The sequence below is a fragment of the Canis lupus genome, chromosome 4 (assembly GCF_048164855.1).
Source record: "Canis lupus baileyi chromosome 4, mCanLup2.hap1, whole genome shotgun sequence".
In the NCBI taxonomy this organism is placed as follows: domain Eukaryota; kingdom Metazoa; phylum Chordata; class Mammalia; order Carnivora; family Canidae; genus Canis; species Canis lupus.
Window position 1 is genome coordinate 72,659,431 of NC_132841.1, and position 144,179 is coordinate 72,803,609.

A 144,179-nucleotide genomic window follows, 5' to 3' on the forward strand; every position below is an offset into this window, starting at 1 on the left:
CTCAACCACATTTATGTGAAAATGAGAAGGAAGGAAAATAAGATAGGGAAGACCTACCCCTAATCTTTAAAGACACAACCCAGAAAGTATGCCTGTCACTTCTCACATCCCCTTGACTAGACTAGTCATGTGGCTCCAACTAGCTACAAGGAAGGATGGGAAATGTATTTATTCTAGGTGACTATCTGTCTACTAAGACCAGTGTTTCTACTTCTTTAGTTTCTCTTTCTTTAGGAGAAGGGAGATATTGAGGGTCAACTAGCAGTTTCTGTCACACTTTGTATGGCCACATACTGCTTCTAGGAACCACAAGCTATTGCCAGAGACTTTTGACGTTTCCATTTTCTTCTTCTTTTTCAACATTTACTATTATTTATATTAAAATATTTATTTACTCATGAGAGGCACACACAGAGAGGCAGAGATGTAGGCAGAGGAAGAAGCAGGCTCCCTGCAGGGACTCGATTCCAGGACCCCGGGATCACGACTTGAGCCGAAGGTAGACACTCAGCCACTGAGCTACTCAGGTGTCCCGATATTTCCATTTTCTTTTGCTTTAATGGTAAATCTTTAACATTTTGGTACTTACCAAGTGTCAAGTGTTTTAAACATTAATTCATTTAAGCCTCACAATAGTCTTATAGATAAAGGTTAGTTTCCTATTTTAAAATGTGGAAAGTGAAGTTAAGGAATTTGCTCAAGGTTCTATTATTGGTAAGTGGAGTGGCCAGCATTTGAACTTAGGGCCCATATTCTATAGCCACCATTGTAGCCTTCTCATCTTTGACCATGTACTAATGATTTCCTTAAAGAAGATTTCTAAAAGAGGAATTACTGAGTCAATGGCTATGGACATTTTTAAGGCTTTTGATATATTATTCCCAATTATTTTATAGAAAAATTGGACCACCTGGCCATTTCCTCCTATGAAAAGAAAAGATGTCCCCCCAGAATCCAAAAAAACTCTTCCCAACTGGGCACATAAGTCATTGTCCTACTATCTTGCTGGAACTGGCCCCTTTGATCAACTCTTCTCACTCTAGGGCTTGATTTTCCCCTCGCTTTTGCCTTCAAACATGGCGGTCATGCTCATATATGGACAGTGGTTATTTTACAGATGCTTGTACCCTCCACTGTGTCCAGCCAATGGTAAAGGAACTCATTGCACATTTGTTGAATGAACATAGAGACACACAGTCTTGTAGAATGTATGCCCAGTGCCTGGGCGTGGTAGGTGTTCAAAATATTTCTTACATAAATTTACAGGCTCTTCTCATGCTGAAATGAATCTTTCCTTGTTCTGCTACTTCCACAAATGATCCCATCATGAGCCTTTTTTTCCATAGCCAAATTTTACAAAATCACAGCAATATGGTTTTCTGTCCTCCTTTCCATCTGCTCCCCAGCTTCGTGCCATCCAGCTCCATCCCAACATCCCCTCCCAAATGCCCTTTCCAAGGAGAGTTCTTAGAATCTGTATGTCAGTGACAAGTGAAGGTAGCACTGTGTGTTTAATCTATCACTATATCCCCACTGCTTAGAGTAGATCTCCAGTAAATATTTATTAGATGAAGGAATATATCTAATTGCTGCTTCTTAATTATAAAATTATGAAATCATTGATCCAGCAGGAGTTCAGCAACCCAAAACATAGTATAGGGATATACTATATTAGAAATTGCTTCAGGAAAAACCACAGGTTAGCACGCCTGGGTGGCTAAGTGGTTGAGCATCTGCCTTTGGCTCAGGTTGTGATCCTAGGGTCCTGGGGTCCTATCAGGATCCATATCAGGCTCCCTGTGGGAGCCCCCTCTGCCTATGTCTCTGCCTCTCTCTGTATGTCTCTCATGAATAAATAAATAAAATCTTAAAAAGAAAAAGGTCAGGTAATAATGATAAACATCTTTCAAAACATAGTGGTGAGAGACGAATAAAAAAAATGGTGTTTGGTGATGTTGGGAATCTACCCCTTCTACTGGCCTGGCTTCATATCAGGTTTGTGTTAGTCAGCAATTCCACTTTGACATTTCTCTCCAATTGCTGTTATCTCTCTTCTGGGGGTCCTCTCCTACCCTGTGGTCTCCTTTTTCTTCCACCCTTCAGCCACTTTAGTATTCTCATCTTTAATTTCTGTTAAGAACTCCCTGAGTGCCCCCATAGCTTTCTCATGGTATGTCCCTTTTGGCACTATAACTTGTATTAATTAAAGTGGTTTCATAATGTGTTTTTGTTTCTTTGGTTTTACTTTGAATTTCCTGAGGACAGGAACTACATCTCACTTATTTATCTTTGTTTCTCTCAGGTGTGGTGCTCATGGAATAGGTATTCAGCAAATATTTCTTTACTTGAAATCCCCTCTGGTTGCTAGTAGAAGTCCATGGCAATCCCTCCTCTCCAACCATACTCTTTTTGCACCACCTCTCCACTCCCCACTCTTCACTATCAAGCAACCACATTTTGAGCTCAAAGATAACTCAAAGAATAAGACTTTCTGCCCTGATGGCCATGTCCTGTCATCTGTGCTGTCCAACACGATAGCCACTAGCCACATGTGGCTATTGAATGCTCAGAATGTGGCTAGTGTAACTGAAGAACTGAATTTTGAATTTCATTTAATTTTAAGTAAGATCAGCTAATGAATTTAAATGATTGACTTAAAAAATGTATTTAATTAATTTAAATTGTATTTAAATTAATTTAAATTAAAATAGCCACAACCGTACCTACTAGATAGCACAGTTCTCTAAACATGGAACAAACGAACTCCTAAATCTGAAGCTCAGACTGGAGAACAGGCTTTTGCAAGAATTCAGCAGGAGTGCATTCCTGAGCCCAGAAATGAGAGCTGATGGAAAGCTGTACAATTCATTTCCAAGCAGGTCATTGCTCACGTTTGTTCTTAGGTTGTCTTGAGCAAGTCATCGTGCCATCAATCCATGACTACACGTGTAGACATCGCCTGTTGTATATAGGGTGGCAGCTCCATTGAAATAGCGTTATGTCTATAGGATAAAATGGGGGAGATGTCTAAGAGGCCTGGTATTGAATTGCCCTAAAATCTCTTCAAAGGCATCGAGACACTAACTGGAAAAAATTCTTTTTCCCTCCTCTTCATTTCTGTCAAATTTAATTTTTTTGTTTTCTTTTCCTGGAACTCTAGTAGCTGTCAAGCATGTATTGCTGGGAGCCAAATTTGCCATTTTATCTTCGTCATTTGAAGAACTTTGATTTTTCTTTCTAGGGGTAATGCATTTCCACTTAGAGGACAGCTAAGTGAAAATGCACTCCTGAAACAAGATTTGTTCTGCTGGCTTCTTTCAATTTGTCAAAAGGACAAAAATCTCACCAGCCTCACTCTGTAATAATGCCCTGAAATTACTTAGCATCATCTTCCACCTACTTTTCTTATCTCTATTATCTCATATGTGTGGCAGAGAAGAAGAAAACGAACACTTTTCGAATTTAAAGTTCTGTGTATCTGTGTATTGCCAAAGCTAATTGTTTTAAACAAGGTGTCTTATCACTGATTAAAATAACAGTGCCTAAGAGTATAAAAGAAACAATAGTAGAATTTCCCAAGTCTTTTTCATAACAGAATCCCATACTTAACTCATGTCTACACACTGATTTAAATTTTTTTTAAATTTTTTAAAAAATTTTATTAATAATAAAGTTTTTATTCAAATTTAATTTTATTTAAATCTAATTGCCAAAATATAGTATAATATCCAGTGCTCATCACAACATGTGCCCTCCTTAGGGCCCATCACCTAGTTACCCCATTCCCCCCTACCTGTCTCTCCTTCTGCAACCCTTTGTTTTTTTCCCAGTTAGGAGTCTCTCATGGTTTGTCTTCCTCTCTAGTTTTTTCCTACTGAGATTCCCCCCTTCACTTTTGATCCTTTTCATTGTTTTTTATATTCCACACATGAGTGAAACTGTATGATAATTGTCCTTCTCCAATTGACTTATTTCATTCAGCATAATACACTCCAGTTCCATCCATGTCTATGTAAATGGGATGTATTTGTCCTTTCTGATGGTTGAGTAATATTCCATTGTATATATATACCACAGCTTCCTTTTTTAAAAAAAGATTTTTAATTGTTCATGAGAGACACACAGAGAAGCAGAGACATAGAGGAAAAAGCAGGCTCCCTTCAGGGAGCCTGATGCAGGGCTCAATCCTAGGACCCTGGGATCATGACCTGAGCCAAAGGCAGACATTCAACCACTGAGCCACCCAAGGGCCCCTATACGATATCTTCTTTATCCATGCATCTGTTGAAGGACATTCTGGCTCTTTCCACAGTTTGACTATTGTGGACATTGCTGCTATGAACATTGGAGTGCAGGTATCCCATTGTTTCACTACATCTCTATCTTTGGGGTATTTACCCAAGTAGTGCCATTGCTAGATTGTGGGGTAGCTCTGTTTTTAACTTCTTGAGGAACCTCCACACTGTCTTCCAGCGTGGCTGCACCAGGTTGCATTCCCACTAATACTGCAAAAGGGTTCCCCTTTCTCCACATCCTTGCCAATATTTGTTGTTTCCTGTCTTGTTAATTTTAGCCATTCTCACTGGTATAAAGTGGTATCTCATTGTGGTTTTGATTTGTATTTCCCTGCTGACAAGTGATATGTAATATTTTTTCATGTGCTTGTTGGCCACACTGACACCGATTTCTAAGACACAAGTCCTGAGTTAAGCCATGATTATCCTTCAAAATATAAATATGAAAGGCATATCTATTAATGAAATTTTCTGAGGTTCCTCCATGCTCTATCCAGTTAGGGAGAGAGGATTTTTCCTCCCAAAATCCTCATTTGCAGAGAAACTGAGACCACCAATCACGTAAAGATTTTTGCTTTTTCAACCCAACTGGGTTTGAGCAATGTTGAATATCCAACATAATTTTTAAGGCTCCTAAGTCCCAGTACCATCTTCAAAGCACAGAAGGCATTCCTCTTGAGGCTAGCCATTTGCTCCCAACACAGACCTGATGTGTCTTCACAAGGTAGGTCAAGTAGAAAAAGAAGGATAGGATGACCTCATTCTTGCCCTGTGGCCAACATTTTCGGTTCTCCAGGTTCTTCCTCCTCGCCTCACCCTTCATCGCTATCATGGGCAGATTCATCAAGACAATGCTGTTGCTGGGTAGCTCTAGTGCACTGTCCCTCAGGAGGGTCTCCTGGAGGTCCTACTATGTTCTGGGCCCTTTTTAGAGCTGGTCTTCAGTCGTCATGTCAACGCTGAAAGCCAGTGGTGTTTCTACTTCACACAGAAGGAAACTGAAGCTTATTGAGGTGCAGTGAGTTGTCCATGATCCAGCTGAAAAAAGGTGACAAGGGCTACCTCAGTAGTCTTGTCCTTTGATCCTAAAGCGCCATACTATCCTGCTTTACTGTAGAGAATAACAGTTCATTTCATGACTGTGGAGCCTGGGCCTCATGGAGCTTCCCATTCTGTTAGAGAAGAAGAGCCTTAAAATGGAAAACCTCTCATGGGAAGAAACCTGGTCTAGGTATCTATGGCAGGCTGAGTCATGGTCACTCAGGGAGGTCCATGTCCAATCCCTGCAGCCTACAAATATGTCACCTGACATGGTAGAAGGAACCTTGTTAACGATCTTTAGATGAGGAAATTATGCTGGATTGTCTGGGTAGACCCAGTGTAATCACAAGTGTCCTTCCAAGAGGGAGGCAAGATTAGAGTGAGCAGGAGGAGATGTGACAACAGAAGTAAGAGGTTGGACAATGCAGAAAGGGGCCACCAGCCAGGGAATGTGTATGGCATCTGGAAACTGAAAAAAGCAAGAACATAGGTTCTGTCTAGCAGCCCCTAGAAGAAATGTAGCCCAGTTAGCACCTTGATTTTAGACTTTTCACCTCTAGAACTGTAAGATAATACATTTGTATTGTTTTATGCCATTAAGTTCATGGTAGGTCGTTGCAGCAGCAAGAGGAAAATAATATAGCTTATTAACAAAGAGAAAACAGGGCAGCCCCAGTGGCTCAACGGTTTAGCGCCGCCTTCAGCCCAGGGCCTGATCCTGGAGACCCAGGATTGAGTCCCACATCAGGCTCCCTGCATGGAGCCTGCTTCTCCCTCTGCCTGTGTCTCCGCCTCTCTCTCTCTCTCTCTCTCTCTCTCTCTCTCCTCTCTGTGTTTCTCATAAATAAATGAATAAAATCTTAAAAAAAAAAAGACAAAGAGAAAACAACCACCCAAAGATCGGGTTGACTGTCTGCTGTCCCCATTCATTGGAGCCAGTAATTGCTCCCCTTGCCCTTTCTTTTCTGCATAACACTCAGATGGGCGGGGGGACCTCTTGCATCCAAAGAACCATAAAGTTCTCAATTTTTAAAAAAGTCATTGAATTTTTTGTTTTGTATATGTTTGTATTATATATATACACACACACACACACACATATATGTATACAAATATATACACACCAAATCAACTGCAGTGCTGAAAGACCTAGGAGGTGGTATAAAATTAAGAGTTTGGTTTCTGTGATTTCATAAAGGAAAATGGGGTCTTCCACAATATCATGTGTCTTACATGTGCAGGCTGGGAGGAGCTTACAGTGATAGGTAACTGACAAGCAAGGGTCATAGAGGTAGAATATCAAAATTCCATAAATATTGTGAGTGCCTGATTCAAGGAAATTATATTCTATCTAGAGTAAAATGACCTTTTAGCTATACTGGTTCTTGACCTAGAGAAGGTTCTTCTCAAGGGACATTTAGAAATGTGTGAAGGCATTTTTGGTTACCATAACAACAGGGATGGGAGGGTGGGAGATGGAGACTGGGAGTGGAGAAAGTCCAGGGGTGGGGGCACAACCAACATTTAGTGTCAGGAATCCCGGATGCCTGATGCCTGTAGTTCTCAGGGCAGTCTCTGATAAACTGTCTCACCGAAAATGACAATAGCATGTCTACAGAGAGACACTGAAAGGGGAAGGGGATAGTACTCCAACAGGTGCTAACACTGGCCATTTGGAATTCATCAAATTAAAGATGATGCCATTGAATTGAATGTTGGTTTTGCTGTCACCCTGCCTTCAGACACTGGACAGGAAAGACACTGAGAGTCATCTGGCCTTTCTCTATCTCTCCTGTGGTTGCATTACTGTGCAGTCACGAAGGCTGGACTTCACTCCTTTACCCACTTGGCCATGATCACTACCACCATCATCAACCACCTGGTGAGGGAGTATCTTCTGCAGGCAGAGACTACTCTGCCTTTGAAATCACAAGCAGTTTGGGAGGCTGGAACTACATGAAAATCTAAAGAAGAAGTGTGGTTAAGACCAAAGACTCTAGAATCACATCATTTTAGTTGGAATTCCAACTTCACCGTTTGTTAATTTTGTGACCTTGGGAAAGTTATTTGACCTAGTTTTCTCATTTGTAGAATGGGAGTAATGATAATCATTATCTTACAGAGTTTTAATAAAGATTAGAAGAGATGATGTATATAGAGAGCTCAGCACATAACAAGCACTCACTAAATGTTGGCTATCATTATAAAGGAGGCAAATTTGGGATCCCTGGGTGGCTCAGCCGTTTAGTGCCTGCCTTTGGCCCAAGGCGATCCTGGAGTCCCCGGATCGAGTCCCATGTCGGGCTCCCTGCATGGGGCCTGCTTCTCCCTCTGCCTGTGTCTCTGCCTCTCTCTCTCTCTATCATGAATAAATAAATTAAAAAAAATAAAACAAAGGAGGCAAGTTTGGCTGACAGGTTAAGAGTATTCTTGCTGGACCCACACTGTTGAATTAACAATGTTAGTTCCAGGGGGCACCTGGGTGGCTCAGTTGGTTAAGTGTCTGACTTTTGATTTCAGCTCAGGTCATGATCTCAGGGTCATGAGATTGAGCCCTACATAGGGCTCAGCAGGGATCTACTTGAGGATTCTCTCTTCCTCTGCCCCTCCCCACCAAACAAACACATTATTAGTCCTACAGCTTGTGGCCTTGGGAAACCTATTTAAACTCCCCACACCTCATTTTCCTCATCAGTAAAATGGGGAATAATAGCCTCTTTTTCAGAGGGCCTATATGACTTGATTTTAACCATGTAAATCTCTTAGAACAATGCCTGGCACCCAGTAAGCTCTCCATAAATCTTTGCTATTATTTTAATGGAATAAGGCAGGCAAGCAATGATAGGAAGGAAATAGGAATTTAGGTTTTAAAGGACAATTAGTGAGTGCCTTATATAAAATGATGAAAGGGGCAAGAGAACCAATTTTTTTGAATGCTTAATGAGTGCCTGGAACTTAACATCAAAGGAGTTGTTTTGAGCGTTGAATAAAATAAGACACTGCCATGCCCATGGTGGGGGGTAGGTGGGGGCTTGATTTCTTATCCCAATTTTGCAGCCAAGGCTTATAGAGTTTTACCCAGGATCTCATGATGGGCAATGGACCTTGGTTCTGTTTGTCTCTCAGTCTCTGTTGTTTCCCTCCTCCCTGCTGTGTCCAGCTACAAGAAAGAAAGTGATGCAGGTGTGTATGTGTGTGTGGCTGCAGTTAGGATTGTTAACTGGTTCCCAGGTTAAGGCTTTCAAGTTCAAGATACTGAGGTGCCGGCCTCGTGATGACCACCAGATGTCAGTGCTAACAAGGAATTTCTCCCCTTCGTTCTGGGTCCGGAGCTAAGGGCTAGAGTAGACTTAATTCTTCATTTGGCAAGAAGCACCATCAGATACGTCTCTCTAACAGAAATTTAACCTGGTTGTGAAATCCATCTTTAAGTTCATCCATGTGTTGAGTGATTTTGGAGAACTGGGTCAGAGGAACATGTATTAGCAGAGCCCAGAACTGAATTTGGAAAACGGGTGGTGGTAGGACACCTGGATCTTTAAGATAAAAGTCCAAATCATCACTTCCTAAGGAAAAATTTATATTTGGAAAATAAAAGTTCCTTGAGAGGGGTCAGCTGTGGAAGCCAAAAGACACTTAAAACCTTGAGTTTATGAGATAAAAAGTTTCAATTGGTTATTGATTAGCCAAGTCTTAGAAATGTAGCTTTGAACTTTTAAATCATGAAATGTAATTATGTAGGATGCAAGCCTATACACACATACACGATTAAAATAAAAATTTCCTGAAACAACCCGAGTGAGGCACTCTGATATTTTCTATTCTCTTCTATTCTTTCACTAAAAAATGCTAGTTGGGACCCACCAAACTGATGACTCACAGTTTGAAAAACCAGTGACCTAGGAGATTATCTCCCAGTATGTCTCAGATGAAGCCCTGGGCTTGCAATGCTCCATCAGAGTTAATTTCTGAGCTTGGAATGTTCTAAGGGAGAAAGCCACTGCTTTGGATATGGGCTCAGACGCCAACTGCAACTTTGCTTTAAGTTACGTATTTGCTGGAGTGCCTAGGGGGCTCAGTTGGTTAAGCCTCTGACTCTTGATTTTGGCTCAGATCCTGATCTCAGGGTTGTGAGCTCCAGCCCCATGACAGGCTCTGCCCTGAGTGTGGGGTCTGCTTAAGATTTTCTCTCTCTCCCTCTCCTTCTACCCCTCTCAATCATCTCTCTCTCTCTCTCTAAAAAAAAAAAAAGTTATTTATTTGCTGAAAGCTCACCTTTCTTGTATATAAATGGATGTAATAATGGTGTCTCACAGGACTGTTGTGAGGTGCCTGGTACATAACAGGTTTCCAACACACACCTTCCTCTTCTGTACTTGCAGGGTTTTACATTCTATGTGGTTAGAGAACTTTGTGGTTAAGCTAAATGAGGGTATTCTGGTGTGGAAGGGGGATTAATGCTAAGAGCAGTGATTTAGCCATAGAGATGAGTTCAGGCATAATTGCATTCAGAGGCAGAGTGAGGGAAGCCTCTTGGAGGTTTGGGGAGAGGAAGAAATGTCCACCTTACAATGATGCGTTCACTGGAATTCCTCTATCTGACCCTCTTTTAGTACTTACTATGTGGATATTATTACTCATTTAATGATTTTCCCTGCTAGGAAGTGTGCTTGACTGGTAAACAGTAGGTGCCCAAAATGTTGCTGAATTACTGCACAATTATGAATGGGCATGGGACTACAGGTCAGAAATCTCATGTGGAGAATATTTTTTTTAAAGATCTTATTTATTTATTTATGAGAGACACACAGACAGAGAGAGGCAGAGACATAGGCAGAAGGAGAAGCAGGCTCCCTGTGGGAGCCCGATGCGGTACTCGATCCCAGGACCCCGGGATCATGCCCTGAGCCAAAGGCAGAGGCGCCCCATCATGTGGAGAATTTTATCCATGAATCCCTGTGAGGCACTGAGGGAGGAGCTGGAAAGACTGAATTTTTAATTTTCAGGGTACCAAATACTCATCACTAGGGTGCTGTGATTTGTTTAATAATGGAGCTGCTCAGATAGGTTTTTTAAACCTTCCTCAGACTGAGGAAGAGACACAGAACCCCCGGCATAAGAATCCATTGACATTGTTTTCTCGTGATGTGTTTCTATCTCTCCTCCCCCACTGGACTGCAAATTCCTTGAATCTGCTTTATGATGACGCCTATTGTTTGGTGAGCACCTGCTCCGTGAGTGCGGGATCACCTGCCCTCACAGCTACTACAGCAAGGTAGATGTTATAGCTCCATTTCACAGAGGACAGGGGTGACGCTCAGAGAAGGTATAAAACTTCCCCAAGGTCACACAGTTAGGAAATAACAGTGCCAGGATTTAAACTTACTCCCCCTTTTTTTTTTTTAATTGGAGTTCAATTTGCCAACATATAGCATAACACAAACTTAGTCCTGTGAGGACCGAGGTGTGGCGCGTATCCACAGCACTCTCAGCACCTCCCTCCTTCGTGGCCTCAACATGCTTGCACTCAATATATACGGATTGAGGGTTGGTCAGTTGATAGACTGAGAATTTGTGATCTGATTCTCCACAGACAAGTGGGAGCCTGAACTGCCAAGTCCAGGTAGGGAGAGAGCATTCCAGGATCCTGATCCTGGCCTGTGGGGCATTGCTTCGGAGCACAGAGAAACACCAAGATTGCATGCAATCCAGGGAGGGCAGAGGATTAAAGAGGATTAAAGAGAAGGAAGACGATGATGTGGACAAATCATCCGAGCCTCCGGAACAGAGCCCCAGACTCCTGCGGATTCCTGCCTGGATGGGAAGGAGCAGAGACCGAAGCTTCTGGCTCCAACGACGGGCTTGTGTTACAACCCAATCCTATTGTCCTGACTCCATTCCAGCTATAGAGCAGTTTCACAAAACTTCAGAGCTGGAAAAGACTTCGGAGATTATTTGCTGCCATCCTGTGGCAGGATCCTCTCTCTGTGTCTGTCTGTCTGTCTCTCTTTTCACATAAAGCCACCCTACACGCACTGTGTGAAACAAAAGTAATAATAACATCAGTACCAACAGTAGCCAAAGGTGATAGTAAAACTACGTTAGCATTGCTGAAGCACGGATGCTGGCCAATCAGAAGTGACACAGGAGTGCACAGCGGGTCTGGCTGTCCCCGTGCACGGGTTCTCAGCCGCAGCCTACGGACCATGTGTCGTGCTGGCCATCAGCTAAGCATTGCCTAATTAAATACCCATAAAGCCCTACAGGGCTGATGATACTCTACCAGAGGAGACCTTAGGTTTAGAGGAGTGGTATTACTGCCCCAAGGATCCCCGATACCTAAGTGGGGGTGTGTGGCCTGCACTGGCAGCTCCTGATGGCAAAGCTCATGCTCGGGCTTAGCCACTCTGGGGTGACTCGCTGTCTCATAAGCGCGTAGCTGGGGCAAGGCAGGAGCAAGGGGGCATCCGCTTGGACTGTGGGAGTTTGAGACGGGTGGGAAGGGAGCCTTTGCTGTTCTGGGATGACTCCTTGATTTCTTCCAACAGGGGCCTCTGAGAGATGGTATTGCCATCCTGGGCTCTGATTTCCATTAGGGCAGGAAACACCTAGTTAATGGTAACCTCTTTCCAATGTCAAAGTTTTCCTTGCTTTTGGGGGCAGGGGGAGTAGATATGGGAAACATTTCCATTATTTTTACTTCAAGGCTTCTCTCCACTTCCTAAAGGGCTCTTGCCTGAGGGAAATCTCTGGACTTGACTCAGGTTCTCCCCACAGGGGCAAGGAGCCACAAGGCGGGCTCCTTTATGGTGTCCGAGCTCTCTAACTCCTCAGCTTTTTCTCCAAAGCACAGTTCCTTAGTCTTTCTCCCACGGGGTCTCATGGGGCCTCTAAAGTACAGTGAAGAGGTCCAGGGTGACCTGGCAGTGTGACCTGGGGCAAGTCCCAACCTCATGAGAAAGACAAATGGAGAAAATAGAGGATAAAATGGAAGAAAAACCGAGGCCAGACACAAAGGCCCAAAGAAGTTGTAATTTCATAAATGAATAAATCTCAGAGAGAGAAATAAGGATTTCTTAAGTAGCAGTAAAAAAAAAAAAAAAAAAAATCAGTCTTTGAAGAGACACTGGAAAAATCCATCAAATGATAAAGAACCCAAGTGAGGACTTCCCTGCCCCCAGGCCTCATTTTTCTGTAATAATAATACTAATGATGATGATGATTACCTAATATTTTGATGGGAAAAATTGACATGATTTTCTCTTTTGCTTTTCTCAATACATTTCTGTCAATGCAGCCAAGGGTCCTCATCTGCCTTAAGAAATTAGGGAAATTACTACGGAAAGAAATTGATAGTATTCAGGTTCTGATTTTCAAAATAGGGTCTTATTTCAAGGCAATAGACTTGAGAACAGGCATTATGAAGACAGATTTTCTAAATTCCCCCATTTCCTTTCTTTGCTTATCAAGACCCAGGCCAGTGAACAAGACTGTAGGGTTTTCACTTGGGAGGTTCATTCAGAAAGAGAATTGGGTGCAGAGAGCCCATCTCTTCCATCCATAGAGTGACTGGAAAAAGAAGGGAAGCCACAAGGGCAGGTGTTCCAGAAGCTGAGGATAATCCCCTCTTCACTGCTTTGGGCTGCTCTGCACCAACAGAGGGTGTGGTTTGCATACCTGAGACCTCTCTCGTTGCCTGCATGGTGTGGGTGTCAGGCTGAGAGCCATCAGGTCTGACAGGGAACCTGCCTTAGTGGGAGTGAGTTCCAGAGTTGGGTGAAGAACGTGGAGAAGAGGGGAGGGAATGGGGAGTCCAGACAACTGCCCCAAAAGAGGCCAAGCATTTAAATAGAAGGTATCTGAGTTATCCAAAGGAAACTATTTAGATGGGCAGGCACTAGGATTGTTAATCCTAGAGGACAAAGAGGAGTTAGAGTTAAAATAACCATCTCCTGCCTCTCAAACCCTAAGTAGCACCTCATCACGCCTACAATAAAACCCACAGTCCTCACTGCAGGTTGCAAGACCCTACCAGAGGGATGCTTGCTGGGTGGCTCAGTGGTTGAGCATCTGCCTTTGGCTCAGGTCATGATCCCGTTGTCCTGGGATTGAGTCCTGCATTAGGCTCCCTGAAGGGAGCCTGCTTCTCCCTCTGCCTGTGTCTCTGCCTCTCTCTGTGTGTGTCTCTCATTAATAAATAAATAAAATCTCTTAAAAAAAGATCCTACCAGAGGGCTCTCCCTCAGCCCCTCTCTGACCCCTCCTCTTTGTCCGGCCCTCCTGGCCTCCTGGCTCTTCCTGCTGCACAGCTGGCACAACACGCTGGAGATCCCCGTCCTGATCTCTTGCTCTGTTTAGGTCTTTCCTAAAACAGAGCCTCCTCAGGAAGCCTTCCCTGACCACCCTACTGAAATTCTGCTCCAATCCCTCTCCAGGCCCTTTCCAGCTTTTTTATTCTTCATAACAGTGATTACAACTTGACCCACTGTGTTAGTCCGCTTGGGCCGCCATAAGGAAACACGCCGAGTGAGTGGCTTAAACAGCTGAGATTTATTTTATCACAGCTCTGGAGGCTGGAAGTCCAAGCTCAGGGTGCCTGTGGGGTCGGGTTCAGTGAGGGCTCTCTTCCTGGCTTGCAGATGGCAGCCTTCTCCCCCGTGTGTCCATGGGGCCTTTCCTCAGTATGTGTGCTCAGAGAGAGGGCCACCAATCCTGTTGAATGAAGTCCCTACCCTTATCACCTCATTTAACCTTAATGACCTCCTAAAAGCCCTATCTCCGAATACAGTCACATTGGAAATCAGGGTTTCAACACGTGACTTTGGAGGGTACACTATTTAGTCCATTATAGCGCACGTTTATTGGAACGTAACCATACAAACGGAGGGGCTTTATTTGTACTTCCCTATGTCTCTAACCCCCATTACTATGGCTGGCACTCTATCAATATGTATTAAAAAGAGGAAAGCACTCCATGTTCTCTGGGTATTTTAGTGGTTGTGTGAACAAATTTATGACCCCGTTATAATAACACCCTAAACTAGCACCATTTATCGAGCATGTCTACCTGTCAGTGACTTGGCCTTTGTTTCTTATCTAACCTTCAACAACCCTAGAAAATAAGAATGATTATTGAACAACTTGAAGCACAGAGAGGTTAAATGACTCACCCAAGGTCACATAGCTCATAAGCAAAGCCAGGATTAGGATAACCTGTCAACACAAAAGTCTGTTTCCTTTTGGACTCTGGACCAGCGGCTCCCAAACTTTGGTGTGCATCAGAACCACTTGGAGGACCATTAAGACAGATGGCAGCGTTCTGCTCTCCCAGTTTCTGATTAGGTAAGTGTAGGATGAGAATTTGCGTTTCTGGTAAGTTCTGAGGGGATGCTGATACCTCTGGTCTGGGGACCACACTTGGGGGCTCACTGCTGGAGACACAGAATGCTTCAAGTTCCCTTTTGCTTCAGACTTCCCAACTATTTTTTGGTCTCTGTGGCCTTTGCTTGAGTTAATCAGTAATGAGTTGCGGGTAAATGCTGTTTCCACGTGGCCTGCTCTGGAGGGGCCACGAGGAGCCCAGAGGAAGCCCTGTGCCACAGGGTGGCAGCAGCACCGCGGGTACCGTGCCTGTCCTTGCTGGGGACAGCTCATGAGCACACCCGCCCCTGGGTTCCCACAGGGCCAGGGCCCGGCTGCCTCTCCACTTCCCCTTGGCAGGGAGGCAGGGAGGCGGAGGATGGAAGGGGGCCTGGCAGGAGGGGAGGTCACTGGCACACAGAGGGGCGGTTTTGTTCCCTGCGAGCCTCAGGAGGAAGCTGGGTGGTCTCGTCAGAGTGTCAGATTGTGCCCTTCACAAAACCAGCACGCAGGGCGGTGCTGCTGGGGGAGCGGGGCCTAACAAAGGCCCTGGGAGGAGACCGGCAGGGCCCCTCCGTGACAGGCCAGCGGGGCCCTCACGGTGCCCGTTTCCAGGGGTGACAGGCCTCCGCACCGCCCCCCTCGCAGAAGAGGCCGGTCTGCGGCCTCCGGGCTCCTGGCCTGGGGAAGTTCCGTCCTGGTCCTGCTCGCCCTGGGCCCGCAGGGCGCCAGGAAACACCCCCCCCAGCCCAGCATCCCCGCACCCTCGTCCTCCTTCGCTGAGCCAGTTCCCTTCTAACCATCTTAAGAATCTTTCTAAGCGCCAGAACCGCGCTGGGAGTGTTCTTACCATCCGTTTAATTCTCCTCACACCCTCATGAACCAGGTATCATCATATTCATCTGGGATGAGGACGTCGAAGTGTAATCTACCATTTGTCCAGCTTAGTTGGCCACAGGACCCCACTTGGACACCTCTGCCAACTTTTGGAAACTTGATGTGAACGCTGCTTTGAAGATTTTGGGTTTCCTCCAACCCCCCACATGTACAGCCGAGGGCCCCGGAGGATGGGGTCAAGGTTCCACAGTTGGTTGAAAGCACGTGAGAGACTACAACTCCTTTGTCCTAAGTCGGCTTTCCACTCCGCCTGCCCAGTGAAGCTCTTGGAGAACTACCATGACCAAGAAGTCAATAGGTTATGTTCTAGGGTCAACCGAGATGACCCAGGGCCCCAGGTGAGAATGCTCAGGGGCTCAGGTGGAGCCAGTGTGGATTCAGCCCAGGGCTGTGGACACGTTTGGGTGCAACCACCACTCTAGAGCTGAAGGCCTTTAGGTTTTAGCAGACATGAAGCTACCTGTGGTCTAGTTGTGTTACTTTTCTAACTCACGCGTGGACTTTCTCTAGTTTGTTTTCTACTTCTTTGGCTAACAGCTCGTCATCAGCTTCCATGAGACAAAGCATCGCAGAGGCCCTGCAGTGCCAAGGCAGTGGGATTCAGTGACACTTGTCAGGGTTGCGCTGCTGACGGAATCTGTGAGTGCTAAGTTCTCCCCAGAGCAGACCCATCATCAGCTCCTTTCATGGCTTAGCTGATCTCTGGATGGTCTTTATTTTCTCCTGCCATGTCTGCAAGCTTCTGGCTGGCTGCCTTCAGGCCTTTTGTGATCCCCTGAACCTACAGAGTTGAAAAAGAAATTCAAAAGATGTCATCTGACACCATCTTCTGGGAGGCTCACTGCTATCTGTAACATGCGCATATGCAAGGATTGGGAAAGAGTTTATGGTTTTTAGGGGCATATTTTGTCCTTCTGCAGTGTCCCTTGGGCCCTGTTTTTCATATTCTTCAGCTGTGGTTTAAAGAAGGGGCTTTTGTGGGAAGGATGCCCATCCACAGAGGCTGGAGTTCCCTGAAGAAGCTTTGAAAAATGCCTCATTCCCAACTTTACAATGACTGGAAAGTGGTGGTCTTTGAATAGCTCAATATGAAAAAAATATGGGCACTTTCCTGAAAGGAGCACCCCAAATGAAAAAAATGTGTTCACCATTGGAAAAAAATTTTCAGCCCTGTAATGGATTACAGAAAATATTTTATGTTGGGGCAGGGGGGTGGTGGTCAGGAGGAAGGAGTGAGAAAAAGTTAAAAAAAAAAAAAGGAATGAGAAGAAAAGAAAAACAGATGTGAATCCTAAAATATTTCAAGGGTAGATATCTGAAATGCTGTTTAATTTATTTAAGACTGTTCTGTGAAGTCTTTTCTTTTTTCTATTTTTGAGAGAGTGGGGGGTAGGGGGACTAAGGGCAGAGGGAAGGAATCCCAAATAGACTCCCTGCTGATCCTGGAGCCTGAAAAGGGGCTTGATTTACCATCCTGAGATGATGACCTGAGCTGATATCAAGAGTTGGACACTCGGGGCAGCCCAGGTGGCTCCGTGGTTTATCACCACCTTTGGTGCAGGGCCTGATCCTGGAGACCCGGGGTCGGGGTCGAGTCCCACGTGGGGCTTCCTGCATGGAGCCTGCTTCTCTCTCTGCCTGTGTCTCTGCCTCCCTCTCTCTCTCTGTGTCTCTCATGAATAAATAAATAAAATCTTAAAAAAAAAAAAAAAGTTGGACACTCAACTGACTGAGCCATCCAGGCACCCCAAGATTGATCTGCGAAATCTTCTTTTTTTTTTTTTTAAAGATATTTTTTATTCATTCATGAGAGATATAGAGAGGCAGGCAGAGACATAGGCAGAGGGAGAGGGAGAAGCAGGCTCCCCACGGGGAACCCCATGCAGGACTCCATCCCAGGACCCCAGGATCACAGCCTGAGCCAAAGGCAGATGCTCAACCACTGAGCCACGGGGGGGGGGGGGGGGGGGGGGGGGTTAGGGATGGGGGGCGGGTCTGTGAAATCTTAAAAGTGATTGTTCAGGCTCTTTAAGCGGAGCCACGAGATTTACGAGCACATAATGAGTGCTAACGTCCCCAGAGCAAATACAGAGCGGGAAGTGTCCCGGATCTGGACTACCTTTCGAGGCAGTGTTTTTGTTTGTAGAGAGAAGTTACAAGTCAGGGTGATTCGTTTTCATGAAATCACACACGCCCTCCTCTCGCTATCACTGAGGGAACCATAGATGGTCTTGACCTCTTCAAGGCGGTTGCACCAGCAACCCCGCCCGGGATGAACCCAGGCTGCAACATGCTCCTTCAGTGCTCCCACTAAAACGTGGGCACGCATCCGGAACTCAGATTTGCCTGGGTGCCCCGGGTTTCCTCGGACCCCCCTCCTTGAGTGTGCAGGTTCAGGAAAACGTGACTTGCAAGCCCGGGGAGCGCGGCGGCGGCCGGGGCGGGTGGGGCTCGGACCGCACAGCCCCGGGGGGCGGGGGTCCCGGGGGCCGGGGCGGCGCAGGCACGGCGGGAAAGGCACGTGGGGGTGGGGGCCGGGCCCTCTCCCGCGCCCCGCGCCCCGCGCGCTCAGCCCCGCGCCTCCTCCCCGCGGGGGCATCGGGTCGCGCCCCGGGCCCGCCGACCGCTCGGGCGCCCCCTGGCGGCGGGCGCGGGTGTCGCGCCCCGCGCTCCCTCCTCCCGGCGGCTGCGGTCCGCCCGCCTCGCTCCCCCGCCGTCGGCTCGTTCATTCGGGCCCCCCCGCCCCGCCCGGCCTGGCCCCCGCGAGCGGACCGCACAGAGCAGCGCCTTGTCGCCCGCGGCCGGGACCACCCGCGCGGGAGCGGAGGCCGCATGATTGGCAGCAGCCCCGGGTCGGGGGCCCCGCGGCCGGGAAGGAGCGCCCCGCCCCCCGCCCGTCCAGCGGGAGGGCTTCCTCCGAGCTCCCTGCAGACCCGCGCAATTAGCAGCAGAATCTCTGTTTTCGACACGGTGTGCGTGAATAAAGGCTTGCAGAAAAAGCATTTTATTTGGAGCCTGAAACTATTTAACTCGGGGAAAGGGGATCCCGCTGGGGGGAGCCTGTGCTGCTGAAGGGATGACTCGGAGGCCGGCAGCGCGCAGGCCCCCAGCTCCCCAAAGCGCAGGAGCGAACGATTTTGTGCAATTTGGTTAGAAATGTATTTACGTAAAAGAGACGTTTTTAAAAAGTCTGGACAATCTTAAGTTTGTGAGCAGCTCTGTTCCCTTCGCCATCATCTTCTGCGCCACCCCCCCGCCTCCCAAACAGGCCACGCGGTGACACCTTGACCCAGTGGCTCTGGCCTCCACCGAGATGAAGCAACGGCATCTCCGCAGACCTCCCACGGGCCGCAGACCAGCTTCTCAGGCCCGCGGGGCGGGGGGGAGGGGGAGGTGCAAACTCCAGCTGAGGCTGCAGAAGTGAGGAAAAGCTCGGTGACTGCTCTAGGAAGCACTTCCTAACGGTGGGCTGATCTTTTGTGGCACTTCCCTGAATGCTTCTGTGCCCAGAATGTCCCACAGGTGTCCAGATATGGGTCCCCTCAAGGTGGCCAGAGCTAGTTTGGTTCCCTCAGGCTGTGAGCGGTGTCCTTCCACTTCCCCAACCAACTAATTTGAATATCACAGATGCCTTGAAAAAAAGGCTGTACTGAGCAAACAGTGATTTGTAAATTTTTTGGTCAAAAGATCCTTCAGGCTACCCTGACATTTGTGTTAACTTTCCTCTTCCCAGTCGTTTTCCTTTTGCAGAATACTGTTTTTCTCTGAACAGTATTTTCGGAATCTGAAGAGTATATGAGTGAATCTAAAGATCATTTTGGTGAGAATTAATTTCATTATGATAACGAAATCTTTCTATCCAAGAATATTGCACGTATCTCCATTCATCTAGGTCTCTCACAGTCCTGCGATAAAGTTGTATATTTTTTCCAGTAAGAAAAGTTAATAAAATTAAAAATTCCTTCAGAGAAACAGAAATTAAAATTTCTACCCCAGAGAAAAGCAAATGCACAAAATCTTTGCCTCCAATTTCAAGGGCCACGCAAACTCCTTGAAGTCTTCACATGGATGACCTAAGAGGTTACAGATTCTACTTTGGGGTCTCTCCTCGACTGTTACCTACAGGTGACAGGTAGAGGGTCAGATTAAAGAGTCTTGAGACACAACTTCAACCTGGGCATTCCATATTATCATCTGTCAATTCTTTATTAAAAAGCCTGAGGGGAGAAAGCAGTAGTCCAAAAGTTGTTCTTTATGAGAAGGGTTCGCTAGCACCGGGGCTGCTTCTGAAACATCCCTTGAGATCTTATTCAGCTCTTTCTACAAATGGCAGTAGTAATCACCTAGATAAATCTACCTAATTTGAAGGCCAGACAGGAAATTACTTTTTTTTTGGAAGAACCAATGGTGGCATTACGCTTCTAATCCCCACATGGAAATGATTCAATTTATCTGAGAAATTTATGTGGACAAGTAAGTGCAGCCATTATAGCAAAGTGCTTCCCTCACCAACTCCTGTCTCCAGGCTCCCCTTCCAGTTGGGCGGGGAGAGCACTGTGTCCTTACATATATTTTTGTAACTGGCTCCCCCCGCTGGTCCTTCCAAGATTTCACCTCAAACCATCTAAACAAATCTGTGTGGCATCCTTCCCCAGCATTGCCCTGAGCTCACTACAACACTTCCACGAGTGGAAAATTGATTTTCCTTCAGGGAGAAGAATAACAACGTACAAAATTATAATGTAAAACTAATTTCTTTTCTTTATTGAAAATACATCTACAAAGTAATGCTTCTCAGTCCACACTGGGTGCATGCGTATACAGAGCCTGTGATGGGCTGGAGAGAGGATCGTCCAAGAGGACTTGCTTTCCATAAGAAATGGTTAGTATAAAAAAAAAAGATCACACTGTATAACAGAATTAATTTGACGTGATTAATTTTTGCTCTACTGGTGTCATGAGATGACAGCCACGGATATTAACTTTTGTAATGTATTTCCCAAATAGAGCCTCGGCATTAAACGGTTACTTCACCACAGCCTAACGTTAACTTTTTTTTGTACACATGTAACGCTCATGATCTATATAGAAAACGTCTCTAATTGTGTATTGGAGAGTGTATGTCTAGATTTTCAATCTGTTAGCATAATTAAGTCCATTCTTCACCATTTTCGGTCAGAAACTCAAGCACAGCTGGTACTGACAGCTCCCAGTCCATGTCTTTGAGTGAATACTCCTTAGGGGGTAAAAAAATTAATCTCCTCTAAACCTGGGAGCTGCCTCGCCTGAAACTAATGCCCCTGCTGGTTTTCTCTTGGAACCACATTGACAGCGTCTCTATACTGATTCATCTTCTACCATTTCTCTCAGGGACACAAACAAAATAAAACTGAACCCAATTCCAGCTAAAGGCTTTCAATGATTTGGGAAGTGGAATTCCAACACAAAGAAATATCTTGTTTCTCTCATCCTAAGAACTTTTGATTATAGTCAAAAACCTTTTCAAATAAGAGACCACCCACCCAGCTCCTGGACCTCTATTGAGAGAGAGGGAGAGAGAGAGCTCATTCATTTGACTTCTTCAAAATAGATATGAGAAGTGACCTTGTATTTTGATAAGCAGACTTCCTTGGGGGATGATTTTGAACTGAAGACAAAAAGTATTTCAGGTTAAACAAAATGAACCTCTCTATTTTAAATTCGTCCTTAAAGATGATCTATAAGCGTGGTGTTTTAAAAATCCTCTCTATATTGTCAACCATGCTCCACTCTTTCCTACCTGGCTCTTTAGTGTTCTGTAGTAAGACTATGAGCACCCTTGCTAGTTGCTAGTCTTACATTTTACTTTCTAAAAGTCTATGGTCAGTTGAGGAGTGGTGGGAGAATCCTTCCCAGAGCAGTCCCTTCCGTTTGGGAAGGGCAGGAAAGAAGGGAATACTTTCCCCCCATTGGGAAGAACTCAGCAGAGTTTCATGAATAATTCCACTCCTGGAATGGCCTCCAGCTTGGTGACTCGCATAACTGACATTGGACACAGGACCTGGTAAACCATACAGCCATCCCTCCCCTACTTAGAAAAGTTCATTCCCAGTAAGTATCCTTTTTGAAAGTCCCATGAATGATACTTGCTACAGGATGTTCCAAGGGGGAATAGAGGGCAGGCTCTTCTATGGTGTCACAGGATGTTTGGGCTAGAAGAGACCATAAAGGTATCCAGGGAACTCACCCATTTTACAGATGAGAACACTGAGGCCTAGAAATGAGATTAAGTTGCCTCTGGCCACTTGGAAATTTCACTTTATGTGGCTCCTCACAGCTGTGCTAGGTGTGTATTCATAGTGGCCTGCTAGTATTTGTATCAGGACACAAATCAGAAGAGAGACGGGGGAAAAAAACCCTTCTACTCTTCCATTGATAACTGATTGTAGTTTATCAAGTTGTTTTGATACTAAAACTGAATTGCATTCTGAAGGATTTTTAAATTTTGAAAGTTGATTTAAAAGCATGCTTTAAGCCTACTATTCGTTTGACTCTTCAGCTTATTAAAAAAAAAAATCACATTTGCAGTTCTGTGTGCCACGTAAACTCGCAAGATCTGATCTGACTCGCAAAATCCCCCCTTGGTTTTGGACGATTACTTCCCAATCCTATCAGAGTACAGGAAAAGGGAGGTAAGGGGCTTCCCGGAGAGAATGAGTTGTAACAGCTGGAAACATTTTACAGTGGTTTGCGAACACCTGCTGCTCCAGAAAACCGTTCTGGTGCTAGTCTACATCTTGGTTTCACTGTCAGTGGGTTTCTCAGTCTCGCTTTCCTGGGCAATCAGCTGATAGGGTTTCTTCATTTCATTCTCTTCGATCACGGAATTACCCATCTCGATGTCCCGGTTCTTCAGTTCGTGTCGGGACAAGTGCTCCACGATGCCGGCTCCGAGGGAGTCTCCCAGCACGTTGGTGGTGGTGCGGAGGCGGTCCCTGCGGGTGGGGGTGCGGGTGGGGGTGTGGGGGGCAGAAACACGGGGCTCCTGTGAACATCATGCAATGTCAACTCCTATTTTGAACCGGCTGCTAAATTTTAGAGGCAGCTTTTAAAATTCGGCTGGGTGCAACATCACATAATGGTCACATAATGCTCATAACAGTCGTTACTAAAAGTTCTACGGACACAGAGATGACCACTGTTGGTTACTAGTCCGGGTGCCTACCCACCGTGGGCAATGATCCCTCCCTTTCTCCTTCCATTTAAAATTTCTGTTTGCCTCTCCTTCCTACAATTCACCTTCTTTTATACCAGTAGTTCTCAAAGCGTGATCCAGAGACCCCTGAGATCAAAACTATTTTCATAATAATGCTAAGATGGTATTGGCCCTTTTCATTCTCATTTTTTCGTGAATGCCTGGGCAGGGTTCTGCAAAGACTACAACACAACACAGAAGATACCAGGACAGATGGAGTGCAGAAGCCACTAGGAGACCCCAGCTGTCTTGTATTAAGCCAGACACTAAGGAGATACCCAAAAAATGTAAAATGGCATCACTTTCCCCTAAATTTTTGGTTTGGCAAATGATTTTTATTTTCACAAAAATATTATTTATGTTAAGATGTGATGAATCTGTTATTGTAACCTCTAATGAATTTAACATTTAAAAAATTTCTGTTTTCCTAATATGATAAATATTGATAGACACAATTCACATGGATAAATGCTTTTAGGGCCCTCAATAATTTTTAAGTGTAGAGGATCCTTAGGCTAAAAGCTTTGAGACCCACAGCTTTATACTATAAAAGTGCTCATGGTAGTTGAGTGCTGACTGTGGGACCCAAGAGTGGGCTGTTTGTCATGTATCATTGCACATAATCCTCGTGGCACCACTGGGAGGTGGATGGCATTCTCATCTCCATTTTACAGAGGAAGAAACCAGGATGGCTGGGGAACCTGCCCAATGTCACACAGGGCTGGGACGCAAACACAGATCCGAGTGACTGTGAGACTCATGCTCTCAATGGATTACCCTCCTCCCGCTTACTGTGCCTTGAGCACACCCATCAACTCTTCATCATCCTTCTAGTGAAGGCAACATACAGTTGACTGCAGCACCCTCTGTATCCTTCTAGGCATTCACTTTGGGCATCCTGGAGAAACCTTTTTTGCAAGTGAAAGGGGATTTATGAGAGAAGAGATGTCAGCTAGAGGGGCAAGGGGACCATGGAAGAGAGATGAACCCCTGAAATTAGGGTCTGAGGGTACAGAGGGTACCTCTCTTGGAACTTTCCCCAGAGCCAAAAGTCAATTCTACTTAATGATACTAGTTCTCTTCCCCCTGCATGTCTGCCCTTCTCCCTGCTGGGCTCAGATGGGAACATGTGCACTGCATTACGCCATTGGAATGGGAAGCACAAGGAGGGCCTGAGCCAGCATGTGAGGCTGTAGCTCTGTTCTGGCCTCTGTGGGGATGTGTTGTGCAATTCAGAAAATGCCTTGCTGACTTATGTTGGCTTTGCAGACAGACAGTTTCCCAATCGCTGAATGGCTTTATGGGGTGAGAAGTGTAGTTGCCAGATGTGCCCCTTTTCCCCCTCCCCCTGGCTGATAAGGGCCTGAGTGCACTTGGTGTTTTGGGCTTGATTTCTAGATAAGGGCAGGGCTTAGGCGGTGAGGACAATTTAATCACAGGCCACGCTGCCCCTCTTGGTGGAGCCCTTTTGGCAGGTGTGCCAAGCTGGTACCCTGGAATAACAGAGGGGGGGCTTGTGACAGCGAGCCGGAAGGCAGTCCAAGCATACTCACAGGAACCAGTCCACGGCGATAATGAGCGTGATGTCATCGGTGGGCAGGCCCACAGACGTCAGCACAATGACCATGGTGACCAGGCCAGCCTGAGGAATCCCAGCTGCTCCAATACTGGCAGCTGTGGCTGTGATGCTGTTAAAAGGAGTTCCAAAACATAAAACATTTGTACACGTTCCCCCCAGAGAGTATTCCCTGCACACTATGCACGGGGGCGGTGATGTCTGACTGGACAAGTTAACAGAAGAGGCTATGCTTTAGACAAATTTAAATGAGGCTGTAAAAAACCACTGAGCTAACAATAATATTAATATTTACCAGGGGCTTATTAGGTGCCATCTGATATACCAAGAATGGCTTATCTCATTTGATCCTCATGATAACCCTTAGGAAATTGGTCCTATTATTATAGCTGTTTTTAAATGAAGAAATTGATGGCTACAGATATTTTTCACATACGTGAAATTATTTTATAAAGTCTAAAATACTGTATAGTTACAATAACAGTTTGTTTCCTACAATTCTTCTATGCAAGTAGAAGATTGTAAAGATACTGAACTTGTATGATTAGTGTGGTCAGAAAAAAAATCAAACTTATTAATTCCAAAGCAAAAGGATTTATGAACAAAGTTCTGTACCACCATAAACATTTTTTATGGAGGTAGTATAGACCCAATTTGTAAGGCACACAACCAGTCTAGGACTCTGTTAAATACCTATTTGATATAGGCTGATTCGAGATTGTGAAAATGTTTTATACATAGTAAAATATTACCTAGATATAAAGTGGAATTAATAAAAGTAGGTCTGTAGAAGAGACTGTTATGGTTCCCTTATATTGTTCCTCTTCTATGGTACTAGAATGTTTATCTGGCTGTCCAGAGTGAAGACCACATTTCCCAGGCTCCCTTGGAGCTTAGACTAAGTTCTGCCAATGAGATATGGATGAAAGTGATCAAGCACCTTGCAGGCTATGCCCCCCTCTGCTTCCCACTGGCTAAGATTTGAAGGTGGTGATAGGCCATCCTGGACTGCGTGGATGAGGGTAATACTCAGGGATGGTGGAATCAAAGCCTTGGTCCCTTACACCATATAAAACACCTACCAGCCTTGAGGGTTTTGTGGAGCAGAGCTGCACCACATGAGAGACAGAGTCACTCTTATCATTATTATAATATTTTACTGACTTACATGCAACAGAGCCTTTTTCATTACTCAGAGCTTTTCAACCAGTATGCCAAGGTATGCCCAAGAATAGGTTATGGTGAGCTAAAATATTGCTCTTCCAGCCCCAGAGATAGACTGTGCTCAGGGCTCCCAGAACCCCCAGGCCAGTCGCATCTGGCTGTGATCAGTTTCATTTTTTTTTTAATTGTAATGAATCCTATAGCTATTATTATTTTCCAATAACTCAAAACATATATACGGAGTCTAAGATAACTTATTTCTAGATAAACATATATGTGTACACACACACACACTCACACACAAAGTAGGGGAATTAATGGAGATTAAAAATAGACTAAAGTGACATAAAAACCAAATGCAAGCCATAAATCTGGATTTTATCTTGGTCTAGGGGAAAAAGTTATAAAAGACATTTTTTGGGGGCAACTGGGGGAAATTTGGGTATAGATTAGATATTCTGGAAGTATTTTAAAGATTCTTACTATTGTGGTTATGTAAAAAATGATCCTTATTCTCAGGAGATGCATGCTGGACTAAGTATGTAAAATGTAATGAAGGCCGAGAAAGAAAGAAGCAAAAATGGTAAAATGTTAATAATTGTTGGATCTAGGTAGATATTTGTTGTCATATTATTTCAACTTTCCCATTTGTAAGATAATTTTTATAATAAAAAGTTGTGAAAAAAATCTGACTTATTTTGATATCCAAAATAAATTGTTAATAATAATTAACACACACACATGCAATGAAGAGCAGAGTCTGATCTGGCTTGTGAGGCTTAAATTCTCCCTTACACACGTATAGGTCTGTTGTGCATAATGGACTTTCAGCAAGCAAAAACAGGATTATAATAGCATATACACATGGATATGTGCTGGCTATCTCCAGAAGAATATAAAAGAAATTAGCCAGCAACAGTGGTTGCCTCTGGAGAAGGAAAGTAAAAAATTAGGGGAGGGTATAGAAAGGATAATTACTTTTCACTAGACACCTCAAATAAAATAGTTAAAAAAAATAGTCCACAGAAATAAAATATTCAACCTATTTGTCAACGCGGTCTTTCCTCTACTTTATACTGCCTAAAAATTAACCCAAGAGAACACGTTAATCCAGTTTTTCAAGTGTATTTAAATTTTTTAATATTGACAATAAAAGCTAACATTTTATTTTTTTAAATTTTTAAAAGATTTTATTTATTTATTCATGAGAGACACAGAAAGAGAGAGAGAGAGAGAGAGAGAGAGGCAGAGACACAGGCAGAGGGAGAAGCAGGCTCCATGCAGGGAGACTGATGTGGGACTCGATAATGGGTCTCCAGGATCATACCCTGGGCCTAAGGCAGACGCTCAACCGCTGGGTCACCCAGGAATCCTAAAAGCTAACATTTTAAAACTGAAGTATAATCTAACATTTTTAAAAAGATTTTATTTATTTGACAAAGCACAAGTAGGCAGAGTGGCAGAGAGAAGGAGAGGGAGAAGCAGGCTCCTTGCTAAGCGGAGAGCAAGATGCAGGGCTCTATCCCAGGACCCTGGGATCATGACCTGAGCCAAAGGCAGACACTTTACCAAATGAGCCACCCAGGCACCCCTAATCTAGCATTTTAAAAAAAGAGATATCCATACTATGTATTCTGTAGATTTTAAAAGGAAAGAGCTAAATGTTTTATTGATGGTATATTGATAAATAAGTCAATCCACTGACAAGCAGTATGTATGGCATGATTCCATTAATTTCAAAAAAAAGTTTGTGTACTTCCTAAAGGAAGGAAAGATCTTTATACCCCAAACAGTAACAGTGGTGACCTATAGAAAGATGGGGGATGATGGTGGCAGGGAAGTTACATTTTTTATCTTCTACATTTCCATATTATTAGAATTTTATTATTAATAAATGCATACATCTGTAATTTTAAAAAAATGAATAAAAATATCTAAATATAAAGAATAAAGCTACTGCCACAAACCCCAACCTCCTGCTTATGGTTGATCCCCTTTCCCACCAGTTTCTTCAGCCACTCCTTGATCACCGACTCATCATTTAAAGGCATTCTTAAGAAACTGTTGTGCAGAATTTTCTTCATACCTGATCGTAATAATCTGTCCAAAGTTCAGTTCAAAATTGTTAACTTGAGCGATGAAAATGGCAGCCAAAGCCTCATAGAGTGCGGTCCCATCCATGTTAATGGTGGCACCCACTGGGAGCACGAATCTGGTGACACGTTTGTCCACGCCATTGTTCTCTTCCAAGCACTTGAATGTGATGGGTAGGGTAGCAGAACTGTCAATGTTTAAAAAAAAAAAAAAAAAAAAAAAAAGTGTGTCAGCTGACCATCCAGATCCTTTAGACCATGACTCTGTCTTTGGTATTTTGGACAGAGTTCCTTCCTCTCCTTTGTCCTAACTTAAAGGGAACTAAGTGAGCACTTGTATAAAAAGGGGAACAGGGATAAAACAGCGTGGGTCCCGTCACTGGGTTATTTGGTAGCTCTCCCGCTGCTGGGTTGTTCTGTGAGGCATCACTTGTGATTATCCCCCTATCTCCACAGCCTGTGCTGAGTGACTCTGCCATCTTTCCCTCAGGCACAGGTCAACTGGAAGAGAAAGATGACGGTGGGAAGGAAAGGAACAGCTGATTTCCACTTGTCTCCCAAGAGGGTCTATAGCCAACCATTCCTTGAATCCCAATGAGGTCTAATTAGCACCTAAGTGAAAATGCCAATTCACATGCCTGGAAGTTTAAAACCCAGGACCATCTCCCTCCCCCTCCTCAACACCCATACCAAGACACTGGATCAGAGTTAAGTTTGAGATACATTTTCTGATAGGAGTAAGCCACATATATGTACATACGTACCTGGAGGAGGTTCCGAGAGCTGTGATGAGTGCTTGCAGCAACCCTCCGATAAAAACCCAAGGGTTTTTCCGTGTTACCAAGAAGTAGAGGAGGGGCAGGACGATGACCGCGTGAATGAGCAGGCCGACAATGACTGTCACTGTGTACATGGCAAGCTGCCCCCCAATCACTCCCATGTCTTCCATCTCAACAATTTTCCCTGCAATCAGGAAGAGGATGCCCAGAGGGGCGTACCTATGTAGAAGCAACACATGCACAGTTGGAAGTCTGATTGCCAATGAGCTACTCCACAGAAACTATCAAGTGACAAGAAAACACGACAAGAGAGTTGATTTCCAAACTTTCTGTGTCCAGGATACCATTAGAACTTGCAGAACTGTCAAGTTTTTTTTTTTTTTTTTTTTTAAATATAAAGAACACACAATAAGGCTTTCCTCTCAGAATTTCTCTAGGTCACATTTTTTTTTCCTCCTGAACCTATGAAAAAAAGACAGGTTCAGAGGATTTTTTTTTTTTTACCCACCTCTTTTTTTAGATCACCCTCCTTTCACCCCACCTGGGTCACTTCTGTGGTCCTCAGATGCCACCCAGCTCCCCCTGCCTTTTGTTCTCCTTCTAAGGACTCTGAACAGCTGGAATCCAATGAATAATATCCAGAGTTTTGGGAGCATCTCCCACGTCAGGGCCTACTTTCCAAGTTAAAGCAAGATGCACACAATGCCATTTCAGTGTTTTAGATTTCCAGTCATCTCTCTTAACCAAAGTCCATTTTTATTATTTTTTCCTACATTATGCACCACTTACAGTATTACTTAGTATTAGTCTTCAAATCAACTCTTAAATAAATTTACCCTGAGAATAAATTTTATGTTACAGTGCGAATGGAAAACTAGTATCATTTGCCATAGACTGAAGTCAACCAAATAATAAATTCAAAGCTATTAAAATTAATAATGTGCAGGTATGTACTACCACAATCAGGTTATAGGTGCTCTAATTAAGTAATTATCACTCACAGGCTGCTGCTGACATTTGTGATCTTCCCCCTGCAGGCTGGCAAGAATGAACAACTGAGACACAAAATAACTCATACGTATAACAACTTTGTTGCATAAAGGTCCCTCTGCCCCATTTTCAACTCTTTGTCTGATGGGCTCAGTAAACTACAACCAAACTCACGTTCCTAAAAACAGAGGGGCCAATCGCCCTTAGGAAGGGTCTGCTGGGAACTGTGCAGGTCTTATTTCAAGTTGAAAAATACAATGCTTCTTTTAAAAGTCCTTTCAAACACAGGCCAGGAAATTATAAAAGTACCTGTTTTCAGAAAAGTAATAACTCAATGTTGAATGTGCAGGCGAATGTACAGTTTGAAAGCTACATGTGAGGTTCATTCAGCAGCCTTGAATGGGCTTCTTTCATAAAAGGGGTGAAAGGTGGAGGCATTTTAATAATATGAAGATAAATGTCCACTTTCAGCTCTGCCAGGATTTCAAAGGAGAGGCCCCAGGACTTCAACCCAGGGTTCCTGTGGAGACCACATTCTGATCAGTCTTCAAGCCCAAGTTCATATCCACCTCGTACAAGCTCCTGAAAAATAGATTTCTCCGGACTTTGGTGGCAATAAAGACAAAGGACATTTTTAATCACGTTGGGGGGTGCTTTTCTTAGAAATGGATGCTTTCCTCCCTCCAGGGCCAAGAAGGAGTCTGGGTTAGAAATAAAGGATAAAGGAAAAGTAACCCCCACACGAGGCCTAAACCAATCAAAGGGCTCTCTCCCAGCTGGTGAGAATTTACTTTCCAAGGTCAATCAATGTTCTTCTGCAGATTTAATCTTTTCCTTTGTGTCCTACTCTCAGCTTTATTTCAGGGAAGTTTTGTTATAAATTGTGGATTGGCATTCTTTAACACTTCCCACGAGTCCTTCAGGCAGGCAGCAGGACTGCCATTTTACATTTCTTTCCTAGCGGACGAGAGGAGATCTCACTTCTTCTGATGGTCAAGGGGCCTCTACATTTGCTTTTCCCTCTACTGTGAATTCTCTTCTGTTGGCACTGTGTGTTGCTAGTTTCTCCTGGTCACTCAGATCTTAGCAAAAAAAAAAGTCACCTCCTCAGAGGCCTTTGTGCATCATTCCGGGCAAATTTTGCGTTTCCTTCATAGTCACTTTTTATCACATCACATAAAATAAAATCTGCTGCTGTCTTTATTTCTTCACAATGCTTGTTACTGAGGCATTTGGTTGATTTGTTTATTTTCTATGTCCCTTAAAAGAATATAAGTTCTAGGACATCCTTGTCTGTTTTCTTCACTGCTACGTCCAGAGTGTGTGCCATTGTGTGCTCCATATACAGTTGGCACCTAATAAATAGATATTGAATGAATAACTAAATAGTTATAAAATGAAGAACTAAGGAATGGGATCCCACCAGCACTGGAGTAAAGAAGTGGACACGTTTCAAAAACAAGGAGGCAAACTTATTGAGAGTGGCTTGCAGATGGGTTCGAGGCCACTACAGGCCCAGAAAACCATTGATTTTCTTGTGCTTACCCAAGTGAGATGGTTGCAATTGGCCATCCTGCCTGGTGGCGTCTCCCTCAGTACAGAACACATGTTGATGGCAATAAACATCTGTATACAGCATATATAGCAAATAGAAATACGTACCACATTATCACTGCTACCAATCTCATGATGGCTTCATTAAGAGAATCAAAGAATTCTCTCAAGGCTTGCCCTTGCTCTTTCATGTTTCCAATCACAAGTCCAAAGCACATGGAGAAGACAACTAGTCCCAGGGCATTGACCCCATTCACAGACCCTGGAACTGGGATCAACTCCTCCGTGATCCTTGTAAGAGTCTCCATGGCTTCCGACACATTGTTTATCACGGCAGCCATGAGCGTCTCATTGGACTGGATGGGCACTTTAAAGCTTCTCTTCTCATAGTTGGTTTTAAACTTAAAAAGAAAAGGCACAACAAGGATTAAAGGTGATTTTTGTTTTCTTCTACTTTTCTATTGTCCAAATTTTCTATAATTACATACATTACCTTGTACTCAGAGGATAGTATTATAGAAGTTATCTATCATCTATCTAATGTGTGATAAACCTCTACTACTTCTTCAGCAGGGACACACATACATTCAAATACAAAACAAATCATAACAAGAAAGAGGTATGTGGTTGAAGGTGCTGAACTAAACGTACACATGTGCTTTTGCTTTCTTCTGAAACCCTAATAAAATGGTTATAATGGGCTTTTAAAAAACTGTAAATCTAAATATTCACAACAGTCCCTTTACTTTCTATAGGATCATGCTATAGGATCATGGACAAATCACCAAATGTCATTTTGGTCTTATTTACGTTGGTGAAGCAGAAATGGCCACAGTGGTTCTACCTCACAGGGCTGTTGTAGTGACCAAATTAAGCAGAATATATGAGAATATCTTATAAATTTTAAAGTAAATTTTTAAAATTGTAAAGTACACTAAGGTTGGCTAATGGTGCTCAGTAACAAAGGCCTGTGGAGACTAGACTTAGCTGGAGATTTCAGTGAATACTAAAAATTTAAAAATCCCCTATACACCCCTATGTTTATAGCAGCATTATTTACAATAACCAAATTATGGAAGCAGCCCAAGTGTCCATCAATAGAAGATGTGGTATATTATACAACGGAATATTATTCAGTCATAAAAAGAATGAAATCTTGCCATTTGCAATGACATGAATGGATCTAAAGAGTACAATGCTAGGTGAAAAAAGTCAGGCAGAGAAAGATACCATATGATTTTACTTATGTGAAATTTAAGAAACACAACAAAGGAAAAAGAGAAAGAGAGAGAGATTAATCAAGAAATAGACTCTTAGTTATAGAGAACAAACAGTTGGACCAGAGGAGGGGTGGGGGGATGGGAGGTGGGGGGTCAATAGATGATGGGGATTAAACAGCACACTTATGATGAGCACTGAATAACACATAGAACTGTTGTGTCACTATATGGTATACCTGAAATTAATATAACACTGTATATTAACTATGCTGGAATTAAAACAAAAAACTTAATTATGTTTACAAAAAATTTAAAAATCCCAAAACAATAGTTTTAAGGCATTTCTGATAGTATTCTTTTTTTTTTTTGTATCACTTCTTAAGAATAGATGCTTGATTAATAGTTGAGGATGACAAGCCAATTCTCAAGTCAATAAAGGAATTTCTCTTCTTATTCAAGGTAGGGTCTTTTCCCAACAACTTCTGTATAGATGTCCCAGACAGAAGATGCCGTGTATATGACTGTGACCATATAAAACAATTAAGCCCATCCATCTATGATTTTAATGAGAGCAGAATTCCTGGCCTTTATGTTGATAGTGGTAAAGGATCAGAGAGTAATAATGTACGGATATTGACCGGACCTACAGTCTAGGGGAAGAAAGCACAGCTGTACACGAAGTGCTGGGCCATTTCTCGACCAAGAGCGAATGGGAGACTTTTTTGTCTGATGGGAAACCACTAGTTTCAAATATAGCCAGCTGTCAGTAATGTGGACACATCCCTGAAGAATCATTGATACCGTTGGTAGTTCTAAGTAACAAAGAAATTGGCCCGTTTTGGTCTCCTGTTCCAATCAATTCTCAAATCTCTATTTCATTGGGATGCTTATGCATTTTATGGATTATCTAGGGTAGATTTCCAATCCTGATTAGCCTTTCCTATGGCTTCAACTCTTTCCCCTTGGACACGGTTTGTAGCCTACAGAAATTGAAACCTCATTTGCATTCTGGTCTAAGACAAATAGATCTGGGAGGATACATTTGCTTCCCTTTCAAAATCCTGTAAATGCAATCCAAAACCAAATACAATAAATCTGCTCGAGTCAGCACTTTTCCCAGTGCTGGTAGAAATCAGCATTTTTGATGTTGCCCAGTGCCAGCTGACTAACTGGAATAGTCAGCCCCATGGTGCTGGGGTTGGCTGGTTGGATTGAAAGGGGTATATTATTTATGGTTATTGCTGGTTTTGAATAAAGAAAGTTCGATTTTGGCTTCTTAGACTTTTTTTTTTTTAAAGAAGGGATTCTGTTTGAATTTTGCAGTGTGTACATGCATTAGCTATTAAAAATAGTCAATAAAAATTTAAAAAAGAGAGGAGGGAAACCAAAGGGCGACTTGTATGTGTAAAACTTAGTCCTCCACAGGGTTGGGGTTTTATTTTGTTTGTTTTACAGATTCTAAGCAGAAGGGTTAGGGATTTATAGCTAGGATGAAGTGACACCATTATTTAACCTAGAATGTCTAACTGTTTTCCTTTTAATCTTTTGGGCAACAAAGCTTTTTTATTCAGATGAAGTTAGAATGAACTTTACCCCTTAACTGTAAAGTATATTTGTACCCATAACAGAGAGCCAAGAATTGCCTGGATGTAGGCTAAAAGAAACTGGAGATCACTATAGCCTCTACGCGGGTGTCTCATCCCTCTCCAGGAAGCAGAGAGCAGAAAGAAGATAAAATTTGGAGTCAACACAATGGATCTGAATTCTGGATCTACCATTTATTACTCATGAAATCTTGTGCCTATTAAATATTCCTTCTGAATTATAATATATGAGTTGCCTCATCAATGAAAGAAAGACAATGGGGCACCTGGGTGACTCAGTCAGTTGAGTGTCTGCCTTCAGCTCAGATCATGATCCTGGAGTCCTGGGATCAAGTCCTGTGTCCAGCTCCCTGTTCAGTGGGAAGTCTGCTCCTATCTCTCTGCTGCCCCTCAGCTTATGCTCTTTCTCACTCACTCTCTCTCTCTCTCTCTCAAATAAATAAATAAATAAAATCTTAAAAAAAAAAAAAGAAATGAAGACAATTATACCCATCCCATTCATGTGAGGACCAGATATAACATTAGTGTTTGGCATATAGTAGGCATTCAAGAAATGATGATGCCATTTCTGATATGGTTCATCCTTTAGAATCCACAAGGCTCTTAGTAGACTTTTCAAAACCAATCCATTGATTTTTTTTAATTAAACCCAGAAACTTGAATCCTCTCCCTAATCTTTAAAACAAGTTGTAAATGTGTCTACTGGAGTTTGTTTGCTTGGTGGGCTCTTGTGTGTGGAATGTGGGGGCACAGAGAGGGAGGGAGTGTCCTGATTGGCCTTCTTAATTATTAACAGAGACTCAAGGAGCTATTTGTATGCAAGACTTACATAGTATCTGGCAACTAATAAGCCTTTAATATAAGGTAAGACCTCCCCACCCGCTGCAAATTCTCCAGAAAACCCTAGTGCTTTCCATCTGGTTGGCAAAAGAGTGTTTCCTATTGCAGAGAAATGGAAAAAAAAATAGAATAAACAAGAGGGTCCCACTGTTTGGTATGCCAAAGAGGAATTTCAAAAATGCATTAGTGGCTATAGAGTGTTTACCTGTTTAAAGCAAGCTTCCACCAGATTTGGAGGGAACATATTCCTGCAAAGAAAATAATGGTCACTTGAAAAGTTTCTCAAATAATAAATTTGCTTCTTAAATACTTTTTCATTGTGTCTAAGGTAAAGATTGTATTGAACTAAGTGGCAAATGGATAAAAAGATTTTGGTAGATTTTACAACTTGAAATGGGACATATGGTCATCCTTCTGTGGGGCCCACGTAGTTCATATTTTTTCAGAGAAGTCTGTCCTTCTGTCAGACAGTGGGATTTAAAAATTTGTCAGTATATCATCAAATCCTGATCCCAGGAATAACCAAAGTGAGAATATGGAAACACCTTTGGTTATAAACATTCTGGTTAACTGAGGCATTATTTAATAGTGGCCAGTTTGATATTGTTCCATGTCTAGGGACCAAATGTTTTGAATCAAATGTCAAGGTCAGACTGTGCAATTGTGTTCTCCACAAAATCTTCCCAAAGGCCACATGGGGGATGAGATATTGACTTGGAATTGCTGGAGATTTTGAGCCTCGTTGGTGACCAATGGGGAAATGTCCCACAAAATTTAAACTTGTGGTCCATGTGGCAAGGATTGTCACTCTCTCAGAGCAGTGTTTGAGTTCATGGCAGGGTTCAAGGGGCCACAATCTAGCTGAGGAGTCTCTAAATAGCTGTGTGAACTTGGCCAAGTCACTATACCCATTTAGGTCTCTGAGATTTATCTCTTGAAGAGATTGGGAATAAACTATCCAGCAGTTGTGTGCTATCCAAGTCATATTTTTAGGTCATCAACTCTTGTCTGTCCCTTTCTTCTTACTGCCTAGACCATCCTGTTTCCTTTTCCTTCCTATCTATGCTCTATGGGTCTGTTTCCATAAATCCTGATAGAAATGTGAGTTCAGGAGATTTCAGGAAAAATGCTCAAGCCAACTGACTGGCAGGGATAGGCTACTCATACACCTACCACTAGAGCAAGGAGAGGCAGAAATACATAGCACTCTGATGGATCAACTGGACTTAGAATGACAAGATCCCGATTCTTCAAGCAAAGAGTAGAAATTATACAGAAAGAGAATTTAATAAGATCCTCCTAACCTAACCTAGCTGATGGTAAAGTTCATGAAAAAATGGTGAAAAGCCTTAATTAATTTTATGAACTAAATAAAATCATAGCTATTGGGGGACAACTTGATATGAAATAATGTTATAGGGTGGCTTCTTACCGTCAGGTAATTGTGATTAACTCCCTAAAAAGGGTTTTCAAGAAGAGGCTCTACAGGCCTGGGTTGTGCTTATTCTATATAGATGAGACAAAGTCATTCATGGTAGAAACAGAAGTGCTTCTGAAGACAGCCTTTTTCCTCAAATCTCTCTTGAATCTACTTGCCACAGACCCGTCCCTTGAGATGGCATGTGAAATCAAGTCCCTAGGGGTAGTTTCTTTCAGATGATCAATGGGGGAACATCTAGAGTAGGCATCTAGGATTGGCAAACCAGTCACTTTGTAAGGAAATTGTACAGAAGGGAGGGAAGGACTTGGTTTTGGGAGGACAGGCTGGGAAGGCTACATGGTGGAGGAATGCTGAGCAGGTGAGAAATCTAGAGGCCTGTGTGCTGGGATATATTCCATTTGCCCTTCTAGATGCACTCTCTAGCCTGCTCTGTGCACTGGGAGGCTAACCCCTTAGGTTGTAGCATGTGGGCTTTCTTGCCTTCTGGCTTCCTTTTCGGGTTTGTCCAGTGGGATGTATTAGCAGATCACAGGGTAGCAAGAGAGAGAGAAGTGGTTGTATGTATTCTTCACCTCTCTCTTTGACAGGGTGGACAGCAACTCTCTCCATCTAAATTAGAGCTGTTGTTGTTATCATATGGCTCTTTCCCAAGACCACAGCTCTTCCTGCATTCCTTCCTTTGCCCCTCAGAACTGGGGATGACAAGAAAACAGCTTCCTATGTTGGTGGTGCCTCACCATCCCTTGTAGGTTCCCTTAACCCCGCCTGTACCTTTACCAACCCTTTTTACTGATCCTTTGGAATATGCGATACGCTTCCTGCCAGGACCTGACTGATGCAAGGGCAGGTGTGAAGAGAGAGCAAGCAGGAAGGTGCCAGGATCAAACCTTGGTTTACTTCATGGTTCCATGTGAGATGACTCTACAGTCAAGTCTGTTTCAAGTATTGGATAAAACTCATTTGCCATCAGTGTATGGTTTATACCCAAAACAATGCTAAAGAAGCCATCCTTTAATCTTTTACTGCTGGTTTGCCAAATCCTTTCTTCATAAAGAATATAAAAGGAAAACCTTAGGACAGGAATGACCAGATGATCTTTAAAGTCCTTTCTAGACAGAAGTTGTGTATAACAGATGATGATACAGATGACAGGTTTTAAATTAGAAGAGTCCAATCAACAGGCTATAGTTGAATAAAAACTAGCTTTAAACAGCAAGACTTGAGAATAGTAGGATAAGACTTATTAATATTCCAAGGTAAGCTGCAAAGCTGAGAGAACTGAGTGGGTCAGATTCTGAATCCTAAAAGCAAGGCACTCAAAATCTATATCCTCTCTTTGCTCTTCTCACCTCTTTCCCAGGAGATCAGAAAATAAAACCTTTAATTTCTGCTAGAAAAAGTAAAGATGAGACCTTCGTTTCAAGCCCAGTGAGGCTGGTTCAGTTAGATACCTGTTCTGCAGTTTGATGAGCTCCCCAAAGAGAGGGGCTGAGTGGTCAACATATACCCAAAGGTATGGGCTTGCAAGGACATACCTGATCAAGTCCAGGAAGGCGTCTGCAGCTGTCACTTGTACAATTTTGCCTTCTCTGTGCATGTTTTCCTTTGTGCCCTTCCCGGGATGGATGATGATGACAATGATTATGCCAATCACCACGGCAATGATGGTCGTAGTCATGTAATAGACTACCGCTCGCATTCCCATCTTCCCTGATGCCTTACTATCTAGGGCCGCCATCCCTGGTGAAGGCAAACAGAAGGAAATTTTCAGGAAGTCAGTCCAAGGAATTCTCCAGAGAAAGGTAAAGGGAAAGTAATTCCTTCTACACCCCCCTACCCTCATTCCACCCAGCAATGGGATTTTACACAAGTTACGAGAACTTGGCATCAGATTTCATCAGGGCATCATAAGAGGTGAAGGGAAAAAGCCAAAGAATGGCTAGTCAACAGCCTTGTCAGCAAACACCTGATCACTTGTTTCCTGTCTCAAGAGTTGAGTTCACATGGCTCTCTAATGATTTGAAAGGGCAATCAAATTCTTACTGGTTGGGGAAGCTATGAGTGTAAATAGTGAGTGGTGTGTATGTATCTGTAGATGAAGAGATATTTAAGAAAAATTTCTGGCAAGGTAACCTGAGCATATCTCAAGTCACTGTGGTGACTCACATGGATTAACTGGCATTAAATTGTTAAAAGACCTATTATTTTATATGTGTGCTTGTGAGTCTTTTTTTTTTTTTATGTTTGTAGGCAAAATTTAAGCCATTATTCGGATCATCTCACAACTTATCTTCAATTTGCATTTAAGTTAGACATTGGTTATAAAGCCAAAGTTCTCAAATAGTTTCTCTGTGGTTTTGTTTCTTCTCAACTAAATTAAAAAAAATTCTCTTTTTTGGTGGGATTCTTCTTATCTTTCCACCTTCTCCCCTGGGCATGGAGTACCTCATCTCATGTTAAACATCTTCGCCCCCTCGTTTTCAGGACATCTTCAAAGTCTACCTCAGGCGAGGTGTTATCCTAGGTAAAAAAGGAGGTGTGACTTTCAAGATTTCCCTTCCTGCTCTAGCAAATGGAACATATCTTAACGTCTCTTGGGATGGTAAAAAATTGGAAAGGATACAAAACCTTCAAAAGATTAAATTATAATAATATGGGCTCTTCTGCTTCATTAGATATTTCTTCACTTTTCTCCTTTCTCCTCCCTAATCTCATGAAAACACCAAAATCTGATTATAGTATAATCCAGTCATAACAAAAGGGGACTATTTTCTTTATTTAAAGTTGTGTTTTTATAAATGTATTAAAAGGTTATACTGTATTCCAGTGATCAGTATCAGATTCTAATAGTGATTTAATCTTTAGATAGTGACTGTTCATAACCGACATATTTAGAATAAGGTATAGTATTGAAAAAAATAGTATCCATGATTGGGCTAGGTTTGCCCAAAAAATGTGATATAATGGTAATTCCCATAATTTCATTTATATTTGAATCATATCATTCATAATTTTCATAATAAGCACTTACTTAGTACCTGCCATGTTCTTATTTTAACAACCAACAATGCAGATTAAAAAACACTTAAGTGATTGTCTCAGGTCTTAGTCAATACCAAGTAGAATGGAGTGGGAACTTGAACTTTGCTCTTATACTACTAATTTTCGAATACTTTCTGCCCCTGAGGGGACCAAATGCAGTTCCCACAAGCAAGGAGGCCAATTTTGGCTTTCATGCATGAACTTAGCTACTTTTACTCTTGAAACCCAGGGCTAAGTATCCATTTATTGGGATGGTGCCACTTCAACACTTCGCCAACCTTAAAATGTGCTAATCTGTTTGCAGTCAAATGTCCCAACCCCCCATTTTCATCCGCAGGTCTGAATCACATCTCAAATATCTTGGCTTTCTGCACTTGCAATAATTTCTCTCAGAAGGGGCCCACTCTCTTTCCCATTATTGCCTGAGCTTGTCACCACTGAAGCCTGAAATTCTTCGGCGACAAGTGGTGTGGGCACAATAGGCCGGATATCTCTGCTGGGGGGTACCAGGCAGCAGTATTTTCTTCCTCCAAGATGCTTTCTTTCCCTCTTGCCTTCTATTCTGTGGTTCTGTTCCGTTCTCATGCCAACTCTTCTCTGATGCTCCTGCCCACTACTCCCGACCTATAGCTATTCAGAGAGAGCGCTAAGTGGTCAAGGCAGAGCACTGGAAACCAATGTGGCAAACAAAGGAGGAGGCTTAAATCTCCCTCCCTCCCACCACAGGGGCAGGCAGGGATGAGGGGGGTTATCTCGGTCCACAGCTACAAGACTATCAACTGGAAGAAATGAAGAGTCTTACTTATAGGATTTCTTTTTTTAATTTAAAAAATGAAAACCAATGTGAAAGTACTTTCTCTATACTTTTAAATTCTGGAATAGCTGAAGACAACCACCAAGGCATTTTTTTTAAAATTTTTTTTTAGCAGTGAGCCCAGAAAGAGAATTGATAGTCAAATGAGAGGCCTCACCAACCTCTACATATTGACCCCTTTTCTTTGGAAAAGAATAAAGCAACAGCTGCTATTATTTCACCCAAGGAAGGAGGGGTGTGGGGATGTGGGTGGTGGGGGTGGAGTATCTTCGTGAGTCAATTCTCCACATAGGTCCTTTCCCAAGAAGGGGTCCTGGTATCCCACATGAGCTGCCTGCCCACCTCCACTCCTGGTCCTCCATCCCCTCCTCACCACCTGCCAACTCTGACAACTCCCCTTTTCTCTGAGACAGGCTAGTAAAACCAAAGGGACCCACCAGGAACAAGGTCATGGACTGTCAGGGTAAGAGCAGGATGGCTGTGGATAATCTGCCAGACACAGGACCTGAAAGAGAATGGCCCTGATACTGGTAGAACCAGGAAAATGGAGGATCAGCTCAGAAGACACAACCTAATAATCCTGTCCCTTTCCCAAACTTGGTGACCATATCTGTTCCCCAGACTCATAAAATCCAAAACAAAGCTCTACACCACAGAGTACACACAAATGTCGGAGTGTTCGGGGACAAGGGTAAAGTACTAAATCACTGTAGAAAAGGGAATTTCGTCAGGAAGTGCTCTAAATACAGGGAAGGGAAAATTTTAAGTGAGCCTTGTCACTTCAAAATACATGGAAGAAAAGGGCATCAGAGCAAGGGAGACATGAAGTTACTTGGGTATGTAGGTACTGATGGGAGGGTGTTACACAACTACACGTTTGTCTAAACATACATTTGAGAAACACATTCCAGAGCAAGCAGTAAAGATAATGATCTCGACTGGTCTCTTTTTCTTCATTTAATCTAGGTTTAGCTAAACCAGATCCATTTAAGACATCTTGACATCTTTATTATGAAAATAAGCTGCCATCAGAATTGAGACCCTCTTGAAACCCAAGAAATACTATATTGTACAATTGCTACAAGTACCACGACTGGTCGTCCAATCATAATGACAAGTTTGTTGTATTTATATGTTTTATATATTTTGAGTTAACTTTTGTGCTAGTTCACTAACTCACAAAATCCTACCCCCAATCAGGGACACATATTCATCTAATTTCATGACAACTGTAGGTTGTAGATGTCATTGATACCATTTTGAAGGTGAATAAACAGAAAGTCAGAGAAGTTAAGTAACTTGTCCAGTGTTGCACAGCTCATAACGGCAGTGGCAGATTTTGAACCCACACTCCAAAGGGATCATCCTTTTCCCTATACCTCTCTTTTAATGGACAAGCTTGGAGTCACCCACATTTCATTTCCTTGTTATTCATGCTAGTGTGCTCTAACTCTCCTCCATTTGGGTTTGATGTTGAGATAAGCCAACTGGCTGGAAGAAAATTCCATGGAGGTAGGTAACTGTGGAAAAACTCTAGCACTTTACTCAGCATTCTCTACCTTAAGAGGAAGTGCATTACACTGGTCAGCGGAAAGATTAGCTAGAATATTAATCAATTAGTACAAATTTCTCATCATTTCTAGAAAAACAGCCGAGAGCATGTTCTAATGGAACATGGAGGATCATGGACACTTGGTGGCTGTATGTATATGAATCTTATTTTCTTTTTTAAAAACCAACCCATGAAGAACCAGTCAACAAGAAAGCAATCCATCCATCATTTCTGCAAACCTATTACATATTCACCAATGAGTTAAGCATGTAAAAGAGATTAAACAGACATTTTTTAGAATGTAAAAGATGAAGACTTTGCTCAGGAAACCTGGTTATTTTAGGCAGCACTCACTCTGAAGAGAGAGGAAGGAAGAGAGTTTCTTAATGCAAATAGGTAAATATGCATTTACTTCTTTATTTATAAAAACAGTCTTTTGGTAATCAGTGTGGCATTAACAAATATGCACCACATTTGTGGGTTTTTTTTTTTTTTGTGGTTTTTTTGTAGGGATGGAGTGGGGAGGGAGCGTTTCATAAATATGTATGCGGATCTCTGTAAGTCTGTATTGTAAATTAGATTTCTTTTGGTACAATATTTGGTATGACTTCTTGGATAAATGAAATATGTATTCAGCCAAGTATAAAAGGAAACATATAAATAAGATCAGGTTCTCAAGGCTCTATTATTTGCATGGATTTTATTCTCCTATCTGCTAAAAATCTATGTCTTATCCATTCATGCATCTGACTATACTCTCCCCCAATAATTCCTGTCTCTGGTTTTGAAAATTGAAATTTAAGGAAGAAGCCTTCTGTGATGAATTGTTTTTCTACTCATTCTCATGGTGTTTCATTGTTCTTCCAGGGCCACTGGACTAGGCCCAGAAAGAACAGAAAAGGGGAGATGGCAACTCTGACTCAAGAATACTGTCTGTTTCAGTTTTTGTTTTATTTTAGAGGCACTCCTTCTCCACAATGGCCTTCTCAAATACTCATGTAATGAAAGCCGCCTGTTCTCCATCCTCCTAGAATTTCAAGATGGGCAAACTTACAACAAGGAAATCAAGGATGGGTTCCAGCATGTACCATATTCATTTGACTATAAGTGCTGATTTTTTTTTTAAGGGAAGCTGAATTCTAAAAATACAATAATCTTCTTATTTACAGATTGAAAAATGATCTCTCGTATCCTAAAGCTACTGCCACTGCTGGAGCCAGGGCACATTGAAATCCTCAGAAAGGGGAGAGTGAAAAAGGTCGAAAAGCTCAGAGGAACGGGAGGGAGGTGGGGTGTGTGTGTGAGAGCATAAAATAAATCATTTTAAATCTATCTAAAACTATATTATGTTTTCCTTCACTAAAATGTTTTCTTCCAGCCCCTTTATAGACTAGATTGTAAAAAAGTACAGTTTTATAATTCTATGGGTTCTGGAACAGAAGAATCTTTAAAAAGTTAGATAGAAACGGTTGCTAATGATTGTGTCACAATTTTGAACCACAATTTTGAAGCAGGAGATAGCCTCAGAACTTAATCTAAAAGACAACAGTTCAAACTATTTACGGTCTCAGCCATTTTTGGAAGCATATTCCTTTTTTTTTTTTTTTTTAATTACAGCTCAGTGATTGAGAGTTTAGGCTCTGAGCTAAGACTACCTGGATTCCACTTCTCTATAAGCCTGTTTCCTCATCTGTAGTATGGGAATACTGACAGCTCCCTCACCGGCTTTTCACTGGCATTAAAGGGACTTCTGTACAGCAAGCACTTAGCATAGTGCTTGGCACATGGTAAGGATTCCACAAATGTTAGCTGTCATTATTAATGAAGCAGAAAAGTAATAAACAAGCTATTCACTAAGTACTATTTGCCTTCTGTAAGCCTCCATTTCATCCAGACAAGAAGCTAATAATATTTATACTGCTTAGGGAAAACTTACATAAAGAATCTAGACAAAGCAAATTCTTGATAAATGCTAGTTATGATCATTATATGTCTCCTCCTACTAGAATTTTAAAGCCAGAATTGCAGAACCACGTACTTTATTCACTGATGTAGCCTCAGTGGCTAGACTGGCACCTGCGCAGGAAGGGACCCCATAAATATATGCTGAATAGTCATTCTTATCACTGTTTTTGTTGTTATGCTGGGGAGAGGCCACATTTTTTTTTTTAAACATTTAGATTAGGCTACTGCGAATTACAAGTAGTAAAGTTGCTTTTGCTTAAAATACTCTGAAATTCTAATTCACCAGTTTTAGTTGCTCTTCCCCCAATTAATCCAAAATTGTGAAGTTCATTCTCTTGAAGAATGAGACAGCTCTAGCGGGAAAGAGTGACTCAGCATCACTTTGAGCTTCATTTCCAGAACTGGTCCCGCCCTCCACCTCAGCCATCACTCACAGCAGGGTGTCCCTGGTATGGTCCCGGAGACAGAAGGCTTGTAAGCCTCTACTATTCACCACCAGGAGCACCTTCCCTCCTTCCCATTCTTCTCTCTCTCCCACTCCTGTATTATCTTCCCTCTTTTACTACCATGATGCACTCTTGTAGATGAGCCTATATAAGTAACTGCTAAAGTCTTATCTGTCCACCTGGTAACAGAACAATGACTGAATAAGTAGAAAGCTAACACGCAGAAGGGAATGGAAGAGAGGGATGGGGTCTAGCACGTGCTTATGATGCAGGTCATGAAATCACTTCAGTGGGTTATGACTGATATTTTTTCTATTAACGAAAGAGAACAAAATAGAAAATATTAAAGGGTATCTATCACCTGTGGCAAGGCTTAAGTATTATTTCGTGAAACTTTTTTCAGCTGTGTGTATGTATGTGTATGGCTGGGTCACAATGTAAAATACATTTGTATTTTTTCCCCTTTCTTTCTTTTTCCTTTTTTTGGAGGGGGTATCCAGATACGAATACATTTGTATTTTATTTGTAGGTTCTAGCAAAAAAAAAATAGTCTGCAAACAGTGGTAGATAGCTGCATTCAGTTAATAGTAGGGGCTTTAAAAAGGAACCCTGAGCTATGGTCTCTCCTTTTCATCCTTGCTTCCTAGGACCTTGAGCTGCTCACAGCACCCAAGAATTTATTTCATTTTGCTAGTGGAAACCAACGAAATGAGGGTGCTGATGTCTAATATCTGGTCAGTTGAGTTGAACAGAAATTCTGCAGACACTGTAACGAGGGAAAAAGTTTGAGAACAGATTCTCTTCATGCAATTTTGAGCAAAGAGGTATTTACTTTAATCAGTGATTCTTAGCGAAGAAGAGTTAAACAATTTCCATAAGCAGCTGAGAACAATTTTGTGGAATTCACAGTCAATTAAATCACAAGTATCTTCACAGGGGTTTTCACCTCGGTGAAAATTTCCTTCCCGTATAGCTATTTATGATGTCACAAAACTTGATATTTCATTCGCCTAAAATACCATTTAGTTTTATGAGGTTATATTGCATGAGAATGACAAGGAAGCTTCTTTATGAATTTATTGCTTGTGATAGTGTATAATTTGTCAGGCAAATTGATTTTTAAATTTGACCTTAAAACTGTCAACAGAAGTCTTTCTTTGAGTTCTACTGTTCACTAGTAAAATGAAGTATGGAAAGGCAAAAGGGAAACATTCTATTTTGAAAGACTGTTAAATAGAAACATCCCTGGGGAGCAGGCAATATTATTAGTGGCAGAAAAAGTCACATCCAGTGGCCTCCTTGACCTTTGGGGTGGAGAATGTTTCCCTTGGGTTACCAGCTGGTGAGGTCCTCTGAGTGGTCAAGTTTGCTTTTCTCTACACTGGTCTTAACCATCCAACAGACTCTCATTACAGCCCAGCACAGCCTTGCAACCGTTCCAGTGACGTGATCTGCCAGGGGACCCAGCATGGGGACTTCCTCTCTCTCAGCAAGGTCTCAAGAAGACCTCCAAGGAGCCAGCTCTGAGATTCACTTCTCACAGGCACACAGCTGCCGGCGCAAGACCCACTGAGAGGTGATTTAGATACCCATTTACCCTTCACATTAGCCCATCCTTTGCTCACAGTATTGGAATGTGCTGCACAATATGCTTTTCTGAAGAGGAACCAGGGAGTAATTCATCTTCTTTATGTGTGCTAAGCAGAGCAAGAGGGAGAGGCGAGCGGGACCCATGATGAGCTGGGGAGTAGTGATTAGTAACAGCTGACAGCCTCAGACCAAGACCCTTTCTTCGGTTACCTCATTGTAACAGCGGAGCACAAAGGAATGACTGTCCTCTCGCCAAGATTTAGAAACCCAGGACCATAGAAAACAGTGGCTAAAAGAAAAAGCGTGGGCTGGGCCATGGAGATGAGGGGCTGATCAGAGCCACTCTTGGTTATACCTGTGAGGCTTGGCTTTGAGAAGAGAGACCTTTGTCACGTGGAAAGATGTGCCAACACGCAGTTGGCCATCAGCCAGCACCCACCAGGACCACCCATGTGACTGGGGAAAGTAGGTGACATCACTCATGGCAGAAAGAGTGTGTGTGGGGAGCAGCAAAATGCTTCAGTTTAAGGTGAAGAAGTTCTTTGAGGGCCAGAGCTCCAGCTGCCTCTGTCTTTTCCCCCAAAGAATTGTGATTTACAACCAAGCACTGGATGAGTAATTTGCAATTTCTCGAGCAGCCCTCTACTTTGGATTGAGTTACTTGCGGTGGGAAGCATCTCTACGTTCTGGGTCCCACGCAACTTTCTTAGGAAGATGATGGTCGAGACGGCACGTTTCCCAGCTGGCAGAAGGCTGAGCAGGACTGAATTCCACAACTGGGCCAGACTTGTCCAAAGTTAATGAAAAGGCATCTCAAGCTGACTACAGAACATGTCAGACTCAAGGGGTTCTCTTTCTTCCCAAGGAAGGCCTGTCCCTCACAGAAGAAAAGGAATTGAAAGCCTCATAGAAATTGAAAGCAACATATGGACATTAAAAACCAATTCGATCTGACCCCGATTCCCAGAAGAACAGCTGAGAGAGGAGTCTGTCCTGAAATGAGGCTGAGAAGCAGCAGAGATTCCTACGGGACCAAAGGTGCCATACCTGTGGTTGCGACCCAACACCCACCCCGATTGCTTGCCATTCAGAGATTCTGGATCCATAAGCCAATCTGAGAACTTGGAAATGGACTGAGGTTAAGTTTGTTGCTTGAAATTGAAATTAACATATTTTAAAAAGATCTGGGGCACCTGGGGTGGCTCAGTGGGTTAAGCGTCTGCTTTTGGCTCAGGCCATGATCCCAGGGTCCTGGGGTGGAGTCTCAGGTCAGGGAGCCTGTTTCGCCTTCTCCTTTCCCCTCTTCATACTCTTTCCCTCACTCTGCACTCTCTCTCAAATAAATAAACTCTTTCAAAAAAATGGAATTACTGAATATGTATCTTCTTCAAAGAAATAAAAAGATATACTTCTTACATAAAAAAAGAAATAACTGAGAATAAAATGTGTTCACTTTGGCTATTCCTTAAATTTAATCCAGGATATAGGATCTTCTATACAATATACAAGAACAAATTTTAAAAAACTTCAGTCCACGGTTCTAGCCAGTTAGGAGAGCATGCAAAACGAAGTCTTTGGGGTCAGAGCTGGGGTTGAGAGAATGACGGGAGGAGAGGGGAGAGGGAAAGACAAGGAAGGGAGACCACCAAGCAGAGAAGCGTGGAACAGAGAAAAGTTCAGTGGGTGCTTTTATCTCAGTCAGCATATTTCTTGGGCTGTGGCCAACACACCCCTTTTCAGTTCTGATTAATTTTCTCAGCATTTAAAACTTCATCAGTTGTTCTTATCTAATCTATAAAGGAATAGTCGCACCCAGGGAGTGGGAGATTATGCTCCCAGCTACCTGGCCCGAACAATAAAGCTGTATCACTTCACTGAGTGAAAGAGACTGTCGCAAACTCTAGACTTGGTTGGCTTCCTTTACCTCTGCCTGAAGTGTAGTAAGAGAACATTCTCTCCCTGAAACAGGAAAAGTTGCATTTTTGCCCCCTGGGGCCAAGGGTGACAATGGAACTGAGTTATGCCTGGTATATTCCACCAGTAGTGGTGCAAGACTTTTGCTGCTTTTCCCTTCTCCAGAAGGGAGCTGTTTCTGCCTATCCGACCTTAGTTTTGTAATACCTACGTACATAGGTTCTATGTGCTGCCCAGTTTCATATATTGATGCTTTTTTTCAAGGGGTATTTAGAAATTCCCATAAGTTCTCCAAAGCAAATTATGGGCAGTCCCTTCCATCTAACTCTACTTATCCTGAATAGACTTCAGGGATCCAGGAAAGTGGCAGAGATAGGAAGTGCAAATGGTGTTTGGTTGAATCGAGACTGATGTTGCATGGACTGGATTGCAAAAATTATTCTTTACCTTGGAAAATGGGGATAGGGTGGATAACAATGTAGTCACCAGCGTTCAGAAAAAACACAACTACTGGATGGGTCTTGAGTAAAATCTATTAACATCAGATGGCAAAAAAGAAAAGAAAAGAGAGAAAGAGAGAGAGAGAGGGGATGATCTAGGGACGTTGTTGTCAAAAAGGGATATCAGATAAAAGATTTATAAATAGGGACACCTGGATGGCTCAGCAGTTGAGTGTCTGCCTTTGGCTCAGGGCGTGGTCCCGGAGTCCCAGGATCGAGTCCCACTTCGGGCTTCCTGCGTGGAGCCTGTTTCTCCTTCTATGTCTCTGCCTCCCTCTCTCTGTGTCTCTTGTGAATAAATAAATAAAATCTTTAAAAAAAGATTTATAAATAAAGTAAATGAAAACAGAGTGTAAAACTGAATTCAAATGGATGATATCAAGTGAATGATTCAAACGGCCACCAGAGCCCCATCACAAATCATGGAAAGAGGCAGCAAGGTAGTGAAGTTGTATTATGGGTAACTTGCTTCTTTTGAAAGTGGCTATAGTCACGGCTTCCATAATTACAATTGTTTCACTTATTCACACATTCATTCAACTTCTTTGAAGGAATTTCTCAACGCTCTGGCCAAAGACATGATTGATAGGGCCCTCATGTATTCAGTAGAATATGTAAGATTTTAACGTATATTTTTGTGTAATACTTCTGAACAAATAAAATGCCTAAGATCATCCAGCAGAGTGATTTGGAATGGAATTGGGAGGAAAACAAGGACATTTGGTGGTACGACGTATTGGAAAGAAATAGTTGTAATAAACTCTAGAGTTTGCTCAGTTTGAATCCTGGCTTCCTCACTTATTAGCTTGTGACTGGTCAAGATATGTAACCTCTCAGTGTCTCAGGAAATGAGGGATAATAATAATAACCCTTCAAAGGGTCGTTCTGAGGATTAAATGAGTTTAACATGTGATGCCTGAGTATAATATCTGGCACTTGTAAGTTAGCCAAGAGGATGACGGTGTTTTTTTTTTTTTTTTTTTTAATAAATATATTTTTAGCTCTGAAGGGGTCCTAGGAACATGACTGTAAAATATGAGGACTCAATCAGTAAAATCAGACTCCACCCAGCTAGGCAATCTGCTGGGCACACTATCTCATTAAATCTTCCCAGATAACCTGCAAGGTTGGGTAACAATGTTCAACCTCCATTTACAGATTAGGAAACAGGTAGATTAAATCACTTGCTCAGGATCACACAGCTCATAAGTGGCATTGCTGGTATGTGAACTCAAGTCTTTCTGCCCCCAGAACTCCTGCTTAATCCCTACATTGACAGCACTGGAGATTCCCTGTAAAATAAAGTCTTTGCCTGGACTTATATCAATTTTTCACTTGCATTTGATTCACCTAATGGGGAATTCTGACCAAAATCTGTCAAATTCATTATTTGAAAGGATGCTATCCATCTCAGCCAAAAAGAATCATGCATGTGTTGAAAAGCAAAGCACTGATAATGAGTGGCTACTGTCAAAGCACTGAGCAGTCTGTGCTAGAATTAGTCTGACATCTCAATGACCTGGTGAGTTTTAACATGTGGGCTTTATTCAGAAGTTGATATACTATTGGATATCTTAAATCAAAGAAGAAAGAAAGAACACTCAGCCATGGATAGTTTCACACTGCAAAGGCCTTGGCTAATTCCTAGAACTCACATGTCTCTCGGTGAAGTTGCAAGCATTTCCTTGCCCCATGCCCATTCCCGTTAGAGTATCTGTTATCAAACTTTCTCTGAGCCCAACCAAGATGGCACTCACTGCCTCCTCGGCCAGCTTGTCATTGTTGGGGTGCTTTGAATTTTAAAACATGGTGCTGGGCAGCCCTGGTGGCTTAGCCGTTTAGTGCCACCTTCAGCCCAGGGTGTGATCCTGGAGACCCAGGATTGAGTCCCACGTCAGGCTCTCTGCATGGAGCCTGCTTCTCCCCTGGCCTGTGTCTCTGCCTCCCCCAACCCCCATCTCTAATAATTAAATAAAATCTTAAAAAAAAAATAAAACATGGTGCTCAGAAAGAAGCAAAATCTGGTTCCTTATAACCCTTTTCTCCTGAGATAAAATTTTCCTTCTGGAAGAACACAAAGTGAGTCTGGTTCACATTTACCAGAGACATTGGTCTTCTTTTCTCCAGACTAAAGACTCAACATTTCTTCAACTGATCCTCATGCATTGTTATTTCCAGATGTTGGCCAACCTGTAATCCCTCCCACTGCCTACCAGCCAGTACCCTCTTGCTCTGGTCCAAACCTTCTTTGTCCAGCTTTATTGCCTGCTAAGGCCTACCCCATTCTTCTAGGTGACTTGGTATACTCAGTGTTCTCTAGCTGAGCGTTGAGTTTTCCTGTCTCTACATCCTTGTTTTTAAGGTTTCCTCTGCCCTCATTCTCATTTCCTGTGGAAATCTTACCCTTGGTCCAGCCCTTGCATTTCCATAGCCCTTTCTTTGTGCTTCTTGGCTTCATAGTCTGCTTTGTTTTATAGTCATGTACGTACCTGTCTGGCTCTCCGTCTACATGTTCAACCCCCTGAGGTGATAGACTGGCAATGTCTCTTCATATCTTTATTCCCCACATCAGTTAGCATGTTGTATGCCCCAAACAGGAGCCCAGGAAATGTGTCTTGGATTGGATTCAACACTCTCTTAGTAGCTACTTAGCTTTGTCAAAGTCACTCCTGAATGTGCTTGGAATTAACAAACTACTCCTGAGGCTGTGTGACCAGTGCGGAGTACAGTGAACTATTAATAATTATAACTGACTATATTCATTCTTTTTTTTTTTAGCCACCACATCCTTCTGTTGGTTCACATTAAGCTTTTAGTCACATGAACTTGTGCCAAGCTCAGTCTCTCCCCATCCTGTAATTGCGCAATTGCCTTTTGAGTCTAAAAGCAGAAATATACATTTATCCCCACTCATCTTCATTTTGTTGGTTTCCATCCAGCACTGCAGCCAATTGAAGTCATTTTGAATCATGATCTTAGGCATATGTGGTAGAAGCCATTCTTTTGGGGCTTATGTCATATGAAAATCTGATGTAGGTACCTTCTAGGTCTGTAAGTTTTTTGATAAAAATATGAACAGGACAGGGCTTTAAAAAAGCACAACAGTGTATGTCACTAGGTGCCTTAAACACTCTTTAGATGTAAATGTTCAGTCAGTTTCAAATTGACTTTGCTGTTTTATTAGGTCCTATTTTATTGTCAAAAGTATCACAGAAGACTCAAAACTTTTGAGAATAACCGAAACAAATAGTAACAGGAATTCCACAGCTAAATGTTGTAACAGGAAGGGAGTATTTTCACAATATAAAGATTCCTTGTAGTAAACAGAACAAACTGTTTCGTGGGACTACAGTAAGCCCGACTTCATAACTTTTGGAAATAACTCTCTTCCTAAAAGAATCAGTGTTTATCAGTCCAGAAAGGTATACACTGATAAACATCTTTTTCTACTAAACGGGAATGAAGTGTCATTTGAGTAAAGACATAAATGCATCAAGAATTAATACAAACATAAGTTATTCATATGAGAAGGAAATAACAATAAATATTTTAAGCTTCAGAGAAGATCATGGGAGAGTTCACTGGAAAAAATTCTGGTTGTGCTCTACTGATCATTGAAAAGTTCCTTATTTCAGGATATGCCTTTAATTCACATCTTTGCTTTTACTACTTCCACGATAACACATCAGCTTGTGATTTTGCAGGTTATAGTCCTTCAATTATAAATATACATGATGGCCTATATTGATTGCTATATGCCCAGTGGCTATCGCAGTAGGGACTCAACAGATACTTGTTGAATGATGACTGACATAGTCTGCAAATTCAGCAGGTGAGACTACGCACGTGTAGTGAACCCGCAAATCAATGAGTTATTTATGTAACATCTACTACAACACAAACCCATCGCTGCAGGCAGTGCTGGGATGCAGACGCGTGAACAGTAGTTCCTAGTCCCAAGGAACTCTCTTGTGGAGGAGACAAGTCATATTCTCACCAAATAATCAAATGTTCAACCACACATGACATAAAAAGTTAAGTGCACAAAAATGGGAAAATTGTGGAAAATATTTAGTTCTTGTGGAGAGAAGACTTTACCCTAAGCAATAAAATTAAGGCAATAGGTGCACTTTAGCATTATAAGCTGATCCAGGGCAAACCTAGAGTCTGCGCTACTACATTAGGGGCTGCATGGCACTGCAGAAAGCTTTAGTGACAAACAGATCTGGATTTGAACACAGTGTCAGGTCCTTGCTAGCAAGGAAACCTTGAGGAAGTTCCTTGTCTATGAAATGGAGACTGTAAGAACGATTCTGTAGGAAGGGATAACAAGCATGTGTGTTCAATGCTTAACATGCCTTTTATACTCACTAACTGCCAGCCATTATTATGGCAGGTAAAATAAAAAAAGTCACTGACCAACCAAAGAATAAATAAATCTGCAATCCAGATGATCATTTTATCACTTCACGGTGAGAGTAAACATGATTTGAATGATGATGCCAATGATCTCATACATTTTCAGCTTTCAGATGTAAGCCACAGATTATTTAGCTAATTATTGAGGAGTTACCATGTGCCAGGCTCTGTCCCAGGCTGAGTAAACCATGTAGCAATGCCTGTAATTTGCACACATCTTAATGCTATGGAAACTTGATTGTAGAGAACATAATCCCACAGGGAATCTGCAAACAACCTTGGAAACCAAATCTATTATCAAAAGAGCCAAAATTAAATGTCTAAAACTGGGGCTAAGTCATGGCTTAAGGACCTCCAGGTTTGGAGAGTGAGGCCAAGAAACCAAGATTTGTACATGTGATGTACAAAATGACACCACTGGTTAGTGTGAGGCTAAAGCAGAATGAGAGCTTCACCAGGCCTTCTGCTAATGCAACACAGTCTAAAGCTTTGCTATAGCACACCAATGTGAAACTAAGTTTATAACAAGTCATGTTTTCCTAATCTTGGAAGGTCGGGAACTTCTCGACAAGCGGGTTTTTTACTCTAACATAGAAAATATAGTGACTTCAGTTGCTTACTCAGGCTCACTCACAAGCAGTTTTTCTTATTTAGAAACATGGATAAGCTGCAGTGGGCGGGATGTAGGAAGCAGCAAGTCAGTTGAAAGGAGGTGAGGTTACATGCCACGGGACTCTGAAACTGGCTATACCAGTGACAACGGAGAGGCGCAGTTTGGGCCAACACTGAGGAAATGATCCTCTCTGGGCAGGCCCTACACGCACAAGCAAGGAAGGGCCTTGAACCTGGCACTTCCCAGCAAGGAAGCCAGAAAGGCTTCGAAGTTGATGGTCCTAGTATTGCAGCAGAATCGGTGTGGCCGCAGTCACTAACGTTAGCCGAGGGTCTACAATTCCCATGAGGCATGCCCACAACCACCTCTCCACGACCTTTGGGGCCCCCCATGTGGCACAGGCAGCAGATACTTCTATTACAATCACTGCCACTGTTTCCACTCCATGAATAAGCAGTTAAGGCCAAAGCAGCTCCCCATTCCCCGCCCCCCACTGCTGTCAGTACCACCACCGGTACAGAAACGAGTAGGGTAGCTCCAGTGTGTGTTCGACCAAACAGTGATCAGCGCTCGAATCGAGAGCCAGAGGGCGCCCCCTCTTCTTGGATCAGAGGCCCTGCGCTACTCAGCTGGCTCCTCTTCAAGTCTTGAGTGTAAACACTGCGTCTTTGCAGAGGAGGAGAGCCAGGGTCTGGAATCTGGGCACGACTGGCCCGGGACTAGGGGACACGGGGCAGTGCACACCCCCCGGGGGAGCGTCCCGATGGCCCCACCGAGCCAGCAGCAGGTGCGGATGCCTCCAGAACACCTGAGGAGTGACTCTCAAATGAGTAGAAATGTAACACAGTTCAAGTAGGGAGATACCCTATGCAAAGATGAGGGGCACGTGGCATAAACCGCCCCCTGGGAATCCGTGCCCAGGAGACACACACACGCCCCTTCCTCCACCGCCCGGTGTTCAGAAGCCCGAGACCGTCTCCACCGGCCTGCCCCACTCACTGTGGACTTTCCCTATGCATGATTTTCTGTGTGCCCCTAGTGGCCCCTGCAGGAGCACACGAGCCCCCCACCCGCACCTCCCTGCAGGGGCAGAGGCTACCCTGAACGCAGATTGATAAGAAAACCGCAACATTTTCCCTTGTCTGAGCTGACCATCCTTGACTTCTTGAGGTAAAGTCACTGAACACTGGGACGCCTGGGTGGCTGGGTGCTTGAATGTCTGCCTGCGGCTCAGGTCACGATCCTGGGGCGCCAGGATCGAGTCCCGCATGGGGCCTGCTTCTCCCTCTGTCTGTGTCTCTGCCTCTGTCTGTGTGTCTCTCGTGAATAAATAAAATCTTTTAAAAAAATTGATTGAACACTTACTGTATGCCAGGCCCAGGACGACAGATGGGAATACAACCTCGTGCTTGCGCTCCGTGCTCCCAGGGCAGGCAGGGCAGTGCTGGGGGGCCTCAGACAGGGGCTGAAAGAAGGGATGGGTGGGCGGCAGAAGAAGAGAGGAGCCCCGGGGAAGGGGACCCGGGGAGTCCTGGCAACACTTAACTTTGTTGTCAGGGACAACCTGAAAAGCACATTTTGAGAAAAGGAGCAATTTCAGCGCCCGATCAGAGCTGCCTGTACACGCTGAGCAGATGGGCCTTCGAGAGCCAAGGCTTTAGCGGTTACGTTGTCAGAACCAATAAACGGGTTAGGAGAACTCGTGAGGGGTAAACGTGGAGTCAGGGGTTAGGTATTTATGTGAACGCTGGAACACATCGAAGGCATACGGGCTGTTGAAATTCTAATTATGAGACATGAAATAACCCGAATTTTGAAAACCAGTACCCCTCACCACGCTGCCAAACACCTAGCATCTGTTCAAATCTATTATGAACCATTCGCTCAGGGAGAGAGACCGTGAAAGAATTGCAAGCAGCTGCCAAGAAGCGGGCTTGCGGGGGATGCCACGCTCAGGCCGTGAGTCTGGGTGTGACCTACTCACTGGGCAACACGGTTCCCGACCACGGACTGGCCGCGACCCCCAGCACGCGGCCAGTCGACAGCGCCCCTGAGGTCAGCGCTTCCGAGGCCTCATAAAACAGTTTAGGCAGTCCATCTCAGAAAGGGCCCCGAAACCTAAGCTAGCACACCAGTCTGGCTTGTCACATTCGGTTTATGAGGCTGAGCCTATGCTCTGCGGTGGAAGCACCGCGATTTTCAGGATCCTATCCATTTCCAAGGCCGCAACTCGCAGTAGCGGTGTCAGTTTCTCTGATTCAGCTTGCAGAGGTTTTTCAACTTTATTTCATTTGCCAGGTCCTGAGAACAGTTTTTGGTGACAGTTTTTCCCACTGTGCATTTACTCACAGAGTCACTCTGGGAGGAGAATAATGAAGCCATGTGACCCAGCAGTGTTGGTAACACGTAGCTATATTGAGTTACTTTCTTTTCAGTGAATATTTCAGGCCCCGTTTTGCACCCTGGGTAACTCTGGGAACTCTCCAGAGGCGTGCAGAAGACGTGAATCTAGCTCTTTGTGTCTGCAACTGGACACCTGTTATTGATGCAGAGGATGAAAAGAAAACACCAAACACACATTGTTCTATTTTTAAGCCGTTGTACTCAGTTCCAGGGGAGGGAAAGATGCCCTTTCTCCCCTTGGAAGTTGCCAGAGCCAGCTATTCTGCTGTAGCGTAAACTTAATTTCCCAGCTTTCAAAATAGATGATCTTAAGTACTGAGGGAGAGAATATGCAGTGTGTGTGCGCGCGTGTGTGTGTGCATACCAGTTGGAGCTGGGGGTGCCAAAATAAATCTTTTCCTCACAGCCGGAAATGCCTATCAGGGAAGCAAACTAGCTGGCAACCAGAAAACTCTCACGTAATGCTCACTGTTTTAACGACACACACTCTCATGTCCTAGGGCAGAATGTGGCATGTCATGACTTTAGCAGGCACTCCACTAAATGTTCACTGAAAGATTGAATCAGTGAATCTTTCCAGGAATAGCATGGCAAAACACTCTGCCTGTTTAAAAGAAAAGAAAGAACGAAAAAAGCCAACTGGAAAAGTTGGCAGTAGGGTACAATATTTCTCTGTCAAGAGTCCAAATGTTGGCTTTTCTGTTCTGACACTGCTTCCTTGAGTGTCTATAAGTTTCAGGAACAGCTCGGTCACCTTGGAATTTTGACCCTTCTTCCCTCCTATGTCAACATCTCCAAAAAATGTTATGCAGTGCATAATCCTGTTTTACACGAAAGTAGAGGCTTCCATGAGACTTTCTAAAATAACAGAAAACACTCTGGGATCTCAGAAAATGATTGTTGCCAGCCTCTGGGGTTGGAGTACCAAACTAAATGGTTCCTTGCTCGCACCAAACTTAACAGTGGGCATTGGCAGTGGGGCCACCTGGTTACACTGCCAGGGCACGAGAGGTTTCCTGGAGGAAGTGACATCCCAGGTAAGGCCTGAAGGTGAGGGAGAGTCTCAGGTGAAGAGGCCAGAGAGGAGTCAATCAGGCGTGAGAATGAGACGGCACGGATAAGCAGGAGCCACAAAAGACACTCACAAGTTTGATCTTTATCCCAAAAGCAATGTGAGGGGTAAGCTCAGAGTTGAATTCTAGTTAGACTGTAGAGTCTTCACGTAAAAAAGTAGGTACGGGATTAAGCAGGAGGACTGTTCCTGTAGATTAGATGAAGACTGTTGGACTAGGGTGGGGACAGAGGTCTGGGTCAAAAGTCAGAGTTAAGGAAGTAGAATCAACAGGCCTGGGGCAGGGAGGAGGAGCCGAAGGAGAAGACTTAGTTTCTGGCTTAGCTTCTGGTTTCTACATTTCATTTTGATAAAACAATAAGAACAAGAGCCCTTTATAATAGTTTTTCTGCTCTTTCCAAATTAAAATCGCTCAGTTCCCCTTCTGTATTTATATTCTTTCACCAGGAGTAAATTTATTCTATATGAACTCACTATCTTCCTAATAATGAACCAGCACTTTTAAATCATAATAACTTGGGATGCTCAAGTGGCTCAGTTGGTTAAATGTCCACTCTTGATTTCAGCTCAGGTCATAATCTCAGGGTTGCGGGATCAAGACCTTTGTTGGGCTCCCTGATGGGGGTGGATCCTGCTTGGGATTCTCTCTCTCCCTCTCTCTTTGACCCCCTCCCCACTCTCTCTCTATATTAGTAACTTGGAAGGCACCCGTGGGCCTTTTTAAGGCTAGGAGGAGAACTTAGAATTATGAAGTCTTAACTTGGGCCTTTAAGCTTATTTTGCATATAGTTGTAGTTATGTAGTTGTGACTCATTCTATAGCTCATGTCCATTTTGAAAGGAATGAAAGAATTGCATCCTCAAAGGGTAGCCCTGCCTAACTCAATGTTCTCTGGCCAACTGAGTTTTACCAGCTCCTAAAAGTTGTGGTCACCAATTCCCTTCAACGCCTCTTTCTGCTACAGACTTCTAGTGCTTTTATCTGTTTGTGAATCTCTTGACCTGAAACCAGGGTTTGAGGGACACAGAAAGATGTCAAACAAATTCAGATCATGGAAAGCTAATTTTACATGACAAACAATCTGGTCTCTTCAACAAATTGTAAAAGACAAGTGTGAGACAGAGAGAATGAGAGAGAGAGAACCGATTAAGAGATTTAAAAACACAAAGCAAATCCGATGTATGATGTGGCTTGGTTCAAATCAACAAACTAAAAAAGAAGGAGAAAAGAAATGGGGATATTTGAAAACAGATCAGATGATTATTGTTAATTTTTAAACAAATGATAATGAGAATTATGACTATGTTTAGGGAAAAGAATTCTCTTTTTAGAGATAAATGACTCCAATAGAAACCAGACTTTACCTTACACTATGGACAGTCCTGATACTGTATCAAGGAGAGAAGGCTTTCCTACTCTCATCCCAGAGCTAGAGGTCAAGGTAGAAAGAAAGAACAAGTTCCCCTAACATTTATTTAATATTATTTCCCCACCTGCCTCTACACTAAGAGTTGTGTGCCCCAGATAAATACAGTAAGGTAGACTGATATTCCTGGACTCGACTTTCACGTTTGCCTAGCAGTTTTATTTCTGAAAAGAAATTGAAAGTGAAATCAATGATCCTAAAAGTTTAAGTTAAATTTTAAATGCTCTAAAGCAATCCACAGTGGAACATTTTATACTCCATTACTTTTGGAAAATGCACAGTTATTCTCAATTGGAAAGGCATAGCTTTCTCAAGGGTTGGGATGGGAGGGAAAGGAGTATTGGGGTATCAGAAAATCTTCAGGGTCCTTTTATTTTATTTTTTTGGTAATTTTTATTTTATTTTTACATTTTTTTTTTTTACTTAAATTCAATTTGCCAACATGTAGTATAACGTCCAGTTCTCATCCCAAGTGCCCTCCTTAGTGCCCCATCCTTAGTCACCCCATCCTCTACTCTCCTCCCCTTCCCCAACCCTTTGTTTGTTTCCCAGTTAGGAGTTTCTCATGGTTTTTCTTCCTCTCTAATTTTTCCCCACTCAGTTTCTCTCCTCTCCCTCATAGTCTTTAGGTTCCTTTTAAACTCCACAAGTTTATATAGCTCCTTCTGCTCTCCTCACACCAAAAGAAAAAAAAAAAAAGAAAGAAAAAAAGAAAAACACATTATATTAGTTACTATTAATTACTAAGAAGAGTGATTTTTTTATCCCTCAAGCATGTTGGGACTGGACAAATTCTGAAGACCTTTGATCTGGACTTTTCTTTGGGATATTTTCTCAAAGTGAACTATACCTTGATCTTTCAACAGTTAGAAATTGTTTTAGTACAAATCTGTTGGAATGAAGTTCTTGCAAGAGATAGGAATATCTTTCTTTTTTTTTTTTTTAATATCTTTCTTTTTAACAAATAACATGCTACAGGAAGACGAGAGCCCTGCTCCTTATGTCACTTTTCAATCTTGATTCTTATGAACCAACAGAAGAGATAGGATTGTTTTTTTTCTTTGAGAATCCCTCAAATAGGAATTTAAGCCCATTGCCTATTTTTCATGATAGAGATAACAAAATACCAGAAACTACTTTACCCATGACCTAATCAGACAAACTCATTCATTTAGGATTGACTTGGTGACTTTTAAACATGCATAAGGACTATAATAACTGAACTGTACAATCAGGGCCGTTCACTGTATGTAGTATAAAAGTGTAGATTTGCGGTGTTTCTTTTGAATGGTTTTTTTGTTTTCATATATTTTTTCTTCTACTGAAATCTTAGGAACCTGTGAACCACAGGTCATTTATGTAGTTGGAGTCATGAGCTCAAATCCTGCACTTTTGACATTGAGTCTTTCGACAATGTATGCAGTTGAAAGGAAAAAGAGAGAGAATCACCATCTGTAAAAGACCAGTAACATGCCGGGCAGGCTCATGCTTAAAGAAATTCTTTACAAGCTGCTTTCCTGATGAGGCTGCACTTTATGAATGTGCATTTCAACTAACTGTACATGTGGGAAGCTGGTATCAGTAGCTCTGTGTCATAAGAAGGAGAAGGGGTTCATCCAAGAACACTGTGATTGTGAACAAAGCCTGTAGAAACTGTAGAAACTGTAAATACCTTCCAAGGGTAACCAAAGGTTGTAAAAGCCAAACTCTCATACTGTACAGAAGGGGAGACAGCAAGAGATGAGATATGGTACAGAATACAACTGGAGGTTGTTCAAAGACCTGATTAATTATGGCACCAACAATGGTAGATTTTGCAGGCTCAAATTAGTTTAAGAATCGTGTTCCAAATTATTTTAGTCATCATAAAAACATTTTATTGACACAAATCTCAAAATTCCTTGAAAAGTTTCTGAGTTAAATTTTTGAAACTTAAAAATATGTATTGCTCAGTGGCATAGTCCTACGTGTAGGTAAAAAAAAAATCAAACATACAAATCTTTTAAACTTTTATTTCAACATGGAGATGGTACAATACTCTTTAAAAGCTTAATAATGGGATGGTATTTACAAGAATAAAGTACTATTTCTTGCACATCTATGCATTTGGTCCTCAACATAAAAAAAGGACAAATACAAACCAAATGGTAAATTTGAAGTGGATTAATGCCTTAATTAAAAGAAAGTTCTAAGTGATCACACAGAAATGCAGAACAGTTTAATCCTAATTCTATAATGCTATAGAAAATAATAGTGATTCAAATAACAGGACTCTAAATGCTCACTACAAACTTAGAGTTCTCAGAGCCCAGTTTATCCTCCTCCATGTAACGACTGGGATAAATTAAAAAGAACAAAATTCTGTGATAAATTGTGATAAAAGAAACTCTTCTCTTCTAAAGCATATAATGGTTGTCACTGCTGCCTTTTCTCAAAAAAGGATTTCAGTTGTAAAAATAAAATAAAATGGATGATTAGATTTTGGACGTTTGTTAGAAAATTTGACCATAATCTGCCTTTTTCTGGTGCTGACAAAAACCTCTTTCCATGAAAGAATCGTTGGTCTAATCTTAACTTTTATATGTATTCTTTCGTGTTAAGTAGACCAATGGGTAGATTGGCAGGAATAATGTACCAAAGTAAAATTGATTAAATTCACTTTAATATATTTGATCTCTGTTCCTCTCTCTCACTCTTTTTTGAGCAAAGCTGGGAATTCCAAATGCCAAAGAAAATGTTTACTTAACAAAGATACATTTGCATTTGAGTGTATCTTGATTGAATGTAAAAAATGAAAAAATTTATTTGGAAAGATCTAGTATGTCTTGCTCCAGAGAAATTCATGGCAGCTAATTTTTGCCTTTTGTACATTAAAAATAATTAAATTATTTTATTCAAGTCCTCTTGATAAGTTGCATAATGACCAGCATGTGGCTGAAAATAGAAATTGGTTAACAGTGAGTGTTTGCTGAGTACTCACAGGACTCATAAAATATTTTAAGAGGAAAATGATCAAATTAGATTCTTACTTGAAATGACTAAGGAAGAACTACACATTTCCAATGGGATAATTGAAGACAAATGAAAATTAAAGCTTAGTCAAGCAGAATCATGAAGCTTTCTTTGCATCTCCCGTGTGAGTATGATTTGGGGGAGTCTAATTCTATTATAACTCTCACAAATATGTATTCTAGAACGCAGTGTCATATGGGATGTGTATTTTATTAGAAGAGATACATTTTGGGCTGTGGACAGAGATGATTTCAACAAGAAACATCCCATGGGACCAATTTTATCCCTAACTCTTATATCCCAACAGTACCATGACATGGAGTGGATATATCGTACTTTTAAATTTCTGCCCTTTTCTCTAATTTCCCCATAGACATTATTTTTACTCCACTGAGGCAGGAATTACTTGTACCTGCAAAGTTTCAAGGAATCTTTCTTTCCTTCCTCAAAAATCCCTCTTCGAGCATTATCTGTAAGTAATGTAACTTCTATTTCTGGCCAAGAAGAAATATTGAAATCCAAAGCTTTCAAAGACTTCAGAACCACTCAGTAGAATTTTGTCCTTAAAGAGACCACAAATATGAAGCCACAAATTGTTTTACTTCTAACATCCAATTCCCCTTTCCCAGTAGGGAGGTTAAGTTGTCTTTGTCAACATGGTCAAACTGCTGCACAGCATTATGCTAGGGGGCACCTCCTGGGACCTTGACTGCAAAGCCTAATCAAAGTGGAGACACACTGTCTCCCTTCATGCAGCTTGCATTTAGAGAGGACACTCTGGCTCTGAGCCACCAAACGCAAATCACGGGGCTGAAGAATACAGCCGACCCACATACCAGAGTGTGGTTTTGTCCAACCACAGGGGTCAGACACTACTGCACAATGTTTCACATTTATATTTCCAAAAAGCTTGGGATATTTTGTTTATTTTTTCGAGGGTTTTAATCTCATGCCCCTTGTGGGGATTTCAAAACAGAGAGGATAATCTGAAACAGTAAAATAAACAGAGGAAGCCAATTTTAGTAGAAAAAATCCAGCCCTTGTTATCAAGGATACTTCATGTAATACTCTATTGGTGTTTTTTAAAATTCCAGAGCTCCCTTGGTTAGACCAAAAATCTATCCTGTGTCTGGCAGCAGCACCCATGTTGCCCTCCTTGATAGCATCTTCAAAAGACCCAACCATCTTTAGTTTTCCATTAATAATCTAGTTTTGTTTTAAAGAAGTGTTCAATGGCTTAAATTTAACTTATACCAAAGAGTCTTTGGGGTTTTCCTTAATGAACACAAAGGAATGACATAATTAGTACATTATGTCTACTTCTGTAAAAGGATGTCAACATCAACACAAGAAATTGTTTGGGTCGTAGTTCTATTCAGGCATAAAAGTTAGCAATAATCAGGATCATGACAAATTAGCTCATCAAGTAAAAGTAAAACTTGCTGCTGGGAATTCAAGAAATGAGATGGAAACTGAATGAAACAGTCCTCAAATTAACAGAATGGCCAGTTGGCAAACTTTACTTTGGCTCTCACTGGTGGTCAAAAGGCAGTAGAAGTCATTCTTCAAAGATGCAGAGTTAAGATTTGGATTTGATGACTTACTAGTGCTTTAAACAAGGGAGTGTCTTAAAATCACAACTTGAGGGGCTCTTGTAATCACCCAAATGCAGACACCTAAGGAAAGCAAACATTTACTTTCTGAATTGAAAATAATTGACCTGGAATTATAGCTCATGATAAAAAGAATTATAGGAAATACGTAATCCAATAGTATTGTAAAAGATCTGAACAGAATTTTCACCACTGGGGCACGGGGCCATTCCATAAATCAAGATGTACCAGGCCACTGAGGCAGCTCATAAAATCTACTTCCCACTCCAGTATCAACACTCCAGTCTTGGCATCCACGTTCCTTGATTTGGGGAGCCTGGCTATATCCATCTAGAGGTTTTCTTGCCTCAGTCTGTGTCTTCCCCAGCCTTACCCCCAGTGACCTCTCAAGGCAACCACAGGGATAGCTGAAGAATGTGTCAAGTTAGAGAGATCATCTGACTACTGCCCTGAGAACTTAAGTTCTGGCTAACCCAAGTATCTATACCACACATTTCCAAAAGTGAAATCCAGGCATCAGGTGAAAGCTCTATGATTCAAGCAGTGTATGATGTTTGTTGAAACTCTGTGTAAAATTTCTGTGATAGGTTAGAATGATGAGCAATGGTACAGAATGCCTCTTCCAAAAAAATTGACATTAAAATGTTACGCCTCCCTTATCTAAAAATTTTTTTAAAATTGTGTTAAAAATCATATGACATAAAATTTACCACCTTAACTCTTTTAAATGTACAGTTCAGTAGTGTTAAGTATATTCACATTGTTGTGTCACCTGGCTTATTTTTTATTTTTATTTATTTATTTAAAAATGAACTTTAGATTTATTCATTTGACACAGAGAGAATGCGCACATGCCCAAGTAGGTAGAGCATCAGACAGAGGGAGAGGGAGAAGCAGGCTCCTTGCTGAGCAGGGAGCTCAATGTGGGGCTTGATCCCAGGACCTGAGGTCATGACCTGAGCCAAAGGCAGACTCTTAACTGACTGAGCCACTCAAGAGCCCCTGGTTTATTTTTTAAATTAACCTTATTTTTTATTCACTATAACTCAAGAAATTAACACATTATATTTTAATGTTGCAAAAAGTTATAATTGATTAGCGTACATATGTTTTAAAGTATTTCAATAATATTTTAATATAGCCAAAGACTGAATAGTTGAATTTTACTATTTTTGAGATGAAAATGCACAATTATAGACTACATATCTTATGACTTGAAACGTTGTAGCTAAAACATAGATTTTTACAGGTAAAAGCAAAAGCAAGAGGAAGAAGAAGAAGAAGAAGAAGAAGAAGAAGAAGAAGAAGAAAAAGAAGAAGAAGAAGAAGAAAACAGCAAGTGCTGAAAAGAATGTGGAGTAATTTGAAACCTCATATACTGCTGGAGGGGCTGTAAAATAGTGCAACTACTCCGGGAAGCAGTCTGGTAGTTCTTCAAAAGATTAAGCAGAGTTACCATATGATTCAGCAATTCCGCTTCAAGGTATGTACCCGAGAAAGATAAAAAACATATTCCCATACATTTTCATAGCAAAATTATTCATTATAGCAAAAAAAAAGTGAACAACTCAAATATCCACCAACTAATAAATGGATAAATACAAAGTGGTATATCCATATGATGGAATATTACATGGCCATTAAAAGGGAATGAAATACTAAGATGTATGACAACATGGATGAACCTTGAAAACATGCCAAGTGAGAGAAACCTGTCACAAAGGACCATATATTGTAAAATTCCAGTATATGAAATGTCTTGCATAGACAGATTGTAGAGAAAGAAAATAGATTGATGTTTCCTAGGGCTAGGGAAATGAGGTAATTAGGGAATGATGGCAAAGGAGTCTTGGGTTTCTTCCTGGGGTGGTGAAATGTTTTAAAATGGATTGTGGTGGTGGATGCACAACTCTGAATGCACCCAAAGCCATTGAATTATGCATATAATATGGGTAAATTGCATGCATGTCAATTATATCTCAATAAAACTATTAAAAAATAAGTGCCTTCTTGAAGGGGGTACCTGGCTGGCTCAGTTGGTAGTGACTCTTGATCTTGGGGGTCATGAGTTCAAGCCCTGTGTCGAGTATGGAGTTTACTTAGAAACAAACAGAAAATCCCAGTAAATCAAAACAAACCACCTTTATAAGGGTGCCTGGCTGGCTCAGTCAGTAAAACATGTGCCTGCTGATCTTGGGTTTGTGAGTTTGAGCCCCATGGTGGGTGTAGAAATTACTTAAAAAATTAAAGAAATTACTTAATAAAATCTTAAAAAAAAGTGCTATCTTGAAATAAACCTAAATCTATCAATACCAATGAATAATTTTAGAGGCTTCATAGAAATAAAATAACCCCTCCCTCTACAGTAAAATGGCTTCTATAATTTTATTTATTTATTTATTTATTTATTTATTTATTTATTTATTTATGAATCCCTATACCAAAGTGGGGCTCAAACTCATGATCCCAAGATCAAGAGTTGCATACTCCACCAACTGAACAACTGGGCCAATCAGGGGCCCCTGATGTCTATCATTCTAAGGAACAAAGGGAAGTTAGTGGTGGATGGCCACGTTTTTCAGCAAGGGTCTCTAGCAGTTGAAAGTCTGATATATGTTGTTACGTAACACTCTTTCACATAAGGAAAGCATTCTTTTGTGATGTGTGCAGCCCTTCCCAGACACTTGATCTCACTTGGTAGTTGTTAAGCTACTGTTGAGATGCTTATTTAATGGGAAGTTATATATAGACTTCAAGCCATGTTCCCATTGAACATGTGTGTTCTGTAAGCTAAACCCAAATGTTTTCTGCTAAAATCAAATGATACTGGCTGCTCAATTCAGAGGGAAAAGCAATGAATGAAGTCAACAGATTGAATTCTCTCAATTTAAAAATTTTCCATCATAAATTTTTTTCTTTTCTTTTTTTTTTTTTTTAAGAGAGTGCATGCGGGGTAGGGGTAGGGGTGGAGGGAAAGGGAGAGAGAATCTTAAAGCAGGCTCTATGCCCAGCACAGAGCCCCACGTGGGACTTGATCTCATGACCCTGAGATCATGACCTGAGCTGAAATTGAGAGTTGGACACTTAACTGACTAAAAGCACCCAGATGTCCCCACTATAAATTTTTCTTAAGGCCTTTTAAGAACCTTCTTAAACTACTACTGATCTGAATGCTAGCAGATAAGTAGGCTTGCACTATACCTAAATGATATTAGAGAACTTAAAATTGTCAATCATGCTTAGGTTAATAGCTTATACATGGAAATATGTTTCTAGTTTTGCCTTTACACTGCATGAGAGCCATATTGTCCTATAGTAAATGTGCTCCTATATCATACATAATTTAATATGTACACATTTTTTATTGTACCCATAAAAGTGTTAAGAATTTTTGTTTTGTTATTTCTAAATATGACTAAGAACTACTATATTGCATGGCTCTAAAAATGTGTTTGGGGACCATGCCAAACGAATGCTTGCAGATATTAAGCATACATCCCAAGAAAAGACTTCCAAATTCAATTCTAAAATTAAAAAAATAAATGCCAAGATTCCAGTATAGAAGCTGCTAATGCTTCCATTTTTTTCTTAAATACTTAGTGTGCAGGTTAGGTCTCCTGATATGAAGGATGTTTTTTCTTGTATATAACCCTATGTTATAACTGGGGAAAATTCTATGACATACTTTTTGGTAGATAGCTTTAAAATAATGAAACTTTGCCTCTTAGCACAAACACCCTTGAGAACATTGCATTCATATTACAGCTTACCTAGAAATAATCAGGAATAGAAGCAAATTCTGGAAAAGTTGTAAATTAAAAGAGTTACCAACAGTTGTGGCACTAATAGACTTTTCTGAGGTAGAAGAACCGTGGAAAAAAGAATAAACAAACAGAGCTATGTGTGCACATACACGCACTCATATTATGCTATCATGAAACTTGTGCCCCCAAATTTCATAGCATAAACATCTATTGCATCATCTCCTATTAAAGACATACCATGCTCTAGCTACGGAAGAGCTTTGGTAATCAATGTAAAAGCACAGATAGAGAAGTTTGTACCATAAATGGAAAGAAAGTGAAGAGCTTGGTTGACAAAACTTTCTTCAAGTAATTGACAGCTCTTGGGGTATGTGTGTATGTGTTGGCAGGTGGCATAGGACATTAAAGAAACATAAAATATGTCAAAATCATCTTAAAATATTTTACCTCTCTTATGTTTCCTTTGCCTTTAGAAATATAATGAAGTATCTGGCATTTGCCTCAAAATAATCCAGTAGTGGGACAGAGTGTAGGTCAGGGAGGCAGCGTAGAGATACTACAGATGAAACAAGACTGTGTGTGTGTATATATACAGATATTTTTGCTGGAAAGTACTGATAAGTTTTGGTAATATGGATGTTTTAGCAGGCTGGATCTAAGAGACCTACAGTCATCTTGATTGTCTTATGAAATACTTCCTAAAACATTAGCCAATAATCCTTTCTGACTTGTTTGCTTATCTCCAGAATCAAAGAACTCAGACACTGGCCATCTTTCCTCCAACACCTTATGAAAGGTAAACCCCTTAGTAATTCAAGGGAATTTTCTCTGAGAAAAACTCAGGTAGAAACTCAAGCAATTGTTTAAAATAAATACATATGTAAATACAGACATACATACATAATACACAGATGGCAAAACCACATGAGGTTTCCCCACATAAGGAAGTTTTAAAAATGAACATTTGAAAACAGTGTTACACTGGTATTGTAGATATTGATGGGTTCATAAAATAAGTGCATCATGGGTAGTGCACTGGCTGGTAGCCTGGGGATCTGACATGATACAAACATCTTCTTCAGGAGGAAGCTAAAAAGAAGTTTAAAACCTAAAAACCTAGATTCTACCCAGATTCAGAAGTCGCTGGATTTCCCAGCAGGTCAGTCCTCCAACAGAAAGTAATACCACCCCAAAACCTCCCTTCTGCTTATCATGAGATGCTCTCTAAACAGTGAGCAGAGGGATGACGGGATACTCAGTATGCCCTGGGGACATACAATCCATGACATTATCACAGAAAGCCTTGTCTGGCTATAGAAACTCTCCCTTTCTCTAAGTATGTGTGTATGTGTACATGTATGAGGCTTTCTGTTGGTAAAACTCGTTTTATTTACTTATTTGTTTAGAGAGAGCAAGAGCGAGTGAGAGCGAGGGGAGGAGCGGAAGAAGAGGGACAAGCAGACTCCACGCCCAGCATGGAGCCCCACATGGGGCTTGATCTCATGACCCTGAGATCATGACCCGAGCCAAAATCAAGAGTTGGATGCTTAACTGATTGAGCCACATAGGCATTCCCAGACAAATGTTTTCTAATGGCTACAAGTTCCCAATCATTTTCAGGGTAAGTGGTTCTCCTAGCAGAAGTCCATTCAAATCAGAATCAATAGACTGGGTGCACTCATGTTTTGCTCTACATATTTCTATATTGTTTTGCTCATACAAATGGTAAGCATTCATTTTTTTAATGATTTTTACTAAAATAATATGGAATAAATAATGCTATGCCTTCGAGAGTATGTATTAGTAGGGGTGAGGGAAAAGCCAAGAAAGCTTTCTGGAAGAGGAGGTATCTGAACTAATAAGGATCTGACCAAAGAACGATTCTAGAAGAACTGTAAAGTGGTGGTCCTTAACTTTGATGCACAGTAAAATCACCTGGAGAACTACAGAGAAACATCAATTCCTAAGCCCCCATTTCGGACCAATTGACTGAAGAATTTAGGGAGGGGGGAGGAGAGGTGATGCTTCAGCACTATGTCCCATGTCATGTAATTAACATGAATGGGACAGTACAGACTCTCACAACGTGAACTCCAGAAGTGAGAGGTGCATAAGATGGTATCTCACAGTAGAAGCACCCCCTACCCTCAGCCTGCACCCAGTCCTTGAGCATAAACCTCCAGTCAGAATTCATCAGGTAACTTATTCTCCTGGAAGCTATTATGGCATCAACATAAAAAACCCCTCTATTCCCAACACCTCCCTCAGATCTATAGTTCCACAGTGGTTTGAAGGAAATTATCAAATTGGTAGTCTAAGGGGGGAGGGATTTATCTTTCTGAGTGAATGATTTAATTTTTAAGGAAGACTTTAAAATTTCTTTCTTTAAATTTTTTTTTTTTTTAAATGGAACTTTCAAAAATTTCCTACAAACCAGAATTGATCAAAACCACAGGCAGGCTAACTTGAAGCTTCTGCAATTTACAGATAAGAGTTCCCAACTCGTGCAGGCCCAACCCTTTTGGAAAGTTGCATCTGACAGAGATCCTTGAGTTTGTGGCCTCTGATCTTTCAGCTCTAGAACTGTTCCATTTTTACCACAAACATGTTTTCACAAACATTCAGTTCCAAGGGGTTAGGTGACCATGGGCTGAATTACTCTGGGCCGATGGTTTGTTGTAGCTGATACAACAGCTGGCCCAAACCCAGCCAGTGTGAGTAGAGAGTTGGGTCCAGATCACTGTCCCTATCCCATCATGTGACATCTGGAGCACTGGGTTCAGTTCTGGGAGTGAGGTACAAGGGAGGGCAATCAGGGTGGTGAGGGGCCCAGAAGAATGGGGACACTTAGCTTGTGTTTAGGTGTCTTTTGAATCTCTGGAAAAACCATCATCCTCCTTTGCTCCATATGGCACAATAAGGATCCCTGGTAGGGCCTTGCTGGAAGACAAACTTCTCAACAGTTTGGGCCATCCCCAGAGTGGAATGTCTTCAGGTGGCAGTCACCTTCCAGGGGTGTGGAGGGGGGGTTCCTGCTGTGGGTGCCAGGCTGCACTGTTTCACCTCTGCATGCTTTCCAGCTAGGAGAGCCTCAAGTCTTGTCCTCGCTCTCTTTGTGAAAGTGGAAGTTTCCATGGTGGGAAACCTTCTCAGTAGACTCTTCTCTCAGACTTCCCATCTGTGAGGCTATATTTCCTGGGGTGTGTGTGTGTGTGTGTGTGTGTGTGTGAGAGAGAGAGAGAGATTTTTGCTGGGAAACTCACCCTACCCCTGGGCTGGCTCTTACCGCATTTAACAGGGAAAGAGTCAGGTGTGAGGAAAACAATGAGGAACAACCACAACAGATGCTCCTTCTCTCCCGCTAATAGAGCTGTTTCCTGCTAGGGAGCACTAGTTTCCTGAACACTGGAGGGTCCGGAAAAGGGACGGTCACATCGCTCCTTGCATATTTTGTTTCCCACTGGGCTCATCCTGCCTGGGTCACCACTACTTTGTCCTACTGCTTTCACAGGCCTCTCCGCCAATCAGACTTGGAATTCCTTGAGGTCAGGGGTTCTTGTCTTCCTCACTGGGGTGTCCTCAGCTCCTAGAAAAGTGGCTGGCCCATGAAAAGTCTCTACAAATATTTCCTGAATGAAGTTGTCTGTAACAGAAAGGCAGACTTTGTCTGAGGTAGCTAGATTTAAAAGATTTTGTCTACATCTCAACAAAACCCAAAATCCGCTAAAATTTTTTTTAAATAAAATAAAAAAAAACATTACCCAGATTTTCTTTCAGTATGATGAAAAAGAGAGAGAGAGAGAGAGAGAGAGAGAGAGAGAGAAGTAAAAAAAGAAAAGCCAGGTGATCTCTACCCCATAGATGGGTCTTCCCACTATATGGACCTTCCACCTCCTTCCCCAGATGGACATAACTTGCCTCCCTTTCCATGTTTCTGAGCAGCTTGAGAGAGAAAATAAAGCAGGACCAGCCTATTGGCTTCAAATGAGCGGGGTTGAAACTTCTTTCTGGCTGGCTTGTTTCCAGGCCACCATGAAGACTGTGTGTTGAGACAGACTGTGTTTGTCTAAAGTTTTGGTTGCGGGAAAGGCTCTGCTAACAGCCCGTGGAATCCGCAGCCTTGGGGATCCCAGGGTCCCACACACTGGGCCTGAGTCTCAGGAAAGGCTGTGGAGTTGTATAACCAAGGAAAATATTTAGAATTATGCAGCTGTGATAAGGTAATCACATCCCATGCTCCAGGGGAAGAAACCAATCCCCTCCAGTGGTAAGGAAGGAATTCTCTTTGGCTCCCATGTTGTTATTTGATTAATTTCATGGCTTCTTAAATTTACCTTTGATAGGAAAGTGATCGCTTCAAGGATCACAGACACACAAGACAGGGGCAATCTGGAGGCTTAGTGCCATGCCTCTGAACTGAAGCTGTCTCCTCTCACTCTAGAACTCTGATTTATACAGAGTGGATCACCAGGACAGCTCTTACTGATGTTACGTTACTGCACGAAGCTTCCACTAATTGAGCACATGCTATGTGCCAGGCATACAGCCTCACAACATATGTATCACCTTCATTTTACAGACAATGGAAGGGAGGCCCAGAAAACCTCCTCCCCCTCTAAGATAGATACTTTTGTTTCTTCTATAAAATGTATGCATGGGGTAAAGGGGAAAATCTGTAGTCCCTTTTCTCATACATAAATGCCTGGAGTATTTCAAATAGGCCTTAGCTATACTCCAGAGCCATGACAATCAATAGCTTAAAATATTAAAAAAAAGTTTTAAAAGATTTTATTTATTCATGAGAGACACAGATTGAGAGAGAGAGGCAGAGACATAGGCAGAGAAGCAGGCTCCATGCAGGGAACCGGATGTGGGACTCCATCCCAGGACTCCAGGATCACACCCTGGGCCAAAGGGAGACACTCAACTGCTGAGCCACCCAGGCGTCCCAAAATATTAAAATTTTCTTAAGTGATTTTGGCTTTCATTTTTGCAAGCCCTTAATAAGCCCTTCACATGTCCAAGTAATTGATTAGGAATTGCCTAGCTCATTTTGCCTTTTCGTGTTAAAAGAAATGACAAAACTTTAGATTATTCTTATTGTAACTGCCATTTCTCTGAAGCCAAAGGGATATACTTCAAGGTACAACATTTATCGTTTTTATTTTCTCAGGCAAAAGACCCCTTGTTGGTGATGGCAGCTTACTGGCTTTACCTATAGGCAAGTTCTACATCCCACCAAATACATTAGCCAACAGATTTGGAAGGAAGCTGCCTAAAGAATATGGGGCATGTCACAGAGCTTGTCACATGGAGGAGGCAGGTAATGTTATACTTCTGGGTTTAAAAACAATTGTTTGATTGATTTTGGATACAGAAAGAATTGTTAGTTTTTCAAGGACAGATGGCATCCAAAGATCTTTTGCCCTTGGGAATGTTTAGGTAGAAGCTGGACGATGACTTGGAGGAGAAATTGTAAGGCTAGTTGGAGCAGAGCAGTGTTTCCAAAGTGGGGTCAATACAGTGGTATTTACTTATTCTGGTGGGACAGATGCCGCTTCTCAATTAATATTAAGTCACAGAGCGAGAAAGTCATTCTCTTCAATTCTCTTTCAGTTCTTGTATTACAGGAAAGATAAGTCTTATTATGGTACTAAAATGCATTTAACACCTCACTAACACCCTGTCCTCCCCAATTAGGCACCTTTCTAAATGACAGCACAGGTCTCAGGCTCTCAAAACCTTTCCCAGGCAATAGTACCAATCCAGAATTTTATTACATTGTGATTTATTATATCCTTCACCAAACAAGTAACAGGAACTTTCTGTAATGATTTTAAAGCATTGGAAGAAAAGTATGTTGATTTCAAGAACATTCTAAGTAAATGAGAATGGGGCAGTATCCATATAACTTTGGGATGGAGATGCCATGACTTGAAAAGTCAGATGTGAAATCATGCCCTTCCTTGGACCCCACTCCCAGAATTGAACCCAGTCCCCCAGATGTCATATGACAGGATATGAACAGTGACTTGGACCCAACGCTCTGCTCCTACTGGCTGGATTTGGGCCAGCTATTGTATTAACTGCAACAAACCATTGGCCCAGAGGAGTTCAGCCTGTGGTCATCTAACAAGAGGTCACCTAAGAGAGGCCCAGCCTTACTCTCTCATCATTGGAATTAGGATTTGCTTAAAATATTGTGTGATTTCAGAGATGCAGGGAAGCTCTTTCTCTCTACACAACATATATCTTCTTGAGGGCCATATCTTTGTATTCATGTATCTTTTGTGCCTAGCTCAGTGTCTGACAAAGTAAGAGCTCAAAAAATAGCTGTTAATGAACGAATGAATGTTAGAAGATAAACTTCATCCATTTTATGATTCAGCTCGAGCGTGCTCTACCATAGGCCTCACACACTGATGCCACTTTCTTGCTGTTGACATTCCCTCACCACTCCCCTTTTATTTACACTATACTCAACTCCACAGAGATCATTTGTAAAATGATGCTCCCCACTTTCAGAAAACAGGAGACACAGTTTGAGGTAAGCGATTGAGGAGGAATGCACAGTTAGATGAGAAAAGAAGAAAGTACTAGTTTTCTGAAAAGATGAAGGGGGAAGTGATAGTTATGTCTACAAAGCACAACCTGAAATGGAGTTTAATTATTATCTAGTGAACTTAATCAGGCTAAGCCAGCCAAACCAACTCATATTTCTGGCATGAAATATCTAGTTTGGCTGCCTATGCTGACCAAATCAATAGAAATTGGCGCCAAACCTTTATTTTATGGTGTGGTGTGTTGGCACAGACTTGCTCTTCTTGTTCAAAAACACAGGTACTTGAGTACAAATCCAGCCATTAGGCTTGCTCCCAGCTTCTCTCTGGCAGCTCTGGAATGCTAATACACACCAAGGATATTTGGAAAGATTGGAATATCAAATTTGGGAAGAGGAGACATGGCTTATTGGAGCTTTAAAGCCACAATTCACAAACGTGGATGTTTCAAGAAAGAAAACCTAACTTAGATTTCTGAACTTTATTTTTAGTTTTTAAAAGATTTTATTTATTTATTTATTTATTTGTTTGTTTATGAGAGACACACACACACAGAGGCAGAGGCATAGGCAGAGGGAAAAGCAAGTTCCCTGGGAGGAGCCTGATGGGAGACTCAATCCCAGGACCCTGGGATCACGACCTGAGCCACCCAGGTGCCTCAGATTTCTGAGTTTAAATATGACTTTAATACAACTAAATGTACAGAATCTTTTAAAACAAAATACCTCACCCAACAAATGCACAAAGGGCTTCAGGCATTTCAGTTTTCTGTCTGTAGAAATTCTGGGCCTTCTGCCTTAAAAGCATTAAGCCTGTCAAATATTTTCCCACCGAGAACTATTTCTAGGGGAGCATGACCCCAGAGTTCTGATGCTGGTGTTCCCATCGGGTGCAGGAAAGATCAGCACAGCTATGACACAATGTGGTCCAGAAGATGGAGAGAAGTTTCCAATGGCTATTTGCTTAAGTGGCAATAAATGTGGTGTTCAGTAATATCACGCTGAGTAATATCATGCTTTTGGCATGCATGGAGCTGTCAACATTTGAATAGGCCAAAAGGGGAACCCAGTGATAGCTCTATGGGTGGACCTGGTTGGCAGTGCGTCCCTTACAATTAATAGCACCCACATTCAAACCTGCATTCCTATGTTGGTAGCCCTCCTGGTCTACAGATCAGCTTTGTCTGGCTTGTAGTGTTTTGCTCAGCCAATTGTAACAACATGGAAGAGCCCTGAGGTTCTTGAAAATTTTTAGGTTTCTGGACTCTCTTGAAACATCAGATTTAGGCCTTATGGACACATGGCAAAAATTGTGTCTCTTGTCTACACTGCTCTGTAGCTGGGTCACTTTCCACCTATCATCACACTTCTTCCTGTTACTTCTCTCGTCAAAAAAAACTATTTCTTGGGCAGCCTGGGTGGCTCAACCGTTTATCGCCGCCTTCAGCCCGGGACCTGATCCTGGAGACCCAGGATCGAGTCCCACGTCAGGCTCCCTGCTTGGAGCCTGCTTCTCCCTCTGCCTGTGTCTCTGCCTCTCTCTCTATCTCTCTGTGTCTCTCATGAATAAATAAATAAATAGAATCTCTTAAAAAAAAAAGAAAACTATTTCTCTGTATCCACACCTCTATCAAAGTAAGAAAACAACAAATAGCGTGAAAGGGCAGCTTCATGTATCACCATCACTTGCCTGGCCACAAGAGGTATTTGAGTTTGCCTTTCCATTCTAAAATAACGGACCTAACTTTGTTCCCTCCCTAGGCAACACATTCTCCAATGCGTTCTCCACATCCTCTAACATCTCCCAACGCACATGGAAGTCCTCCAGGGATGTATGTAATCTGCAGAGGTTCCCTCTCCTCATTCCCTTTGGGTCATACCCCTGGCCCCTTATTGGTTTGGATTCATTGTATTTAAAAGCCTAAAGGAAAGTCTTATCGAATCAATCATTCATTGTTATTGATCACAAGTATCCAAATTACCTTGTAACTTGGAAATCACTCCTTTGAGATCAACACCAAGATCTTTGGCAAACTAAATTATGCCCCTTGTCTCAACACAGTCCCGGGAAAGGGCTGAGACTCTTTTCATGGTCCTAAGCGGCAGCAACCCCAACTTGTAATTAGGTGACATTTTAAAAGTTCATTTTATATTGGTTGCTTGCAGCTTATAATTCCTTTCAATATTGTAAATGTTGCTAGTTTTCCCACAGTTTACCAACAAATTTCTTTTCAACCATGTGAAGGGATAGTGTTTTTTTTTTTTTCCTGCAAAATTATTCAATGAAAGCTTGTTTTCCTTCAAAATAGTTGGTGTACTAAGTATTAGAAAACATCAGGAAAAGCCTGATGTTGAAGTAATTGTCAAGTAAGTATTAGGGGGAAGTAATATTTTCTCTAATTGTACCAAATGAGGGCTTTCCTCTTAGAAAAAGTGACACGGTGGGTTTTTAGCACAATTCCCAGGAGGCAGAAACCTAAACCCTGGTGCCACCCTTGAAGAGACAGTATAAATGAATCCAGAACCCCTCAAGTTTCTGTCCAGGGAAGACTGTAGTGGCTCAAGTCAAATGCCAGCCAGTAGGGATGGGGATGAGGGCTGTCCTGCCCCACTAAATAAAATGGCGCATGGGCGTCAGTTCTGTCCTCTCAGAGCTATTGCAAGAATTTGCTTCCCAGAAAAATGTTAACATGAGGATAATAAAATGAGAATGTAAGCTCACATCAGCATTAACCTAGCTTCTGTGATAAGAGCTGGGGCTGCTATGATTACCCCTGGTCAGCAATCGGCCAGGACACTTCAGAAACAAGCACCCCAATCATCCTGCCTACATGATGGTTTTATGGGTAATTCCTCCTCCAATGGGAGACTTGTGTGCAGGCAATCACTTGTTTAAAGACCTGAACAAGTGGAAGCCAGTAGAGATCTGCAAGGCATTGGAGGGAAAGGCTGAAATAGTTCCTGTCCAGGTAAGGCTAGCCCCCCCAGGCATGCAGTAGTCAGAATCTTGCCCCATGACTTTTGAGTTGTGCTATGAAGTTCTTACTACACAGAGATCTTGCAAAGAGATTATAAGTATCCTTGAGAACTCCCTGGGAGGGGAAAAGATGCTCAGAGCCAGCTCCCATAGAGGTGGAGTGATGTGTCCAAGGAGGGACAGTGAGACAAGGCTGGAAAAAGAACAGGGTCAGTAGTACCTGAATTCTGGGCTTTAGCTACAAACCCAGAAACCATCCTGCTGGGACAGTGTCTATGGACATTCTTCCTTCATGTCAGAGGTGTGCTGTGGGGAAAGAGAAGAGTGGGCAGGAAGGAAGGTATAGTAACTTTTTAAATTTTTTTATTTTTTGCAACTTCTTGGCTCCATTTGTATTCACCAGTCACATGTACCAAGGACTCTTGAAGCATTTCCCCGGGCAGGAGTCAACTGCAACCTTACTGTCACAGAAAATAGATCCTACCCTGCAAAGCTTCCGCTCGTTGAGAATCCAAGTGTCAACTGACAAAATATCCAGATGGGGAAATCCCCCTCCCCCTCCCCCTTCTCCCACCAGCGTAAAAGGTAACGGGGGTGGGGGACAACTGGAGAAGGAAATGAAGTCATGCGGGTTCACCAGGAAAAGATAAAGTGTTGGTGGCAGCAGAGTTGGTGAGTGTGTTGTGGGCATTACCTCTTGCTGAGGCTTCCAGGAAGGCTCCCGCTCAAGTCCTGGTGGCTCTGAGAACAAGCATTCTTGCATCAATAGCTAATAGGCTGTCCAACCAGATGTTATCTGGGTGGGATAAGAGGGTGAGAAAACAGACCTGTTGTACGCTGTTGTCAACTGTATCGCTGTGGTCAGAGAAGGCTGGTTGTGTAGTGTTTAGCAGAGTGCCTCTTTCGTAGTGAGGCAGACCAGATTACGTGGCGGTTTAAATCCGTTTCCTCTTGTGATTGGTCAAATATGAGAGTCATAATCATTCATGCATTACTAAAGCCTCCTTTCCATCATTTTGAAGAGACTTTTTTTTTTTCTAGAACAGAGCATGCATCCAGCAGAAACCTAAAGCATTTGCTTTTCTAAGCGATCTTTTGCAATAAGCACACATTAAAAAAAACCCATCTGCATGTGGTACCTGTGACAAGACTGGAGATGATAAGTGGTAACACCAGCATCTGTAACATCCTCATCAGGAGTTCCCCAGGAAAAGAGAAGTACTTGACCTCCCGGTAGCTCATTCTGTATGGTCGCAGGGTAAATCCAAGGATTGTACCTGAAGGGAGAACAAAAAGGAGAGAAATGGGAGTCTTTTTAAAGACTGAATAATCCTAGGAAAATGAAGAAGTATTTGGCGGGTAGTCCCTCCTGTCTGACATGAGTATATTTATTTAAGCAGCAAATATTTGTGCTGCTTTAGGAGCAAAGGGGTGTGCGTCTCACTTTGGTCATTGTCTGGAAGGGTCTGATTGAATCAGGGCTTTCAGAAGGACTCAGAGAAAAATATGTTACTGGCTTTAGCAAATGAAAATTTTCTGTGTCTAACTTGAAAGCAGTAGAACCCATTTTGACATGGCTCAGTACAGAGTTATAAAGATAGGGGCACACCTAGGAGACAAATCATGTCTCCACGAGCAAGACAAAATAGAAAAGAAAAACCACCCTTATTGTAATGGATTTCCTTTGTAACAACAGATATTAGGACTACTAGCATAACCACTTATTCAGGGAGCGTAATTTTATTTTTTTCCAATTAAAAAAATTCCTCTTGCTCACATTGTTAATCCATTTTCATCATCCCCCTGTCTGCACACCATGTGTTCTGTCTACATGGTCTTGATATTACCTTGGCAACTGTATTGTACAGACTTGTTAGTTGCTGGCAAAAGAAGACTCCAAGAGGAGCAGAGACTTTTTTTACCAAAAATGTTTCCCCTCTTATTTTTCCTTTTGCTCCTGGAACTTTAAAATATATTTTAAAAAATAACTTCATCTATAAATTAAATTATGCACGATAGCTTTTGGAGTGTTTGGCAGCCAACAAAAATATTAAATAAACAGACTCCTTCTTTCCTTTCCCTAATTTGCTTTCCTTGCCCAAGAAAATTTACTTATTCCATTACTGTAAATATTTTCAAAATTTCTACCCCTGCTATTACTTAAAAACACGTGAGTTAAGAGAGAAATACTGAGCTATTTAGAAGCTAGAGTTTGGGGAAGAGGGAGAGAATGCTGGGTAGACATAACTTTTTCCAGAGGAAGCAAGCAGTTCGTTAAGAAAACCGAGTAGCCTAACTTCTCATGAAATAGGTTTCTTCTCTTAGGAAATGAGACACGAAGTTCACATCAGTTGTCACAGCAAAGCCAATTTCATATCTTAGGTCTCAGTAACCATGAAGTATCCATTCTTTGATTATATACTGTGATATTCAAACTAAGAGTCTGAATCTATGTGACTAGAAAATCTGGCTGATCCAGTTTTTAGGACTTTTAGGAAAATATTTATCGCTTTTCCCCAATGCAACAATACTATGCTCAAGAGAAAAGGTGATTTGGAAAACACAGGAAAAGGCAAGAGCCTGCCTCTATTGGTTTTATCACTTAAACAGCAAATAGCTAATGCTTACTGAGCTCTTATCATACGCCAAGCCTTGTCAGTGCTTTACTTGTGTTGGTATATTTAATCCTCACAAAACCCCCTGGAGGTACGTACTATTTTACCACAATGTACTGATGGAGAAATCTAATTGCAGTGAACTTCGAACTTGCCAGATTCCAGCAACTATTCAAACACCACAGTCAAAAAGCAACTCGAGTGACGGAGCTGGGATTTAAACCTAGGCATTTAGACTCAGAGCTCACATTCTTGAGGATCTCACAAACTTCCTACCTCTCCAGTAGAGCCAGGCCAACCACTGTGAGCGCTTCTGTGAGTTTCTTTTCAGAATGTTCTCACGTAGAGCTAAACACACGGAAATCGCCCAGAATATACTTTTCCATATGTAGTCACCATAAGCATCACTTTTAGCCTCATGATATCAGATCCAATGTTTGTACCAATTTACTGAACACTTCCTTTGTTCTTTTTTTTTTTTCACTTCCTTTATTCTTGAACAGTTAGGTTGGTTAGCATTTTTTCACTTTCATGATGAACACCATGATGAATGTATGAAGGTTGTTTTATTTTTTTATTTTTTATTTATGATAGTCACAGAGAGAGAGAGAGAGAGGCAGAGACACAGGCAGAGGGAGAAGTAGGCTCCATGCACCGGGAGCCTGACGTGGGATTCGATCCCGGGTCTCCAGGATCGGGCCCTGGGCCAAAGGCAGGCACTAAACCGCTGCGCCACCCAGGGATCCTTGAAGGTTGTTTTATAACTAGGAATATTTTTTTAGTCCAATTTAGAGAAAGGAAACTAGTGCATTGAAGACTCTGACTACCATGATTGATGCTACTAAATTGTTTTCCCAGTGGTTTGGCCCCTCGATTTAATGCTTTGTTAGTGGATGAGAAGGCTTTAGTATTCTCTCTACCTCTAGGACCTGAATTATCATAAAAAATCGTTAAAACAATCTGTGAATGTGATGAGTTAATAGTGCGTATTTTTTATTTCTTTTCAATTTACTTAACATCTAATGATGTTGACCATTTCTGCTAATTGTATACTCTCCAAGCATTTACTACCTCCTAATAATTTGAAGAGTTTATGTGTGTGTGTGGGGGGGTATGTATTTGGTTATAAATTCTTTGCATAATAAAGATAATTACCCTTTGCCTATAAGTAAAATAGTTGCTCTATTTTTCTAATTTTCTGGCCATATGTTAGTACTCTAAAATATACAGGTGTTTTGCATTTTTGTAAAATAAGGTCTGCGCCTCTTTTTTTATTAGGTGATTTCTTTAAGTTATAAACTTTAATTTCCCTCCTCCTCCCAAGTTTGATACATCTTTAATTCATTTTTCTTTCTTTGATTGCTTGTTTTGTTTTAAAATACTGAAGCTTTAATCTTCCTGGAACTTGGTTTGGGGTAAGGCATTTAATTCTAATTTTCAGTGTGCATTATTCAACACAGCATCATCCTCAGCACATGGGAATTATAAAAAGTGCTGGTAATATCTAGTTCTTTCTTGCTTGTTGTATAAAGGCCAAGTCCCACTGAAATAACTGCTTCATCTTATAATGAGTAAGTAAATAAATATTTATAAACCTTACTACTAATCAAATATAATTTCACTGGAATTGATTGTCTTCTGATCTTTATTTAAATGCATTTAAATACTTATCATTCAATTACAAAATAAAATGTGTACAATAAACACAAGAAACTCATTTTGGCCATCTGGAATTTGACCATATCAAGATATTGGGAATTTTAGATATCTCCCAAATAACAATTTTAAGACCAGGCTTCGTTTCACGAGTTCATTTCTAAGATGGTTGTTTGTTGTTAAAAATGTATTTACTCAAATACAACACTGTTTCCAAGAATGGGTGGGATCCCCAGTAGTCCAGAAGCTATTTGTTAATTAAATTTCTTAAGTTGTTTAAGACATTTAAATTATTTAAGTTATCATTTAAAAAAGGGTAGAACAGCTGCTCATCCAATGATACAGATTCTAGGAGCAAGAGACAAGCCAGTGTATATGAAGGAAGGGATTGTTCTTTCTAAATACTAGGTGCATTAGATCCCGTTTCCCAAAGTCTAATCCTTGCCAACACTGACTTTATTCTTCTCTCTATAGCCACACAGCTGTATCCAGACTCTCTTTGGGGGCTCCATGTATCTCCTCTCCCTCCATCAAATCCCTTATTTACTAAGTGCCACCAATTTTCATCTAGGTCTTAGGAAGGTAAGTGGGCCAGCCTAGTAGTGAGTGATGTCTCTTGACTCCAATCCACCAGGTAGATGTCTAACAGAGCAGCAGAAAAACAGCCAGGAGGCAAAGTCTAAACAGGTGGTGATAGTTTTCTTGTTTTTTCCAGTCAACAAGTTTCTTGCTTGGAAGCATAATCCTGGCATCAGCTACTCTAGAATGTCTCAGTTTCTTTACATTCTCCAATATGGAGCCCACATTTTCTTAAAGCTATTCTTTATAGTAGAACAGTAAACAGGAGTCATTTATTTCTTCATAAGGGATAGTTTCAGGTCAAAAGCTTTGAAGGGAAGAGTTATTTAGAGGGATAGCACATTGCAACTACTCTTTGAATCAGTTTTGCACCTGACGAAGCTTCGGTCTCTTTCCTTTCTCTGGGTTTACCAAGTAAGCCATTTCTACTCCTAGGACAGAGGAGATTATGTTGGGAAGGGGAATATTTATTGAGCCTTTAATGAGCTAAATGGTGGCATGATCCTTATCACAACTTTATGAGGTAGATATTACCATGTCTATTTTAAAAAACGAATACACTGATGGATGCTCAGAAGCTAGTTAACTTGCTCAAGTCTACAGAATTAGTAAGGAGTTGAGTTGGGAATTTTAAAGAAAACCCAGAGCTCTTTCTACCACATTCTAATGTGTCTCAAACACAGACATGTCCTTGTTGTCTGGGCCTGAGTACAGTTCTCAAATAAACTAGGCTCCTGACTCTTCAGCATATTTAACACCTGAACTCTGGAAGCACTTGAGTAATAATCTTGGATCTTCTAGAGATGTCCTAGAGGCACCCATCAATGTTGGAACCCCTCACAGGTCCCTTTACTTGTTGAGGATCTCACAATATGTTTATCATAGTTCTAAGTCACTGTTTAAAAACGGTTCCACCAATTCCCTTCTGATGGAATGACTTACCTAAACTTAAACAAAACTTATCAATTAAAATAGCTTGCCTCTTCACTCCACTTCACACGTTTTAATCCTTGGAAACAATCAGTAGTAAAGCCAGAAAGGACATTAAGGGAAAACATGCTTCAGGTTCTCATGTTTAATGACAATAGCCAGCCAGTCATTGAGTATTCGCAAGATGCCAAGGCCTCATGAGCACAATGCCTCACAGAACCATGGAAGCCAGGACTAGTATTGCCTACATCTCAGAGATGAAGAACCGGAATCATTGAAAAAGTAGGTAGGTACCAGGTGTGCCAAAACGTCACAGCTGGTACAGGTTGTGGCCACGGTCAATGCAGAGAAGGGTCAAGCTGCTTCCCTTAATGCCTGGTGAATGGCTGAGGTCGACTTCACACTCAGGCTGTCCAGCTCCAGAGCCTGGACCCTCACCTCCTATGCTGTACTCCTGGCCTCTCAACAGTCATGGTACTAATTTGAAGATCCCAAGTCAATATACTACATTTTGCCTACCTTTTCATTCCATTTCAAATTAGTTTAATATAGAGTCTGAGTGGGGCAAAGGTTTTGTTGATTTTACTTAATGAAGTCAACATCCAGCTTTTCTTTCCAATTCATTTGTTGAATGAATAAACAAGAGACATTTTTCTTTGGCTTTTGCTCTGCCAGACAGCATTAGAGGTGAGGTCAGTGTGGTAAGGTCAGCCAGCTGTCAGTGTCAAATCAAGAGGAGCAAATGCTCTGAATGCGAAGACTGCTTTTTCGGGGTAAGCAGTTCAGGTTTCTGATTACACAGCCCAGCAATGAAAACAGTGTTCCCTGAAACATCCTCACATCTCAGAGCCCTCTACTCTGCCCTTCAGACCCATTAGAGGCAGCAGGGCGGGGGTGGCCTTCTTCACTGTTGGTAAAGCTGCTCACTCAGGGGCTCTGCAGAGCTGAGGACTCTGCATGTTCTTGATGCTCATTGATTGAGGTTCCTAGAGCTAATAAAAACCGTTATGGCCACCAGATCTTTAATGCAAAAGAACAGATCTTTTATTATTGATTACTCTGCAAAAACAGCGATAAAAATCAGAATAACCTCCCCATGGGATTTGTTACAGCTGAAGCAAACTTTGTAGTTTGCATCTCGGTGACATTATATGATACACAGATGTCACGATTCAATCTGGATTGTTCAGTCTAAGTCAACAGTCTTAAATCATTCCTGTTTTGGTATTTTACAGGATTTTTGGAATCTAGGAAATATTTTAGCTAGAACATTTAAAGTGATCAAAATGAACTGTGTTGAATGCTATAAACAAAGATGCATTTTTGTTTAAAGACTTTCTCCTAGTACAAAAAGCTCAAGAAATGAGTCCTTCGGGGTTCACTGTTTCCCCTAGAGAGTCTATACAACAAACACTTCTTTGGAAGATTAAATATCACTTCGCTTTTCTAGACGAAGACACAACTTGTACACTAGGGCCTCAGTAAGAACACACCACGAAAGGCTTCCTTTTGAAAGCCAGACATGCGTAGCAAGTTAAAAGCTAAAGACCTATTTTGAGAATTTGACCCATATTTAATCTGATAAAATTATGGAAAATATCAAGAAGCCAGAAAATATTTAAAAGTAGAAAAATGAGGTACAAGATGAAGTAAAATTTGGACTTTTGATAAATGTTAGGAGTTTAAAATAGTAAAATTTTACCCAAGTTCCCCACCCTCTCTCCAAACTGTCACGAACAGATATGCAGACCAAAGCTTTCTAGAATTATTACTCACAATGCAAAATTCTCCAGAAAGGGAGATCATGCCCCCAAAATGCTCAGATGCCAAGAGAGAATCTAAAAGTAATAGTGGCCCTGGTCTTGAAAGGAAAACTTTACATTTTGGGACCACCATATGAAAACTACCAAACATCCACCCAGGATGAGCCAACTAGCTCTGCAAACATTGACACTGCAAACCAGTCAGAGGACATTCAAACTCCTACCCAGAATGAGCTTGGCCTGCACATCTTTAGCTAGAAAGGGTACCATGCTGTCTACTCACATGCAAGATGGCTCAAAGAAAACAATGATTTCAAAATTTTCATTGACAGCATATACTGATTTTACTTGACAAAATACTACTATTTCCCAGGTAGGATCTTTTCATTTATGTAGCAACAATAATGACAATAAAAGACCAACACTACTTTGTCTCAAGGCTACAATGATCCAATTAGGCAACAAAATCACAGGAATGAATCCATTGCCTTTGCCACATTCTATTGGTTAGAAGCAGGTCACGGGTCCCACTCAGACTCAACAAATGAGCTGCGCTGGGCAGCTGGGGTCTAACATGCAAAGGTCTCTAGGCCTCTTTATCAAGCTGCTTCTAGTGCGGTGAAGACACATGCATAGAGAAGATGCTCTGTAGATGTTCGGCAAATGAATGATGTTGGGATTGTAGTTCTAGCCCTGCCTTGAACTCTTCATGTGACCTTTCCTATGCCTCACTATTTTTTTTTTTTCTGCTAATTTATAAAGGAAGGCTGCTCGAACATTCATCATGTCACCTTGGACCTTTTGCATGGTCTTCCTACTGGTTTCCCTGCTTCTACTTTGCCGTAACCTACAGCCTCCTCCCGACATGATACCCAGAGGGGCACTTTAAAAAAACCCAGAGTGTTGTTCTTCTCTGACCCCTCACAGCTCTTCATCTCACATGGAGCAAAAGCCCAAAGTCACGTGAGGGCTGCACCTGGCCTGCTTCCCTAGCCTCACCATATTTCGAACTTACCCCCTACTCTGCCACCTGCTCTGTTTCAATATTTGCCTCCTTGATGTTATTTCACCATCAGACATGACCCCGCTTTATGGTCCTGTTGCTGGCTCTGCTTTCTGCCTGGGACACTCTTCTCAGAGATGCCCAGGTTTCCTTCCAGGCTTAGCTCAAATGTCATCTTCTTATTGAAACCTACCTTGAACTTCTTCTCCCTTAGCTGGCTTTGTTTCAGGAGTTCTTATCACCTTCCAAAATACAACATAATTTTCTAATTTCTTGTGCTTGCTGCTTATTGTTGTCTTTGCCTCCTCAAATAAAAGTTCCAGGAGATGAAGATTTTTTTCCCTGAGGTGTTTGTTTTTGTTGATATGTATGAAGCCCCAGAAATTGTTCCTGACATGTAGTAGGTGCTCAGTATATTGCACCTACAGTATATATGAGTGACCAAACAGAATGAGTGAATTCTCTTTCAGATGACCCGTGCCCAGCAGTGCCTGTTCCCCCGCTGCTGTTGAACACATTTACCCATTTACCAAATGGAGGAATCACTTTGCTCTGTGCTTGACAGTAAATCCTGTTCCCCACCGTGTTCTGTGAGCACAGCAGCTTACCCCCAGGAACACCCCTTCTTCCAAACCCTGATTTCTCTCTCCTGATCTGTGAAGCTGGATCTCAACTGAACTACGATTTCTCATACTGCTTAGCCTTTTAGATTCCCAGACTAGAAGTGATAGCTCCTGATTTCCTGTTTCTCCCACAAGGCTTGATTTTTTTTGAGTATGAGGGATAGTGGGTGTGAGGCTATAGAAAGATCATGGACCAAAATTTCCGAGATGAGGTTCTGGGTCTGACGCTGCCAGCAAATGATGCCAGTAGGTACTTTACTTAAAGACTGAATCTTCATATCAAACCTACAGGATTTAATATCACCATCTTACAGATGAGGAGGATGAACCCTTGAAAGAGGAAGCCACTTTTTCCAGGTGACAGGGCCAGTGACTGATGTTGGTGGAATGGGGTTTCAAACTGAGGTCTGCCCATTTCCACAGCACACGTCTTCAAATCATATAATTTCTTTGGGCCTCTCTTTTCTTTTTCTTTTCTCTTTTCTTTTCTTTTTTTCTTTCTTTTTTTTTCTTTTTGGTCCACAAAATGGAAGAGATAGATCAGAATGGGGAATATCTAAAATCCTCTTGAACTTTAATGTTCTTGCCTAAAGGTTCTGAGTTTAAAAGAACCATGTGAACCCAAAGCATTATAAATCTTAGCTGCTTTATTATGAATTCATCTTGTTTCTTCTCATGAATTCTAAAGTCCTTGATAAGGCATATGAAAGCATTTTTAAATACGTCAACTTGGCCATTACAGTTATTACCGCAGGTAGGCAATAAATAATTATTTGAGAGATCAAATACAAGTTTCTATTTTAGAACTTGGCTAGCTTGTAGCCCAAGTTGGAGAAGTCATAAGTCTGTCTCATGCAAGCCTGATGAAGCCGGTGGACATAAGTTCCATTAGTTTATTTTTACAAGAAGGGCAAGGCGTTATGGTGAATTTACCTGCCCAAGGGGTTTGCTGCTCCTGCCCTTTGGTTTCACTCCAAACTTCCAGGCATTTCCTGGTGAGAAGCTACTGTGTGAGGCGATCTTTCAACCCTCCCCCACTCCTCTGTTCCCACATCCTTCAGAGATTTGGGCCCTGGCTTGGCTCACTCTTTTGTCCTTTGGTATTTCCTGTTGCTGGAGGTGGGAAATACCTGCTCCAGTCTCCTTCCACCAGTGGTGCCCAGAAGAACCAGCCCTGGGTAACTGATGCAGACCAGTCCACATGGCATGCAACTCTGGGAGACAACTCTATCAGAAGAACCCTAGGAGTTCTGAAAAGCCTGATGCTTTCTTCTTAAGACTGCACTACTAGTGTAAGCTATGCGGGATGGCAATTAAATTGGCAAATTTAATCTTTTCAATGTCCAATCCATTGTCATTTAAAAAATATTCTACTAAAATCATTAGCACCTGTTGCATTCCTTTCTAGTAAAAAATAAAATATTGTATGATTGAGTAGAAACTATCAATGCAGTTTCAATTCTGGGGATGTATCCCACAGATACATTTTACCTAGGGGAAATAACTTTCACACAGGATTATTCATTATACCGTTTAACAAATATACTAAAAGTCGGAAACAATCTACGTGCCCTTCAATTGGGAATTGCTTCGGTAGATGATGGTACACCCATATACTGTACCCTCAAGAGAGAACGAGGAGGCTCTTTATGTGGTAATAAGGAATGATGTCTAAGGTTTATCGTAAAGTTAAAAAGGTAAGGTGTAAAGCAGGTTATACAGACTAGGCCAGCATTTGTATACAAAAGGCATAAAAAGGGATAGGTATGGGATCCCTGGGTGGCGCAGCGGTTTGGCGCCTGCCTTTGGCCCAGGGCGCGATCCTGGAGACCCGGGATCGAATCCCATGTCGGGCTCCCGGTGCATGGAGCCTGCTTCTCCCTCTGCCTGTGTCTCTGTCTCTCTCTCTCTCTCTCTCTCTCTCTGTGACTATCATTAATAAAAAAAAATCTTTAAAAAAAAAAAAGGGATAGGTATGTGTTTATTTTATACTCATAAAATAATTCTCAAGGCACACAAGAAACTGACAACAATATCCTTTAGTACTTTTTAAAATTTTGGGCAATGTAAATGTACTTCATAAATAAAATAAAATAAATAAGCAAAAACAAACAAACAAAAAAAAACAAAAAGGACTCACTTTTTTTTAAAGTCTGATTGAATTTGGGGCGCCTGGCTGGCTCAGTCAGAAGAGTGTGTGACTCTTGGTCTCCGGGTTGTGAATTCAAGCCCCACGATGGGTGTAGAAATTACTTAAATAAATAAAAATAAAACTTGAAAAAAAAATCTGACTGAATTCCCATCCACATTATTTCTGCTAGATGCTTAGATCTTTCTAAAAAGTCCCCTTGGGTCTGGGTTAGTTTCTCCTCAGTCTTGCTTTGATTTGCTTTAACAATAAGTTTACTTAATTTGGGTCATGGAGGGGAAAGTCACTAGTCATGCTCAGATTTCTAGTGAGTGGATCACTTTCTCACCAAACCCCTCTCTTTTTTCTGGAGACAAGGAAGTGAATCTGAAAAAACTCTGAACTCAATCATTATAGGATCACATATGCTTCAACGCATCAGCCCCTGGGGTTACCAGTGCACCAAAGCGCTGAAGCCACCTTGTAAACCTCTAGGCAAGGGTAACATGCTCTTCCATCATCCATCATACTGCGTAAAGCATCGCAAAGGCAGAACTGACAAAGCCCTGGGAAGTTTATGGAATCACAGCTTTTTCATACGACTGTTTCATTTGCCTTAAAAAAACAAACTCAAGAGGACAAAAAAGATGATGATGAAGAAGAAGAAGAAGAAGAAGAAGAAGAAGAAGAAGAAGGACAGCCCTGATCATAGGCGGTTTTGTTAAAAGACTCACAATTTCCTTCCTGATTCATCGTTCATCAACAAGCTGAAGGCACCAGCAAGCACATGTATCCCTGGGGTTTTGGCTTACTTGCTTTTAAGATGAAATTTCAAGGGATGGGATGCATCTCAAAGCAGGGGCCGTCTTTTCATGATGAGAAGGGCAGCGATTGTCCATCTCTCATTAGGGACAAATGAGCTTCATCTTACAAGATCCTGAATAGAAAGTCTCTCGCTAATAGCCCATTGTTTTCTCTCTGGGAAGCAGAAGCAGTCCGTGGCCTGGAATCATTGTCGGAGAATTGGAGAAGTCTCTTTGGGCACAAGAAGAATGGAGCTGCCGTTTCTGGAGATAGGCACTCAGTCTTGAAACTCAAAACTTAAGGGTGCCTTTTAACTTGCTGCTCCTAAATTTACCTTTGACTCCTTGATATGATACACAGGAGGGAAAAAAGGAGTGCCTTACTCCCTCTTGTCTTAATTTGTCTAGGGAATATCTTCCTTTATCTAGTTTTGGGGGGTTTTATTCTTCTCTTTTTTGGGTTCAAAACCACTCAGGGACTTTTCCTGATTGGGCATAGTGATGGAAACATTCTTGGGTTGGGGAGTAAGTGCTGAGCAACTCCGATAGCACTGAAGCTTTGACCTACAGCTCTTCATTTTTATACTCGGCAGACACACGATGGCTAAACTTTGTGCCCTGAAATGCTCCGTGTGTTTCCTCACCTCACAGCAATGACACAGCTCACCTCGCTGCCAGACCAAATAGTTGATGAATGATAGCACCCCAGTGTTCCATAAATATCAAGTACTCTAACACCTGGAATGCACAACTTGGAAAAGACAGTGCTTAAATTCCAGTTGCCTTTTCCAGAAAATGTAGGCTCTTCACTGCCTTGTTGGCTCTATAGCAAAAACAGAGACTCACAGCTTTCCTCCTCAGATTTATGAGAGATGGGCAGAAGGCTGCAGGGCGGAGGTGGCTTCTGCAGAGGCATGCCTCATTTGTATGCTCCAACACTGGCGATCGCACCCAGAGTTTGGGAACACGATGGTCCTCAAGAATTGAATGTGAGAGAAGGTGGCTGCTTGTTGATGGGAAAGCCTGGCTAGAATGGGTTGGATTAACTGTATAGGATAAAGGTGCCTGCAATTGTACTGTGTCAAGGGGTAGAAAGAAAACACTGGTGTGTTTTATTCCATACATTCTGCTTTAGGAGAAAGGCAAATCAGACTTCAAATGATAGAATTTTGGAGGTGGAAGCAGACATTAGTCCAAATGTGATTTGCTCATGAGGAAATGTTGAGGCCCAGAGATTTGTCCTGAATCATAAAGTGAGTTGATGGCAGAGCTGGGTCTATAACCAGGACCTTTAGACTCCCAGGGCTTTCTCAGCTGCATTCCAGGCTGGCTGGCCCTGGACTCGCATTGCTAGAGAGTGCACTGGGCGGGCAAAGGCTCTGTGAACCGGAACACGGCAACACGGGAAGGTATTATTACTGCAGGTCGTTGTTCCAAACACACCTGCTGATTTGATAACCTACTCAAAAGAGAAACAAATTTGGAGTTGCCTGCTTACTTTTCTCATTATCTGAATGAACAGGAGGAAAACAGCAAAATAAAATCCAGAGATCATCTTAGAATGATATCAAGCCTCTACCCTGTATTTGATGTACCCCATACCTCAAGCCCTCTACCCGGGCTTCAACTCTCTTAGAAACCAGTAGCACTCCTCCCAGGTTTCCAGAACCCCTCCAGCCTGCCCGACTCTGAGAGGGGTGGCAGGCAATGGGCAGTAGAGCCCAAAATGCTGGAGAAAAGGAGAAACCAGGGAGGTTGCAAACTCAGATTGGCCCCACATGGTACAAACAAAAATGCACTAGGGAGCAGGTTAAAACATTTATTGACAACATTTTCTCAGCAACCCTCTGCCCGAGAGAGATGTCTCCCGTCAGGCGAGCCCTCCATTGAGCATTCTGGATTGAGATACGGGCTGCGCTGGGGGATTACTTTCTGCTTCGGCTCAGGAGGCCAGGTGGGTGAGGGACAGATAATGACGGTATCTCTTACTCGGAGCCTTTCATCTCTGCCTCTCAAAGCCCTTTACAACCACTAAATCTCTTCCTACAAGTCTTCCTGGCTCTCTTCTCTAGCCAACGAAACCCTAGACCTAAACCAGGTGACCATCTTCTCCCCTTCCTGGCTTGGCCTCCCCACATCCCTGGGTCTCCATTCTCTAGCAGACAGCATCATCAAATCAGTGTGTATTTTCATTTGGTGCCCCCAGCAAAGACGCAAGCAAAAGACGAGGGGTTTACAGGGTCTATGGATATCCTACCTGCCAAGCCCTTAAGGAAACTATTAGAAGTTACATGGTTGTAAGTGGCAGAACTGGGATATAAGTCTTGGCAGAGAGGTGTTACAATTATTCTATTTTACACATGGAGGAACAGAGGTTCAGTTCCAGAACTGGGACATAAAACCTAAAATGCCTGCCTCCAGAATCTATACCTCTGATCCACTCCCCAATACTGTACTGGATGAAATCCCCACAGTAGGAGGCAGCTCCCTGGAATGCTTTTGGAGAATGAAATTGAGGGCCAGGATCCAAGTGGGCTGTGAGCACACATCAGGTAGTTGTGACTGCTGTCCCTGACAATTTTTCTGTATTTCTGCTCCCTGGGGGTGAAGACAAAGCAGAGGAAAGTCACTAGTCCCTACATCCTATCTCTGTGTCCCTTCTCCAGAGCAGGGCATGGTGAATCCACTGTTTCTGAGCTCATTAGGCCTCATCCCTTCCCTCCCAGCTCTCTGTCTCCAGAAGCCTCTCTGAAGAGCTGAGCTCCACAGCACCAGGGGAGGGCCTATCCCAGAAGCCACCTTTTCTCATAGCTTCCTGAAGCTCCCTCTCCTCATTTCCGGGAAGTGTTGAAGAAACCATAAATCCCAGTGTGGAAATTGTTCACCATTCTTTGGGATTCCTGTTGTCCAACGGGTGAGATGCCCATCTCTTGGTTAGCTGAGAAGCTGCCCGCATGGGTGCACACAGTGCCCGCACCACCAACGCAAGCCGTTGGCTCCTTTGGTCCCATGGCCAATCATTTCAGTGCAGCAGCCGATGGCTAACCACATCAATAAACTTTTGACTGAACTGACTCAGCTAGATACTGTGTATGTGTGCAAGGCACAGAATACCACTATGGCCTTGCTTCATGCATAAAGAAGGGCCTAGAGTTAACAGCGTTCTGAGAATAGTCTACTTACAGAGTAGCTTATGCAGGAGGATAATCTGATTCATTGATTATTGTTCAGTCTCAACATCCAAATACCTTCAAGATATGTACAGTGAGCCTCTTGCACTCTCTGTTGTAGCATTTGCATCTCAAAATCAACACATCCAGAAAACTGAAATCACCCCTCCCATTCTTGTCCCAATCTTTTTCTTCTATTGTACCTTTACCGGTAGCACCTCCACCCACAGGCACCCAAGTCAGAAACTGCCGGCGGCCTGCAGTCCAGCTCTTCTGCTAATGCTCACATGCAATTAATTGTCAGGGTGCAGGAGTACTTCTGGTACTGAGGTCTCAACTTCACCCCTCCTTTCCATCACTCCTGTTGTTGGGTCAGTGTACACCCTTAGCTAATTGATGTCTTAAAACGGGAATGGATATGCCCCGAGGGCAGGGACCAGCACTTGGAAGAGTGCAGTGGGTGAGAGAATAAACATAGGGCCAGAATGGTGGATTTGAATCCCAGTCAATATGCATCAGATGTAGGTAAATATCTGAGCTGGTTCCTTATCTGTGAAATGAGAATAAGAATACCTCTCTCCCTGGCTTGTTCCAAGAATTAAATAAAGCTAATGTGTTAACAACACTTACAACAGTGCTTGGCACACAGTCTAAGTGTTTGTAATGTATATTCTATGTGTAATGATAGATGAGAAGACCGAGGCTCAGAGCAGTTAAACGCCTCCTCCAGGAGCACACCGCTATTAAATCATACAGTTGGGATATAAATCCACGTCTACCCTTTGTCCGAAGCCACACTCTTTTTTCCCCACATGGTATATCTAAGGCCCACGTGGCTGTTAAGAAAGCAGAACTTCTAAAGTATCAACACAAAAATCGTATACTATATAGAACAGTATGGATAATATGATCTCACTTAAAAAAGGTTAGAGATAATTTAGAAACTGCCTGTTACCATTTGTCTATTCTGAACCTTGTCTACTCCCTTGTCATCTCATTTTATTCATCTTTCCTACTAAAAACTACCTGTGGACAGAGACTCCCCGTTGCATAGCACAGGCCAGACACCCAACATTTAGTATTTGTTAAACTGTTGAATAGCACTGAATCTTTAAATAAAACCACACATTTATTAAGCAGACAATAGATAATAGTAGGTAATATATGAATGTGGTAAAAAGCCTTCAAACCATACAAAAACTTTATTTAGAGGAAAGTCATATTCCTTCTATCCCATTACCAGATCCCCAGCTCCTATCCCAGGGGCAGCCACAGTGGCCACTTTCTCGTATCTCCTTCATGTTGTTGAATGCATTATATTATAGCACAATTTACATTCATTGCTGAAGAGTATTAGGGAATGATGGGAAATGCCTTATACACATGTTGTCAGTATGCTTTCTTTCTTTCTTCTTAAATATTTTATTTATTTATTCATGAAAGACACACACAGAGAGGCAGAGACATAGGCAGAAGGAGAAGCAGGCTCCCTGCAGGGGAGCCTGACTCAAGACTTGATCCCGCGGGATCATGACCTGAGCCAAAGGCAGATGCTCAAGCACTGAGCCACCCAGGTGCCCCAGTTGCTATGTTTTCTTTTCTGAGAAGTCACCAATTTTTCTCAAACTCATATAAAGGACAGACCAAACATAAAAGTTGTGTGTGTGTGTGTGTATGTGTGTGTGTGTAGACACACAGCAGAGAGAGATGCTAGTTGCAGTGTTTGTGAACTCCATCAATAATTCTATCGCAATGCTTTGTAGTTTCCTTCCCCTTACAGCTGGTCTTATGACCCATTTTTTCAAAAATTTTTAGCCTGAGATTTCATTTTTCATTTTATTGTGCAATTTGTTTCCTGGATATGGAAAGATGGGCATTCTGTGACTTGACCACGATGAAGGACTTTCCCTGTCTCTCAGCGACATGTCTAAGGTCACCCTCATCCCACTTACCACAGTCTGAAACCAGAAAGTGCTTCCTGGAGGGAGAAAGATAGTAACTACTCTCCCCGGTGTGGTTTTTGTCAGACAGATGCCTCCAACAGCCCTGGGAGACACTTTATCTAACGGCTTTAATAATGAACCCTCTTAAAGGGACTTAACACTTGGCCATGCCTTCTCTTAGGTTGCTAATTTGCCCCCGTTAGGTGGATTTGTCACAGCATGGCACATTCAGACTTTGACTTTGCTTAGACATGACATTAGAAATGTCAGTTAGAACTGACATCAAATTGCACAAGTGGCTCCAGGCCTGTGCTTGTAGAGAAATTGGTACTGAAATATTTACAATTCTCTACTTTAATCTGAATATACGGATTCATGTGTTTCTACTCCTCCTCTGTAATACTTTTCTAGTTTCCACTTCTACATACTAAATGCACATTGATTTTATTTCAAAGAGACCAAACAAAACAGATTGAACCAAAAAATCCACCCAATATATAGATTTTTTTTTACTTACATATATTTTTTTATTAAAAGAGATTACAACCTAAGAATTTGGTTATTCTCAGTTCCTCTTTGGGGAAACTAACTTTTCTCCTTCCTTGCTAGAATTTTTTCAGCTTTTTTCTTATGCTGCAGCAAACAGATTAGAGAGTTGAAGTCCAGACATGTTCTTATTATTCTTTTAGGGCTAATGTAGACACGGTACCCAGTGACAAGCTAAATGGGGCCTTTGTTTCCATTGGGCCCTCAATGGAAGACATATCAAGAGATAACTGGAGGGTTCTTCTTTCTCTCAGTCTGTTCCTGAGTTGTCTATTTGCCATTCCAAGTCTTTGGTGTAGACGCAGTGGTCTCCCTGACTGTCAATGAGCTCTTTTTATGTGCTTCTTTGTTAGTGACTTCTTGTTACTTCTACCTCTTCAGTTTCCATTAGTAAAGCCAACCATGAGGACATCCTGCCAAGTTATCTACCCCGGCTCAGCCAACTCACTGCAGTTCTCTCAAATGTTAGGAAAGTCCTCACTGGGCTAGGAAATGATCTCAGAACTCATAGAGAAAATGGACTATTAAATCTTGGCATTATCTTCCTTCTATTAGAGATGTCTTTGTAATCACTTAAGAGCTTGCTTCTCCATCAGTTTGCCTCCCATGTGCAGGTTTCATTACTTTCCCTTCCTCTATTCTTTGAGACATTTCTAGAAATGGAACTCTTCTTGTGTTTAGAACACCATCTTGAATAAGCGTTTCGGCATCTTTTCCAAACATACTCTAGGAGCACTGAGCTCTATTATTATGGGGGTAGGACTGCAGAATAAATGAGTATTTGTCAAATGAATGAGAGGGATGTGGCTTAATCATTTGTAGGAGAATTATAAGTTTTCTGCTGATTTAACTAGGTAAATCATATAGTAAAATTACAATGCTATGTGAATGTATCTAGCATTGCTTGCTAATTGGCCTCTACCAAGATGCAGCATTTCTCTTCCTGGTACCTCTCAGAAGATGCCAACTAGTTCACAGAGCAGAAAGACAGGATGGCAAATTGGTTAAGAGAATGGCCTCTGGCCTGGATAGCCTGAGTTGACTTTCAGCTGTAACATTTAGTATCTGCATGACTTTGGACAAGTTGCTTGATTTCTTCATGTTCACTATTCTCAGACATAAAATTAAGATCGTATGAATCATATCCACCCACTCACGCACAGGCCTGAGGATTAAGTAAACTAATATAGGCAAAACACCTACAAAGTAGTTGGAGTAGTACTATATAAATGTTTGCTATTATTATGTGGCAGCAGCTACTGTTTGGCTTGACGGTCATCCAAGCATTTTACATCAACTTCCAAGACAATGACACAGCACTGAAATACTTTTCCCAGGAATGTATTTAAACCTGGGAATCTGGGGTGCCTGGGTAGCTCAGTTGGTTAAGCATCTGCCTTTGGCTCAGGTCATGATCCTGGGGTCCTGGGATTGAGCCTGGGATTGAGTCCTGCAAGAACTTGCTGCTCAGTGGGGAGTCAGCTTCTCCCTCTGCCCCTCCCCCAACCTGCATGTGCACTTTCTCTCTCTCTCAAATAAATAAAATCTTAAAAAAAAAAAAAAAAAAAGCCAACCTGGGAACCTACTAAAAAAAGCCCGTCGCTTCTCTGAGTCAATCAGAACCTTTTCTCTTTGAACATCTCTAAAATTAGTTGAGCAATCATCAATCACCAACAATTACTAAAAAGGAGCAAAAGATGTTGAAATGGAATATGTTTAAAGTCCTGTGACAAACTATTCTCCTGTTGTATTTCTATTTGCCTACACTTTAGGAACCCTATTGTTTTTCGGATAAAGTTATTATAGTTATGGGCTACAAAATTTTCTTAGTTTTTATTGTTATTACCTCTTTATATTTGATGGAGATCTTGGCAAATTCCAAATTCAAACTGTACACAAATGCCCCCCTTCCCCTTTTGGGTCACATAACTGGAAAGTTAAGTTAGACAATTTTTAGAACATGGCATTGGCTTATACGTTTATTGGCCTAATGGTTTATATATTGGTTCAGCAAAAAATTGCAAGTAAGTAGTTTCTTCAGCTATATTTTAAAGTAGGATTAATGCCACCCATAGGTAATAAACGATGATTTCAGATACCAATAAATCAAACAAAACAATGTTTTATTAGTACAGATTGCTGTTAACAATGCTACATTTGTAAGAGGCTGAAAAGTTTCAGGAAAAGGGGTAGCTATTTATGGCAAGAAATGAATGAAAAAGATCTGTGTCAACATTTTTCTCAATTTACCTTTCCCAGTCACTGGGTGGGGGAGTGCAAACATATACAAGGCTCAGCCTCTTCCTCTGGCATGATGTTCAACTTCAAGTCAGCACCAGTTAGAATATAATTACTATTAGGAACCTGTACCTCATTTTGGGTGTACTAATTGTATAAATTAGTTTTAAGTGAAAGTGACATCGCATAATGATTACATTTGGGCCAAATCTAGCATGCCTGCTTGTTTTTACTGTTATTTAACTGCTCAGGCCTAATGATTAAATTATCACTCTTTTATCCTTACTCCAGACAAGATAACATTTGATTTGCTTCCCTTCTCCACACAATCAATTGATTTGCATAATGCCTAATGATGCTTCTTTCAGATTCCCATGTGTTTACCATATATATTGCTTCAAACATGCCAACAGACTGTCATTTAATGGGAGGAAAGAATCTTCCACTTCAGATAAAGCCGGGACTGTTATTTTGAATACTACAATCAGTCCATCTGATAATATGCCTAGGCAGTCAGATGCCCCAGAGAAAACAAGACTCTTTTTTTTTTTTTTTGGTTGTTATCAAGTGACTTACCCACAATGACTGCAGTGACAGTGAGCAGCACGAAAGCATTCCGAAATAGGTAACTTTTAACATCCTCCTTTGTGATGTTCTGCACCTTCCTCTTGGCCAAGAGTGTGCGCTTACGAACTCCTCGCTGGAACCTCTCCATCCTGCCCCCTGTCCTGGGCTCTTCTTCATTACTTTTAGTCATATTTTATTTCTCTAGGAGAGTCTCTTCTTTGCACTTCAATGTCTCGGAATCACCCCCGGAAAGCCAGATGTCTTTGGTGTTAGAGAACACAACTAGGACAGAGAGAGAAGAGACAAGAGTTACAGCCTGCAGGGGTGAGAAGTCCGTGCTGCCCCACAGCAGGGCGAGCTGTTGGCACACTGCATAACCTGAGTAGGACTCAAGGGCTAGAGAGCCCGCAATGCCAGGTTTCAAGGCTGGGATGTGCACATTTTACTGGACCATGTGTGAGAAATGTGCATAAATTCAGAATATATGAGCAATTAAAAAAAGAATCTACGAGCAGAAACGTGTGTTCTATTTAAAAAAATTTGCCTTTCCCATTCCAAGGAGCCTATAAAAGGGTTCATCAGAGCCCAGCGTGACTGAGCAGCTCCCACCCCCTCGTTTCCCCCGAATCTAGCCAAGTGCTTTTTGCACAATGTTCACTCTCAATAAATGTCTAATTGAATTGAATGCACAGGAAGCGCTCAATAATTACTTGATGGCTTTGTGTCGTGTACATGGTGAAGGCATAACCAGGTCAATAAAATGAATTAAGATATTGATATTTCACCGTCAGAGCTTTCTGTTATATATAGTAAAGTAATGATTTTCCTCATTAAGGAAAAGACATGGTAATATCAGTTAATAAGTATAGTTGTGAAAAGAATGCAATGAGAAGAAAATATGCACAGGGCTTCGGAAATATATTTGATTGCCTTGCAGGGTCCTTTGTAAATGTTTTTCCCTGAAATAAGCAAAGTTCCCCGAGCCCATCTATACATTATCCGGATGGTAATTCATCCCCATTTTTACTACAAGTAGAAAGTAAGTATTCGTCTTTGCGGCAACCATATCAGAGCCTTCTGAAGAAACCATCAGCGACTTTCTGGCTATTTCAAAGTTTGGGATTTTGCGAAATTTAGGATGTTGCTCTACAACCGATGAGATGAATCCAATTTTCATTCCAAACTTTACAGTGTGGGGTTTCTAGTTTCTTTAAAGTCCTCCTAGGTTATTCTAATACGTCTATCTCTCCTTGGGGGAGAGGAGTTGTTCTGAAAAAAGCCAAAGGATTCCTCCCGTTTTAGTAAGATTCGTGATCCATAATCTTTCCCGTGATCAATCCAAGTAAAAGTCAGTGATGCCTGTGGACGCGTGTGCAGAGCAGCCAGCGTGTGCGTCTGCGGGGGAGGCAACTGCGAAGCAGAAGACAAGTCCAAGTGTGGAAAACAACACTCATCTTAGCAGTTTCGACTCCAATAAACTTGCAGGTTGGGGGGTTGGGGGGTGTCAGCGACCACACGACCCACAGCTTGCTTAAGACTTCCCAGCAGATCAGAAGCTTGGAGTGGGGGGGGGGGGGAGGGGGGGGGAAGGAGGAGTGACACGAGAGACCAGATTTTTTTTTTTTCTTTTTCTTTTTTCTTTTCCACTAACCTCTGGGTCCCTTTCCAGTCACTTTTTAAGGCCGCTCCGCCTCGGTTCTTTGCGGGCTCCGGAACCACACAACCTACCCCGCATCCAGCCCGAACGACTCCACCCCGCGTGCAGCGCGGACGCGGCGCAGACACCAGGCGCTCGCTGCCTCAGGTCACCAACGCGGACTTTAGCACCGCGGCTACGGCTTTTCGGCTCGCCCGGGGACCCCGGGGACCCCAGGGACCCCCCCCGCCCCCGCCCCCCACGTGGCGGAGAGGCGCAGCGGGCAGGGCGGCCCCGCGGGCGTGCAGGGCGTCAGACTCACCTTCGCCGACTGTGCCCGGGTGTTCGGGCCCCGGCGGTGCGAGCGGGACGCGGCGCTGCAGGGACGGCCGGGCCCCGCCGCCAGCGGGCCGTGCAAGCGCTCTGCACCCGCGACCTGCCGCCCGCGCGACTTAAGAAAAGGGGCGGAGCCTGCGCCCGGGAAAGGGGGCGTGGGGAGACACGAAACCCCCGCGGGGAGGGAGGGGGCGAACCCGAGGCTTCTGGAATATTGATTAACCTCGGCTCGCCGGAGCGTGCTTGCAGGCTTTGCGTTTGGCTGCTTAGAGACCGCTTCCACGCTTTGTCGGTCCACTTTCATCAGGAAGGCAGAAGGGGCAAAATATGAAGCGCACGCACTCCCAGAAAGCTGGAAGTCTTGATTAGGACGCCTCCAAGGAGACCTTTCTAAGACTGGATTCACTGATCTCACGTTATTGCGGGGAAACACGCGAGTGTGCTCTTTTGGCTGGTTGTACAGCTGTTAGAAGGAATCCTGCTTTTTAGAATTGGGGGTTGGGGTGGGGGGGGTGGGGAGGGTGGTTCAGTGACTTTTTTTTTTCTTTGGGGGGGGGGAAGACTCAGAACGCAACAAGTATGGGGAAAAAGGAACGCTTACTACAACTCCCCAAACTTTGCCCAAAGTTACTCAAAACACAAGATGAGACATGCCCTCTGTGTTAGCAGCTCAAACTCTTATAACAAATCTCACTGGGCTCAAAGCGCCTTCACTGTAAAGACTAGAAAGGTAAGACACACACAGACACCGGGATCTTGGCTGAGCTTTAAAGTAGAAACGCATTTTAAGATCAAGAGGGCAACTGCACAGCCGAAGGTTTGCGATTTCAAAAGAGAAGTTGCTGTACAGAGAGATGCTGCAGCTTTAAAGGATGCTAAATATCCCACACACACCCCCGCAGCCCCCACACCATCGTTTTTAGGAATTAGAAAATTCTCACTGCTCTTTTTAGTCCACTTTTCTTATAAAGGAAAATAGATGGTGAACATAGATTTTTAAAAATGAAAAAAAAATTCTTTTTTAAAAAAGCCTGACTCCGCTTCAAAACTTAGAACTTGCTTAGCATGAAGAGATAAGTTTGATGGAAACAAAAACCCATACCAAAAGTTACAGCCAGAATTCTGTATTTCCTGTTCATTAAATCTCCTATTCTCCATGCAAAATCTGTTTAGCTCTTCTCTCTGTCATCCAACAAGACAGTATATTTCTTTCCTCATTAGCAAACCCAGGGAGAGTCTAAAGATGTAGGTCTCCTGCCAGCCTCAGCTGTTTGGTGTCTGCCCTTCCCAACTGGTTGGAGAGGAATGGCGAATCACGAAAATGATTTAAAATTACAAACGAGCAGCATTTGTTTAACAAATCATACCAACTTTAAAATTTGGTGTATTTAAGAGTTTATTGAAAATATTTACTCTTGACAGTCCCAGCCCTCAGCGATCTTTCTCTTTCTGTGATCTGCTAGGTCACTTAGCATCTGTGCCACATCGTTTCACACTTAATTACACTCTGTCTTCTGCTAATCCTGTCTTTTCAAAATCATGTTAAGTTTTGGCTTCTCGACTGAATTATAAGTTCTTTGAGGGCAAGAGCCAGTCCTATGCCTGATACATAGTAGACATTAAGTAGCCCTTATAAATGAATGGCGTAATGTAAAAGTATGAAACAGAATGCTTTTCACCCTTCTGTGTTAAAACTATTTGTTTTTATGTTGGTGCTTCTGACCTAGGTGCGTGGAGCAGATGTCATTTCTTAACACCATGAGTACCTTTGAAAGCATCTATTTACTCCCCTAAATCCTATCTGAGCCATGGGCTTAAGACTAATTTGTCCATATTTCTTGTGGAAGTGAGTTGTATTTTATGAGAGCTTAGGAGAGAAATCTTTAAATGATTTTAAATGGAGTTTCAAGCCAAGTGGCATTTCCGTTTTTAAATTCTGTTTTTTCACAGGCAAGAGAAAGGACTAGAAAACCACATGTTGGTTAGCATAGAGATGAGAAGGCCGCCCCCCCCCCCCCCAGTCTTTCTTTTTTCCTTTTTCTAATCCCAAGGGCTTGGTTAAAAACCATTTCATTATTTTAGTTTGCACAGACATTATGGGAGTCTGGGGTACCCTTGAGAAGGGAACTAATTCACCACTAAAAGTTTTGTTGGCTGTAATAAAACCTAATAAGAAAATGAGATGCAAAGAGTCTCAGTTCAGAGTTCATCTGAATTACAAGGTTTTAGTCTGGGAGGAAATATTGGGAATTCCTTTTTTTAAGGACCACTTTCTCTTTGGGAAAGCTATAACATAATGCCCTTGGGGCAACCTAGGTTTACTCAACACACATTTCTACCTTTTCCCTTACTTCATAAATAAGACCCTTAAGCATTAAAACATTTTTTCCTTCATAGAAATACAAAATAAGTGAAAGATCAAGACGTTATGAACAGGCCTCTAGAGGCCGGATTGCATTTAAAGCTACTCTGGGGAGGAGACACAGAGCCAGGGAATCATATTAATTCTGGTATGCCAGAGTGAAAAAACAAAAACAAAAACAAAACCAAAAACCACGTGGGGCAAATGCTTCTCCTTTTGAAAAATCTTCCAAGAATCCTCTATGAACATATTATTATAAAGAATGCCGTACATACATTCTTTTGTATTTTTTGAGAAAAAAAATGTCACTGTAACAACTACCAAATCTAACCTATTCTTAAATGGACTGTTGCCATTCATTAGTCTGAAGTATGAAGGATTGTGATTAACGAGTAAGTGCTAGAACATAATACGGAACAGTTAAATTTCAGCATTCAAGATAAGGGCATCTGGAATTAGAAGAAGAAAATGGATTAGAAAATATTTTAACCTTTACCAAATGTCTTCTACTTTCATTTTTAATTTCATGTTTCATGAGAGATTTTGTTATTCTTTGTTCAAATAGCTCACATTTTAGGATCATCACGTGGAGTGTCAACTCTTTTATAATTTGGAAATTATAGAATGTGAGGACATGAACAGGAACTGATTTAACCTGGGTGGAAATGCTAGAGATGTAGTAAGAATAGAAGTAAAACTTATGATGGTTGGTCTTTCATTTTGTCTTGAATTTTTTTTCTCAAGCTTGAATGTAAAAAACAGAACAATAATAGCAAAAATCTGTAGTGAATTCTGGTTGGTTGGATTTTTTTAACCGACTGGGTTTATTTTAAACCCAGATGAAGCCTGAAAAACCCAGCTCTAGGGGTAGATTATAATGAACTTTTATCATATTCATTCATTCATTCATTCATTCATTCAATAAACCTTGAGCAAGCATTGCTCTCCAAACGCCAGTCCGTTTCCTCAAAGAGCTCACAAACACAACATTTGTAATTATTATGCAGTGGGTAAGGAGAGAACCCTACAGAGAGTTATGGGAACTCTGTACTGGGGCCAGTTTACCAGGTCTCTCTATGAGACTGAGAGCTCCTTGAAGGAGCTGTGCCTGGCTTCAGACTTTTTTTTTTTTTAAGATTTTATTTATTTATTCATAAGAGACACACGGAGAGAGCCAGAGACATGGGCAGAGGGAGAAGCAGGCTCCCTGTGGGGAGCCTGATGTGGGACTTGATCCCAGGACCCCAGGATCACGCCCTGAGCCAAAGCAGATCCTCAACCACTGAGCCACCCAGGTGTCCCCTGGCTTCACATTTGTATATACAGAGGATCCAAAACACCAAATTAAAGAACCTGAACTCTACTCCCAAGCAGGACAGTGGCACAGGATTTAAGCACAGGAATGATTTTAAATTTTGGGTTGATGCAAATCCTTTAAGTGAAGAGGACTTGAGTTAGGAAGTGGAGGGGGCAGAGGAGAATTTAGCAATTGGCATAGCTCACACTCACATTAAAAAGAGCATTTTCTGTTGAAAATAACCATCTCACAATATTGAGGGATAGGCTGGCCTCGAGTGAGACCACCTGCATCAGATGAGGTGTGTACTACCCATGTCACTGGCCTGTCCACTTGTTTTAGTTTCCTTAAACATACTCTAAGGTTTTGACCTTAGCAAGTGGGTTGAGCAGAGGCCTGGAGAATCCCAACCTAAGGGGGAATAAGAAAAAGAGGAGCCCTTAAAATAGATCCCCAAACAGTGAGAAATGATACCAATCATTTAATCACAAGGTAGCTAAGGATTGGATATAATGGTGGTTTAAGAAATTGAACACATTTTCTTCATCCTCAAACTAAAGACAACCCACTTTTTAGTGAAGATTTCATGACTGCCATTGCTATTAATTGTGACATATTGTGAAATGGCTTTTTTTTTTCCCAGTTGCTCCCAGTTGCCAAACCTCCTAAAGACCAAAATCTTGGTTTAGTTGAAAAAAATCATGTAAGTTAGCTGGAATTAGAGCCTTTGGCTAAGTGCTAGCAAGAATAACAGTGAACATTTATATAGTGCTTTATAGTTTTATAAGGATTTTTCACACATATTATCTAATTTAATCTTTGTGACCAAGCTTTAAGGTACATTCTATTATCATTAGTTCTGTATATCCAGCTGTTGATATGGAGTTTCATAGGGATTAAGCAGTTTTCCCAATATTACAGTCAGCAAGTGACAAGGGTTCACAATTCTGAAAACTTTAGTTTCTTGGGGTGCCTGGCTGGCTCAGTTGGTAGAGCATGCAACTCTTGATCTTGGGATCATGAGTTTGAGCCCCAGGTTAGGTGTGGAGCCTACTTTAAAAATATTTTCTTTTTAAAAAAGAAAGAAAAGAACTTTTGTTTCTCATTTTTTTCCAAAAGGAGTTCCTGGTAGCTTTTATTAAAGATACACAGAAAAGAAAGTAAAGAACATTAAAAGGAAGGTCTACCATCTGTTATTTCTTCTGGAAATCAATCCTAAACTTCTCTTCCTCCTCCTCAGCCTCTTCCTCTTTCTCCTCATCTTCCTCCAATCCCTGACAGGTGGATTGCCTCTCCTATCTGCTTCCAGGGCTCCCTGGGCTTAACTCTCTAGAGTGATTCCACTCTGTTCTGCAACTTTACCTTTCTAGACTATGGGCTCTTTGAGAGCAGAGCCTGTGTATACAACTACTGCATACTCAATGACCAACACAGAAGGTCCTCAATGAAGAGTTGCTACATGACTAAATGGACAACACAGCCACATGTATAAGAGCTTACATCTATCCATCTCCAATCCTGAGACTTGGAGAAAGGACATTAGTAAACATCAAACTTTAACATGTGGGGAAAAAAGCCAACGAATTTATTTTTCAGTCATTATGCTGTAAAGCAGATCTAAGTGGGGTGCTCTAATTGAATGGGTGGGAGGTAGATGTCATGGTCTATTTTAAGGTCCCCCTTTTCGCTTCCTTAGGTAAGCCCCCGGTACCTCACCAATCCGTGGATTCCATCCATCATCCCTGAAAACAAGGATAAATGATGAAGTTGGGTTGGCTTCTGTCATTGTTCCTTAGGGTGAGGGCCAGGTTTTGAACTTGGGCCCCCATTCTTGCTCCCACATGTTTTCAGTCCCTAAACCACATGTTTCCACCCTCTCAATTTTGAATGTCATCCATAGGATGAGGTTGGACGATATTTTTCTCAGGTTGCTCTCCCTACTAACATTCTCTGTTTCTAAATCTTGCCATGCCAATAATGGGCTTGCCTTATCCACTTCTGCCTATTTAATTAAAGACACAAATTTTTACATGCACCCGATGATGAATGGCTTCTCATTAGATTTCTCTGCCACAAATTAAACACAAACACATAAACAGTCACCAAAGGAAGCTCATTGAAGGGCACGGGTTTTATGAAGCACAGCGATGACATGAATCTTTTATAACTGTTTGCTGGTATAGAATCATAATTACAGCAATCAAGAGAGATACACATCTTTTGTAAGGAAAAAAAAGTAATTATAATTTAAAAGCACACAGCTCAAAGTTGCCATCACAAAAACGACTATTATAGCAACTATTTCGCATTTGGACATTTTTTTGGCAGGAGGTCTGGGCATTGTTTATTGTGAGTCAGAAACAGGCACTGAGAAAATATGCAAATTTTTTAAGCAAGAGAAAATGCAGCTTTGAGTTGAGAAAACAGGGTGAATGGTGGAAACTGTCTGGGCCTTGAACACAAATCAACCTTAGCTGCTGAAATCATTTTTGGTCATTGGATGCTGTTATAGCAGTCTGGAGTAAGGTCAGAATAAAGTTATTTTATGCTTTAAAACATACATTCAAGATTAGTGCTGTGCACCTATCTTCTGTTAATTCTGTGTCTATGGGTTGATTCTGAGTAGAAAGACCAGGGAAGAAAGCCATCAGAATGCTCGTGGATCCCATTTTCCTTGGCTGGGCAAGGGCACTGCTGTCGTCTGATGAGGCAGTTCACCTATAGGTCACAGAAGAAGCAAAGGCAAGCCTCCTTCCTCACCCAGCTGTTTCCTCACACTAGATCACACATGCTGAAGTGAAATGAACTCAGGGTGACCAGTTTGTTCCTGTCAACAGGTCTCAGTTGTGAAAAGGTGTTTCTATTAGAACTGCAGAAGTCCAGTCAGTTCTTAAAACAAAACAAAACAAAACAAAACAAAACAAAACAAAACAAAACACCTCCTAATATCAATAGGTGAAATGAAAGGAAATAATATGGCAGTGAAGAAAAATGCACTAAAACTGGGGTTGGGTTGTATGAGCCTTGACGGTATTGTTGTCCTCCCCTCCAAATGAAAGATGGGACAAGGACTGGGTTTCAAACTTTTTTTTAATCCTTTGTTCAAATAAAATCTCCATGACGAAATCAACAGCAATGTGGCACATCAAGTATTAGCCTAATGTGGGGATAGGGAGCCCAGAGCCACTTCCTCTGGCTTCCTGCCTCCCCCTTGTCTTCACTGACAGCATCTGGACTGAGTGGGTCCCCAGGGCCAGATGTGGAAATGACTGAATCAGGTAATTCAAAGTACTCAAATTCTAAGAATAATGCTCTCCGAAGCTGGAATAACCTCTGAGGAAATGGCAAAACACATAAAGTAAACTCTAAGAGCACAAGTCTTAGTGATGCCTCAACTAATAAATCTTACTGACTCATTCCAGTAAATTCCACCATAGGTAAGCTGTGTGGGCATATGTGTTTCAGGTTTCAGGATTAGGCCTAGGGGGTTGGGTGGTGATGAGATAGACTGGGCTGAGGGATTGGTCAAATTTTTTATGGCTTTGTGATCTAGCTAAGGCCCAGGGCAGATGTGAGAAATGAAGCACAGCAAAATGAATGGTTTGACCCAAATCTACCAAGTGAATGTCAGAGTTAAGACCAAAACCCAGTGTTTACTCTCAGTTCTAATCATTTTCAGAGAAACATGGTGGTCCATAATCCCAATTACATTCAGTGAGAGTCTTGTGTGATTTGATTCATTTGTGAGGCCAATGTCTTAAAATTCAGTATTATAAATCTCTGTTTTCCAATACAGTAGCCACCGGTGACACATAGCTATTGAACACTCAAATGCAGCTGGAGCAAATTGAGATGTGCTATAAGGATAAAGTAGACACTGAGTTTTTGAAAACTCAATCCAAAAAAATGGTACACTATCTCATTAATAATTATTTATACCGATTATACATTGTAATGATAATATTTTAGGTATTGGGTTAAATAAAACATATTAAAATCAATTGATCTGTTCTTTTTGTTTCTTTTAATGTGATTAGCAGAAAGATTTTAAATTACATACGTGTGACTCACATTCTACTTCTTCTGGGCAGCCCTGTTATAAAATGATTATTCTTTATAGAGGAGTCCTTGCTCTTTATAGAGGAGTCCTTGGAATTGGCAGAGCTAGCAAAATCTCCCCTCTCTAGCCCATTTTCTCCCAATTTATTTATTTATTTATTTATTTATTTATTTATTTATTTATTTTAAATTTTTATTTATTTATGATAGTCACAGAGAGAGAAAGAGAGAGGCAGAGACATAGGCAGAGGGAGAAGCAGGCTCTATGCACCGGAAGCCCGACGTGGGATTTGATCCCGGGTCTCCAGGATCACGCCCTGGGCCAAAGGCAGGCGCCAAACCGCTGCGCCACCCAGGGATCCCTCCCAATTTATTTAAATATAAGGTGAGACTATTTGGGCTCTGCTAGTGGTAATACTATTACTAATAAAAATAGCTACCATTAGTTGAGTCTTTTCTATGTGCCAGGCACTGTGCCAAGTGCTTTATATTTGCCTCATTTACTTGTCACAACAACCCCATTGTCACTAAGTTTTATTATTTCCACTTTACCAATGAAGGAATTGAGGTTCAGAGAGAATTAGCTACCAGCCAAGGTCATAAACTGGTTAAGTGGTTGGACTGAGATTCCACCCCAGGCCACTTGCATTCAAATCTCAGGCACTTGAAGGCCATACAATTCCTCTTTGCTGGAACTAATGCTCCCAATGAAAATACTGCTCTCAGAATTCTACAAATTCCCACCATGTTTAAAGGCACCGGGGGGAAGATAGAACACGCAGAGAGGGGCAAAATGGTTGCAGTCCTCAAGGATGTTACAATACAGTAGGGGTAAGCAAATGCACAATGAAATACATGAACAAAATGAAACCCGATGGGAGATTACAAATGAATTTCTTTAGACAGAAGAGAGATTGATTCTAGTTGTGGGGGAAAAAGAGTTTCATGGAAGAAAGCATTTCAAAAGGAACTCTGAAGATGAGTGAGTTTTCCCCGAAGTTAGGAACAGCTTGGGAGAGACATTCCAAGTGGAGGAATGGGCAGGAACAAAGACACAGAGTGGTGTGAGGGGACCAGTAAAGACTCCAGATTGGCTCTTTGTACATGGCCAAAGGGCAAAGAAAAGACCAAAGAGATAGAGTACACCATGCTTTGGACAAGCAGGAAAGTGGGATAAAAGTAGAAACGACTTGCATACCTTGCGTTCTTGACGATGCAGTCAGAGCATTTCTTAGGTTGAAAAAAAAAGTCTTTAGGTGTGATTTCAAAATCAGAGATAGTTTTGTACTATAGCACGGTGTAGAATGCTAAAGCCTTTTTGTCTAGAATCTGGCATAACAAGCAATAACACTACCACCAATAAAATCAGTCCCTAAGGCCTTCCAGTAACTACTCAATCTTCATGAGCCAAAGGAATATATCCATATGTAACAAAGACACCATTGGGAGTGGCCACCCCTGGTGGCCAACACTCTTCCACATTCTGGGATCTCCATCAGCAGAAACAGAATGCTTCTCACCCCCTGCCCTCACCCTAAACCACACTCTGGTCAAAATGTTGGTTTTCTTCTATTCCATGACAGGAAGATGTGTCTTGGTGACAATATATTCACCCAGGAATAACCATTGCTAACATTTATGAGGCAGCCAGAAAAGAAAAGAGCAGTTTTTACTAGATAGAAGAGAGTGAAAAATTTTATTAGGCAATCTGTTGGAATCCCTTTTTTGATGTCTGCTTTGTTCTTCAAATGTAATATTTAAGACAGAATTCACTCCTCACGCCCTTGACACAGTGACTAGAGTTTCCCCTTCCTCTAGGGCTGCTTATACTTGCGTCCTTCCTCCACTAAATATACCAGGACTCAGAATGTTTGCTGTTGGTTCTGTTTTCAAAATCTTCCAGGACATTAAAGCCACCGGATAAGGCCAATTGTTCTGGAGTAGTTTAGTGATTAAAATGTGGTCTCAGTCCAATCCCAGCCTCATGGTTAAAATGTAAGGGGATGCGATTAGGGAAAGGAGGTGTGTGAGGGGTAAATTTACCCCAGGTTAACTACCTTTTGCACTTTTTTACTACAGACTCATAACTATTTATGAATGGTGTGGTGAGGTATAGTTAACTATAACTATAGTTATAGTCTATAACTAGACTCCTAACAGTCTGTAGGAGTGTTAGCAAATCCTACTCCTCCTGGGACTGGCCCTCTTCCAGGAGGCATTTACTGACAATCCTGGAAATACCTTGGTGGCATGCCTTTCATCCACCAGGAATATCTGGTTTTCCTAATTTTTAATCACACAGAATTCATTGCTTCCTTTCTGGCCTTTTAGAACTGTTTTCTTGGATCTTCTTGATGAGATTGCAGTCTTTGAGATATTGGGCTTTATGGAAGAAGATCCTTCCTACAGGCTTGTCTTGAGTTGCTGGGAGCTGTCTGGAGATTTAAAAATGCACAATGACTGTATAATGTGATTTGTGTGGTTAGGGTGAGAAAGAAGAAAAGAACAAATGAGAGGGTGGATGAGATCGTCTTCAAAAGGACAGGGACAAGCTATGGCCAAAGCTGGGATTTTCATTTCTCATTACAAAGGCAATGTAGACTAGATGAATGCTTCTTTCTGATCTTTCTCTTGAGGTTGACTTAGCATTTTCAGATTCCTCAGCTCCACCAGCATGGGCCTTATGGATTTTTCTTATTCTAGTGCCCCATCAGTGTTGTACTGAGCTTGGTCTTGCTGACACATTTAAGTAAACGTTTTTCCTTTAAGATGTTTGAAGACTTGGGTCTTTAAAATAGCTTCTCTTCACAAAAGAGCAAAATATACAAAGTTGTTAGGGTTGCCTTTCTACACTGCCTTACACTCCCAGCCTTCCTTCCCGTTCAGCAGCTTGTTCACTCTTTATGCAAACATCAGTTGAGTCCCTACTTGGTGCCCAGCACTGTAAGGCTGTGAAAAAAGGAGAGGAGGTTTTGACTCTCATGGATTTTACATTCTGGTTGGAAGGAGACAGATTCTGTATAAATAAATACTCACTGCTTCTGGAAAGGGCTTTGGACCTCACTCTGAGTGGGACAGGAAGCCACTCTAGGGCTTAGCTCCATGCAGAGGAGTGGAATGGTCTTTAAAAAGGCTGACTCTGGCTGCTGGATGGAGAGTGGTTAGCAGGATGGAGACTAGTTAGAAAGCTATTGGAATAGCCCAATGAGAGATGATGGTGGCTTAGATTAAGGTCACTAATTGGAGAGGTGGTGAGAAGTGGTCCCATTAGGGGATGTATTTTGAAAGAAGAACTGTCTGGATTTAATGACAAATTGGACAAAGGGTATGAAAGAAAGAGAGTAGTGAAGGATGGAACTAAGGTTTTAGGCTTGAGCAAGCAGGTAAATAGAAACTGAAATGGGATGGAGAGCCTAGGGCTCAGGTTAGGTGTAAGTGAATGAAGAGTCCTGTTCTGGATCCTCTCCGATCTCCAAGTGGAGATGTCCAGGTGGCAGTGACATCTAAGAGAAAGAGAAAGATGGAATTCCACAGTTGGAACTTGTCACACACATGGAATTCAGCGCAGCAGTCTGCATAAGCATGCCAAGGGAGTGCGTGAGAGTGCATGAAGACAGAAGATTCATAACTGGAATGGAATGGAATAACTAAGAATTGAATAGTTGAGGTTATTTTGTTTAATGTTATATGTGCTAGTACTCCAAACGCCATTACAAAAGCTAGAATTATATCTAATGGAATCTCTATCGTTCTACCTCACATTGTTAGCCAAATTTTTATAAGCATTTATTGGCTCAAAAAAGATGATACCAAGGTTTTTGGCCTGAGAAACTGGAAGACTGTAGTTGTAATTCACTTATTTGGGGAAGATCCGGAATAGATTTGTGTGGGGTGTGGTCAGGGCAAGAAATCAAAACTTGAGATAATTAAATGGAGATGTTGAATAGGCTGTTAGATATAAAGGAATTCAGGGGAAAGGTCTGGTTTGAAATTAAACTTAGTGTTATCGACATCTAGATAGGATTTAAAGCTATTGTACATTTCAACAATAAAGGAATGAATGCCATCTCGAGGGGTGTGAATGTAGCTAGAGAAAAGATAATCAAGGACTGGCCCTGTGGGGTCTCCAATGTCTAGAAATGGAAAATATAGGGAGAAATTGGAAGAGAGACAGTGAAGCAAGGGAAGAAAAAGGGGAAGTGTTGTCTAATATACCAAATTATCTTAAACATTACAAGTACTTAAAATATCACATAATCACAAATTCTTTTATTTTTTAAAATATTTTATTTATTTATTCGTGAGAGACACAGAGAGAGAGAGAGAGAGAGAAAGAGGCAGAGACACAGGCCGAGGGAGAAGCAGGCTCCATGCAGGGAGCCTGATGTGGGACTCCATCCTGGGACTCCAGGATCACACCCTGGGCTGAAGGCAGGTGCTAAACCGCTGAGCCGCCGGAGCTGCCCCACAAATTCTTTTATAACTTAACACAAATATATGGGGGCACCTGGGTGGCTCAGTTGGTTAAGTGTCTGACTCTTGATTTCAGTTCAGATCATGATCTCAGGGTGGGGAGATAGAGCTCCCCATTCAACAACTCACTGGGTGTGGAGTCTGCTTGGGATCCTCCCTCCCTCTTCCCCTGCCCCTCTCCCTTCCTCTGTAAAAAAACTCAAACAACAACAACAAAAACAACTTAACACAGGTATAGAGTCCCATAGATTTGATTTCTATTGTCTCTTTATGTAATTCTAAATCTCCCCAGGATTACAGATACTTAACTTTGGAAATAATTATATCATCCAAATTTCAAGGTTGCTTTTCCAAAGGAGTATTTTGGAATTATCTTTGCAGCTATACATTTCCGACTAATTAGTATTGCACATTGACCAGAGATATTGGGAAGGTGTGATATCGAAACTGCAGACATCACCGTGTGGGTTCTCACCCCCTGACTGCCATGCTGAGGTGCTCTTTAGTCTCTCTTTCATGAATTTAGAGGGTAGAGGGTAGGGTAGGCACATAACTCAGCTCCCAGGGGTTGAATTTCTTTACATTCCTGTCAGGCTGGAGTCTTTAAGTGACCACAGGGAGCTACAGCACTTGATTGGACTTTGCATTTCTTTATCTTTTGAGCTTGTGTCAAGGTCTTTTGCTGGAATTCCGAACCTAGTGTTTGAAGAGCCTTCCAAAGGGTCTTCTGTGGATAGAACCTAGGGATCTGTGAACTTGGATGCGGAAAAAAAAATTACTTTATTTGCATTAACTTTTAATTCTTGAAATTATCAATTATTTAATTATTACTATTTAATTCTTTAACTTGAAATTCAGGAGTTTCTTCAATCATTTGAACATAGGCAACAAATCATGCTCGTATCAGTCATACCCTGACTTTTAATCACAGATATAATCACAGATATTATTATACTGCCATACAATTATTTCAGATATCTAAAAATGTTATCTATGCTTCTCACTACTTTGAAAGTGCATAGTTCTTAGATCTGACACTATATCTTTTTTATTGTTGGTAAATGAGCACAAACACGTAAAATTGTATTTCAGTATGATTGGTACCCTTTGTAATCTTTTGTATTTTATTTTATGTACTTATGATTTTTATTTTATTTTGAGGAGGGACTTTATTAGACCGCCAAAGGGGACAATGGTGCCGAAAGGCAGAGAAACTCTGGTGTCTCTGAAACTGTGTCTTAGCATTCTTTCCATATACTTCTCACTCCTTAGCACCACGTAACTCCTAAAGATAATGTAATCATATTCTACTGGATATCTTGGAGGATTTAGTCAATGAAATTCTCTTTGTTCACAGTATCTTTTCTCCTCTGAGGTTTTACATTTTTAGGTAGTGAAGTCTGCTATTGCTTTTTTCTCCGTGGCTTCCAGGTTTTGGGTATTTACTGGAAAGACCTTCCCCACTACAAAGGTATAAAAGTACTATACTCTCCAACATCTTCTTCCAACATTTTTTTTTTTTTTTTAAAACATAAATGGCTTTATTTTTTTTTTTTATTTTTTTTATTTATTTATGATAGTCACAGAGAGAGAGAGAGAGGCAGAGACACAGGCAGAGGGAGAAGCAGGCTCCATGCACCGGGAGCCTGACGTGGGATTCGATCCCGGGTCTCCAGGATCGTGCCCCGGGCCAAAGGCAGGCGCCAAACCGCTGCGCCACCCAGGGATCCCTTCTTCCAACATTTTAATGCTGTTTTAGTTTTGTTTTTTATCTAGCACTTTTAACCAATTGGGATTTATTTTTATGTCTGTTGTGATGTGTGAACCTGAATAAAGGAAACCTTATTTAAAACAGAGTTGGGGGAACCCTGGGTGGCTCAGTGGTTGAGCATCTGCCTTCGGCCCAGGGCATGATCCTGGAGTCCCAGATGGAGTCCCACATCAGGCTCTCTGCATGGAGCCTGCTTCTCCCTTTGCCTATGTCTCTGCTTCTCTCTCTGTGTCTCTCATGAATAAATAAATAAAATCTTTTAAAACAAATAAAAATAAATAAAACAGAATTGGGAGGCCCAAAGAGGGAGCTCTCATGCCCTGCTACAGTTGCAGACCCCAATAGGAAGAGGACAACTTTCCTACTCCAGCAGGCAGGCGCGGAGGGTGGGTGAGTGAGGGGGGGTGTGGGGGTGGAATTTCTCCTTGCTCAGCAATAAGCTCAGCCAATAAGAAAATACCACAATTCAGTAATGGGAAACCATCACCACCCTAGATTTTGGCTTTCCTTTAATAGACTTCCATTCAAAGCAGCCCCTCTCATTTTCTCTTTAAAGTAAGTTTCTTCTCCTTTTACCTCTGGACTTGCCTCTGGTTTGCTATGGTTTACATGTCTTGGATTGCAATTCCTCTGCTATTCCCAAATAAACCCATTTTTGCTGGTAAAATAACTGGCTGTTTTATCTTTAAGGTCAATAGATGTAAGGATCTAAGTTTTTAATTTGTTCTCCTTAAATGGTAACCAAATATTCCAAAACCATTCATTGAATAATCAATCTTTTCCTTATGTACCATTTTTTAGAAGCTTTGTTGAGTTATAACTGAATTTATTGTGTAATAAATTCTACATATTAAAATATGTAATTGGATACATTTCGACGAGTGTATACATCCAGGAAACCAATCACCACAACCAAGATAGTGAACTACTCTTATTTCTTAATATCTTCAATTTTACTTATTTATCTTTTGAATAGTCAGCACATTTACACAGTTGAAAATGTAAAGACATAAAATGTTTTATTGTAAAAAGTTTCATTACTCATAGCCAGTCCCAGCCTTAATTGCTCATTTCCCTCTCTAGAGGCAGTGTCATTAGTTTCTTTTGTATCCTTATAGAGATGTCTATTTACACATATATTTAATTTTAAAATTTAATTTGATTCATTCTGCCCCCAATGCGGGGCTTGAATTCACCACCCTGCGATCAAGAGTGGCATGCTATACTGACTGAGCCAGCCTGGTGCCCCCATATATTTATTATTATATAGCAATTATACCTCAGTAAAATTGCTGGAAATATGGTAAATGAGGAAAAGATTGACTACTCAGAAATAGAAATATTTATGCACATATAAGCAAATATATGTACTATATCCACATAAAATGGCATATAATACACATTGGTTTGCACCTTCCTATTTTTTTAAAAAGATTTTATTTATTTATTCATGAGAGACACACAGAGAGAGGCAGAAACACAGGCAGAAGGAAGGCCTGTGGGGGGTCCAATGTGGGACTCGATCCCAGGACACTGGATCACGCCCTGAGCCCAAAGCAGACGCTTGACCACCTAACCACCCCGGTGTCCCCCTGTTTTTCTCTTACTAATATATTTTGGACATCATCCTATACCTACATTTAAAAATTTCTTTATTCTCTTTCACTTCTTAGAATCCTATTGTATGTATAGATTCAACAAATATTTATTAAAAACACTATTTGTGAAGCACTTTTCTAGGCTCTGATATAATAGTGAACAAAACAAATTCTTTCCCTCATAGAGGTTATATTCTAATGAAATCTATCATAATTTATATAATCAGTTCCCTAATAGTGAATATTTAAGTGGTTTTCAATCTTTTGCTGCTATAAATGGTGCTGCAGTGAATACTTTGTATATGTCATTTTACGCATGCACAATATTGAAAGAACACAATTCTAGAAAAGGAATTTATTGGTAAAGGAATACATACACTTGTAATTGATATGATCGAAGTATTCTTGGTAGGGGATTATCAATTTATAACTCCTACCAATATTGTATTGATAGTGCTGGTCCTCCATGCATTGTTCTATGTGGATTCTTATTTTTTCCAATTTTAATAGGCAAAAAAATGGCAAATCATTGTAGAATTATGTGTTTCTTCTGGTTGACAATACTAGGCATCTTTCCATATATTTAAGAGTCATTTCCTATTTTTTTTCCTTTTTATCTATTGTTAGTCTTTTCTTGCTGATTTGTAGAATAGATGTATTAGGAAATTTTGGCTTTTCTTCTGTGATTTAAATTTCTAATATTTTGACCAGTTTGTCATTTGTCTCTTGATTATGGTTATTATGGGTTTTGCTATAAATAAATTCTGATTTTTATAAAATTGAAATGATCAATCTTTCCTTTTGTGGTTTAGGGAAGGTTTTTATAGTACTTAGAAAATGTTTCCTCACTGCAGGATTATAAAAGACTGCAATGAATTGTTCTTGAATTTTTATTACTTCATTCTTTGAATTTAAATATTTAATCACATGAAATTATCTTCCATAAAAGATCTAGCCTAATTTTTTTTCATATGGCTTTCCCAACACAACTTATTAAATAACCTTTCTTTTCTCCATTGATTTAAAATGCCATCTTTATAACTATTAAATTTCCACATATAGTTCCTGCCTTTCTACTCTGATCCATTGATCTGTCTCCATCTTCAGTGTATCAATACTAAGTTTTAATTACTGTAGCTTTATAACATAAAAAACTTTTTTTTCCCTTTACTACTCTTGTTTTTCACAATTGTCTCCACTATTCTTGCTTATTTTTATGTATACTTTAAAATTAGTTTATATATTCCAATATCTAATAATTTGTTGGGACTTCCCACAAGCTTAATATATAGCATTTTCTTTGTCCACATTCTGAACAAGTTGAGAAAAAACATAAAGAGTTAGGCTTATGGGAAATGAAAATATAAGCTTTGTTAAAGACCAAGGGTGAGTTGAGTAGCTAAATATACCTCTAAAGAAACTTGTAAGTGAGGCAGATACCTTGAATCAAAGGTAACCTCTTGAGGTGGGAGCTGTTCAGGCAGGACTTTGGAACCAATGCTCCTTGTAGTCTGCTCACTTCCAAAAAAACAAAACAAAATAAAAAAATAAAAAAAGGTATGAACCAAGAAGGTTGATTTTATTTTTCCCAAATTTGTCAGGCGACACGAAACAGGAGTCAGTAGGAGTAGGAAAGAGGCCTTGAAAGTTACCCCTCCATGGGAAAGGAAACTGAAGCTTTCCCTTCTAATAATTTGATGCTGGTAGGAGCTAATTATTGCTCCACTTTTTAAGATGAGAGACATAATACACAAAGATGTCCAGAAGTGATATAGAGACGCCTTCATCTTCTACCTTAGTTCATTCCATATGCAGTCTTTCTTGACTTTGACAAATCCCCTACATTATCTATTTTGGAATATTCTCTTACTCCAACATAAACATGATAAGTTATAAATTTCTCCCTTGATCTGGGTTTTTTTCCTTCATTAAAATGATTTAGAAATAATCTTTAATATAATCTCACAGACAAAAAATCCTTGGTTCAAACTCCAACTGCTTCCAGTTGCAATTTCAACACTGAGTTTAACTTTCTCCAGTGGCCCTTGTTTTAGGACAGCATCATCTACTTTTCTTGGCATCTGCTACACAGTTTGGCTCTGATTCTCTCACCTCAAATTAATTAACCCCAAAGTGATGCCAACCTGCATACATAGTTTCTCTATATGGGGTGTTTTTCGTGACCTTGACTTGCTGGTGTCTATAGGATTATTGCTTTGGATCTTAAAACTGGAAGAGAAAGACCCAGCACCTTTTCGGATTTGCTGAACTTGTAGCTAGAATTAAACAAGGCTAATTATCAACCCTACACCTGTTATACTACCCAAGAGATCTGGCTGCACTAACACTGATCTGCCTTTTGGAGGAACGTGTCTCTTCAAGGATCACTGAACCCCTCCTAATGCACATGTTCCTCTGGTTCCCCTTAGCTCTCCAACTCTTGTGCTCCAACTTGAGACACATGACTGTGGAATTCCAGGGCAGGGGCTTTATTCCCAAACATATGCTCTGAAACAAAATAATGCTTACTTTTATATCATTGTATTAATAGGGCAGGTGACCCTAGGAAGAGAAAGAATAATCTTAAATGTATGTCATTACTGGAATCAAAAGAGAAGAATGAATTTATTTTTGAATGTACTGATGAAAAGGAATTCAACTTTGTTGCATAACCTCCTAAAGAACTAAACTAATGCAAGTCATGATTATAACAGGCTTTTATGGTCAGACCGTGTGTGTGTGTGTGTGTGTGTGTGTGTGTGTATGGTTTTCTCTTTCCTTCCTTCCTTCCTTCCTTCCTTTCTTTCTTTCTTTCTTTCTTTCTTTCTTTCTTTCTTTCTTTCTTTCTTTCTTCTTTCTTTCTTTCTTTTTTCTTCTTAGTTTAAAAAATCATTATCTTTGTGCTACCAAGTTCAAACACACTCCACTTAAGAGCTTGTTAATGTTCATCACAGCATCTGTGTAGTATTTTGGGAGGTCCATGGAACTTAATTAGAAAGAAAGTTGGCTCTAATTTCGTCTTTTAGTACCCCCCACTTGAAAAAATAAAGACTGGCTGTTTGAAGATCCTTTAAAAAATTATTCTTTAGTTTCCTCTTGATTTGTGTTTATTGCTCAAAGTCTTCCCAGGGGAGGGCTGGAGGCAACCGTAGGACAGTTAAGGCGTTCTGTTCTATCCCTTTTCTACCCAAGGGCTCCAGATAACAGCCCTGAAGAAGGGAACACATTCAGGCCTCACAGCAGGATGTCAGCACTTTATAATAACCTCTCCCACAGCCCGAAGCTCCCAGCACTATTCACTTTGTACTAGTACCCTTAACCCAGCACAAAGGAAGACTTTGAAAGTCTCTGGACCCCACATCCCTGCTGAGAGCCCAAGGATGCAGGATACTGCACAGCAGTCTTCAAAAAGCCCCCTAATTTTATTTCCATCTCTGATTTCTGGGCCAGAGTCTTCTGCTTGAACGAAGGGGAGAACAGCTGTGTAAATAAATACAGATAACTGCAACAAGCTGAATGCTTTCCCCAACTGCCTGCTATACTCATATGGGCTCTCCCCTGATTGTGTAGGATGGGTTAAGACATGCAGCCAAAGTGATGCGATATATGGTATTCTTCAGGGAGGAGAGTGTTCTATTTAAATAGGGATGCTGGGTTTCCAGGTAACCAGAAACAGTTAACTGAATCCTATTATTGTAGTTAGGAACTTTCAAAAAGTCTGTTTTCCTAAAATCAATCAATTACCCAGAAAACAATTACTGAGTATCTATTACACACAAAAAAAGCATGTTTCTGAATGTTTATGGGGACACTTGGCAAACCTCAGCAAGGTCTGTCTGTGCTGTTAAGCCTGTGGATCAGAGTAAAGGGATAAATAGTGATTAAAAGTATAGTTTCTGAAGTCAACTGGTCTAGGCTTGAGCTCTAACTCCATTGCCTACTTGCTGTGCGGCCTTAGGCAACTGGCAAACCTTTTCTGAGCTTCAGTTTCCATATGTCTAATATTATTTTCCATATATTATCATTGTGAAAATTAAGTGATGTAATGCACAGTGCCTGTCCCACAATAAACTTTCAATATAAAAATTAGCTATTATATTAGATAGGACATAGACTAAGCTGATGTAGAAAAAAAACTGACCTCAAATTCAGCAGCATAGTATAATAGAGGTTTATTTCTCTGTCTAAGGCTAGGGGGTCTGGGGCTGTAAGGACATCTCTGTCAATTTTAACAAGTAGCTTCATATCTAAGGCCTAGATGGTGGCTCAGCTCTTACCACATCCCTGCCAACAAGAAAAGGAGAGGGCCAGGGAGAGTGTACTTATTCCTTTTAATGGTACAACCCAGAAGTGGCACATACTATCTCTTGTTACATTCCATTTGCCAGAACTTAGTCATGTCATTGTGTCAAGCTGCATTAGAAGGGTGGGAACTGTAGTGTCTGGTTAGCCATGTGTTCAGCTACAACTCATAATTGCTATTGTGTGCGATAGTGGGCTGCAAACCATCCCAGCCACCGCTGTCATTGTTAGCTAGCCATAAGGCTAGTGATAATCACTGCTATAGGAGTCTGGGAAGATCCTAGGAGGTAGACTCTTGTACACATTGGTAAGGGAAAAAAAATTCCAGTGGAGAGATAGAGAGCTTAGAGACATCAAAGAGGGGATTTGTTTGGAATATATTGAGAAGCCTAGATTATTTGGAGTGTAGCATGCAATAAAAGAATTGTGTGGAGAGCCAAGCCAGAGCATAGGTTGGCAGCAGCTCATGAAGGGCTTGAGACATTTATACTCTATTTTTCAGGCAGTGAAGAGATACACAGATTTCTTTAGTAGGGGAGGGAAAGATAGGGGATGGGCTTTAAGAACATATGGAATAGCAGTGAATAGGTAGGATGTGAATGAGCAATTGGAGAAGTCATTTTAACAAACCAGAGATAAGATTTTGAGGGCTTGACCTGGGCCCTGGTGATGGTGAGATTACTAAGAGCCAGTTGGGAGGCATTTTTGGAACTAGGATCAACAGGATATGAGAACCGATGGAGTACAGGTGTGAGGCAAATGGGTCAAGACTGACCCCAGAGACACCTGGGTGGCTCAGCGGTTGAGCATCTGCCTTTGGCTCAGGGTGTGATCCCGCAGTTCCGGGATCGAGTCCCACATTGGGCTCCCATGAGGAGTCTGCTTCTCCCTCTGCCCGTGTCTCTGCCCCTCTCTCTGTGTTTTTCATGAATAAATAAATAAAATCTTAAAAAAAAAAAAAGACTGACCCCAGATTTTCAGCCTTGGTTTTCATCAGTGATGCCATTAATAAGGACAGGGAAGCCAGGAAGAGGGGAGAGAAGAGCTAGGGTAGGGTAAGATTTTGTGGGCAAGTAAAAGAGTTTCATGGCACCCTTATAATGAAATTTATTTATTTTTGATAATTGTTTGTTTACTCATTCCTCCACTAGTCTGTAAACTCATCTATAGCTGCAAAACAAACCATTTCAAACTTTGTGGAATGAAGTAGGCGAAAAAGGTCATTTATTATTATTATTATCTTTTATGGTTCTGAGGGTCGACTAGACTTGGCTAGGTGATTATCCCTGAGTCTCTCATTCATTTATAGCCAGACAAGGACAGAGGCTGGAATTATCTCAAAAACTCTGATGTCTGGTAGTTGATAGTGGCTATCAGCTGAGCCGTCAGCTGGGCCTGTCGGCCAGGACATCTCTATGTGACCTCTCCGTGTGGCCTGGGTTTCCTCACAGCACGGGGATCGGAGTCCAAACACACATCCCAGAGAGAGCCATGGAGAAGCTGTGTTGCTGTTTATCACTGCATCACTCGGGTATTTCTACTGCATTCAGTTCATTAGAAGTGAGTTACTAGGGCCAGTCATATTCCAGGGCTTGATGAGGGGAATGTGAAAAATGTGTGGACGTGTTTCAAGCTACCGCGCTCTGTGAGGACAGGGCCCTAACCCTGCTAGTTTTAAAAACCACTATATTGGGACACCTGGGTGGCTCAGTGGTTGAGCGTCTGCCTTCGGCTCAAGGTGTGATCCCAGGTCCTGGGATCAAGCCCTGGATTGGGCTCCCTGCAGGGAGTCTGCTTCTCCCTCTTCCTATGTCTCTGCCCCTCTCCATCTTTCATGAATAAATAAATAATTGCTTTTTTAAAATAAATAAAACCACTATATTACCAATGCTTAGGAAAAAGTAGTATATGGTGTGGTCAATGAAAGTTCGTTGAACAAGTGAATGAAGAACAAAATCAATGTGTTTCAGTGCCACAGATTATTCACGATAAAGACTAGGGAATGTTGGCTCTTCTTGTTGATTATTAGTGGGCCACCTGTGTGGCCACCATGTCCACGTGCCAGACTCGGTTTTCAATAGCTGCCACTAACACCACGGGCGGGGCGAGAACATTGCGCCTATAGGGTTGTTAGCTCTTGAGTATGGCCCAAGTGGATCTGAAAGGTGTTAAAAGATAAACTGAGGCATATTAACAATTTTAAGAGTTTATATGAGCAAAAATCTGCTTGAATGGGTATCATCCAATCGATCAAGACAGAAAGGAGCTCCAAGGAGCTGCACAAAACGAGAGACTTCTATAGGTAGAAGGGAGCAGAACAAAGAAGTTATATGAGGCAAAAAAAGCAGGTTGGTTATTGCAAAGCTACTTTCCTTGGCTCATGCTGATCAGGTGATTCCTGACTAAGATTCTCCTTCTCAGAGGCCACAAACTATAATTCTCAGTTTGGTGCCATGGGGCTTAGCATAAGCCTCTCCAGTCTGGTTTCTAAGTCAGAGCCATTTTCATCTCAAACCCAGTCTGGTTCTTAAGTTGGACCCAGCTCAACCAGGACCAGTTTCAAAGAAGACCCAGTCTGACCCTGGCCGGTTTCCCAGCCAGCCCACCTCCAGATGCAGCGAGGAAGCAGCCAACTCAAGGGGCAGCACAGGTACCTATGTTTGGTTGCTCTGTTGCTCCTGGGGGGATCCTTGGGTCTCCTCGGTTCCCTCGCCTGATACTAAAACTGTTAAAAGATAAACCGAGGCATATGAAACATTTTAAGAGTTTGAGCAAAAAAACTGATTTAAATTGGGCAATATTCAGTCCAGTTGACAGAAAGGAGTGGCAGGGAGCAGTACAGAATGAGCCGTTTACAGGTGGGAGGGAGCAGGAACAAGGAGTTACAGGAGGCAAAAAAAGCAGGTTGGTTATTGCAAAGTTATTACTTTCCTTTAGGGAGCAGCAGGGTCTTTTGGGTGATGACCCAGCTAACCCAACTCGTGCTATCAGGTGAGTCCTGAGTTAGATGGCGAATCTGGGAGAGTTTGCCAACGTGGGGCTTAGCACAAGTTATTCTACTTTGGGCCTGTTGTTTTGTTTTTAACAGAGGCAACACCTGAGCCAAATCTCACATCCTACAAGGGACTGATTTCTTTTACTGAAACATAAAAGATGGGTATAGCCATTTTTTCCCCCTGATGCATAACAAATTACCATGAATTTAGTGGCTTAAAACGACGCTCATTTATTAGCTCATAGTTCTGTAAGCAAGAAGCCTTGGGTTCTCTGCTTAGGGTCTCCTGAAGCTCAAATCAAGATGTTGGTCAGATTTCATTCTCATCTAGAGCTTAAGGCTGTCTGCCAAACTCATGTGTTTGAAGAAAAATCCAGTTCTTTGTGGTTATAATACTGAGGTCCCTGTTTCCTGGCTGCCAGCTGAGGGTCACTCTCAGGGATAAGAGACCATCTATCTGCATTTCTTGCCATGTGATCCCTTCCATCATCAAAGCCCCAGCAGAGAATTTCTCTCTCACCGAATCCTTCTCTTATGCTTCAAATCTCTCTGATAGTCCGTCTCTGATCTCTAGACCCAGTTTTAGAGAGCTAGTGTAATTAGGTCAGGCTCACCTGGGTAATCTCCCTATTTTAAAGTCAACTGATCTGGGGACTTAATTACGTCTGAAATTAGTGTTCGAATAACTAGGAGTTCCCAGTATGCATATCTGAATAACTGGAAGGTATGTGTACACCAAGGGCTAGGAATCTTGGAGGCTATTTTAGAAGTCTGCTACCACAATGGGAAATTCCCCAAACAGGAAGGTGTACAGACAGTTCCAATATTGGAAATAAAAAACTCTACAAATGTCTACCACAGGAGGCAAGAGAATGAATGAAGACACAGGAAAAGTAAGAGGTAAGCATCTGAGATTGAAGTTATGAATTCTACTAAGCAACTACAGATGGACAAAGCAGTGAGGAGCAGTTCTGAGAGCCTGGCAGAGGTTTGTTGCAGAAAATGTCACTAGAGACCCTTGATGTTCTTAATGAGTTTCTTAAGCAATTAGCGGCAGCAATGAGTATAAAAAGATGAAGCTGGAAAAATTGAATGGAAATGTTTGCATAGTATGAGGACTGACAAGGCAAACAGCATTGGTCATGTAAATAGAGGATCATGGAAAAAATGCTATTGCAAGAAAGGAAGCTAGAGGTCTGAATTCTCCTTAGCAATAAGGTGGGAGTTTTTTAAAATTTTATTTATTCATGAGAGAGAGAGAGAGAGAGGCCGAGAGAGAAGTAGGCTCCATGCAGGACCCTGATGTGGGACTCAATCCCGGAACTCCAGGACCACGCCCTAGCCCGAAGGCAGGTGCTAAACCACTGAGCCACCCAGGGATCCCATAAGGTGAGAGCTTTGCTCTACAACCCAGCAATTGCACTAGTATTTATCCAAAGGGTACAAAAATAGTGATCCAAAGGGGCATTGCACCCTAAAGCAGCAATGTCCACAATAGCCAAAATATGGAAAGGGCCCAGATGTCCATCAACAGATGAATGGAATAAATAAATGGAATAATAATAAATGGTGTGAGAATGAATAAATAAATAAATAAATAAATCCTTAAGCTATATGTCTGAAATTAGTATTCGAACAACTAGGAGTTCACAGTATGAGTGTCTGAATAACTGGGAGGTATGCATACACCAGGGGCTAGGAATCTTGGATGTGATGATATAGCCTTAAGCTATATATTCATATATATGTATATATGTATGTATATATATATATAATATGAATATTACTCAGCCACCAAAAAGAATGAAATGTTGCCATCTGCATCGATGTAGATGGAACTAGAGGATATTATGTTCAGCAAAATAAGTCAGAGAAAGACAAATACCATATGATTTCACACATAGGCAGAGTTTAAGAGACAAAACATGAACATAGGGGAAGGGGAGGAAAAAATAAGATAAAAACAGAGGTAGGGAAACCATAAGAGACTCTTAACTCTAGGAAACAAACAGGGTTACTGGAGGAGAGTGGGGTGGGGGATGGAGTGATGGGCATTAAGGAGGACACAGTGAAAAAAAAATCTTGGGTATTCAGTGAAGTTTCTGTTTTTTTTCTTTTTTCTTTTCTTTTCTTTTTTTTGATTGATCTCATGTATTTTTGCCCTAAGCATGCACAAGATTAGTATTACCCTGTGCATGCACAAAGTTAGTATTCAGTCAAATACTCAAAAAGACCCCTATGTTGACCTCTAAAGCTATATCTCTGCATTGTTCTGTTTTCATGCCCTGCAAATTTCAGCCACTTTACATAAACTTCACTGCAGATTGCTTCTTCTCAGTGAGACCACTGTGCTCTGCTTGCTTTCCACTTCCATGGCCTGGAGTCTGGTAAATGCCTCCAGAGAAAAATATCATAGGGGTCATCATCAAAATCATTTCATTTGTTTCCCTTCTCTCGGGGGCTACAGTTCTCTGATACTGGTTGTACACTGTCTAAAAACAGTTGTTTCACACATATTCCCAGAGAACAAAATGGGCAAGAGACTCTTGTGTCTACCTCTGACCTTCCTGGCCTCTTCCATAATCCCCTTGTGCAATATGTGAAATTCTGAGTACAGGGGCTGGATGAATTCTCAGAGCTAAGAGATCTGAGATGGGTGCTGGGTCCTTACTCTTTGATTTAAAAATGCAGCATGGAATAGGAGACTTCAGCATTTCTCATTCAGAGTGCTTCTGGGGAAAATCTTTAGGAGCTGGCTAAGGTAGGTGTGCGAGTGCTTGGTAATATGGGGCAAGCAGCTCCTGTCTCCCTCCTTTAGGTTCATGAGTTGGGAAGTCTCTCACAGATAAAGGCAGGACCTGAGCTAGAGCCTGAGGAGTACGGTGTGGGCAGCAAGGGAGCTCAGCCTCTTTGACTTTTCCCCTTGTTTTTTCTATAGGATATCCCTTCTTGCTTTCCTTCGCCCCCCCCCCCCCAAATTCTAATTAAGTATTGCCATTTCTCTGAGAGCAATACTTTAAAAAACCCTTTTCTTGTGTCTTAAAATAAATGAACAAGACAAACAAATAAGAGAAATACTTATTCATTGTAAACACTTGAAAGATACTGCATGTCTTTAGAAAACTGCCTTCTATGGTATTTCCTTTTAATAAAATAGATGTCTATAATAATATAATGCATGAAATCGTACATCTAATCTTTAAAATCTATCATTCTAATAATGTTTCTAAAACTTTTAGCTCTGCTTTTACTTGTTTTGTTATCTTGGATGAGTTACTTAATCTCCATGAACCTCAATATACTCCTCTGTAGAATGGAGTTATATCTCCTTCAGAGATTGCCATAAAGACTAAATAAGATAGTGAATGTCATACTCTTAGCTAGTACCTAACATTTGGTAAGCACTCATTAACTATGAGCTAACACTTTTTCATGTCATGCATGAATTCATTATTTTTACCAAAGTATGACTTTTCAATGACTTTGTATTTTGTCATTGTATAACGGTATCATGACTTATTTAGCTGTTGCCCTATTTTGGACATTTATATTGAGTAAATTTTTTTCTATTTAAATAATTTTGAGATGAAAGGCCCTTGAATATAAAGCTGTCTGCCTTTCTTGTGAAGGCAAATCCCTGAAAGTAGAAGGAATAGTTGGGGGAAACGAACCAGAGCAGCAGTGGAGTTAGAGTTTCTTTCATCCATCTCAGCCCAGACTCCTCACATAAGGCTTCTGAGAAAGGATAGCAGTTTGGGACTGGCGTCTAAAAGAGCCTGGGCTGAAGGAGAAAGAAAGGCCCTTTGGGAGATTTCTGTCTTCCCTCCTCTTGTTTCAAATTCTCAGAGGGTTAGGACTTATTGAACTGGGAAGATCGGAGGTCAACATCCAGTTCACTGGCCAAGTATGTGACTTTGGACAAATCAATTTCCCTGGATTTCTTCTTGGGTAAAATGGAGGAGTTAGGCTTCACTTCTAAAATTCCTTTAAATGCTAGCATCCTACATATCTAGACTCTGACAATCTTGTATCCAATATCAACTTACCCCACTTCTTATTTCAAGTGGAGAATTTAGTTCATGCAATCTTCAGTTCATTCATTTATTCAAGGAGCATTTATCTAGCACCTACCATTCATCCATTGCAGAGGTGAATTCCATGGTCTCCAGTCCTTGAGGAGCTCCCACTCTAGCAGGGAAATAGGACAAGGAAAAAATGATATTAACACACTGTGACAAATGCTATCATAGAGGTTATTCCTGAATCTCATGGAAGAACAAAAGGAGGGAATGTTTTGTTTTTAATGATGCTGAATGAGTGGGTCAGATGAGGAGTAGATCACCTAGGAAAACAGGCAGGCTGTCTCTAATCCCCTTTATTCATGAGCCTGAGTATTAATGAAAGGTTTCCTGCTATGAGACAGTTGTCTGTCTTAAAACATCTCCATAAAGCAAATATTGTTGAGAAACTCCAAGATGAGAGAAAGGAAGTTGACTATGGAGATAAGCAAGACATTGTCATTACCTTCTAAATAGTGATGAGAAAAGGCAGCTATGGAAGTAATGCTAATCAGCTATGGATGGAGTGATTTTATTCCTGAGAGATCTGGGGTGAGTGTGCTTCCTGGTTTGGTGAAAAAAATGCTGGCTTTGGAGTTGGAGTGGCCAGGTAGCTCCAGGGTCTAGGACAAGTTGCCTGATAGTAGTGAGCATCAGTATGTAGATGCAGAAATAGTTACCTGGAGATAATGCATGTAGATCTGGGGTGTATAACAGACCCTGAAGAAGATGGTCCTTTCTTTCCGCCTCTGGTTACTAATCTTTCAGAGTCTTTGTTTACATTTCCTAAATGTGTGAATTGTATTTTTCCCTGAAGGGGTATAGTTGGGGTATTGGAGCATTTGGCACGTGCCAGAGCATTACTGTGGTTCTGGAGGAAGGATATGAACTGGAATCTTAAGGAGCAGACTCCTCCAGTAGACTTTTAAGGAAGATTTTGGCATTCATCAGGGAATTGTACTCATTGGCAGAAGGGCACCATCCACGAGCAGTTGTTGGAACAGGGCCTGATGCTGCGTGGTAGTGGCAAAAGCGCTCACAGGAAAAGAAAATGGAGCAAAGTATAAGGGGGACAGGGCCAGCTGACTACATCTCAGTCGGACTTGGCCCAAGTGCCAGTAGGGAAGGGGCACTTAGGAAGGGCAGGGTCTGGGAGTGGGTGGCTGTTCATGAAGTTCTGTTTACCTAGCACCATGGAAAATGTGACAAATAGTGGTTATCACTCCTCCACCTCCATTCTCCTTGTTGTATTCCAAAGGGAAAAGCTGTGATGAAAGGGTGTGTGTGTATATATATATATATATGTAGGGCAAGGGAAAGATAAACCAAGTAGGGATTGCCAGAACAATAGTGAACAGACAGCTGGGTTGGGTGTTTGGGATTGTGCAATGAGAGAGAAATGCCCTGAGAAGCACTGTGCTTTGTTCAGAATTCAGACATAATGTGTAAGGTTCAATGTGACTTCCCCACGCTCCCTCCATCCTGCCATCCCTCAAAGTCTACCCGGACTGAGAAGGAGGGAGAAAGGTGGGGGGGGGATTTATTTTGGAGTAGGGTGCTTTGAAAGCAATGCAGAAGAGAGAGAAAGTGAGCTCAGAGTGAGAGACAATGCAGGATATTAGAGGGGAACTTCACAAGGCACCAGGACAGGAGAGGGAATCTACAAACAAAGCAATGCCATGACTGTTACCTCCACATGTATGGAATGTCCACCCTGTGTGTGGAGTTGAAATAAGTAGCTTTTTTGGTCAGAAGAGCATTTGCTGCATTTGCAGCATTTGGGATGTGTTATCTCAGAAAGTGTTTGTATACATGCTCTCAATGGCAGCAGATTTCTTTCCCAGCATGCTCCCTCCAGGGTTGTGGAGGTGCCTGGTTAGATAACTGGGTAAGGCAGTACAGTCTCATACAAGTGGAGTTGTAGCATAGCTAGCAGTTAAAAACATGGACTCTGGTACCACACTTTCTGGTTTTGTGATCCAGTTCCACCACTTGGGCAAGAACTTAACCTTCCTGGGACTCAGTTTCCTCATTTGTAAAATGAGATAGTAGTATCAACTGTAGATTGTTATAGGATTAGATAGGCTTGTACATGTGAGGTCCTGAGAAGACTACTTGGCACATGGTAAGAACAATGAAGTTCTTATTAAGGATCTGGTTCTTAGAAGGTATTCAGTGAATGTGAACTGCTGCCAGAAAAGTCATCATATCAAGTGCAACCTGAACCTCTATGTGTCCATGATGCTCCCCTCTATGCTTATTTATGGTGCTCAGCTGAAGACACCCCATAACTCACTTCCTGGGGTGGACTTGCTGATTTGGACATACGTAAAGAATCAAAGAATAAAATGGGAATAAGGCACAAAAAATAATGCATCAAAAACATAAAAAAAGAAAGACGTGAGCACAAAAAACCAGCCAAAATTTGTGTTTACTGTTTTAACAAAGTAATCTCATTTCTTACTGGTAGGGTTTTAAAATTGGTGGATAGGTCAGTTTGCAACTGTTAAATAGTCATATGCCTACATGGAAGGAGGTCTCTACTGAGATGTCGGAGTTCATTCTTATCCTGTTGAATCATTTTCCAAAGTAATATTTTATTATTATAATAAATACTAAATAAAAAACCTTAATGTTAATATTATATAGTTGTAACTATCATGTTATAGCAATATTTTATTTCCATAATAAAATATTGAGGGATACACCAGCTATGCTGTCATTTGGTCATCTCAAGGAAATACATTTATTTATTTATTTGTGCTATTTATTTATTTGTGTGATATAAAATATTTATTCTTATTCCTGTGAAACAAAATATTTATTATTATTCCCACTGGACAGATGAGAAAGCTGAGACTTAGGCTGAAATTGCCCAAGTCCACATAGTTAATGAAAGGTAGAACTGGTATTTAAACCTAGAACTATTTGAATCCAAACCTATATGCTTAGTGACAAAGAATCCAAAGCTAATAATTTAGACGATCAGAAAAATATCTCAGAAGAAATAGAGCTATGGACTGAAACTAACAAGACTAGATAAAATGGAGACAGATGGGAAATTCTGAATGTATCCTCACAGAACCAGCTGTTTGAAATGGAGAAACTATGGCTTAATAACAGTTTGTGTAAAATATATTTTGGTTTTCTTTCTTTTTACTTTTAGATTGAAGTTTAATATGGACCAACAAATATATAACACGGCTGCCCATGAAATCTAATCGCTGTGGTTGCAGCAATAGACGTATTATCTGCAACCGCAGGGAGGAACCGGCAAATAGAATGGTAAGAGAGCATTCATGTTAGAGAAGGATCTGGAAAATATGTTGGTTTCTAACAATTTCATCAACAAGGATTTACTGAAGGAATCATAGGAGTGGTGTGTTGGTTTTTTCCCTTGAAAGCAGTAGTAATTCTAATGATAACACCTAATTCTGATAAAAACAGTTTCCTTGACCCGGGTATATCTATATGTATTAACTCCTTTATATCTCACAACAACTTCATGAGTAGATCTATTCTTATTTTTGTTTTATGGATGAGGAAAATTTGTTCTGCAGCCTAGAAAACTAATGGAGTAGCTCTCCATCTTGTGCTCCCCCCGCCCCCCAATCCCACCTTGTGCTTTTAGCTTCTGCCATGGTCACAGGTAAGACACAAGTGCAGTGAACAGAGTTTTTATTTTAACATGTGGCTAAATCTGAAAGAGGAATAATGAAAAGTCCTGTCTCTTCCCAATTGTTTTTGGAAGTTATGTAATTAACCCTTCCTTTTCAAGAATAGCATGCAAGTAGTTAGCTGTTGAAAGGAAATGCTTCCACACCTGAGCTAACTCCTTTTACCCTTTGACAAGTGGTTGCCTCTGTTGGCCAGTGTCCACCAGTGGCATATGCTCAGATATGTGCCATGGCCAGGGAGATTCACAAAGTCATGAGATTGCCCATCAGTGGGAAACACAGGAAATTACAAGCTAGGTGTATGCAAAATATGTACTGGATGTAAAAGTTGAACAGTCTTGACACAGATAGATATACAGAAAAATAGTATAAACTCTCCTGCTAACATGGTTTTGTCATTTGTTACTTAGGAACTCTATTTAAAAATTTTGCAATAAGTAATTTCAGCAGCAACAAGCTAAAAAACAAAAGCAACAACAAAACAAACAAAACCCAAGAACCTGAAAGAGTATATTTAATGAAAAATAAGGTCCTGAATGTTCATTTCTCAGTTTTGTTGATGATGAATATAAAACTTACACAAAATGTTTGTTGACATCCAGGGTTTAGTGATGTCATTAAACACATGAAAAACAGGGGCACACATCTGCTGAAGAAGCAATAGCACCTACTTCAAAGTTAGGAATTATTTCAAGAGGATTGTGTCCAAAGAAAACAATTTAACATGTGTAGTTGCAGAAAGGTGTGTTTACACATCACTCTTTGAAGTGTGACTTTTAGATCAAATGTCTCTTCTAAATTAATTTCAATCGTTTTTGATTTCAAGATCTCTTGTGTATTTACAAAGCAATGTTAAAGTGTTGGCTCTATTAGCAGTAGAAGAGTTTTAAAAACAGTTAAATAACTCCAGTTTTTGTCAGGGTCATCAGATATTTCAAATCAGAAATCAGTCATGTTAATTCCAGTTCATGACAATTTTTTTTTTCCATCTGACAACTCATGAAATCAAAGTAAAGCCTTCATAAGTTTATCTGTTGAAGATAGAATATCTGATATAATGGTAAATACTGTGATAAATGTAGTAAAAATTTAATATTGAAGGTGAAATTATTTGTTGCTGTGGTGATATTATGAATACATGTTTTGGCAGAGCATAGCACCATGATGAAAACCATGTTCTAATTAAGACATCTGTGGAGCAGAAATATAATGAGAATTGATTTTGGTGCATACACAACTCCTAATTGCATTCAATCAAATTTCAGTATTTTACTAATTGAAATAGAAACTGATAGTGGTTAAATTTTACAAGTGTTTATGTGTATACACAGAGGAACTGAATTACAATTTTGCATGTGCAGTGAAGCTAATGTTGAAAAGCAGAAAATTCAGCTTAGCAGTATGTATTTTCTCTTGGCCATGCATCATCAATTGAGTTTTATAAATGTTTGGGAGTTTTGAAGAATTACTTAGAAAATCAACTTACGTGTCAATCATGGGGAAGAATTTCTCTAAGTTTTGGTTGCATTTTATCCAAAATCAGTTGGAAATATTTAACCAAATTATTGGGAATAGCCAAGATCTTTAGCTTTTCTAGTTTATAGTAAACTGCAATTATTAAAAATCAAAGCTTACAAACAGGGAAATATTGATATTTATCTACATAAAAACAAGGGAAGAGCAAACCATTAATTAATGAGAACTCTGATGGTGAAATAGCTTAACATGTGGAATAGAATCTTTTGATAAAGATCTTTTGATTTTAATTTGGTAAGTGTATATTCTACTCTGGAATGGATTGAAATTGAGAAGACCTGTGATTTTATATAATCTAAGTTTGATGAACTATTTAGAAAAATCATTGAAAAACACCTTTTAAAATGAATTTTATCTTACAAAAATATTTGTTGAAGAATGTATTCTGGAGTAAAAAATAAAGTACCTATAAAAATATGTGGGTTGCGGGATCCCTGGGTGGCGCAGCGGTTTGGCGCCTGCCTTTGGCCCAGGGCGCGATCCTGGAGACCCGGGATCGAATCCCACGTCGGGCTCCCGATGCATGGAGCCTGCTTCTCCCTCTGCCTGTGTCTCTGCCTCTCTCTCTCTCACTGTGTGCCTATCATAAATAAATTAAAAAAAATGTTTAAAAAATATGTGGGTTGAACTATGAACAGATCTTAATTTAAAAAATTAAAATCTGAGAATAGGCTCTGTTTAGCAGATTTTGCTCAGAGCTGCTCATAGAATGCTCAGTAGAGAGAGGAGTTTCTTGGATAAAAATATGGTCAGAAGAAAGGGGTCAGTGTAAGTTGTCACAAATGTCAAATTTATTAATCATAGAATTCAACTATGAATAATATTGAAGGCAAATTTATGAGAAAATTAAAAATGATAATTGAACACTTAAAAAATTCTTCACAAAAATATCAGTGATGGGTTATTATGTCACTTTCATTGTTTTTAATGTTTAGGTAATTAAAGTCAAGACTTAGTTTATTCTAATATACTCAGATACATTAATTTTAACTTTTTAAGAAAGAATTTTATTTATTTAAAAAAAAGATTTATCCATTTATTTCAGAGAGAAAGAGAGAGAGAGCGAGCGAGCGAGAGAGAGAGCACAGCATGCAAGCAAGGAGGGTAGGGACAGAGAGAAAGGGAGACTGAATCCTCAAGCAGATTCCCTGCTGAGTGGGAGCCAGGCTTGGGGCTCAGTCCCAGGACCGGGAGATCCTGACCTGAGCCGAAACCAGGAGCTGGCCACTCAACTGGCTGAGCCACCCTCGTGCCCTGAAAGAATTTTGTCTTTGGAAATAATTTACAAGTTCTCCAATAAAAGAATAACAGTTTTTTTTGTCACTTAATATTCCAAAATAATTAGATAATTTTAATTATTTGTCAGGTTTTTATTTGGATGCTAAGGGGCTGCAGTATTACTTCACATTTCTGTTTTGCTCCACTTACTTTAATGCTTTTTCCCTTTTCTCTTTCTCACTCCCATATCAGTGTATTTATGTACACAAAATCTTTATGAACCATTTCAGTTTAAGTTTAAGACACCCCAACGAAAGATGAATGGATAAAGAAGATGTGGTTTATGTATACAATGGAATATTACTCAGCTATTAGAAATGACAAATACCCACCATTTGCTTCAACGTGGATGGAACTGGAGGGTATTATGCTGAGTGAAGTAAGTCAGTCGGAGAAGGACAAACATTATATGTTCTCATTCATTTGGGGAATATAAATAATAGTGAAAGGGAAAATAAGGGAAGGGAGAAGAAATGTGTGGGAAATATCAGAAAGGGAGACAGAACGTAAGGACTGCTAACTCTGGGAAACGAACTAGGGGTGGTAGAAGGGGAGGAGGGCGGGGGGTGGGAGTGAATGGGTGACGGGCACTGGGTGTTATTCTGTATGTTAGTAAATTGAACACCAATAAAAAAAAATATCATTATAAAAAAAAAAAAATAAATTCAATTTACCAACATAAAAAAAAAAAAAAAAAAGTTTAAGACACCATGCCCCTTTTCTTTGAAATCATTTCACATGTTTTTACTGATAATAAGGATATTGAATTCAGGAAACTTAACATAAATATAACACCATAAGCTATAATTCATATCTGGAGTTCATCTCTTGTCTCAATAATATCCTTTGTAGCTGTTTTCTTCCCATCCAGGATCCAATCCAGTTACCGCATATGGCAACAGTTGTCAAGTCTCTTTGGTATCCTTCAGTCTGAAATACGTCCTCAGTTTATCTTCATTTTACTTAACCTTGACATTTTTTAAGAGAACAAGCTGGCTGTTTTGTAGAAGGTCCCTCAGTTCGGGTATGATGAATTTCAGGCCATGCATTTTTGCAGGGATAACATGATATTCCTTCTCAGAGCATCACATCTGAAGGCCCTGAGTGTCAATTTGTCCCAATATTAGTGATACTGACTTAGATCATTTGGATAAGTTGGTGTCCATCAGATCTCTCCCCTGAAGGCATAGATACATTTTGTAAGAATTAATTGGAGGTCATACAAATCCAATTTTTACCCACTATATTTAACATCAGTTGATTTTATCAATTCTCCCAGATTTGACCAATGGGGCTCTTCCAAGCTAGCTGGCTTCTTGTTCTTTTGGTATGATCTCTTATTCTTTAAGCATTTCCTTAATTTTCAGCATGAGGTATTACAGGATCATCCTGTCCTCCTACTGCTTCAAGCCTGCAATCAGTCTTTTCTCATCCCTGTCTTTTTAGTAAAGAGTGGCATTTGTAGACCACAATCTGATAACTAGCTGTGCTTCTTGTTACATGTGAGTCATTGCTTATAAACCCTCTCAGTGATTGTGCAACTACACACAGATGCACATGCATACATCTACACATGTGTATGCACAAGCATGTACATATATGAGTTTCTTGCTCACTCTCTGTATATATGGGTATAGAGCCATGAATTCATGCTGATACTTCCAATTCAATCCAACACCACAGGATACGTTCTAGTGTTCTCCCTCTCTATATGTTTAAAGCATAATTACTCATTCATTCATGCCTAGAATATACAGAAAGTAGCTTCAGAATTGCTCAACCATATCACTATGAAAAGCAAATTTATTAGCTAGAGTTTAATATACATTTACAGTTTTATTGGGCAAATATTACAGATATTGAAGTGTAGAATCTCAAAAGTACAATGTGATGGGATTTTCAAATGGATATATATGTGTGACAATCCTTGCAAAGGTAAAGAGCATTTCACTCACTCCAGTGAGTTTCTTCTTGCCCTTTCACAGCACATAAGTCCCTCCTGCAATACACATCCTCAAAGGTGGTTTTTCTTTTCTTTCTGATTTTTAAAAACCACCATAATCTAGTTTTACCTGCTTTAGAACTTCATATGCAAGGTCATGAAGATACTCTCCTAGATCCTCCTAGAAGCTTTATAGTTTTAGTTTTTATTGTCAGGTCTATGATCTATATCAAATTAATTTTTGTAAATGACAAAATAGGAGTTAAGGATCATTTCTCCTTCATGCATATGCCTAGTTGTTTTAGTAGTTGTGTTGAAAGGCTTTCCTTTTGTTCTCATTGCATTGCTTTGGTGTCCATGTTGAAAGTCAATTAATTGTGTAAGTATAGTTCTGGACTTTTTTTCCACACTGATATTTGTTTATCTTTATGCTATTATCATAATGTCTTGATTGTTGTAACATTATAGAAAATCTTAAAATGAGATAGCATAAGTCCTCCAACTTTGTGGTTTTTTAAAAAGATTATTTTGATTATACTAGTTTTTTTCTCATTTTCCATATACATTTAGAATTATCTTATCAATGTCTATAAAAATTCCTGCAGAAATTGTAACTGGAATTGCTGTCAATCTATAGATCAATTTTAATAATACTGAGTTTTTCAGTCCATGAACATGGTATATCTCTCCATTCATTTAGGTCTTTAATTTTTATCTCAGTATATTTTGTGGTTTTGAGTGTAAAGGTTTTATACATTTTGCTAAATGTATTCCTAAGTATTTTATGTTTTTTGATGCAATTGTGAATTGAGTTTTCTTAAGGTTGATTTTTTAAATTGTTTGCTGTTAGTAATAAAAATCCTATACAATAGATTTTTAAGTATTGACTTTTTATCCTGTGATTTTGAATAAATCACATACTAGTTTTCATAGTTTTGTAGCTTCCTAACAGCTTCCAACTTAACAACTTATGGGGATTGTTTTATTTCTTCTTTTCAAATCTTTTTGCCTTTACCCCCTCCTCTCCTTTTTGTCTTCTTTCAATATTTTTTTGCTCTTTTTATATTGGGTGACTTGTATTGACCCCTCCTTATTCAATTTATTAACCTTTCTTTGAATTCCATACTCTGATTCCTCAAACAAATAAGACTGGGACTTTCTGCTTATGTTGTAGTTGCTTTAGGCTTGTATGGACTGGGGAGTACCCATAGGCAAAAATCTATACAAAAACAATTTTTAAAAATTCAGTTCTCTTTCAAAGGTTGACTAACATCCAGTTTCTACAGCTTGTGATTGTTCTCCGGACCCTTCAAATGGTTGTTTTCAAATAATTTTTTTCCTGAATTATCTACAGAAAACACAAGCTACCTTGCCAATATCAGATATGAAAGTGGTAATACAAATATTATTCCCTAATTTACCTAATAAAGGAAAAATATAGCATACATATATATAATTAACACTTGAAATAGGACAATGTTATAAACTTTTTTAAAGATTTTAAATGACTTGTATAAGTATTTGGGTTACACTTGGCAAACTTAACCTTAAAATATTTCATGTGTCAACCTGAGCCTATTTCATCACTAGACTGTAGCTCATGCCACATGCAGTTCAACAGAATCAACAGCCCCTGAACTGCTCCATTTGCTATATTATAAGCTGAGTTTATAATTATATACTTGAGTGTTATGGCTGCCTCAAATTGCTATCAAGGTTTCTAAATGCATACTCCAATATGTCTCATGGTGGTTTAGCCACAAACATTTCACAGATTGGCACAAGTCTGCAAGATGCACAATGAGGAGTGCTGATAGATGTGATATCCTCCTTTGCACTGTGGACATACCTCTGAAAAACAGCTATGTATGATCTTTTAGAATAAGCCCAGTAACTAGTAAGTGTACCCTTGTGTAGTGAGTCCTGCTGACCTTAACCTATCTTTCAACTTTTCTATACTCCACCGTGACAAAACACTTGCCAGGCTCATGGCATAGCTGTGCATTGGTATCAAGGTCTCTTTCTTCAGAGGATTGGTGGCAAACACAGATATCATGAGTCACCACTATTGCAGCAATAACCAAGTATTGTATCTCAGTATTCACCACTTGCTTTCCACAGACACTTCATCAGCAGCAACTGCTGCAGATCCTGGCGCTCATCAGTGGATGGAATTCTCATGGTTTCCAGTTTTCTTCCATCATGAAAACAGTTATGACTCCTTGGGTTTTTTTTCTCTTGGCATGGGAGGTGAGACACTATGAAGAGGTAGGCGTACTTTTTCACAGTACATGGATAAAATAATTTTCTTTGTGTAAGTCTCTTACCTAAAGAAGTAGAATTTTAGAATGTCCTATGTTTTATGGTATAAACTTGAGATTGATTAGATGTTGAGACCAATGATGAGGATGTTTGTGTGGAGAGACCTAAATTTAACTGGTTTAATTTACCAAGCATTATTGTTCTTGTGATCTGTTTTTACTCTATTTGGGCCAGTGTTGACTTTGAAATGTTTATCTGCCCTTGGAGATTTCAGTGATGAGAACATTTTAAGAACTCTTAAAAAAACAAAACAAAAAGCTGTAGTTCTTCCAATGCAATCACCTGTTGGCATGTGGTCAAGACATAATTCACTGTGAAACATTTGTGTTGTGGGATTTGTCTGTATCCATCAGGCAAAGGCTCTTCTGGTCAGTTGCCTTTCCCAAATGTCTTGATGAGAAGACTTGCTGTCTCTTTTGTTTTAAGATGACTCATATCAGGGGTTAAATTCCTTGTTCCTTGTTGAGGTCATGTGGTCAAGCTTATCCTGGGTATGGTATTTTACTTTCTTCATCCAGCAGTAGGGGCTACAAGGCTCGCTTTTTTCTTCTTCCAAAGTCAGGACTGACCTCTTCCTCATTCCTCCATTCCCATTCTCATTCTCTTCTACTTTTTAACACTTCACTCATGAGCTTCCTGCCTAGATGAGGAGGGAATGAGATTTCTACTTAATATCCTCATGTAAAAATTTTAGGTGATAAGCCAAGAGTGTGTAGTTTGGCAGGGAGGATACTTAACTGGAAGGAGGATGACAATGTGTGAGACAGATGCTCTAATTAAGGTGAGCGTACACTGCTATGGTACACTCAGGATGAAGCTCACCTTGAGAAGGTCTGAGGTTTTCTAAGTAGAAGATATGTAAAGGAGCACAGAAGTATAATTTGAAAGAGAAGTAGGGGCTAAATCATAAAAGAATTTGAATGACATGTTAAGGGATTCAATCTTTTATCTGAATTATAAGCCATAGAATAGTATTAAGTGGCATGTAAGGTTAATATCCTTGAAAGCTCTCTCTAGTAGCATTATGGAGGATGAATTGTAGACAGAAGATCTAATGGGACACGATTGAAGCAGAACAGGTGACAAATGGTAAGACCCTGAAAGTAGGGGCAATGAATTTGTATAAAAGGAGAGAAATAACACAAGCAATTTTAGGACAGACTCCACAGGACTTGGATTAGCTTAGGTGGCAGGTGGGCAGATGGAATAGGGCTGGAGAAGAGTTAGGATGAGTCTCCCAGGCTTGAGAGACTGATGGATAGCAGTGGCATTGTCAAGAGAAGGAATATAAGAATTTTAGAAACAAGTTAGTTTGGAAGTATTTGGGAAAGAGATTCTGAGTTCGGTTTTGAACACATTGGATTTGAGAGAATAATAGGTGTCTAAGCATGGAATAAAGGAGAAAAGTTTTTGTTTTTTTCTTTTGATGATTGGTAATATTCAGCAACTTCTCAGTCCAGTGTATTTTTAAAATCATACTTGTATTGTTACAATTTTCTTGATCTATTTTGTCACTCACAGATATATTCCTGACTCCTTTGCATTCACATTCTGTGAGTTATTTTTGCATCATGACTAATTTTGATTAGAAATACATTTTACTGTAAAATATGTACTTAAAGTTTCTTTTGTTTGCATTATTGTTTGATATTTCTGGTTCAGAACACTTTTTACATATACTTTCCATTTTCCTCCATGCAACAGTGCTACAGGTAGGGTTATCAGATAAGGAACCTCACACTCAAGGGTAGCAGGCAAGCACTTGGCTTGTGCAGAGAGAGTTCACAAAAATAAAGCTGGAGAAGTGTGTCTGCTGTAGATCTGCAGAGGAAGCATAACCAGAAGTGAGTGTCAGAGCTGTGATAAGAAGAAATAATTTGCTGATTGGGAGAGCTGGAGGGGTCACTAGCCAGCATCAGAAACAGCATAATATTGCTCTGGGCTGGGCTTCCCCCTGTGGGGGACAGTGTAGCACCCGAGTCCATTATTTTTCCACTCTGAAAATTTTCCACCCAACTGTAAACAAAACTCCTTCCTCCACATTGGGGCACCTGGGTGGCTCAGTCAGTTAAGCGGCTGGGATGGAGTCCCTCATCTGGCTTCCTGCTCAGTGGGGAGCCTGCTTCTCCCTCTCCCTCTGCCACTTCCTGTTTGTCCTCTTTTTCTCTCTCAAATAAATAAAAATCTTTAAAAAAAAATTCCTCCAAGTCAATGGCCTTACAGACACCCCTCTATCCACCTTCATAGGAGAGTCCCCCATAGGTGCACCCCCACTTTTCACAAGACTTACAGTTCAGATAATATATGTCCTCTTTATAACTCTTTTGTAAAAGAGTTAATGATTGCTTTGGAGTCTTCCAGATAACATCTAGGAGTGACATCATGTACCCTTTCCCAAGACCACTGACACCTTGACACCAAGACCCCTGGCTCCAGGAAGGACATAAGTGACATATAGAGGACACCTGAGCACTTGTCTTTCTTTTGACCAGTTCCTGGATGCCTGAGAGGACACATACACCAGACCACCATCCTCAATAAAATCCCCAGACCTCAAGTAAAAATAAGACTCTCCCTCTTTTCCTTTGTGATCTCCCAGATGCTTCGTCCGCTATGCTCTATCACTTACACTATTCAGTAAATTCTGTTCTCACTTCCACTCTGCCTGAGTTTCATTTCTGTCCCTCTCGAAGCCAAGGACCCTTTTGGTTGGTCTTGTGGAACCCTTTCTGGGACCTCAGGCCCAGCCAGCCTACATCACTATCCCAGAGATATCTATTGCTTTCTTGTTCCTCTCATTTTGCGTAACTGGGCTTGGCTTTCTGCCCACCTGGGACAACCCCAGTTGTTGGTTCTTTCTTTTGACTGTTTTTGGGAGTGACTCTGGATTTCAGGAAGGTAATATACTTTGCACCTCCTTTGGGGACCTGTCTTACACCCAAGGGGTGGGGGAGGTTATTCAATACTGCCAAAAATATTCAAAATTGAAACTATGTCCCCAGAGGGAAAGAAACAAATTGAGGTTGATGTAGTAGGAAAGGTAGATCAACCTATGATGTCATTTAAGTTACAACCCAATTCTTTGAAGAAATGGGAGCAACTGTCCTTATCTTACAAATCTTTGATAAAATAAAAATCAGTTCTAGAGGCAACTCAAAATTCATCTATTTCTTACCAATCCCAATCCATCTATTTCTTACCATCTATTTTCCTTGTTCAACTCAAATGTTAGTAAGTTATTGGCCTTGGGAAACCTCCTTACAGCAACTTGTATTCTTTCCTTGTTCCCTTGAAGTTAAACATCTTATCATGTCTGCAATGTAAACACAGCCCACAATCATCTGAGCCTGAAAGAAAAAAAGGGAAAGAGGCCTTTTTAAAATACAAACTGCAAAAAGCACAGTCCCCTTAAGATTAATTTCAGGGACAAAAACAAATCTTAAAAATCTTCTCTACAAATATTAGTAACTATAAGATCTTTGCATCTGTGTGTTTGTGTATATGTTATAAATCTGAGTTATCATTCCACCTCCAGATGGTATTGCTAAAATTAATTTGTAAAAGAGTTGTATTTAGTAGGTTTGAAGACAAGTGCTTATAAGGACAGAGCAATTTAAAATACTCGAAAAGGGGTGCCTGGGTGGCTCAGTCAGGTAAGCACGTGCCTTCTCAGGTCACAATGTCTGTCTGGGTCCTGGGATCCAGCCCCACAGCAGGTGCCTACTCAGGGAGGAGTCTGCTTCTCCTTTTCCCTCTGCCCTTCCCAGGGGCTCAGTCATTTGAGCAACTGACTCTTGATTTCAGCTCAGGTCATGGTCATGAAATCCCAGGATCAAGCCCAGAGTCTGGCTCCATGCTCAGCAGGGAGTCTGCTTGAGGATTCTCTCTCCCTCTGACCCTCCCCCTGCTCACCCTTTCTCTCTCTCTCTCTCTTTCAAATAAATCTAATGCCTTATGCTAAAGCCTGTGATCAGCAGGTGAAATAAGTCCTCCTGAGTCCCAGTTCAAAGGATTCTGTTGATCCACAATTTAGAGCCTGGTGATTAGGTATTTTAGAAACATCATCAGAGAAAATCAGTTCTCAAATCCCACTGAAAAGGAACTTACCAAGTGCTGCTGACCACTGACATCTTACAGCTAGAAGGTATCAAGCCCTGGGTTCACATCACACAGCTAAAGAAGGCTCCCTGTGGCACTGTGTCCTATACAGAGACCTCCAAATCGAATTGACCAGGAAGAGAAGTAGCTGACATTGAGGCAGACTATTTCTGCCCAAGATGACACATCAAGACATCATAGTTTAAATGAACATGAATTATTTTTTTCTCCTTCTTCTCTTTCTTTTACTCTGGCCTAGAAAGATAATGCCTCATCTTTATCTCCCAAGCCATTGCTAAGGGTGGATGGGGGTAACCCCTGGAATTTAGAACATTTTATTTCAGGCTAAGGAAAAAAAATCTAACTGTTCCCCCTAACTTTTCACAAGCAAAATAACACTCTTATTGGCCAACTCCTCTAAATTCACATTGTCGAGTTAAAAAGGATGTTCCAGGAAGCTTTCATGGATTAGGATTTACTCCTTTTGGCAGGTCCCTACCTTTCTGGCTAAGGGTAAATGTAAGTAAGGCTATGATCAAGAATCTCGCCTTCATTCTTAAAGTTATTACAGAATTTGCTGCTAAAGCAATAGTTGTCCAACTAAAATAGGCTCTCTGGCCAAAGTTGTTCTTGATAATAAATAGCTCTTAATTATCTTCAAGCTGAACAAGGGAGTTTTCTGTGCTGTGGCCAACACCACCTGCTCAACCTAGATTAACACTTGTCGGGAAATCAAAACTCAATTTTATAAAAGCACAAAACAAGTCATTAGGCTTAAAAAGGTGGCTCTTTCCACAGGATCTTTCTTTGACTTACGTGATTTCTGTTTGGTTTGGTTGTTGGGGACCACAGTTTCAAAGCGTACTCCAAACACTGGGAGTTCTCTTGCTTATAGTAATCATAATAACCTCCCTGGCATATTATATTTTCTCAAAAGCTTTACGTGGATATTCACAGCTGCTAATCACAAAGCAAATGATCACCCTGAGATTAGAATTAAAAAAGGAACACAGAGGGTGACCACCTTAAAAATGGGAACCTAAAGTCATAACCCGTGGATATTACAGAGGTAAAGCAAAAACCTCATGACCTGTGAATGCCACCCCAAGGATCAAAAAGTCTGCAAGGGATCCCTGGGTGGCACAGCGGTTTAGCGCCTGCCTTTGGCCCAGGGCACGATCCTGGAGACCCAGGATCGAATCCCACATCGGGCTCCCGGTGCGTGGAGCCTGCTTCTCCCTCTGCCTGTGTCTCTGCCTCTCTCTCTCTCTCTTTCTCTCTGTGACTATCATAAATAAATAAAAATTTAAAAAACAAAAACAAAAGTCTCCAAAAACAGGGTGGTAGCTGAGAGGGGTGCTAATGTCTTAAAATTTTATCACATCTCTGAATTAAGCGGAGAGTCTGATTGAAAGAAGGGAATTGTTAAAAAAGAAGACCACACACCCAAAATGGTGTATATAAGGCCCACAGGTTAGTAAACCAAGACTTAATACCTAACTCCCCTCCAGTTTCAACCCCCTAGGAATGCAACCTTTAACCAGTCAGCATGGGTGCTCGCTTCGGCAGCACATATACTAAAAAAAAAAAAAAAAAAAAAACCAGTCAGCATGGAATTTCCTGGTCAATACGAGAAAATGCACTGATAGACCCCTTCAGCTCCCCTTAGAAGGGCAACTTTGCCTAAACAATGCATTTCTTGCTAATAAATGTCTTTCTTCTTTTCGTTATGCCCCCTCTCTGCCTTAAAAAACTTTCTTTCAATGAGCTCCCTCTACATGCTGGACGGGATGCTGCCTTGATTCTTGAATCATTAAATAAAACCAGTTAGATCGTCAGATTTGCTTGGCTGAATTTTATTTTTTAACAGATTTATAGGGTTAATAAAATCCACTTTTGGTTGCTCTCTGGAACTCTGAGCTCATAGGAAATCAGTTTTAATCCCCAGAAAGTAATTCCCTATGGAAAGTAATTCCTTGTCCGCGAAGGAGAGCCATTCTGCTTTGATTTGTTTTGCTGCATTTTACCTTTTGTGCGGTATACCTGGCACATACTGATAAATAAAACAATTGATCTGAGCTACAAGGAGCCAAAATTGTAAGGGCAGAAATGATTTCATAGAAAAACTTTCCCTGGCCCTGGGCCCAAAAACCTCCCTTCTATATTTATACAGCAATCAGGCCACCTTCGAGTTTTCAGACTCTTAGTAGAAAGAAACAAAATTCCCATTTTGAATGTTTCATGTAGAACTCAGTACTTGGTCCTACATAGATTATTTTAAAGTTCATAGTTATTGCTTCTGCCTATCTGGTCTTAATTCCTTGTAATAACATTAAACTATCATACTATCAAAATGCCGTTTGTCCAGTATCATGGAATTCCATCAGTCAACGTTCTTCATTCCACACCATCGAACCAACTTTGGCTAGTTTGAGCTGGAGATAAATGTCTCTCTTTAAGGATATCAGGGTGGGATGGATTTTTCACCTGTGACTTTATAATCAGGGACATAATCCAAATTACACTACCTGCCGCTGCTACCCGGATAAACTAAGTCAATGGAGCATTAGCTGACTTTTCCCTTCTTTTCTATTTTTTTCTAGTCTTACTGAGATATAATTGACATATAACATTATCTAAGTTTAATGATTTGATATATGTGTATACAGTAAAATGATTATCACAATAAACTTAGTTAAAATCCATCACCTCACATAGTTGCAAATTTTTTCTCTTGTGATGAGTACTTTTAAGATGTACCCTCTTAGCCATGTTCAACTAAACAATACAGTATTATTAATTATAGTCAGCATGCTACATTTTACATCTCCAGAATTAATTTATCTTATAACTGGAAGTTTGTACCTTTTGACTACCTTCACCGAGTTCTCCTATCCTCCAACTCCCCACCTCTGGCAACCATCATTCTGTTCCTAGTATCTCTGAGTTTGCTTTTTTGCAGATTCCACACATAAGTGAATATAGTGTTTGTCTTTGTCTGTCTAGCTTATTTCACTTAGCATAACCATAATACCCTCAGGGTATATCCATGTTGTCACAATTTTTTTTTAAATGACTGAATACTAACTCATTGTATATACATACCACATTTTCTTTATCCAGTCATCTATCAATAGACACTTAGGTTGTTTCCATGTCTTAGCTATTGTAAATAATGCTGCAATGAACATGGGGGTGCAGATAGCTTAGTATAATAGTGATTTTGTGTCCTTCAGATATATACACAGAAGTGGGATTGCTGGATCACACGGTAGTTCTATTTTTAATTGTTTTAGGAACCGCCATGCCATTTTGAATAGTGGCTATATCAACTTACATCCTCACCAACATATATGCTTGATGATGAGGGCTCTCATTCTGAATAGATTACACTGTGATGTGAAGCAAGGAGAGAGATTGGAAGTAGTGACAGGCAGGGAGAGGAAGGAAGCATGTGTAGCAGATGGCTCTGATGAGAGAATTATAGCCTTGGCCCACCTCTGATTTCACTTGTAGCTGCTGAGGACAGTTGTGGAGGGCTCAGACTTGCCTTGCACCGGTGGTATGCCATCTCATGCTTACTGCATAGTCTTCCTGCATTTGAGCCCTTCTGCATTCTGCCCAGGACCTTCATGGGACAGGCTAGTGCAGTCTGTGGGAACAGGAATTTCATTCCCCCAAGGGCAACCTTCAGCCAATTCAGCACAAAGTACAGTGGGGTCAGTAAATGCTCTAGCTTCCCCATCTTCAGGTAGATAGTCTGGAGGAGCAATGGGATTGATCAGATTACTGCTATAGGCAACTGAGGCTTAATATCTTGGGATCTCCTGAGAAATCCTGTTGAATGCACCTCAGAATTGTCCCACTGAAGGACAAGAAGACTAGGGCATTGAAGGCATCAACTGGCCCCAAACAGTAGCAGGTGAACTGTCATGGGTCAAAGGGAAAAAGGAAATGCAATCAGCAGCATTTGCCATAGTCACCCTTAGTAGTTCCAGATCTGCTCATGCCCCACACTGATTCTACTATCTTAATGATGCTTAAGGCTAAAAGCTGAAGTCCCTGCTGCTTTAGCTAAGAGAATTAATGGGGGGGAAACCTGAAGT

General features: G+C 41.2%; 1 protein-coding gene across 1 annotated transcript; it reads right to left on the reverse strand.

Annotated features, from left to right (window-relative positions):
- Positions 1–20,328: 20,328 nt before the first annotated feature.
- SLC1A3 (solute carrier family 1 member 3) lies at positions 20,329–98,433 on the reverse strand. The gene is made up of 10 exons (XM_072824879.1): positions 98,292–98,433; positions 96,343–96,615; positions 76,909–77,046; positions 37,624–37,828; positions 34,853–34,895; positions 31,092–31,384; positions 28,425–28,658; positions 27,654–27,848; positions 24,381–24,515; positions 20,329–22,567 (listed from the first exon to the last, which is right to left on the reverse strand). Exons 2-10 carry the CDS (start codon positions 96,521–96,523, stop codon positions 22,363–22,365), a joined length of 1,629 nt encoding a protein of 542 aa, XP_072680980.1. The 5' UTR covers positions 96,524–96,615; positions 98,292–98,433; the 3' UTR covers positions 20,329–22,362.
- Positions 98,434–144,179: the final 45,746 nt, after the last annotated feature.

Bases quoted from the DNA above. Each gene is read 5' to 3' on its own strand.
- SLC1A3 (XM_072824879.1), bottom strand. From the start codon at position 96,523: ATGACTAAAAGTAATGAAGAAGAGCCCAGGACAGGGGGCAGGATGGAG. The intron at 37,829-76,908 runs GTACCACATGCA...TGCCTTCACCAG, and splicing joins CATCTCCAGTCTTGTCACAG to GGATGGCGGCCCTAGATAGT. The intron at 27,849-28,424 runs GTACGTATGTAC...AAACATTGACAG, and splicing joins GCTCTCGGAACCTCCTCCAG to TTCTGCTACCCTACCCATCA.